Source organism: Pholis gunnellus, assembly GCF_910591455.1.
Source record: "Pholis gunnellus genome assembly, chromosome: 8".
NCBI lineage: Eukaryota > Metazoa > Chordata > Actinopteri > Perciformes > Pholidae > Pholis > Pholis gunnellus.
This window is the reverse complement of record NC_136534.1, coordinates 5,721,624-5,840,269: the sequence shown is the minus strand read 5'-3', so window position 1 is coordinate 5,840,269 and position 118,646 is coordinate 5,721,624. Positions and strand designations below refer to the sequence as shown.

General features: G+C 42.3%; 6 protein-coding genes across 18 annotated transcripts; 3 read left to right on the top strand and 3 right to left on the bottom strand.

The window, feature by feature from the left end:
• Nucleotides 1-6,784: 6,784 nt before the first annotated feature.
• LOC306699348 (protein LYRIC-like) lies at nt 6,785-15,269 on the bottom strand. Of its 3 annotated transcripts, none has more exons than XM_079163942.1 (13): nt 14,662-15,269; nt 14,307-14,422; nt 13,591-13,666; nt 12,744-12,914; nt 12,335-12,385; nt 12,017-12,145; nt 11,182-11,265; nt 10,983-11,051; nt 10,735-10,880; nt 9,378-9,494; nt 8,969-9,061; nt 8,670-8,796; nt 6,785-7,724 (listed from the first exon to the last, which is right to left on the bottom strand). In XM_079163942.1, the coding sequence occupies exons 1-13, from the start codon at nt 14,996-14,998 to the stop codon at nt 7,660-7,662; spliced, it is 1,581 nt and encodes a 526-aa protein (XP_079020068.1). In that variant the 5' UTR covers nt 14,999-15,269; the 3' UTR covers nt 6,785-7,659. The 3 variants fall into 3 exon arrangements, with proteins under 3 accessions (XP_079020068.1, XP_079020069.1, XP_079020070.1); XM_079163943.1 differs by having other exon boundaries at nt 12,335-12,382; XM_079163944.1 differs by lacking the exon at nt 12,744-12,914.
• Nucleotides 15,270-16,151: 882 nt separating this feature from the next.
• Nucleotides 16,152-47,175, bottom strand: ubr5 (ubiquitin protein ligase E3 component n-recognin 5). Of its 9 annotated transcripts, none has more exons than XM_079164387.1 (59): nt 46,965-47,175; nt 43,390-43,434; nt 43,176-43,257; nt 41,898-41,974; nt 40,305-40,424; nt 39,439-39,718; nt 38,963-39,122; nt 38,584-38,733; nt 37,698-37,909; nt 37,350-37,466; nt 37,135-37,245; nt 36,773-36,927; nt 36,328-36,445; nt 35,965-36,149; nt 35,706-35,815; nt 35,130-35,242; nt 34,790-34,951; nt 34,531-34,642; nt 34,255-34,409; nt 33,967-34,164; nt 33,603-33,813; nt 33,186-33,312; nt 32,926-33,077; nt 32,377-32,472; nt 31,502-31,625; nt 31,256-31,353; nt 30,767-30,924; nt 30,189-30,280; nt 29,906-30,052; nt 29,593-29,711; nt 29,306-29,432; nt 29,062-29,191; nt 28,660-28,820; nt 28,243-28,482; nt 27,860-27,983; nt 27,504-27,615; nt 27,233-27,364; nt 26,829-26,861; nt 25,974-26,231; nt 25,597-25,865; nt 24,485-24,696; nt 24,069-24,302; nt 23,692-23,765; nt 23,405-23,577; nt 22,531-22,680; nt 21,969-22,186; nt 21,573-21,693; nt 20,475-20,847; nt 20,219-20,306; nt 19,964-20,108; nt 19,559-19,689; nt 19,378-19,438; nt 19,035-19,216; nt 18,817-18,901; nt 18,560-18,715; nt 18,046-18,159; nt 17,720-17,864; nt 17,486-17,571; nt 16,152-16,892 (listed from the first exon to the last, which is right to left on the bottom strand). In XM_079164387.1, the coding sequence occupies exons 1-59, from the start codon at nt 47,024-47,026 to the stop codon at nt 16,680-16,682; spliced, it is 8,595 nt and encodes a 2,864-aa protein (XP_079020513.1). In that variant the 5' UTR covers nt 47,027-47,175; the 3' UTR covers nt 16,152-16,679. The 9 variants fall into 9 exon arrangements, with proteins under 9 accessions (XP_079020513.1, XP_079020514.1, XP_079020517.1 ...); XM_079164388.1 differs by having other exon boundaries at nt 19,035-19,213; XM_079164391.1 differs by having other exon boundaries at nt 20,502-20,847.
• Nucleotides 47,176-53,006: 5,831 nt separating this feature from the next.
• LOC306700222 (Krueppel-like factor 10) lies at nt 53,007-55,920 on the top strand. Of its 2 annotated transcripts, none has more exons than XM_079165175.1 (4): nt 53,007-53,146; nt 53,757-53,987; nt 54,429-55,263; nt 55,369-55,920. In XM_079165175.1, the coding sequence occupies exons 2-4, from the start codon at nt 53,766-53,768 to the stop codon at nt 55,557-55,559; spliced, it is 1,248 nt and encodes a 415-aa protein (XP_079021301.1). In that variant the 5' UTR covers nt 53,007-53,146; nt 53,757-53,765; the 3' UTR covers nt 55,560-55,920. The 2 variants fall into 2 exon arrangements, with proteins under 2 accessions (XP_079021301.1, XP_079021302.1); XM_079165176.1 differs by lacking the exon at nt 53,007-53,146 and adding an exon at nt 53,463-53,560.
• Nucleotides 55,921-56,196: 276 nt separating this feature from the next.
• Nucleotides 56,197-64,317, bottom strand: LOC306699284 (antizyme inhibitor 1-like). Of its 2 annotated transcripts, none has more exons than XM_079163854.1 (12): nt 64,118-64,317; nt 63,334-63,468; nt 61,761-61,971; nt 61,420-61,593; nt 60,931-61,103; nt 60,446-60,580; nt 60,161-60,242; nt 59,186-59,260; nt 58,592-58,757; nt 58,125-58,240; nt 57,333-57,550; nt 56,197-57,226 (listed from the first exon to the last, which is right to left on the bottom strand). In XM_079163854.1, the coding sequence occupies exons 3-12, from the start codon at nt 61,860-61,862 to the stop codon at nt 57,112-57,114; spliced, it is 1,356 nt and encodes a 451-aa protein (XP_079019980.1). In that variant the 5' UTR covers nt 61,863-61,971; nt 63,334-63,468; nt 64,118-64,317; the 3' UTR covers nt 56,197-57,111. The 2 variants fall into 2 exon arrangements, with proteins under 2 accessions (XP_079019980.1, XP_079019979.1); XM_079163853.1 differs by having other exon boundaries at nt 63,347-63,468.
• Nucleotides 64,318-68,937: 4,620 nt separating this feature from the next.
• On the top strand, nt 68,938-75,579 carry LOC306699643 (V-type proton ATPase subunit C 1-A-like). Its single transcript, XM_079164335.1, has 13 exons — nt 68,938-69,074; nt 69,583-69,746; nt 70,362-70,429; nt 71,415-71,500; nt 71,788-71,882; nt 72,089-72,180; nt 72,369-72,467; nt 72,551-72,619; nt 72,733-72,825; nt 73,040-73,133; nt 73,716-73,813; nt 73,926-74,052; nt 74,919-75,579. Exons 2-13 carry the CDS (start codon nt 69,615-69,617, stop codon nt 75,015-75,017), a joined length of 1,152 nt encoding a protein of 383 aa, XP_079020461.1. The 5' UTR covers nt 68,938-69,074; nt 69,583-69,614; the 3' UTR covers nt 75,018-75,579.
• Nucleotides 75,580-77,949: 2,370 nt separating this feature from the next.
• Nucleotides 77,950-118,315, top strand: LOC306700240 (protein spire homolog 1-like; the record flags this gene model as incomplete). The annotated part of the gene is made up of 18 exons (XM_079165196.1): nt 77,950-78,307; nt 83,145-83,173; nt 93,954-94,190; nt 97,625-97,750; nt 105,101-105,175; nt 105,364-105,528; nt 106,179-106,265; nt 107,366-107,495; nt 110,951-111,001; nt 111,865-112,028; nt 112,135-112,228; nt 112,467-112,657; nt 113,653-113,841; nt 115,402-115,539; nt 115,738-115,808; nt 115,924-115,951; nt 116,328-116,641; nt 118,060-118,315. 18 exons carry the CDS (start codon nt 77,950-77,952, stop codon nt 118,313-118,315), a joined length of 2,703 nt encoding a protein of 900 aa, XP_079021322.1.
• Nucleotides 118,316-118,646: the final 331 nt, after the last annotated feature.

Here is a 118,646-nt window from a genome sequence, read left to right as displayed (position 1 = left end):
CAGTGTTCAAATTTCTAAAATGGTTCCAAAGGAAAAATAATTGTTCTCACTTTGTGCTGAATAAAAACTAGACTTTTCTATATTTTGTATATATATTATACATTTTAAAGATATATATCAACAGTGCATGACTTGGAAGATTAATGTAGAAAAATGTGTGATATGTAGTTAAACCTACAACTGTTTAGTTCAGCTTTAGTATCAATAATTATTTCTCACTTTGTACTGAATCAAAACGAAACGTTTTATATTATGAATGATCACTGTCGGTGAAGTATGAGGACTCGCTTGGTTTGTTGCTAAAACTGAAGGTTTTACTTTGAATGATGATAATTGATATTTCTAAGTTTGAAGAAGTTGTGATCTTTATCTATGTTAAACCTTTAGCATTCCTCATTTAAACTAATACTAACAGAAAGCTGCTGGCAAACTGCAAAACAAATAATAAAAATGAGAAAAGTGTCTGATGAGAAAATTGTTTTAAAAATCCCACAAATCCACTGAGATCTAAAATATGAAGGAATCTGTTTGATGCCAATTGTTGTGGACTCAAATGATCTGATCTGATGACGGCAGAGATTGATGGACTTTATTTAACTTTGAGAAGAGCAGGAGTTGGTGGTGAACGTGGAGGATGAGGAGGAGGAAGAGGCATCTCTGATGCTCAGATCTTGCAGAAGGAATTCATCCGTTGGGTCTTGAGGTGAGGCGTAGGTGTAGATGGAAGCTGCTGGTCGCTGGCGAAGGCTGCAGGCTGGAACTGGAAGAGGATGAAGGTGGAGCAGGAGTCTGGGGATTTCTACCAGAATCGACAGGTGGAGGCCAGGCCTGTAGACTGCTGGAGGAGGCTGTAGGTATAGGTTCTAGCTGCAGCTGTCTGCCAGAATTTAGGATACAGTTGACTGCCAGCAACCTGCAGGTGGAGGCGGCAAATGCAGGTTGCTGGCAGAGGCTTTAGGTGGAGGTTCTAGTTATAGCGTACGACCAGAATGTACAGGTGGAGGCGGCTGCACATTCTGGCAGAAGGCTGCTGGCAGAGGCCTTAGGTGAATGTTTGACCTAAACTGTCAGCCAGAATCTGCAGGCGGAAGCGGCAAGTGCAGGTTGCTGAAAGAGGCTGAAGGTGGAGGTTTAGGTTACAACTGTCTGCCAGAATCTGCAGGTGGAGGGGGCAACTGCAGGTTGCTAGCAGAGGCTGGAGGTGGAGGTTTAGGTTACAACTGTATGCCAGAATGTGCAGTTGGAGGAGGCTGCAGATTCCGGAAGGCTGCAACATGAACTTTAGGTGGAGGCCGAAGGCAGAGATTTAGGATACAGTTGACTGCCAGCAACCTGCAGGTGGAGGCGGCAAATGTAGGTTGCTGGCAGAGGCTTTAGGTGGAGATTTAGGTTACAACTGTCTGCCAGAATATGCAGGTGGAGGAGGCTGTAGATTCTGGCAGAAGAATGTAACCTGATCCTTAGGTGGAGGCGGTGGCCTTGGTTGCTGGAGGAGGCTAGAGTTGGAGGTTAAGGTTACAACTGTCTGCCAGAATTTGCAGGTGGAGGCGGCAAATGCAGGTTGCTGGCAGAGGCTCATTATTTTGTTTTAGCACTCTGGTTCTTTCGAAGTGTCCACAAAATAATGCGGAGGATGAACACCTACCCCATATGAGACGTCCACATGCACCCGTCTGTCTTTGTCTACCGTCTCTGTTGACGTGGGACGGTCCAGTCTCTCCCAGAGCTTCTGCTTGATGAGACGTCCCAGTTTTATGCTGTTTTTTTTCAGACGGCCGTTCTTGAACCTGTGAGGAGAGTCATAATGAGGTTAAAAAGTTGATACATGGAATATATTGAGTGAAAAACTGAAGTGATTGGAAAATGTGATAATCATCAGATAGATTTTTGACACAACACACCTCAGCATATCGTCCACAACTTGGTGGTAGAGTTGTTTTAGCAAGTGTGTATCATTACAGTAAAAAACAGCATCTTCTACAATGTTTATAATGATGATATGAATCATATTTATGATAATATGAATTAATTTTATTCGTTTTTTGTTTCAGTGAGGGAATGTTCATGGCAGAGCCGATCGAAGTTTAGCTAGCTTAAAACTTAGCTAAGATAACATTTAGCTAGCTTAAAAGATAACGTTTTAAACGTCTCGACACTAAAACACATAAAAACCACTCAAAGTGTTTAAATCTTACGTTTTCCATAGTGGAAGTCAGTAGTGTTTCTTCTTTCAGTCTTCCTAGAGTCTGTAGTTGTTCTCGGGATGTACCAAATCGTCTGTAGAAGTGAAACTTTGCAACAAATTGTCGAGAAAGTTGAGAAAACACTGTTTCTTGACCATCTGAGGCGTTGTTTATGTTTAAATGATCATCGTATATGAATGATGCACTGAGATGTAACCTAGCAACGATGGAATCTTTCACGTCCATTTTGTTTTCACAGTCACGTCTCTATATAATTAATTGTTTAATATTTACATATTATGTATGCATATTTAAATACTATATTCGTTTTTATGACAGTATTTTATTATTGTTATCCTATTTCTTTATTCTTCCTTATATTATATTTCTTCAGTACGTTTTTTCAAAGGCTTCTGCTCCTTCATATTTTAAGCTACATTAACCGTTCAAATATCAAAATGTTCAGCTCGTTAAGGACACGTGTGCTATGTCTCTTCATATTTCTAATCTTTAAACCTTTTTGAATTATTAAGCTTTTTGCAATTTTGTATTTTAATTGGATATCTATTTTCAGCAATGTTTTTGCAATTAATTTCAGCTTTCAGCATTCCAACGCATTTTCAGCAAGAAATGCATTTTCTAGTTGTTACTTGTTGTTTGAGTGTCACTACAATGCCCATTTACTGTCCGTCTAAAATGTCAGATATTTACCGAGCCTTTGACATCTTTGAAACGTGGAAAGTCGGACAGTATGTCAGTTGACTGCTGGGGGGTCAAGGATCATGTTGCGGCAATTTGCATTCATCGTCGCTCAGGGCAGTCTCTGGAACAAATTCGGACTCTCGTCTGACAGTTGGTCCTCCCGACATGTCTTCCCCAGATGGTCCTTTGGCTGATTCTACACAATATAAAAAATACCTTATCATCAATACTGACCACAAACATGTGCATGTTTAAAACACTTTAGGTAACTTAGATTTGACCTAACTTTTAAGAAAAATGTATTGTTTATTATTGGCTGGAGAAACATTATGTGCAACAAAAGTTAATCACTGATCTTGTGACTGCTTTGTTCTCCATACATTTTTCCAGTATTACTACAGGATTACCTTTTTCAGTTCACCATTTTCCTTCTGCTTTCATCCACCAAGGACTTGGTTCGGTTGTATTCATTTATTATAAGTTCGCCACCAGATTTCTTGGTAAGAATGGATTCCACCAACTTAAACACAATGAAAAACAATTCACGATGTTAAGAATATATCCATTGCAATTCATAGTTGACTTGAAGTCACTAGAAACCCAAATCCACAATAGCCAAACAATGTAATTTAGGGACTTCTGTACATTACATTCTGTACATTAGTAAGCATAAATGTATTTCAAATTAGTTTTGGATAAAACTATTTTTCTTATACTTTTGTAATACTTTTTTGGAGCCTACTATTATGTACAAGAGACCCTAAATGACATGATTAGAAGGCTATTGTGGATTTGAGTTTCCAGAGGCTTTAAATGCTGGAAATAAAGAAACATGACTTCACCAATGCCTTCAGACCATGTAATATAAAATCTCCAATTATGCCATCTTTATCAGGAATAGATTTCAATGTGTCACAATAAAGTGTTTGTGTTTGTGTGTCAACTCTCACATGCATGCTTAGCCTTTGTATCCCGCCTCTGGCGTTTTCCAGAAGGGCTTTCTGAAATGATGGCTGTATCCTGAGAGTCTGAGGAATCAAGGGATGATGGTTGGGACTGCTCAGAAGACGCTGCTGCCGTGGAGACAGATTCTAGCCATGATTGGAGAAGCAAGAGGGAGATAAAAACGTTATACACAGTCCCCACAAATGTGTCCCTTATCTAATGAACAACATAAGCTTCACATGACAAAGAACTAACGTATCCATTAAATAATGTGCTTTACAAATGTAACTGAAACAAACCTGTATCATATTTGATTGTTAGCACACCAGTTGATGGATCCTTTACTATGTCCTCAAAAACATTGTCATCCAACTCAGTTCCCAAACTGTCAACGACTTTCACTCCTTCGGTTACGACTGGGACACCAAACTTTGCAAATGCTAGGAAACAGGCACAAAAGCTTGTATAATCATAAAGGTCATTAGATATGGAACATTACTCTACTATTCACTAATGCTCCCCGAATGTGGATTATTACCTTTTAAATAGAGGCTTTAAAAAAAAAACACACATAAGTGAAATAACATGCTTAAAATTATTGGGGATTAAATTGATCCCCAGCTATTATGATAATTCATTTATCAGTTGAGGTAATCAATCAGTCAATATTCCCTGATTCCAGCATCTTAAATTTTTAGTTTTTTTTTCTTCTATCACAGTAAACTGAATATCTTTAGGTTGTGAGTACAACAACACATTTGAGGACGTCATCTGCTTTAGGAAACACTGATCGACATTTTTCACCATTTTAAAAACAACTATTAAATCAATTCATCGAGAAAATAATTTACAGATTAATCAACAATGAAAATAATTGTTAGTTGCACCCCTAGCAGTGTCATAACTGTATCTTAAGCAATGCATCCATAGTTAAGGGGTTAGAGAAGGGAACCATAGAAGACGTTAATATATAAAAGATTCATCATCAACTTTTTTTTAAACTGAGGACTTTAAATTTACCATCATTTTCCGGATATTCCAGTATATACATTTTAAATAGCTAAATTCTATTACTATTAGAACTTAAGGCTCTGTGAAAACCTTGATTCCACAATTTCAATTTCTTACCTGCAGCCAAGAACTCTGTCAGATTTGGTTCTGTTATTCTGACACATTTTTGGACACCACCAAGTTTTGCTTTCAGCAGCATGTACAGTCCCTGTAAAGAGTATCAGCACATTATTTCTCAGTTAAAAGTCTCACTAGTTAATAAATACACACCGCTCGCACTGTTAGCCTGATTGTGTCCATCACAGCAGAAAGCAGCTTTAAAGTAAGACACATTACTTACTGCTCCTCTAGCTCGCAACACGGTTCTCTGATGTACTGACTTCAGCCCGCTGTACTGTGCGCTGTTAACTCGTCTGTAAATATTAGCTGTTAGCACTAAACGTTAACTTCCCTCCTGCTGTAGCTTCAGCCATGATGCTGCTCTGAACGAGTCAAATGGAGGCGTGAGTGTCAGCAGACCTGAGCTAACTTGAATCAAAAGATAACTGCATACAATAATAAATAAATAAATGCAGCACGATGAATATATTAAAACGTATCGGATTGTCAGACAATGTCATTGTCTGACATTGACAAAGTCTATGATCTCCATGAATCTAAATACAGAGGGTTTACGACAAGGTGCAAAGGGTGTAACACTGAAGAACAGGAAGGCCCGATTAGACTTTAACAGAAAACATCTGAAAAAGACCAGTTTGGGAACAAGATTCTTTGGATGAAACCAAGATGAACTTGTACCAGAATGATGGAAGAGAAAAGTGTGGAGAAGGAAAGGAACGGCTCATGATGTGAAACAAACCACATCATCTGTCTAACATCGACGATGTCACAGCTGATAGAAGCAGCAGGATGAGTTTTGAGGTGTTTAGGTCTAAACTATCTGCTCAGATTCAGTCTAATGCTGCAAAGCTGATTGGCTGGGGCCTCACAGTGCAGATGGATTACGACCCAAAAGATAATGTGAACAACCCAAGAGCTTCTCAAGGAATGGAATATTCTTCAATCCTCTGAAAATGTGGGGGGGCTGTGTAAAAATGGCTGTAATTCCTAAACGATCAATGTGATATTTGTGTTGTATCCGTTGAATTAAGGCTGAAAGTTGACACTTCAACCACATATTGACTGCTTCATTTCAAATCCACTGGAGTCGTGTAAAGAGGCAAAATTTGAAAAACGGTGTCACAGTCTAAATACTTATGGCCCTGACTGTATATCCACATCCATTACCACACGTGTGTAATAATGCATCATCTTTGAATTATCTAAATAATAGAATAGGCAGAGCATGGATTTTATAAAGATAACTATATACTAATAGTCGTTTTTTGTCAAAAGCCTACAAATTCACTTGAGTGGACCCCAAAACTCAATATCTCGTACTGTAGGTATCCTATAATATATTATACTATGGGCTAAAAATAACAGGGAAGTACGACTAAGTATTAACACTATGGGTAAATATTAATATCAGCACCTTTACTCGTAATGTTTCAGCTGATATGAAAGTGCAAATAAACCAAAACCTGTGTAACAAATGACCACCGGGTCAATTCACTTAACATCCTGTTACTTCCCGCTGCCAGCTAATATTTATTGTTCATTTAGTTTGTTTTTATATCAGGATTGCCTCTACATCTGTATACTTGCTCCCACTGTCTTTTATTTAATCATTTAGACTTTAAGCTAAAATGTCTATACGGTACTTTGAATTTTTTTATATTTTTGAAATATAAAAGTATGAAATGCCTTTTGCTTTCACCAAGGAAATGAATTCACTAGTAGAAAAATATTAATCAGTAATTTAATAAAGTGAATCATCGTCATCCGGTTTCATTTAACGTCACACAACAGCCCAAAATAACTGCAACACAAAGTAGCCCAAACATAGAAAAACTGGCCTTTATTTAGTCTTTTTACATATGGCTTTAGCTTTTCTTTTATTACAAACTGGTTTTACAAAAGGTTCCGAAGACTTTTGAATCAACCAGAGGTGGAAAATGATAAAGAGGCTGATGACACTGCAACGGTACGTCCACGATCGGAGGCTCCCACGCGGCTCTGGCCACAAAGCAGTCACAGATAGGAAACACTGCAGCACAACATCGGACACGGGACAGACCAGATGGACAGAGTCCATTGAAATGTTGTAGTCACAGATAACAAATGCAGAGCACACACACGATTCCCTTTTCTGTCTCGTATATACGTCGAAAATGTTCACGCCACACTGAGACATGCGACACGAACATTTGATCGCTCGGCTGTTTTCGACCGAGAGCGCTCACTGTACCGCCACGGCTGACGAGCTGTACGAGCAAAAGAAAAGACTGCAAAAGCAAAAGGCCAACTCGACATCAGGGCCCAGTGACCTGAAGCGTGTCGACGGTTTTCATGGACTACACAGGAAGCTCCAGCCGTTAGCCACCACAACATCAAGACTTCTAAACAAGATCAGTATTTTCTACATCTAATTAGTACAATACAGCTCTTTCACTTATTTGATTTCAGTGGAATTAGAAGACAGAATCAAGAGTATCAAATGCATACTTAAAAATCATTAACACCGCGTTACGTTAGATTGCACCGCATCTAGCTTCAGTTTTCAACGATCCACCGGCTGACACTCGACGTGTATAAAAGTTGTTTCATTTCAAGGTTCAAGTCCATCATGAAGACCTTAGTTCAAAGTTCTTGTCACAAAAGGTGTTGCATAAACGGGAGATGAAGTCTTTTGCATACAGAGGTCTGCAGAGGGGACTCATGTCTCTCTCCTCGCCTTCTTCTTCTTTGCTGGTTTGGGCGCTTGGCTCTCCTCAGGTTTTTCTGTGGAAACACAAACAGCCAGAGTGAGAAGGTGTGAGTCACATGGCCTCTGGTTCAGCTTAGATAAGACACGATCGGCATCATTAACTCGGATTTTTCTGGTTTAGATATAATTTAGTAGGCATGAGGAGCAGTGAGGTAAATGTACACCATGTATACGACACAAGATGGTTGGTAAAATAACACTGGAACATAACTCACAAACAGTAAGTTATATAGAAACTGTTCTCAGTATGTTATCAAACTCAGCAGAGCAGACAATGTATACAAGAGATTAAAACAATGAGCATTTATGGGTATCATGGAAATATGTACTATTACTGGAAAAGGAGCAATCCATATATATAAAAAATAAGGAAATATAGAAAAGTAATTCGAGACTTGTTTAGGAATCTACAATTAAGAGATTACTGCTAAACCCAGCCAATCCAATAATGGAACTGATAAATGACACATCTGATCTCAGGTCTTTATCTGAGGACGCACAGTTTAGAGAACTCATGATACATGTGAATGACAACACACTACTGGAAACCTCTGGAGAATACAGATAAGATGTTCTTATGGTGGTAAGAGAAGATTTGGTGATAGACATCGTCGATAAACACTAAATATTTAGGACATGTAATCTGGCATAAAAACAGTCTCAGAATTCCAGGTTTTCAGGTGAAAAAAAGGAAGACGTAAAGATACATGTTTATACATTTAAAGTTGCATCAGTACGTAATATCCCAATTTCCTAATGTCTGTCGTTGCATTGCCCTTTTAAAAAGCTGAACTAATGACAAAAGCGAATAAAGAAACTAATAAAGAAAGCTGGTTGGGGCATTGAAAAATGACGGTCATTTATGGATGTGGACGAAATGACTGAGGCTTGAGAAATATTACTGTCTGACTGACGAGTCCAGCCTGAAATAGCGGGCCTCCATTTTTAACTGCGCTTACTTTGTTGTGTTGGAGCAGAAAGGTTGTTCTGCTTGGCAGTGGGCTCTCCATCAGTTGGCTTCTGTGGCACTTGTGTGACAGGGGGTTTCTGGGATATGTTGTCTTTCACTGGTTGCTCCACTCGCGCCTACAAGAAAAAGGGAATATTTTCCTTTTGGGTTTAGTCTTTAGTTCTCCACAGCAAGAGATGAAGGAACGAGGCCGTTAATCGTCAACGATTTTAAATATGACAGAAAATGTTCTGCAGAAAAATGCTGTGAAGATGATCTGATCTGGGGTCAGATTTCGGCACCACTGACCTCGACAGCAGCTGCTTTGAGAGGCTGGACGGCAGCAGCGTTGTCCTGAGCGGCTGGCTGCTTCTTCACCGCCTCCTTCTCTGGCTCCTCTCCCTTCACAGGACACAAGCAAAGTTTACACCAAACTGTGCAGCGAATTCAAAATAAACTTAACAAAATGCCAAAGACTGTAATATGAGTCAGCTGATCAATAGAAAAATATAACTATCTTTACATGTGAAACAAAAAGAAACAGCTACCAGAGAAGCCTTCCATGTAATAATCAGTGCTTAGGCATTTATTATTATGGGATTATACAGGTTGGATGCACCCTGTCGTATACATGTGGAAGTACACGGCCACAAAGCCTTGTACATTGAAAAAAAACATCTCTGCAGTCTGTTTGTGTGTTATTGTCTCTAGCAGTTACCTGGCCAGCTGTTTCTTCCTCCTCGGCAGCCTTCTTCTTCTTCTTCTTCTTCTTTTTAGTTTTAGCTGCTCCATCAGCAGCAGTCTCTCCCTTGTCCTTCTCCTCTTCATCATCGTCCTGACAAAAACACACAGATTAGGTTTACAGAAAACGGGACCAAATAAACCGCAAAACAGGCCGACAATGACATTCTGAACAAGAGCTGCAGAATCTCTGCTTCAAATGGGACGAAGAGAGACTTCAGCTCTGCAGAGCACTCTCTGTTAAGCCACTGTGTCGGGTTAAGGAACAGCAATACACACATGCCACATTTATGTTAATTATAAAATGAGAAGTTAGTTGCGCCTGCTCTAATGCTGTGACAAGGCTAACTGAAAAGGGTCTTTTAACAGACCGTAGACATCCAGTCTTAAGTGGTCGAACTGTAACATCAACTGTGTGGGTGAGCAGAAGAAAAACTCAGCAGCAGGGCCACAATATTTCCATTATTATTCTACATTACATTTTTAACATACGTATAAAATGATCAAAACACAACAATCAAAATGTTGAGTGCAATGACCAGTCTGCCTGAAACTACAGGGGTATCCTGCACCCACATCACCACTGCTGCTGAATCCTTTGCCTCAACTTAAAAGGGTCAGCTCCAGAGATTTGACACGTCTTGCGGAGCACTGCTGTACGTGAACATAGCGGTAGAAAGCCTTGTGTGGCTCCAGAGGGACCTGTGTAAAATGTGATGAATGCCTCGGTTAGGGCTGAAGACTACAACTTTAAAAATGAAAAAGATCCGGAAGTGTGGAGTTCATTTCACAGACCTCCATGGTTAATCAGCGCTATTATATTTGATATCTGTGGTAAGCTCTATTTTAATCTGAATCCTATTTATATGCGTCGATCTATATTGCCTAGTGTGAACCGTCTATCATGAATCTGATAAAGTTATGGGAGTGTAATGTCAGATTGACGAAGCGATCTAACTGCAGGATTTGAAAATCCGACTCTGGCGCCATCTGGTGGTAGTACCGAAAACAGCATTGACAAACAGGAACACATGCCACTATAAATACATTTAGGTTCATTATCATTATAACAATTACATTTGTTTTATTCAAATCCCTTATGATATCAATCACGCCAGTGTTTCTCATGCTAGGACACGACAAAATGTCTGCCGTGTGTGAGAACTCGGTTCTATTCAGTATGTTGTGCTGAGTCTCTACTATGAGCATCAGGGCCGAGAACCAGGACAGCTGCTCTGGGAACCGCAGCCAGAGGAGTCATTCATTACTAGGTTGTTATTTTTTATGTTTTTAAAACTTCCAGGAAAACTATCATAATGCTTAGTTTTACTTACAGCCGCTCCAATCAACACATCAACCTTGGCGGGCTCAGGAGAGGCTTGCTCCGGGGCAGGAGGGGGCTCAGGAGTGGGCTCTTCATAGTTGCCCCAGGCTTCAGAGGGGGCGTTCCAGTCAGAGCTCGGGTCCACTGAACCTCCACCTGAGAAACACAAATACCATCAGCGAATAGATACAAGTGTGAAGGAGTAGCGCGACTATAAAGCTACAGCAACGTTCGATAGAGAAGCTTGGTTACGCTTACTGGGTCCAGACCACTCGTCGTCCACTCTGGGCTGACTGAGCCAGGACAGGCTGCTCACAGGCTGAGGCTCTGCAGAGACACGAGACCAACAACTCAACCTGCCGTCCTCAAGGGAGACTTCGGACAACTGTGCCATCTAGAGGCGTGAGCCAGGTTAAACCACCGCTCGCCACATCTTCGGTTGTTATTGTATACTCACCAGCAGTACCAACACCCAGTCCAGCTAAAGACATCAGGTTTTGCTCCGTTGGGGCCATCCCCCTGTCAATCACGGTCCACGAGTCTGAAACACACATTCCGCAGATGCTATGATGTCAATATTTAACACAATTAACTTATCAAATCAGCGCATCAGTGAGTTGATGAAAAAGGCGCGTTATAATTTTAAACTCAGCTACAAGTGTGTAGCTTTTGACATGATGCCAATCAATGCTGATCAATCATTTATTAGTCACTATAGGAACTCAGTGTTGCTCTACAAACAGTAAAGTTTAGTTCTACTTGTTAAAATTCTCACCTGGAGAACATTATAATTACATTTAAAACAGCTGAGTTCATCTTAAAAAAAATAGAGCAAAATTAAAATGGACTGCGGTTAACACTGCCACGTTTCATCAAACTGTCATCTATTCAAGAATAAAACACAGGATCAGACACAAAGCAGTCCAAACGCTGTCTTTGAAAGGTAGATGAAGATCATGAGACATGATCAAAAGCTCCAGCCCGGCCACTAAAGGAGCCTTGAGGTGAGATCGTTTTCTCAACTGTTGGTTCCAAGACCAAGAATGAACTTTGAACCTCAGATAAGTTATATTTTACTGTTTTATAGATTAAGTTCTGACAGTTGTATTACAACAGTGACTAAGAAATAGACTTTTGAGTGGCTTGGTCTTATCTGCTAATACCTTATCCATCTATTAAAGTTGATGTTAGGATCACCTCGATATCAAGCTTATCAGCCGATAACTGCGTCATGGAATGCCATAAAACCTTTACATCAACACATGCAGGTTTCTGTGGTAAAACCTTTTTACCATCGATCTCGGCTCCCCACAGCGATGCTGGCTCTCTGCTGGTTGTCCAGGGGCCCGTCTTCGGAGCAGGAACCTTTACAGCCGTGTCAGTCACAGCAGCAGCCACCGCCACCGCCTCACTGCTGTTACCTAACACCAAGAGAGAAACTTCATCTTTCATACTAGATCAAGTTGGCAACACATCCAACATGAGAGTTCCCAGTGAAGCGTGTGAACATTTGGTCAATTCAAGATTTTTGCATAAATGAGATCAGTGTGTGTGTGTCTTTCTGAACCGATAACCAGTCGATGGGGGAAGCATTCTCTGCTGATAGTTACCTTGAGGTACAACAGCCTCAATCTTCTCCGACTTCACTTTTGCGGATTCTCCTGAGAGGAATAAAAAAGGTCAATATATGTCAAGTACACTATCCATGAGAGCCTATTACTGAAGGGAACACAAACACCTCAGGGAAAACTCACTCTGGGAGTCAATTAAATCCATGTATTTATAGTCCGTCATGTCAAGAGACCAACCAAACGCAACAACAGCTTATACAGAACAACATCTCTCTCCAGGTGCCATATTAGGCTGTTTGCCCAAGATGGCCTGGAGGGTTTGTGATTTGGGTGATAATATACAAGTAAAAAAAAAAACACACAACACTATAGCTAACTCATTCCTTGATCCAAAAGAAGTAAATCACAGCCTAAATGAAGCTATACAGTTACGTCTTTTGAAAGCCACCTTTTTTCTTCTTCTGGCTGCCAGACGCGGGGGCTGCGGAGGCCTTGGGCTCTGGGGGAGCGCTCGCACGCGCGTCCCCTCCTCCAGGACTGGCTGAGCCATCGCTGGAACTCTTATCCTTCTTGCGTTGCTCACGCTTCTCCTTGTTGCTGACCTTGGTCTCCCATGTGCCTGAACAGTACCATTAAGTGCAGCGTGGAATTAGTTGCAAAATACTGAGGGTGTCATTATGGGATTAGTGAGGAAATATGGTATGGATTAGGCAGGACAAAGGAAGACTGTTCAAATACACACTCAATATTTTTTTGCTGAGGAAAAAAAAAGGGACTAACCCAGGTCCCACTTGAGTATGAATGTAGAAGATTATTGCTCTGTTCTGCAGTTCTTTAACACTAGTTGATGTTATTTTGCAGCTGACCATGAGTGTCGGTAGTTCCGTCTCTCTTCTGAGCTCCGGTGGTGGTTTATCTTTAACAATTAAAATGTGCTTCTAGTTATGGCTCACTAGTACAAGCACAAATAACATTCCTGGTTTGAATGTTAATGATAAAGAGAATATATAAGTGCAAAGTACCGTTTGGTATGAAGTGAAATTAAATGAGAGGCATCATTATACCTATAATGAGTCAGAGTTTCCGTTCAATATTCTGCAGTCAGGCTTGTTTCTATACATCACAACTTTTGCGTGGGAAGTGGCGTACGCAACGGTTATAAATGAGACCCCCGGTCACTGACAATAGTGGCTCACTAAGAAACAAAAGACAGGCCTCCTCAAAAAGGGGATACAGTACACAGACATCACTTTGACCAAAAAACCTTATTTATGATGAGATATATAATATTTCACCTTCTTCTGGTTCTTTGCCAGCTGCAGTCTTTGTCTCCTTAACAGCCTGTTTGGCCTTCTTCTTGGACTTCTTTAACTAGAAGGGAAATAATGGGCATAAAGTAGAAAAGAAAGTAATAAAAAAAACATCTGGGTTTAAAGAAACAGTGGAGATACTTCACAGCACACATGATTTCACCTCCAGGAACAGCAACAAGGCAAGCGGCCCCATGTGGACTGAACCATAGGCAGTCAATCACATCAGCATGCTCAAGACACATCTATTTATAAGTGAAACTACATCTACTGTCCAAGACTCTCTAAATATGTTACATGTCCTTTTTGTGAACACTATTTCCATCTCTTAGTGTATGCACAATTACATCTTCTGAATCCAGCACCTTTAGTGCCACAGTTTGTGGTATCCAGAGGGTGGCATTAGATGATAAGGCTGCACCATGTGCACCATGTGCCGTTCAAAAGGCAGGAGCCACCTTCCAGGATTGTGCTGCATCTGCAAGCTAAAAACTGTAACCCAACACTGGCAGCTGGTCTGGTTACATCACTGCAGGGTGACAGTGAGAGAAGGTGGCGTTTTCTCAAGCGAAAAATGATGATGTGCAGCGAAGTGCAAATATTAATACAAACACAACCTGGGCAAATCCATCCCACTGGACAAATCAAGAGGTTATGGTCACGTCACCATGTTGTGGTGTGAGTCGTCATAAGTCTTTTACCTCTGTAACCTTTTCAGCCTTGACTTCTGGTGTTGCCGGCTGGTGATGTGGCACTATCTCCTCCGACGCTATGGCGTCTTCCTGTGGATCAGCAACAGCTCTCCCATTGGGCTGGGCTTTCTGGAATGAACATGTAAAGAACAAATGTAGAGGGCCATGACAATTTGCAGTTATATTCCTTTCAAACGATCGTTGAAGGCTAGCATAGCCAGGTTAGACAATAGCCTGAAGCTAGCTAGGGTTTGGCCATGACATGAGATTCAACTGTCACTGTAGCGTTAGCTTGACAGCTAGCCATGCTAACGATACGGCTAGTAAGCTAGGAAAGGGTGTAGGTTGGTTTCATTTATGCTACGTGCCTTTTCCGTCGTCTTCTTCTTCTTTTTCTTCGGTTCTTCGGATTTGACAGGTTTACCGACACCCCGCTTTACTTCAATGCCGTCGTCCACGGCGCTTTCAGCGGGTCGTTTCTTGAAGAGAGCCCGGCAGGTTGAGGCCCACAGAGCGACCATCAGCACCAGCCCGGTGAATGCCGCTAAGAGGATCACCCATGGTGGAATAAGCTCAGGCTTCAGTCCCAAATCCACGCCGAGCTCGGAGCGCAGCAGCCCCAAACCTTTGGACAACAGTTCATTCAGACGAGTTGTAAGCAGCTTGAACTGCTGAGAGGCCTCGTCCTGCCACTGCTCCATTTGTATTGTTTTTCAAACAACAGACCGATTAGTCACGCTTTGATTGCCGCTATTAGCCGCGCTAGCCTGCAGTGCTAGCTAAAAATAACGGAACGACTTCGACATGATGGTTGACAATCAATTTATCCCCTCATCCTCAAGCAACATCGGCCTAACTAAGGAGCCAGCTAGCTTGCTATATCTAATTAAGGCTGTGGTACAGAACTAAGTTAGCTTACTAGCAAGCTAGCTGATATCATCGTAAGATAATACGCCTCCGTTAGCTGACCACCACAATGTGACCGCGAGCGAGCCAGATTCACCTCATATGGCTCCGTTTTGACTGGAGGAGAAGTGTTGCCTTCACTGTCGCTTGTAATGTGCAGTTCCCAGGTTGTAAAGCCACGTATCATAGCAGATTGTCCAAAAAGCTGACCTGCAATGTTCGTAGCTGTCATTATTCTGAAGACAAAATATATATGTTGACAGAATTAAGATCATGCCGAATTACAGGTATAGTTATGTGGAATAACATTTCTGTATCGTATGTGCTTTTGGTTATTGACAAGGTGCCATAGCCCAATGAGTAACACAGCCCAATGTTTCGGGTGCTGCGGCTATATTTGTATTTGACCAACCTATTTAACTGAGCACACAAAATTCCATTTTTACTAAATCTTATGAAGGCATCACAAACGGCCATGACAGCACCAGGATATTGACGTGGCTATGATTTCTACCACGCCAATTGGCCTAAATCCTCAATTCGTCAACATTTCCATTCCCACTACCAAAACCAGATTGTTTTTAGCGTCTTGTCACTCTGTAGCTGCTAATTTCCAGCCATACGACGATTACATTTCTAAAACCTTACTTTGTATTATTTCTTTTACATTTTGTTTAATTTAAAATATAAAAAAAAAGAAGAAAAAACTCACTCGCTCAACAAATCTCGTGCTTAACTGCGCACAAACGCGAACATTGAAATGCTACTACAGTAACCAGTACCCAATAGCCTATGTGGGGCTGGGGTTGAGTAGAGATTAAACAGCCCTCTCCGGTGTGTAGTAAGTCACAGGTAAGCAGCCTCCTCTCACGCCAATGTAGCAAGAAATCCCTACTACTCTTAGCTTAAAAGCACTGGGAAATAAAAAGCAGGCCAGACAACTTATTTGCATCCAAGTTTATTTTGAAATTCCCTACTCCCCCTGTACAAGAAAAAAAAAAAAGGACTTTCCACAAAGGCAGCAGTGAACTGTCAGTGATAGTACTTTTCTAGGGAAGGAAAAAACTTATAATCACAGTGTGTCTTCTTTTAAATACTTCTACTGCTGTCATCTTTGGCTGGGTTTCGGCAGACAGCTTTCTGTCAAACCACATTCCTGGGAAGCAAAAGTTTAAGCCAATAGAGCAGGGCTGTGGGCTTTATGTTTTACAGTGCCAATGCAGGAATGTTCTGGACTGTATACCTCTTCTTCATTAACACAAAAGAAAAAAAAACAATAAAAGTTGAAATAAAAATAAGCCGTTTGTGTTCACAACACAAACAAATATTACCGCCTGGGGAGATAGTGACAGTATGTCGAATATCATAAAATTGTATAGACAAAAAATAAATCTACAAAAATGGAGCTAGGTAAATATTACACAACAGTAAACATGTTTTTTTTTTTCTTTTTTTAAACTCTTTTATGTTGAACCTCTACACAAAACCAAAGTTCTTGGTCTTAATGGCTAGCAGGAGTTTCTGTTTGAGTATCTGTTTTGAAGAATATAGTGGCACGTAGAGACGTGAGATGCAGGTGTTGGCTGTGGGGAGGTGCTGGTCATCTGGAGGCCGGATGGTGATGGAGGGCATCGGCTGGAAGCCCTCCTCGCTGGCTGGCAGGGAAGGGCTGGAGGTCCAGAAGTACACCTGAGTACAAGGAACATCGGAAGTCACATTCGCTATTTCCATCAATTGTATTTTATGACAACTTTTGTAATGTTTGTGTACTGGATTAAGTCGGAAGAAAATGGGCAACGAGATAAAGAGAAATTATATTATTGAACACATTCTTGCTCTTTGGTGTTCACTGTCATGCATATCACTTAATGTTTGACAATGCAATTACAGGCTAAAGGCTCGTCTCCACTGGATGTTACTGTGACACTTGTGTTGTCCTTGAATGGATTACGGATATGGATTATGGGAATGGATATTTACATATGAGCACACGCTTTTTAACCTTTTTCTGTCTAAAAGAGATGTAAATCACATTAATAATGAAATGAATGACATTCTAGCCATTATGAAAGGCCAGCTCTGTAGAATGAAGGGCTGGCAGCAGCAACGCTGTCTGTGTGAGGCATCCATCACACGCTGCTCCCTCAGGCCGTGTGGCCCGGGTGCGAGCCTCATGTAATGTACAAACAACAATTATTACCAATGTTAAGCACTGAACTGCTGAGAGCCACAGGGAGTCCCTCTGTTTTGTAGGATAATGATCATGATGAGAACAGACTTACCAGATCTTGCCTCTCAGTCATGCTCATCTTTTCCACTATGGACCAAAACCAGCGTTTAAACTGCAGTAGTTTGTCTGCATTTTCCCCTGTTGGATGAAGTGCAAGTCTTACTTTGTTGCAGGGAAAATGTACAACCGTAAAACTTTCATGTCTGAATGAATGCAGGAAACGATGGTAAGACAGGAAAATAAATAGAAGCAGATACAAAGAAGAGATTTAGACATAGCAGCTTACCAGATTCATCATTGAAGGAGGTGAAGCTAATGAGCATCTGGACGTTGACTTCTCCACAGCCGTTCACCAGCAGCCTGAAGTCCTCAGCCGTCAGGTCCTCCAGGGCGTTTTTAGGAAGCACATCCAGCAAACCCTTCCTCATTGCCTTCAGACACAGACACACATCATCACTGGGGTGAATACTCATTTTGGAGACTGACAAAACATTTGTCCGTGTTCCAATAAACTGACAAACTTTGAGAAAAGGTTTGGTAGAACTACGCTAAAAAATATTTCTTCCTCGTAATGAACTTTGAATTCTCAGAAGTTCAACGCGTGTTACTCACATGGAGAGGCTGCTCAGCCACCACCAGCATTCTGTGCTCAGCATACTTCCTCACATACTCGTACACGTTGAGAGGAGTTACTGGCATGTTGACCCCACCAGACAGAAGCTCCACCTGAACCGGGGAGAATAAGGACAGCTGGACCTTAAGATGTGTATAGATTTTGGGGCATTATGGGTCTGAAAGAAACGTTGCAGAAAGAAAGCCAAAGAAACTGACTGTTCTGACGAAAATTAGCACAGCATCTAAAAATGAATTATTGTAATTCATGTTGCGAATTTCCAGAAAAACACCTTGTTGCCTGTACCAGGTAGTGTTGCACTAGATCAATTTAAAATTCTACTTCTTAAAAGCATTGCCTTCAGTTTCTCGCCACTTCCTCCAGCAACATGCTCAGGTCATTGCACCCTCTTATCTTGGTTTAGTGCAGTGCTATTTAAACTCTACACAGCATGCCATTGATAGCATTTTAGTGTTACACTCTATGCGACACAATGACAGTGTGGTCCTTTACCTGTCCAGCCCCTTCCTCTTTGCAGAGGTCAATGGCGAAGGCAAGGTCCATGGCAGCAAATACTGCATCTGCTTCACCAGCCTGAGAATGGCGGATCAGCTGCCGCAGGCTCTCATACATGACCGGGTCAAAGAATGCAAAGTCATGCCAGTTCACCTGCAGTAACAAAGACAAGTACATTTAGCAACTGCTATTCTGAAAAGCACCAACCTGATGTGGCAGCTTCTAACAGTGGGTGCCATAAAGATATCTCTTACCTTTCTCCCAAGCAGCACTTTGATGACATGTCTGTTCAACGTGATTGGACAGAGTTCATTTTGAAGCAGACACAACCCCAGTATTCTGTAGAGAAAACACAACATTTAACCTATTGCGTCTTACATTGTTAAAGATGTGACTCCCTGACGTTCTTGTCTGACCAAACTATACCGATTACAAGTCCCTTCATGTTTGACCCATAAAGTGGATTCATTACCTGCCAATGTTACGGAAGCAGTTCAACCGGGCTTCTGTGTTCTTGCCGGGCCGAGGGGAGTAGAAGCCTCTTTTGCCCGGCTGGTAGAAGAGAGGAGCGTTGTCGTCCCCATCGTCTGGGTCGTCCAGCTCCATGTCGACCACGCTGCGGGTCGAACCATGGCGCTTGCGGTTTTCCTGCTGCTACAAGCACACAAAACAGAGGAGGCTGTTTAGAAGCATGTATGTCATTGTCGATAGGAGAGAAACATTGGTTGGTATGCTAAACCACACCAACAGAAATTAAAGGGTTAAACTCTACGTGTAACGGGAGAATAGAGTGGAAACAGAGATGTTGAGTTTACTTGTGCTTTCTCTGGAGCCTCCAAAAGACCCAGGTCCAATATGCTGTCTGCACCATTTTCCCTGGAGGAGACAAAAGATCAAAAGGTTATAGTTACTTTAAAAAAACTCGCAGAGCACTTTAGAGTCACGGGTCAAGAGAACAGAGCAATGTGTGTCACTACAGTGAACAGATGGTTTTACCTTCCATGTGCAATGAGAAGCTCCATGGCCTCCTCCACCCGGGCTCGGAGAGAATCCTCACTAGCCAGCAACAGCAGCAGCTGGGCGGGCGACAGCTCCAGCAGCATGCCTGTGATTTTACTGGCAAACGCCTGAGGAGGAAAACACACAGCTGGTGTCAGCGTGGTGAAGGAGTTTCAATTGTTCCAGTTAGACACACATACGTATACATTCAGTTGTGCAGTAGAGTAGTCAAAGTATGTAGATGTATGTAGTAGAAAATTGATGCGTCTCGATTATAATTGAATGTGCAATGCCAAACGAATGCAAATCTGGAAGAAGTCCAGAAATGTCGACCCGTTTCTCAGTTGATAAAAATGAGTTTTTTGTAAAACATAGCTTTGACGGATGCAGATGATTTATTACCGGTTGCATGGCGTGAACACGTGGGTAGAGCCTTTCACCCAGGGCTTGTCTGTGTGCAGGCAGGGGGTCGGGCTCATCGCTGGGGTTTCCTTCTGACGAGGGCCTGAAAGGCCGGGTATCTATGGACAGCTGCCTCCTTGAGTCTCTGTAGAGCATAAACACACAGGTTTGTCTCAGTCTCGCACAGCAACAAAACTTTTTTTTGTTTATTGTAAACAAACGGGGGGGAAATATATGTAATAAGTGTGAGTTTACCGGTCTCTGTCTCTACGAGATCCCGCTCGAAGCCCTCCGCTTCTCCGCTCTCTTTCCCGGTCTCTGTTTCTCAAGCGCTGCATTAGATCTACATTCAAACATTCAATACAACAAGTTCACAGTAATGTGGAAAAAAAAGGTCTAAAAAATGATCTTTTTAATCATGTGATGACTGCTTTAAGCATCATAAAAGTACCATTGAATGCAACAATGAATGAGTTCCATAATACAGTATAGTTTCTATGTATTGTCATACTTGAATTGTAATCGTGATGACACGTACTGCTGGCCTGCATGCCCTTGCTGACACTCTGAACGCAGTCCAGATTGGGCAGCTTATCGTTGGAGAGGAGGGCCAGGGCGATGGCCGTGTAGAAGCTGCGGGCCACGCCGCTGCCCTCGCCCGGCTCATCTTTGAAGGTGACCTTCACCCGGTGCACAGCCATGGGTGTGGTTGTGCAGCGCCTGCCGAAGTGCGTGTTAAGCTGACGCATGGTCTGCTGTATCAGCTGGTCTCGATCCCGGTCCACCTCCAGGGCCAGGTCCCGAGACTGCAGGTTCCTCAGCTTCTCCATCTCCCGACGGAACTTGGATTCCTTTACTTCAAAGCCGCCTAGCTCTGTGAGGATCTGGGATAAACAAATAATGACAACATCATTATGAGCCTGCACTCCAGCATCAGGGACACCATCACACCAAAAATAGAAATTAGGCAATTTTTTAAATATGGAAATATATGCAAATAGTGTCCGGTACAAAACCCCATCTTATTAGTACCGGTACTTGAATGACTGTTATAATAAAAGCTGTAGGCTATGTCCTGTGAGTTCCGCCCATGTGTGACAGCGGGGCAGTGTGTGTGTGTGTGTGTGTGTGTGTGTGTGTGTGTGTGTGTGTGTGTGTGTGTGTGTGTGTGTGTGTGTGTGTGTGTGTGTGTGTGTGTGTGTGTGTGTGTGTGTGTGTGTGTGTGTGTGTGTGTGTGTGTGGCGCACTGCTGGAGAAGTCATAACCAAAGACTGGGTATCGACCCACCGGCCAGTCCCGGAAGATTTGATTTTAGTCACCAGATAAATTTGCTGAATTTCTTCCAGAATCTTTTATTTATCATTCATATCTGCAGTACATCTTTGAGCCACACGGGGAGCCTGACTGTATTGTTCTGATAATTGTAACCTACTTCTGACCTACTTACATTTTAGGTAAGGCATTTGCTGCATTTTACGTAATACGTATTGAAGTATCTATTTTTGAGTTAAAACTTAAAACATTTATACAAGTATAAAAGATGAGGTAATGTCAAGATAATTGCTATATTTACTTGTAAATAAATAAATATATTAAAAAAAAAAGGTACCGATCCAGGCTCGGCTCCGACATCCTCCATGAAGACACGACCAAACAGCTCCAGTGACAGACGCCAGCGGCCGAGTAGCATGTCATGTGAGATCATCATCCCCATGAAACTACAGTGAGGTCTGGACAGACGGAAAAGATTTGTATTTTAATACCAAAATGATCGTATATTTAACTATTTCAGATTTTCCTCAGGGCCTGGTTCGCTGTAGTCTTCTCTGCCCGGTGTTAGAACGTGTATCAAATGTGGCAATTTACTGATGCCAGTTCCACATGTTATTTATATATACTGTACATATAAAATCACAGGCTAAGCCCAGCTAACAGGCTTATTTCTGAGGGAAATATTAAGCTGCCACTAAACCAACATCACAAAGCACAGATTAGTGTTTGGTACCTGAATGAATGGAGAGGAGGTCCATCACTTTCAGTGAGGCCAATCTCAGCAAGGAGGCTGCTCTTCAGCTGGGCGGCGAGGTCATGGGGAGAAGGGCCTGGCTTTGAAGCCTCCATCTCCTGTTCTGCTAGTGACTGGTTCTCAGTGCTCCGCTGGCCAGTTTCCATACTCATAACATTCTTCAGGTTGGCCGAGTAAGACATCTTGGTGGGCAGGATCTGTTTCAGTGGGGTTCAGGGTAGTTCTTTAGTAACGTCAACATACGTCATCGACGTCGACAGTGTGATGATAAAAGAATGGAAATATGAAAATGGGACACAGACCACAGGCTGTGCTCCAATATCCACACTTTAATTTCAGTGTAGGCAAAAAAGAACTACCCAAAATATCCATTATTTCCAATGCTCTTAAATGCCACTGGAAATAATGAGAAAATAATAAATCCTGGATAGTTTTTACAGATTTCTATTCAAAAGTCTAGTTACTTGTTATCGTTACTGTTATGCGTGGATATTAGAACACAGATGCCAGCGTGTTTGTCCAGTGAAGAGGGGTGGTATACCTGAGAGGGGGAGGGTAGAGAGGAGCCCATGTTTACCTCCAGGCAGTTCCTGTCCATGCTTGCCTCAGCCAGGCCTTTGGTTGCCATGTACGAGGAAGAGTACAAGCTCTGAGAAGGACGACCGAACAGATCCTCCTTCCTGGCATTAGGCTGTTAGAGAGGAAGCTAAATTAACTTGAAGCCAAAGATTGCATTGGGCCACTACACAGATATTGCGTTGCGTCAATCTAGCTCATGAATTTGTCTATCAGTCCGAATCCACCGCCTCGGCCCAACAAGCACTGAACTTGGCAGCAGAACAGAGAACATATTTCTGCATCTTGCAGCCATCGTCTGCTCCGTACTTTTCATTCTTTTGGTTTGTAGCAGAATTTCATCAAGAAAAGAGACTCTTCTTTTTGTCAACATTGTTGAAGAAGCTATACTTTTGTTAAACTATTGGAGTTGTAACTGGACTAAACTGGCCGGGGTTCTGTGTTAACGTTCAGTGTGAGCAGCCACGTCATTTAATCTGTACATTATATGCATAAAAGTCACACAGTATGTTATGGCTGAGCAGAAGGGCTGATTAAGACGTGTAGCAAGATTAATAAAAACGCAAAGTCGGCCCATTATCTACCCAGGCATCTTCTCGACGTGTCATTTAAGCACCGACAAGTCGAGAAGATGCCCGATTGGGCCATGTGACCTGCTTACTCATATATATTTTTCACGGATATCTTTTTCTCTTAACAGGGCGATTGACACATGCACGCCGGCCATCACGGTCACTGGATGGCCTGATGTCGCATGCCGTTAAAAGTAAGGATGTCTGTGGACCGTGCATCTTTAACCCTTCCATCTTCACACGGACAGACTGAGCAGCAACACTGACCTGCAGGAGGTGGGGCTGGTCTGCCAGTGGGATGGCCTCAGCCAGGGGAACATCGAAGGGGTTGGGTGGGATGCAGCCCAGGAAGGTCATGGAGTCAGAGCGACGGAAGAAGGGGTGGTTCTGACCCGTTTCAGCCGGGACGGGGTCCTCATCCTTGTCCTGCAGAGTTGAACCTGAGGTGAAGCACAAACAAATCTGTCAGCACACATATCAAAATGACAGTTCCAAGTAGTTCTTTGACATTTATGACTCATTGACTGTTATTAGATGTTAGTTATCTGGCTTACTCTGATTAGTGTCCTCGTCGTTCTCGTGTTCAGAATCCTCATTGTCCAAACCCAGTTCCAAAATCTCTCGATTCCTTAAAATAAAAGTGGATTACAAACACTGTTGTAGTCAAAGAAGGGTTCATTTAATGAGCCATGGTTAATCAGTTGTCCTAACCTAATGACCACCGTTCTTGCCGTTCGCCTTGTCAAGCAAGACAATAGACATAATTGTGTGATAGCAGGATTTTGTTTCGGTGGCTATCATATGCAATTTTATGCAGAAACATAACAAATAAGTTTTTTTTCTCTTTTTGTGTTGTAACCAAACACAGCTGCTAAAGTAAACTCGGTTTTTGAAAACAAAGACGGCATTTTAACTGATTTTCTTCATTTACCTCTTTCTGTCCATCTGTGGGGTGTCCAACGTGGTCTGCTGGTTCATGGCCTTGATCCAGTAGATAAGAGCCTGGAAAACGTAGGCCACGTGTTTCAGTGAGCACACGTCCAGCACAGGAAGCACATCAGAGTGCTCATCGTTGTGGGAACGCATTAGTGATAAGGCGTAGTTCAGGAAGTCGCCCCGCGCCGACATCATGCCCTGGCGAGCCGTCAGCAGCGTAGCTGCTCTCCTGAAGGAACAAAACCAGTGAGAACACTACAAATCTGGACTTCATTCAATACAAAGTGTGGACCAAAGAGCTCTTCTTGTCAGAATGTGTGTGTAAAGATTTTGTCCCATTTATTATTCTGATCAGTTGATAACTGTTTGGTGATTAGGAAGAATTTCCAGAAAACTTTATTTATTTTTTACCTGCGTCCCTCAAGGGTGCGGAGGCTGGCCTCCTCCCGGGCCGTCATACGTTCCCTGCGAGCCGAGTGCTGAGATGCGTGGAGCGGGTGACTGGGGTGACCCGGGTCTCCGGCGGACGACAGAGCCGAGCCGTATCTCAACTGAGCCTCGGTGGAGTCCATGATCGACACCATCCAGTTCCAGGTGGGAATCAGCTTTTCTTCCACATAGTTCTGTCCCAACAAATGATCAACATTTCACTCTTATTCAACTCACGAGACATAAGATTTATCTAAAACATGATAATGTTCAGACAGTCATTGTTGTCCTCTGCCAAATATCTTGGATACAAATGCAGTTTGATTACATATTTAACAGGGATCCCCCTGAAACTATTATTGGATTCTGAAAGTGAATGTTTCAATGCTGTTCTGTTGCAATTAAATATTACAATACTTAATGATTAGCTTTTGTTGTTGTTGTTGTAATCAGTCTTCTCAGAACAGTTGAATAGTGTTTATTTAAGTGCCCACCCAGGAAAATACGAGTTAACATTGAACCAGAACCATTTGAAAGATTTGATTCCAGTGGTGGCCGTTTAGGATCGTTTCCGACTTGTGTGTTCCAAACATTTCCAATAACTACAGAAAGTTCAAGTCCAAACTTCCAAATGTTTTGAAAAAAAAGATAGATATAATCATTTCCAAAATACACATTATTTTATCAAACCTTGAAAAACAACATTTTTACTGTGGTCAAAGAACTGCCCTCCAGCTTGCCGCACACACCGAGTTATATTCATTCAATTTGATTTTATAAAAACGTTCCAACTCATTTAATACAAATTGAGGATTTTCTGTTTTCGCTGATGACATCAAAACCTTTGCCGATAGACATAAGAAAGCTATATTCAAAAACCTCAGAAGCGATACAGCCCTGCATATACGATGACACACAGATATCATTAACCTCTCAAGATGCAGAATTTGGGGGGTTTTACACAACAATCTTACACTCAATTAAATTGTACCACTGTAGCACGTACTTATTCTAAACTTATGAAATCAGCATCTTGGTGCCTTGACAGAGTAGTGCGAGTACTTTGTTCACCACACGACGGCCGTGCATCTCACCTGCAGGTTGACAGCATCCTGGTAGGTGAGCTTTACAGCAGCAGGGTACTGTGAGTAGACTTGTTGGTTGTACTTGGGAATCAGACTCATGAGGTCTGAGATCTGCCTTATGACGATGCTGTAGGCCCGGGCCAGGCTGCTGGCAGATGTCAGATAGCTGCTGGAGTTGCTGGCCTCCAGGGCCGCCGCCGCGGCAGCCGCACTGGAGCTGATCGCACTGGAGCGACGCAGGTTGGTCGGGTCGATGTATATCAGGCCTGTGGAGCTCGCTGTGAAAAAGACAAAGATCATTACAGGTACGATCAATATGCACTGTTATCATCCGGAACTGCAAACAGACATTTCAAAAAAGAAAAGAATCCCACAGCTCCACTCACCAGCAGGTGTTGAGGAGCTGGAGGGAGCGCTCCCAGTGGCCCTCTGGCTGGGGGTGTTTCTAACCGCCCACTGCATGGAGCGAGGAGCCTGGGCTGCACTGTTGGCATGGGAGGCGGTAGTTGTCCTTTCCAGCGGCTCATCCAACAGGAACGTCTCCTGGTCGACGTCGTCGCTCTGACTGCTGCTGCTGTCCGAGTCGCTGGAGTCATTGGACTGGGAGTCATCCTCTGAAAAGAAGGCTGGGACACTGCTGGCACCTTCAGGGGGGAGGAGGAGGAGATGGGATGAAGAAAAAAGATAAAGGAGACCAGTTTAATGGCTTTTGTGTTCATCTCCCCTCCCTGTCTTTTGTCTGTCACATCAGATTTATCCAGGCAGGAGTGCGGGTTAGTGAATCACACCACTACAAGGCCAAACAACACTAATATGATGGTGACAACACTGAAGTCAAAACAACAGCTGCAGTCTCTGTTGATCACCTTGTGCTAAATAACATAGGACTTCATTTTCATGTTTGTTTTTTTTAAAGATTGGAAATCTTTGAAAGAACAGCAATGTCTCAAATGTACTTAATATTCTAAACAACACCATCATTAGTAAGAAAGACATTTTAGATGACCAAGGAGAAGAAAAACACCACACCATTTGGGAAAGCTACAGGTTGATTAGTGAGTTATTTGGGTGAAAAGGACAACACTTGTGATGAGTTTTGGTTAAAAATGACAGACAATAACGGTGGAATGTGAGAAAGGGACGAACTGAAGTAACTCTCAGCAGGAAACTGTGTATGCACTTTGCAAATTCACTCTTGCCCTGACATCTGTATATGCATTGAAGTAAAGAGGAGCTCCTACCAAAAATAGGAAATGCCAAGGACACCCTACTGCCTGCGAATGAAATACATGGGGTATTCAGCCAGGGACCATTTTGTCTGCTGTATCATTAGCTCTACAAACATAAAGCCCCACAATTTCAAAATGCTGACTGTGAAGCACCAATGATTTTGTGAAGACTGCATTCGTCTGCAGTTCAAGGAAAATAAACCACAGTGCAGCAAGACAGAAATGCAATTTCTATTTAGTAAGCAGTTGGAGCCTCAAAAAGATTTGGAGAGATTTCAGTTTAAAGAGGTCAATAAGAATGTGACCGCGTTTCCACCATGAAAAAAGAAAAAAAACTGTAGTTTTATGAAGGGGGATTTAAAAGAAAAACTAAAATGAAACCTAAACTGAAAAATGAAAAACAGCTGTTGACCAACCTGCTTCAGAGCCAGCTGTGGCTGCTGTGACGACACTCCTGCGGCCGCTAGCGTTATCCTGATTGCTGTGGTTACTTTCGCTGTCGCTCTCCGTTTCAGCCGCTGCCAGAAGATCCAGCTCCATGTCGCTTCCTAAGAGCAGATGATGACAAACAGATGCTTCACTCGCTGTTGGGTGTTTTCAGATTCAAGTTCACAAAACCTTATGAACGGCGTCATTAGTTCCCTTGCATTCATATAAAAAAAGAAAAGAAAGTAGGGCGTGTCTCACCATCTTCGTCGTGCTCATCATGCTGCCCTTCTGCCTCTGCATTTTCCTCTCCCTGTTCCTCTTGGTCGTCATGATGGTCTTCCTCACCGGCTACTCCTTCTACAACTTCAACCTAAAAAGACAAAAACAAAACGGATCCTAAGAGAGAAAGCTCGGAGGCAAGACAGAGCTATTCCCATCCTCAACTAAAATGATACAGTAATAAGAATGGAAATTAAAATATTCATCCAAAACTCAGTGAAATCATGCGGTGTAAACAACGTGCAGGCTAATGTCAACGTGTCACTAATATACATGGATTCACTTGCATGCAAAGTTCATTAAGGCCTTAATGATTTCATAATGAGGCTCCCCACCTCTTCCACATCTGCTGACACAATGTCGTCCTGCTCCTCGTCTCTTCCTCTGACAGGCTGAGACTGGCTGCTGCGCCGAGGCTGGGGGTTCCTGATGATATAAGAGGCAGCTGTCTGACTGGAGCTGGGGGAAAAAAATGAAGCACAAGACCAGAAGTCATTATAGCTGGTGAATAAGAAAAATCAAGCATCGTCTGCTGCTTTTGGTTTCCTCTCTCCAAGTCAGTGAATGACTCAATGATTTCAAATGTTTCCTCTCTTTGCTTTGCCACGCCACATTAACATGGGGCTCTTACCCAACTATCTGATACAATATGAGCACATTTCAATCTTCCATAACACAGTGAAAATAAAGAAAACAAGGGCACTAAAACCCAACTGACCTGCTGGACTGGTCGGGTGAGGGTCTCGGAGGCAGCGGCTCCACGGAGAAGAGCTCCTCGCTGCCCTGAACGGCGTCTATGCTGGTGCTGGCCAAAGTGAACGGAGCAGTGGGTCTCGCTATGCCCATTCGCACCGGCACAATCAGCGACTCGGCTACATTACACAGCTCCTCCACAGCGTAGGGAAGTAGCGCTTGGAAAACCCGTCGACATTTCCCAATGGGCTGGGGGATGAAGTTGCTAGGTGAAGGAAAAAGAAAAGAAAAACAGGCAGAATATTAAAATATGTTGCAATATATTTTAAAAATGGTGTGTAATTGATGTCATTGTGTAGTCCCAATTGTGTGGTAGAATTGAGCGGATGTAACTTAAGTTACAATTAATTCCTTCGGCCTTTGCCTTGATGTGTGTTCTTACTTTTTCTTCTTGGATGAGGCCATCTCCACGCTGAGGATGACGAATACCCGGGCGACAGAGCGCAGGAACCTCCTGGTGACATTGACTGCCTCTTCTCTCCGGCCCGGAGTGTACTTGTTCTGCAGCTCCTTCACTAGTGTACCCAGCAAGGTGTCTATAAACTAATATACGATAACAAAAAACACACACACCGATCAAAAAAAACGTACATATGCACGGGCGGGTTAACAGCAATACAAACTGAAGAAAATGCATTACTGGTAATATTGAGGTGGTCGTATTTAGTGTTTTCCTAAGAAAGAATTATTCAGAAATGGACATTTTGTTGACCTATGTGTCAAATAAGTGAAGTTGAGGAGGACAACAAGCATCTTGTTGCTGACGCAGACTAACTGGACTTACAGTGATGTCAGGAGCACACTTGACAATGAGGCAGTGGGTGAAACAGTCAAGGCGAATGGTGCCACTCTGCTGATTCAAGTAGACCTGCTCTTCAGGCAGAAGGTGGGCAATTCTGCTGCTGGCACTAAGTCTAGGACATACAAAAAAAAAAAAATACAAAACTCAAAATACTTGTGCACTCGGTGCAGCTCTTCTTACCAACCACATTCTACTGCTGTGGGTGGTGTTTTGCACCGAGACTTACGGGTCTTTATTCTCCTGAGAGCCAAACATGATCATAGACTTCAGGGCGTTCCAGTCCTGCAGGACCCTCTCCAGAGCCAGCTGAGCAAAGCGGGGAGGTTCTAGATCGTGGTCTGGCATGTCAGAGTCTGAAAGAGAGGAAAGAAGAATGTTGTCGTACATCAGATGCCTCAGAGCAATAACATTTAAAAAAGATCCAGCCTGGATCTAAATAATCTCATGTAAATGTTGAGTAGTCTGCACTGATGGTTTAAAGTTGGGTCATATGTGAGGGGAACCTGAACCTACCCTCTGCGTTTGTAGCCTTGCGGTTCCTGTCTTCTCTGATGCGTGGTGGTCTGTACTGACAGTGCTCAACGCTCTGCCTGGCAACAGTCTGCACCAGGAACAGTAATATATGCTCTCCCCTGCAGATGGAAATAGAAATCTCTCAGAAATAGCACGTAAGCCTCACTTGCACAATATCAAGTATCTTCTCTGTCAAAATAATACAATCAAGCTGACTTAGCTGGAAATGACTGCAGGTATTTGCCAATTAATAAGGACACAAACTGGAGGTGAAGTGGAGATTAAGGCCACACAGAGATCAGAGGGGTCTTACCTGCTGTTGGGTGTTGTGACCAGGTTGGTTGTTGTGAGTAACCTGTACAGCAGATCCAGTCGGGCAGCCTTCTGGCCGGCGATCAGCGTCTTACACTTACATTTCTCCCAACAGTCACAGTATGCTGTGGGAGAGGTCCTCTTCAGCCTGGGAAAGAACAGAAGCGGCGTTATGATCATACGTACCAACCTAGTGCTGAATGCAGGCGATGAAACGCAACGGTAAGAAGGATGTAAACCTTTTACAAAGATCTAATGAGGCCACGCTCAAAAATGAGACTTACTTGCAGTCGTGTCCTTTGTGACACACCCTTGCACACTCAGTGCAGCAGCAGAGGGACTCCAGCAAACCGCAGGTCCGACACTCAAAGATATCCTACACGCAAAGTCATTGTGATGAAAAATGATTATACAGGGTTCATACACATCTATACAAATGTATTTCCATGACAAAACTTTATGGGTTTATTTATTTTTCCAAAACTTCTCCGGCCCCTGAAATCGCTATTTTTCAAATTACGTGACTTTCAGAGTCTTGTCATGACCGTATGAACCCTGATTACACATTAAAGAGATCAACAAAAATGAGTGAGGTTTTACTTATAAGGTGGAAACAAACGAGGAGCCCCTGAAGCTACGGAGGTTGACCTGGCGTGCAAGTAGCAGTAATCAAATAATATTTTGATCACCGTTTCTTTTTGGGGCGTATCAAGTTTTCAGATACATAACTGTCTTTTAAACCTTATAATTATCAAAGAAAATTCCCATCCTGAATAGACACTGGTTAATGCCACTATAGAATGGGCTACAACACGTCACTTTTTCCTCTCATTTCAGTGTAATGACGTCCTCTCGGGCTGACCTGGTTAATGTGCTCAGCTCCAGTCCAAGTGAAACTGCAGGTGTCGTTGCAGCAGAGAACATAGAGGGGCGAATCATCTGGGTTGGTCCCCGAGGGGCAAATCATCTCCATGAACACAGAGTCTGCATCCTCTTTCTCCGCAATGCCTGGGTCACCCACTGTGTTAGACATTTGGAGGAAAATATGGAAACGGGAGGAATGCCAGTTACGACATGTAGTTAGCGCTTGTAAGCAGGGCAGCTAAATAGGTCAGGATTCACATAACTCGCAGATGACCTCCAATGTCCCAGCTGTTACCTCACCCACTTAAAATGACATCAGATTCACAAAAAGGAATGTTTTTCACAGAGGTGGTGGCTGGTTGGTCATGCAAACTTCAGTATAATGTGCATGATACTAGGCAGGCAATTAAATACGGGTTTGCAAAACTAACAGCCTCCATTCAAATGACAAACCAGTTTACAACAGAAAGATGACTTATTAACGTACCCTTGGCCATTTTCTGAGCAGCCTCCAGTACCGCGATGGCTGCTGGGTAGGCTCTCCCACTGACTGCCAGCATGAATGGGGTCATTCCACGGGCATCCCTGTCAAACAACGGCAACAAGGACATACATGAGGGACGGATAAACAGGCAAAATAAACACAGAACGGCAGATAAAGACAAGAAAGTGCATTCGTTCTGTGTACAGTAAGCAATGATAAGTAGTATCATACAGAAATAAAGACACGTACTTGGCAGAGAGTAGCTCCCGTAGGCGTGGCCTCAGCACAACACTGTCACACATCAGCTTTAGGATAAGGTGGGCGTTGGCCTTCCTGTCTTTAGATTCAACCACAGATGGCTCAGTGGACGGCCCTGATCAAATAAAGAGGACAAAGCATTAGATGACAGACGCAACACGTTAACCACGAGTATATGAAAACACAGTATACAGCTGAAGGACTAACTTACACCAGTACAATGGTACGGTATAATGAATAATATCAGAATGTCATATACAACCTTTTTAGCAATAACTCTGAAACTTTTTCTCTGCTTCTCTACATTATTATAGCATGAACTTAATAACTAAATTCTAGGAATGATCACTAACAATTTTAAGCTGCGATACAAGACCAATGTAATTTTAACATTATCATCAAAAAACAAATAGCATTTATTTTACAGCGAAAAGCATTTGCTGTGTCCCAAATCCATACTATCAACCATTTATGATTCTAAGAAGGTTTTGAGTATTTGGTGTGTTCACACTAGAAAAGTGAGAAAACAAAGTATACTCAAACCAAACAATACTAAATACGGGGGATTTTAGGTTGTGCTGTTAATACGCGGTACTCTCCCACAATGCAATGCACAAAAAGAAGCAGAAGGTTTGCTCACAGCTGGAAAGTTTGCAATAAATTGTGGGTGGTGGAACAGCTCCAAAGAAATCTTGAAAAACTAAGAAATATATAATATAAATATAAGAAACAAGTATTAAATCCTAAGAAAAAACATTGATGTCTCTTTGTGAAGCAGTAGTACAACGTGTGTAGAATCAGTATGTAGAATGCGTTCGGGTCACAGCTCCTTCTCGTTCCTCCTCCGTGGTGAAGAGGTCATGTACCTGGTATGGTGGAGGTGCTGGGTCCCTGGCTGGTCCCAGTGGAGGCGGTGGTGAGTGAACCCACAGCTGGTGCTAGAATGAAGTCAATGTCACCGTCTGTTGATTAAATAAAAACATTGTAGATTGTAGATTTCAATTCAGTTAAGAGACACTTCACTGCAAAGTATCATTCAATCAGGCAAAGTAGAGTTAAAATCATAAATACACAAACATTGCGGAACAGTTGTGTAAGGCTCTTTAAGACTGACAACTGTTGCAAAACAACTCAAGAGGTTGCACTGGTGTGGGTGGGCTGTTACATAGTACCAGTGAGAAGATTAAATACAAATTCAGAACTCTAGTTTTAAGGCTTACGACACACAACATGGCAGTTTCTACTCATTCAGTCAGGATTGTATAGCTTTGGAAATCTTTCACACCCTCTCGACTGCAGTGTGGCAAAAGTAGTTTTTGTAGTGACACCTTTCATTTATATTCTTGTCTGTCTGAAAGGGCTCTTTAGAGCAGACAGGTTATCTACATTTTAGAATCTTGAACAGATGCACTGACCAGGGTCCATGGGTGGGGGGTCAGGGACCCAGCTTGGTGGGGCAATGGGTGGAGACACAGGGTCTTGGTGGTCGCTGGATGACGGGCCGGACTCATGGCGGCCGAGACCTGCAGCTCTTAGAGACCTCCGCATCATCTCCCTCAGACGAAGCCTGGTGATAGCAGAAGAAAATAAAACGGCAATGACGCTCGAGTTTCCATATTACTGGACAACATTGGATGCAAAAAGACTCCTTTCTCATAGGAAGTCGTTTATTTACCCTCTGCTGCTGGAGGAGCCGGTCCTATTCCCAGAACTGTTGCTTGAGACCACAGAGATGGCGTTGGCAATTGCCTCCACAGCAGATAGACGCTCTGCAAATGTGTTTCTCTCCGACCTTTCAGCTTCTGGAATGAAACAGCGTGGTCACTTTGCGTAGAGAAGAGAGACTTGGGGAAACAGGCAATCAAAGTGACACAGCAGCAGACTCCAAACTAAACATTTTGTGTTTGGAGAAAAATGATTTGACATTTTCTAATAAAGATGGCAAAACAGAGACACTGAAGAATAATGCGACTGTAACAAGGAAATCTAAATAAACTACTTTTGAGATCAGACTCAAATATTAAAACGATTTATTAGGTCGACATTGGAACTAGCTCTTCTAACATCGATCGTCTCTGAAGCAGCAGCTTACCTTCCTCCTCTTTGGTCTCCTTGTTACTGACGGGGAAGCACACGGAGACGGCAGCATGGAGGATGTTGCGGTTCCCGTCGCAGCGATGATCCAGAAGTGCCCCGAGGGCCTGGCTGCCCTGATCCAACAGGAAAGCCTGCTCAAGGTTCACCAGGTACTGCCGGCACGCCTCGTAGTCACAACGCAGCACGTGCTGCATCAGCGTCTGTTTCTGAAGGGCACAGAGACGACGATGCGAGTATCGATTACGAGCGCTCATTTGGACGTCGTTCCACTGCGACTTTGAGACAGATTTATGGGGAGGAATCTAAATATAAATCAGATTTTCTTTTTTACATTGTATTTATAAAAAGGTTGTGCTTACCTCAACAGCCATAATAATAATAGCAGCTTTCTTTTTAATTGTAGAGTTAGAGGGGAGGTTGGCCAGAGAGTGCACCCCCATTCCCAGGCTGTTTATAGGTGGCAGGTCCAACCAATCAGGATCTCGAATTCCACCCATGCAGTCTTTAGCCATCGGGTAGATTGTGCCATTTCCATCTCGAAGGATGATGGGAGATTCCTGGGAGAAAAACAACATTTTAGATTTGTATATACTAATGCGTGCAAAACTGCAAAAAACACACGTCACATATTTGGGAGATGATCTCACCTGTCCTGCTGTAAAGATGGCCACATTGCGCTCACTCTGACCCAGGAAGGCCAGGTTACTGGTGGGGAAGTTATTCTCCTGTTCAGCTTTGCCTGTGGCCAGGTCAAAGATACAGTACCTCACCCAGCTACCGGTCTTTAGCACAGCGTGAACTCCTGGAGGATGGAAAGATGTTTAAAAAGGTTGGAAATACAAATGTACAGAAAACTACTAAAAAAATGTATTGAAAAACTTTATTACGTTTACTCTGACAGAGAAAAGAAGACATAGACTCACCTTTGGAGTCAACATTCACGGCCAGAATCTCCGCCTTTTCTGGGATACAGAGCTTTTTAGGTGTGCGCTGAAAACAGTCGGGAACTTTAGGAGTCCCACCAGTTTTAACCACCTGTCAGGAGCAGATTGAAGGAGACAAAAAGTTAAATCGATACGAATGTCAGGAGGAGAGATTCTCACACCTGCACAGCTCCATTCACACTGAACTCTAAATACTGAGATGAAGACGAAGAAACTTGGATCAAGTAAATGTCTATACCTGCAGCTCATCTATTCGGAGGAGCCTGCAGTCCTGCAGCAGTGATGATGGGTCTGAGTCAGCGGGAGCAGCAGCAGCAGCAGCAGCAGCGGGCTGGTTATTCATGCTGCTGGATGTCCCTGGAAACTTCACAGCAACATACGCGCCATCCACTTTCAGCACCTAGAACATAGTATGAAGGCAATATGTTGTGAAATGTCAGGACAAACCAGGGACACGTGATTGATAGCAGGATCAAGTAGCCATGGACTCAATCACCAGCTTTACTTATTATTCAAAGATGTTACCACATTTGTAAACATTGATCTTCTATGCACTGCGACATTTCAGATGCACCCACCTTTCCCACAGGGACATTTTTAACGTCCTCCACAAACACCACCTCCCTGAGCGGCCACTGCTCCTCGTTCACCTTCTCCTCCTCTTTGGGAGCCGGGGTGGAACGCCTTCGCTCTGCAAGTAGCGAGGCATACTGACGGTTAGTCCTTTGATCACAGAATAATCAGATACGGCACTTATTAGTATTCACATCTAGTGACTACAAAGAGTTCGGCATCATACACCTGACTAGGACAGTAAAAATAATCTGGTGACCAGGTGGACCAGGGAAAAGGACTTATCAACACAGACAGATAGCTGTGGGGTTCATAGGATAAGGGGAGGTTAAAAAAAAGAAAGAAAAGGCAACCAAAACACCCCAGCTGGCCAAACACAGGAAAACAGGCAGAGAAAAAAAAACCTTGCTGATAAAAGCCTGCGCACCATCTGTTTCAAAGTCGAAGGCCTAATGAGAGCGCAGAGTGAGGAAGAAATTGGTTCTGTGCCCGGGAGATAGAGAGGAATGTTGAGAGACGAGTGTTGTTGCGAGAGCTAGAGGTCAAGAGAGAGAGAGACGGAGATAGAGAAGCTGACGTACTGTAGGGCAGCGAGGCACTGCTAGCTATGGAAGAGGTATCACTGCAGGTAGATGCCGGGGAGGGGGGGGGACCCATCTCAGTCTTCACCAGCTCTGGCTTGCTTTCCGTCCTATGGATTAAGACAAAGATACATTGTGTAACCAAGGGGGCTGAAGTCTACGTCTTCCAAATGTGGTTAAAAGTGTCGTGGAAAAAGATTACGTAACACCATTCATAAACAAAAATGGACGGCTCTTTTCTACACAAAATGAAACTGACTTGATTTCCTGGGTCTTGGTGGTCTTCTCCATGTTCTTGAGGCTCTCTGGTGAGCGCAGCTGGAACCGGCAACTGTCGTTCATGTTCCAGACGGACTCCAACAGGACGCCCACTTTGGGAATCCCAGCATTGACAGAAAAGGCCACTGCGCCGGCATGGTAGAGGGGGTTATTCCTCAAGCACACCTAAGGACGGGACGGGTAAATTGATTTTAAACAAACCGCAAAGCTCATATTGAGCTCACGCCAGGACTTACAATCTCAAGACAAACCTATAATAAACATTAAAATAGAAACAGAAGAGGTGCTTAGTCCAACGCTGACATACAAGATCACGACACGCCCAGGCAAACGACTGTCTTACCTGTGTTCCCACGGTGATGTTTGGTATCGAGGAGATGCCAGCGCTGGACTTTGGCTTTTTGTTCTTGGCTCTGGCCTTTTCAAGCATCTTCTTCCGTTGACTAAAAGGCACAACACCCCTGCAGACAGACGACAAGCAGTGAGACAGTCGTACCTTTCTCCGACATAAACCGTTCTTACTTTTAATTGAGAAAGACATCCATATTGTAGCCTCTGCTAAATGTCTCGTTATAGCATCTAACGCAGAATCTTTCCCCATCAATAACCCTGTGAAAGAGAAAAGTGTAATAACCTATCGTTTTGCGTGTGACTTTGATGGACACCCCCGCTACACCTGGCAGGATAACAATGTTATGGTGACATTCGTGAGGCAATGTTATAGTTAAAAACATAGAATTACAATTCCGTTCAATGTGGTTGAGTGTTAAAACTGTTTTTCTTCTCACCACCAGTAGAGGCTAGTCTCCAGCTGTACACACGTGTAGAGCGCGCAGCAGTGCAGCGACACCATACGTTCGCCCTGCAGCTCAGGGAAAGCCTGAGCACTGTGCTCCAGCTTAGAGGCCACTGTGCTCAGTGTGTCGTCCACCCAGGTTGCCACCTATACCCCACATACACACACAAACTTGAGTTAATGGATAATTCATTAAATATTTGTAGTGCAAGGATGGCTGGTTAATCACTATAGAAACATATCTAGGCAAACAACATATTCTGGTTACACAACTTATCCTGTGGTCGAGTGCTGCTACCAAGAAGGAAGCAGAGCACACGTGTCCTCATGTCAAGAGGAGCAATCATAGTCTACCTTGTTGGTCTCTGTGGCTACAGTGGCTCTGATGCTATTGGCAGACAATAAGGTGATCTTCTCATTGGCCAGGCCCAGGAAGGACACGCGCGGGTGATGAACAGAAGGATTCTGATGGAACAAATGACAGAAAGGTGAAATAAATGACCAGTACTTTCTAGCCATTAAGCATGCTACGACAGTTTTTGGCCATTCACATTGGTTGAATGCTCCACCTGTGCATTCCTGTAGGGTTCAGGTTCGCTCCACTTCCACTGATACAGCTCTCCTTTGGAGCTGACCGCCACCAGCTCTGAGAACATGGCTCCGATGCTCACAAACTTCACACCATCCTATAAAAGAAAATTAGAGATCTCAGTAAGTGTCAGGTGAAGCAAAACTTAACCCAAATTGTCCAATAAACTGAATCTGCTACTAGCGGACGTCAATCAAGTTGCAGCAACATCTCAAGAAGGAAAACAGAAATAGTCGAAACTCCAACATGCAATGACGTAGTAAAAGGTTTGTATTTCTTTGTTTTTAAATAAACATTAAATCAACATATGTGTTTGGGCTCCTCCTACCTTGTCGGGCCACCACTGGAGCTCCTCTCCCAAGGAGACGGGGCTCTGGACCGGGATGCTCTTCTTGTCCAAGCTGGGCTCGCCCTCGCGGCTGGTGGAGCCTCGCTCCGTGTCGAACGAGGCCCCATCCAGCCACCGGCGCTCACGCAACCTCAACACGGACTCGCGCTCACGCAACAGCTCGGAGTCGCGCTCTAAGGGAAGAAGGAGAACTGGTATGCAATAAGGTCACACCAGTGGGATAGAAGTAAGCCACTCTCTCTGGGAAAGACCCGTCAACATAGTTTTAAGGATAGAGAGAGAAAGATACGATTCTTTAGAATCAAAATTGCAGTGCTGAAGATTGAGTGGGAGTCTAAATTACACTGGTGGGTGAGTCAGTTTGCACGCCTGTATGTTAAAGTGCGAGGTAGAAGAGGAAGTGGATGGACAGAAAGAAAGCATGCATGTGGGCTAAAAGTGGGCTAGCTAGGTTTTTAGAATAGACTTAAAAGGGTCCCTAAGACAGGTGGGCCTAGCGGGCCTTTCTCAGAGAGCTCACAGTATCCACTACAGCCATGCAGCACAACACCAAACATTTATAGCCAGTAACACCAAACACCCGTATTAGAAGTCAAGCTAAACAGACTGAAGAGAAAATTGACAACAAGATAAAACCATTGCATTTACATTAATATTGTAAGACAGCTCAAGTATACTTAACCTCTTACCCATGGCAAGTTTTTTCTTGAAATATATAAAAGGAAATACTGAAAAACACACTGCCTTGCTTTTGCAAATTGTATGCTGTTGACTTTTCTTTGAATAAGCCATTAAAGCTCCATCCTCACAACCAGAGTCACCGAAAGCCTTTCCTTCACTAGTCAGAAATGAGTTGTCGAGTTACCTCTGGAGGATCCCAGGCGAGACAGTGAGGAGCGTCTGAAAGAGGGGTAGCCAAAGTAGCTGATGTCCTCAGAGAACATAGCATCGGCATCAATGATCACACTGGGATGGGCTGAGTGGATGTCTGCATCCAACAGGGACATCAGGTCCTCTGCGTGGGACCAAGGAACAAAAGAATCACAAATAAAAACACATTTATTATTTTTATGAATTTGGCAAATACTGTCGAGACCATTACAATGATCATAATGAAATAACTGTATAACTATATTACTCTTCCAAACAAGCCTATTTGTATTACACATTGAACGGCTGCTAAGCCCGAACTCTTAAAAAACAACATCACGTTATATAAGCTGTTGTTCTTTTGTTTGACAAACCTCCAGGGAGGTAGGACTCGCTGGCTGTGTCGTCTCCATCATCTCCATCTTCATCATCCCGGCTCAGCAGGTTGTTGACGGCGAGGTTGACATCCAGGTTGGTCCGCTGGAGTTCCCTAATGATCACACTCCTGGACTTCCCCTGGAGGACTACCTGGGCCTGGCGGAAAGGACAACAAAGTAGCAAACACATTTATGAATGTGTGCATTGTGAATGCAGATTAGCGGGCAAATGTGTGCTGTCAACTGTACAACTTGTTTCAGTACGGAAAAGGCTATTAAACCCTTTTTGGAGCTTTTTTATTAAAATATATATATATATATATATATATATATATATATATATATATATATATATATATATACACACACACACACACACACACACACACACACACACACACACATATACATGTGTGTATATATACATACATACATACATACATACATACATACATACGCTGGGAAGTTGGTACCTGAGTGATGAGTTCTTCGGGGATGACAGAAGCAGGTATGACTGGCTGAGGCTGGCTACCCAGCAGGCCCGAGCCGCGATCCCTCCCTGTACGGATCACCCTGGTCTGTCGGCGGGAATCGCGAGCTGCCGTCGATGACCTCCCCGACGTGCCTCCGCCTCCGCCACTGCCTCCGCCCCCTCCTCCGCCACTGCTGCCACCTCCAGCTCCGCCTCCCCCTGCTCCTCCCCCACTTCCACCTCCTCCGCTGCCTCCGTTTACACCAGAGCTCCAGCGACTCCTGTTACATACAGTGCAAGGCCATGGTCAGACACAACCGCCAAAAAAAAAAAAACACCATCTGACTAACAGATCAGACTCAACACACGCACACGTCCGGGTACGGAGGGATTCATTGACTTTGTGACAGCGGAGACGGGGCAGGCCGGACTAATAGGGTTTCACAACAGCACCATTTGCAGGAAGGGAGAAATTAAATAATGGCAATCTTTCTAATTGAATCAGGCATTATCAGAGAAAAAAAAAGCTTTGACATAGTATGATGATTGCATTATGTACATATTTTGGACGTTTCAACTATCACTTTGTTTCTGTTCAACATTAAACTGTAAGGAACTCAGTTCTCCAGTGGTCAACATAAGCACCAACAAGACTGCAAGTTTAGCGGAGTCGATGAACATGGCCATGCTCTTTGCTCTTTCCTGGACACATTTTATTACATTTCACAGCACCCTGAAGGTCTCTCTTCAGAATGACGAACAGTGTGGGGAATACAGCCCTGATCCGCTGCAGCGTGAGCGCTGTGCTCTCTCAACACTGAGTTTTCACAGGACCGTTTGGTCTCTGTCAACCCTCCCAGAACTTACCCAAGGGTGTTGCCTGCCAGTCTGCCCAGTGTGTCAGAGCCAGACAGGAACCAGGGCGGATCACTAGTCCTGCCTGGCCTGGAGCTCCTTCCTGTCCCTGAACCACTGCTCAACTTTGAACTGGAAACAAAAGATGGGAGATCAGTTACAAACCTACAGAAGTCCCACACAGGACCAAACGACCTCATTTCTGACCTGGGTCAACAGAGAGTACATTTACCCAAGGTCTGTTAAATGATACCCCTCAGTTCGGGATTCATTTTCTGTTAAATATTACATTGTGAAAAAGGTGGGGGGGTATTTTGGAGACTAGCATGGCAACACCCTTGGGAATCAGAATTGGCTGCAACTCGTTCCTCATTCAAGACTTTCCTCTCTTAAAGGTTCTTGGGGTTTTAGGGCTGCAATACTTTCTCCTATTTCAACTTTCTCTATAATGGAATGCCTTTAACCAAAAGTAGTTTACTTGAATATTCTTAACTCGTGCTCTTAATACAATTGGTATAAATGGTGTTTTGCTGTGCCGGGGAACTGAATTATGACCATTTTGCCAACGCTTCATATAAACAGGGACTACAGTGACACAAAATTTAGACAAGTCCAATAAAATAATAAATCACATTTAGTACCAGATTGTAATGGAAGACAATGGGATACAGAAATAGGGATTCAAATTATTCAAATGCAATACATAAACAGCAAAATCAGACAAGCTGACACAATCCCAAAGACGACCTGCCACACTCTTTTCCATCGGCTTCCCAGCAGCCCACAATGGTGCCGACTGAAAAACGATCACAATGTGAAAACCACCTCTTCTGTGTCTGTGGCAGGGAGCAAACCGTGTGCTCTGCAGAAACGTTTGGCGCAAGGAGCTCCTCAGGCCTTTACAATCTGATTCACATGCATATTTAGCAGCTAGAGGGGCCTTGAAAGCTCTCAAATCACTGTTGGATGTTGTTCTCCTGGCAGGACATCGACAGCTATCAATGAGACATTCATCAAAAATAAATACTCAGAGCCAACACAAAAAAAGATCAGCTAGAGGAAAGAAAAAAAAAAAGCATTTTAATTAAATCGCAACCATAAAGGCAACTGGCTTTTAGAAAGTTACATAAACGAGTTTTCTTGCCGTCGGTTGTTTGGTGTCAAGATTGGAATAAAAAGTATTTTTTAAGAACCACAAACGTCCCTGGAATGCGTCTAACTTTAAGGAAGAAAAACAGCTCTGTGGTAAGAAAGGCTTTAGAGGCATCATCAACATAACAAGCAAACCCCCAAAGCATCCCCCAGTCACCCAGCTGCCTGTGGGGAGGACTCCTGTTGGGAACAGACCGGTGTTTTCAGACACATGTCTCACTCCTGCTGGACTGAAATCTTTGGAGCAAAGAGCCCGAGTATTATTCTACAAGTGAAATCATGTCCGACAGCTTCATACTCGGCTGAGAGGCGTCGCAGCAAACCCTCATCAGTGAGCCCGAGCGCGTTCAGTGCATCTTGTGCTAGACGTCTCCCCAAGCAATCCGTTTTCCAACTCGGTGCCAAAGCTGAAACAGTTTCCGGGACGGATCACATCATAAAGAGGTCTCTCACCCATCGCTGCCATCCGGTTTGCTGAGCTCCAGGCGGTCGGGCTGGACAGCGAAGCTGATTCTGCACACGCGTCCATCCTAAAAGAGATTCATTTATGTCACACATTTGATTCATGAAAATTAACTCTATGGCCGCACTGTAATGCAAGGGCAAATCATCATATTAGAATTTGAAACATATATCAAGCCAAACATAAAGCCAACAACTCAAAAACCTTTTGCATTTTACATCCGAGTCTACAGGCAGATTACTGCTGTGCATATCAGTTTATGTATGTCAGTGGTGCTGTATACGGGAAGATATAATTCATTACTTAGATTAAATTAGACTTTAACATTAAAACGCTACCGTGTGTTAACTCCACTCATCCGGAACACACATCCACCTGCATGCCCCAGTTCGGTGACATTTCTGTCAAAAAGCTCAAATAAACAAAGGAGGTCAACGGCTGCATGCCTCTCGGTGTGTCTGTAGCCCTGTTCAAACCTCACTAGCCTAATTGAAGTTTGCCTGGGAAGCAGAGGAATCTGCAAGCTTGTGTTTATTTGCTCTGACGCGCCTGGTCCCCCTCTCCGCTTTGGACAGATTCCAAGCAAGTTCTGACGAGCCGATCGCAACCGCTAAGCTAATATGGGGCACGTTTGAGACGAAGATCGCAAAGAGGAGCAACGTTCAAGGAATTTACTAAAACAACCAAGATGGTTGCAGCTGATGTGGAACTTTCGGTTGAAGCCGCTATCTCGTCACTATTGAAAGAACTTGGACGTATGTTTTTGCTCCTTGAGAAGAAAGCTGTGTTTTCTGTACTTCTGACAGGATTTGGCAAAAGTTGAACTCACTCATTTACTATATTGAGGCTCATCTGTGCCTACTCTAGTCTGGTGTCATTGGTTCCTTACTCAGCGCTGCGTCAAATGATTCGTTGCTTTGATTGGTTGTAGGTCTATCCGATTGCGTCCAGGGTTATTTTGGTCTACGCACATTAATAAGACGTCTTGGAAATCAAAAATAAAATGAGAGGTTCCAGACTAATGTGCGATGTGGTTTGGCGACTGGGGTGGTGTCCTGAATACAAACAACACATCAAATCCAGTCCACCCATGAAATAAAAGAAGTGTTTTATAGCAAAGTCAGAGGTCATGTGATAATAGTGACCGGGTTTGAACTGAAATCTCCATATTATATTATACTGAACTGTTTTAGTGGGTTATAAATAAACATGACTCATACACTCTAGAGCCAGTGTTTCATTAATGATGTAATGTCTCGTAGCATTACCTCAAGGAGAAATCCGGCGTGGTTTGGACCAACAACACACTGTTTTAGGGTGGCCTGCTCCAGCAGACTAAGGTGTGGATGACTGCATTCGAAAAGGGGGAAAAAGAACGAAGACTAATGAGACGATATAAAGAATGATTATAAAACAACATCCTGTTTACAACAATTGATCAAATTAGACAAAAGCAGTGTTCCAATGTTGACACTAACGTACCTGTTATAGCTGTATTTGTTGAGCTTCTCCGAGACTTCCCGGAGCCTGAAAAGAAGAAGACGACTATATTAATGCAAGTAAGACCAGTTTAAGAACCAATTAATGCAGATTAATGTTTGCAATTCAGAAATGCAGGACTGGAATATAGTTTAAAACATGAGCCACTGATGCGCAAACCATGTTTATTTCATCAGATTTAACTGTCAACATTGTACCCTAACACAGACCATTAAGGTGCATTTCAAATGGCTTCAACTCGTGTGCATCTTTTCTATTTATCTGGTAAAGCATAGGAATCCCAGAACATGTAGAATGAATCACTTAAACATTCTTGAACACGATAGGCAAACAAATATGAGGCAAATTAGGATTATAGCATCTGTCCCAGTCGACAGTATCAAATGATTCCATGGTGACTAAATGGCGTGAAAGAGGGGATTGTTTTGCTGCCTCATCAGCTGTGACATATGGTTGACTAACAGCAGGATATCAGAGCAGAGGTCACAGCCCAGAGTGGCTGTGAAACTAATCTGATGATGCCAGTAATGAAACCTTTGAGGAAACCGTACTGAAGCATTTAGCTCTGGTCATCGATGACAATTTAAATTTTCGGGTTTTTTCACTGTTAGTTTCGGATATCAAACGCAATGACCTTTTAGTGGCTTCTGCTATGGCGAAAATGTAAGCCAGAGAGGCCCGCCAGAGATATTTCAAACACTTTGTCACGGCATTAAGTCACTGCATTGATCCACAAATAATCCAGAATCCAAAAGTGATTTATAAAACACTGTTTCCAAAGTTATAAAAAGATGTTTAGAATAACAGAATTGTAAGTTCAGTAGTTGGACGTGTCTCACTATGATGCTCCTCGTCTTTTTATCCATTTAAAAATGATTGGGGTTTTTTTTTGTTCCTGAAGATTGTCTCTTTTATACTGATGAATCCATCCAGACTGTTTCATGCTCCTCCATGCCATGAAGCATCATGTCTGCCACTGACCTAACATTGTCCATGCAGAAAATGAATAGGACTGCTACTTCTGAGACCCCTGCCACCCAAAATATCTCCCCCCACCTCACTAAACAGTGTGAAGCAAGTGTGGAGCCAAAATAACCTAATGCACCGAAATATACCCCAAAACTATACATTCAATTATTTGTGAAGGATTTCTATTTACCGAACATGCTTAACCACATATGTGGTCTGAGATGTATTGCATCCGGATTCGTCTCTAGTGTCAAGACACATACATCAAATCTCAACTCCTCAACCCATTTGTTCCATGCTGTCATCTTGAATTTATACTTCTGCAAACCGTTTCCTCCACATGTGGTCTGTCACTACACACAGATATAGAAGCATTGGGGCACTTGTAGTGATGAGTGACCGAACTGAAACTCAAGAAGGAGGCAAAAACGCATCCTCAGAGGGAAATGTAAATGCTGTGCAGTTATGAATCATGTGTACAATTTAAACACAATTTACATGATAATACCAGTTGTAGACATAAAGATACTGATATATACATAATTCTCATGATTACAGAAAAAAACAAGCATTCAAAAATGTTGCCCACGTAGGCATACAACCTGAGCAGAAAGTAAATGTATTCCACTGCTTGATGAAGTGTGCCCTCGCACTGACAAATGTAAAACAATTTAAAATCTCTAGAAATTGTCTGAGATGCAAATGGTAACGGTAGAACTCTCCTCACAATACAGAAGCACATTAAGAGCCCATGCAGCAGTCCAAACACTACAGGGAGGTAAAAGAAATGTACTCACGCAGCATCCAGGTCTGTCATTCGCTAACCCACCCATCAAACAAATGGCACCACTCTAGCATAGACAAAAAGTCTACCCGCCCCAACGGCCAATTTAAAACAAGTCTCACTAAAGCACAGCAAAAAATGTATTAAACATCCATTGCGCTACAGGAGAAAGCTACTTGCCATTCCATCGTGCTAGACTTATGTCAAAGCAGACCTCAGCTAGGTCAAGCAAACCACTGACATGTGGTTGAGGAAATCTGACCGGATGTTCATGGCAGGCAATCGCTTCAAATGCGCCAAGCTGGACCAAGCCTTTTAACTTCAGATAGAGGCACTTATCTGCTTTGACAACTGCAAGTTCCTTCATGGGGAAGAGAGAGGAGGGGGCCTCCCAGCAGCACATGGTGACTGTAGCATGCAATGGCATGCATGCCTGGGGATGAAACAGCCATGACCTCTTTAAGGAACCAATGGTCCAAACCACCAGGATGTTTGAGTGACTTTTTCCAATAACGAGCAGAGTAACCAGGCTTTCCTGTCAATCAAACCAACAGCTGGACCCCCAGAATTAAGACAGTACACTAACCTGCATAAAGCATTCACATCCTCTGAGCCTATACCCAGTTCTTAATCCCAAGGTCATTTAAAAACAGAACAGCTCATTAATCAGTTCAATCTCAATGGATGATATAAATAGGTTTATCATAAATCACATGTTCGGACAAAAATACAGGACAAAAATACAGCTCGCACACAATTTCCTGGACATTTTGTCCAACTGCTGCTGTCCCATGATCTCTTCAGTTTCAAAAAATGTTCCTAAAGAAGCTCCATTAAACGCAGTGTGATGCATGCCAACAGCATGTCCCTACTAACAATATTGTGTGCAATTGCATTATCTGTCCAGAGTATGCTCTAGGTATTTGGGTAAGAGTGAAGAAATGAAGTGTGTGATCACGTGAACGCTGATGAGTCCAGCATCGATAACAAACACGTTATAAGCCTCGGCTGGTCCCCTTACTAAAGTAGATAACAGGATTAATGTGAATGCAATGTTGCTAACTGTGCCTCGCTGCATATTTTAGATATTTCATCTCGGTACGCGATGTTCAAAAGGGACAATTGTGAAAACATTATTTCCGACGTTGCTAGCGAGTACATTGTGCCGTAAAACGTTCGAATAATACAACGCCATAAAAGAACACGAAACACAAATATTTGGCTTTGTCAAGAGCGTGGCAGCGAATTAGCAGTGCTAGCATTAGCCGCTAGCTATCCGTTAGCTGACGTTAGCTACTTCATTGATCATGATAATCAACGAGGCACCCACAAAATAAACACTGACACACGTCAAAGGAGTGCATGTGTGATTTGAACACGAAAACTCGTATCTTTTCAACAACGTTGTGTTTTACGAGCCTTATTTCCCTCTCTTTTCCCCATCCCCCAACCCGCATTGTCTATCTCAACTTTGACTGTGAGCCAATCCTCCCAGAGAAGCAAGGAAACAGCCCGCTAGTGTTAGCTAACGTTATTCGTACGATGGCCAGTTAATGGGTTAGCATCGAGCTAGCCTCGAGCTAGCACTGGACCAACTGTTTAGGTAGCAGCAGGCTAACGAGGATTGTTCAAGATGCCGGGCCTTGTTTCAACCCTGGGGGGGTCATTTAAATTATTTAAACCCGACTGAACACGCATGACAATGTCAACATCGGTCGTAATAACAATATCGAATACTATATACCATATCCCGCATGTCAGTACTGATTAAAATGCTTCTTTTCCACGGGCCGCAACAAAATACCTGTCATTGAGCTGATCCTCAGTCCCCGGCAACGGGTGAACCACGAAGTGTATAGATGTCATGGGGTCAATCCAAAATCACACACAGACGTGTGAACGATGTGGAAATTGTTGTTCTTTCGATTACTGTATATATGTGGATTCATAGGAATCGCTTAATGGCGAAAACCCTCGAGTTTAGATCCCAGCCTCCTCACCCACATGCCGCCATCTTAACTCTAGCAAGCTTCTTCTCTGTGTGTTGATTAGTGCACATGCAACCACTCCGCTGGTTGGACCCTGAGCACAAACAGGAAATGTGTTAAATTGGACGGGATTGGCCTCAAGAAGAAAGGCAAGACTACTGTAATCACAAAATACTACACTTTCACACTCCACTGTCTTTGTTCTCAGCCAGTTCGGCCGATGCGTCGGTGGTTGTTTGCATTTTCATGCACCTACAGTCATTTTCAGGTCCATTATTGTTTCACAAAGGCCAAAGAAAGGATTAAGTATTGCGAGGGACAGGACTCTTATCCGACTAAGACAATAGGATGTCAAATAAAATAGTGATATTTTCGGGTTCTCGTGTCTAAAGAATAAAAACGAGAATAGTTTGTGCAGTTATAAACTAGTACAGTAAATATTTAAACATACTTATTTTTACCATCATGGAGGAACCATTAGGTTCACTATAGTAACATGTAATGTTAGCGTATGAATTGCTCAAAATTGTATTTGAATACTGACTTTAATTCTGTAGTTATGGAATGACATTTTTTATCATATTTCTAAATACAAAAAAGAAAGAAAAGAAAAGCCAATGGCATGATGGTGGTGTTTTTTTTGGTAAAAAGGAGTATCTACCAACAAGAATTAGGTCTAATATTATGTCACCAAATCTTGAGGGAAGTACGAGGTTATATTGGCATTACTGTCAGCATTACTCTGGGAATGGAAAAAGAAATCATGTGGGACCCTCAATTTAATGCTTCTATTCTTACACTAGAATTATATTTAAAACTGAACCAACTCAGGTCTGAGCTCTACAAAGGGGACAGAGCTGGGCTCACTCCCATTAAAGACTTTGTAAAAGTGTAATATCCCCACATCATCTAAATCCTGGAAATGATTTAAGCAGCAGTGGTGCAAGCATGCTCCCTTGATTCAGAATAATAATAAAAAGAATTGAAGGCCCTGTGTAAAACTATGAAAAGAAAGGTCTACTTTGAGCGGCTGTTCTGGGCCCGTGCCCTGGATGTAAGAGTTACAACTGGCCCACCTATTTTGCAACAATGCACTACAAAATGCGAGTTGTAGTCCTTTTATGCTACTCAAGAAAAATATTTGTTTAATGATGGAGTATGAAACAGGATGACATGCTTAAATAAAGTGATCATCCAGAATGAGTTTTGTATTTCTTGTGCTTGCACAAGTCTTTTTTTAGTAGCTACACCCTCACCGTGGTCAGTTTGTTAAGCAAAATTAAAAAAACAGTTTAAGAAGATAAGGATGTGCAGCTAATCTTTGGTTGTAGTTTTCTTTTTTTAACCTACAGCCTAATCCATTAAAAGCCTTTGTCTCTCCACACCAGCAGATGGCAGGGTTTACCTTTCACAATGAGATCCGAATCAGTCCCAGAAACCCACGCTATATAGCACAGAGTATTTGAGAGTTGGACATGTGTATTCGGGCACATAGTGGTATATACATTATAAAGGTAGCTCCAGACCTTTACATCCATTTGTCAAATATTTCTGTATAGAAATAAGCTGTTAAAGAAATGGCCTCAACATCTGGAACTGAAAGTGAGAGGTTTCTTACCAAAGTGGATGTCAAGATAATATGAAATGCAGCATGACACAGAGAGAACATTTTGAGTGCCATAGGTCAGGTTCCTCATTTACTGTCATCTGCAGTTCCTTCTTAGCCAATGCAAAGAGTATTAACTAACCAAAGTATTTCTAACCAAAACGACTGATGTATGAACTTTTCTTTTATCCAGTCTTGCCTGCATTTCACATTGTCAGGACTTAAATGGAATAAATGTTTAGTAACAGTTGTACGTCTAGAATCTTAATTTACTCACACAATACTTAAGTGTTATATGCATTGTTGTTCTTATGATATCTAAGTTAAAATAATGGGAAATATTGCAGATATCATTATTTGGAATAAAACTGTCTATTTTCATTTGATCATTTGGCCTTTATTCTGCTACAAATGCCACATATGTACCCAGCAGAGACAAAAAGTGTAGGGTTAGGCTTTTTTTCTCTGTGTTAACTGAGTTCAACACAGAGGTTAATGAAACCAGTTCCTCTGCCCTGCAAAAAAAAAAAAAGAAGGGTGAAGTCAAACAAAACCCCAGAAATCTCCCAAGCTATTTTTAGGTGGTTGCGCACTGGGTTATCAAATGACCTCTGGTGTTGAAGAATACGTGTCCAAAGAGTTGGAGCCAGGAAAACTGCTAACAGAGCTTAGTGGGTTTGTAGCTTTAGAAAATCAGTCAACATGGATACAAAACACGATAGATTCTACTTAATGAGGTAATTAGTGAAGTTTCTGAGCTGTTGTGAAATGTACTTTAGTGTGTTACATCTCCTAAGACAAAAAAACAAGAGAGGCCCAGAAGCTCAACCCTCACCGCTGATAACTTATTGAACAGTAGACCAGTTGACCAGCAGCAGCTCCTGTCAGTCAGGGCAACAAGCAGAAGTATAGGTTATTCCCAGTGAGGTAACACGATCACCGGCTAGAGAGGAAGACTTTTAAATAACTCCTCTTAGTGCTGGCTGGGACATATCTTTACAGGTCCCAGGGCAGGACCGGCCATGGGGGGGGGTAACTCTGCCTGTTAACACCAGGTCAGTCCAGGTCCTCGGGCACCAACCCTCATGTTCCAAGCAGATGCAAACGCAGCTTAAAGGCCATTTCCCTGGCCTGTAATGAGCTGTTCCCGGCTGCTGTCTCATAAGAGGAGAGAGACAAAAGTCCATTTCTGTGACAGCAAAAGAGAACAGTGAGTCCTTGTTGGCCTAGTCTCGCTTGCCATTCACAACACTGCTAGAAAATTGGCCGACATTGCGTAGAAAGCCGTAATGTCTTGGGCAATGCTGCCACTAAAGATCCCAACAGAATCCATTTGTCCATTGAGGATGTTGTAAAGTTCTGCTCAAAAGAGCTAGGCTATTGTAACGAGTTAACGCCGGCCAAGAATCTAGGTCCCCACTGCATCACGCTTTTAAAACTAGGGCGACGTGACTGGCCAAAAGACCAGAAGATACAAATGTGCTCTTCTGTGCCATGCCCACTCTCTCCTGCAACGTTAGGAGCCCGATAATGCTCTGGAAAAATAAAAGACTGAGCCATGCTAGGACACGCATTAGCGCAGACGTCTTTTCATTATTTTAGTTCTGTACAACTCATTAAAAGACAACATGACACAAATCAATGATTTTATAATGACAATAGATTATTGTGATTTTTTCCCCGACTTGTCAAGTTGTCCGATACATAACTCCAAATAAGTGCTAATGCTGCTCTGTGTCCGCCAGCAATGCGTCAATCAGCAGTTGTAAGAAGGTGATTTGCATGTTTTCAGCGTGTTCTGCTGCCCACAAGTGACCAAAGAAAATGGATGAATGGAGCTTTAAGTCTTGAGTTTTTGTTGAAATCTTATCTTTAATAGAGCCAAACATTTGAATGAGTCCCCTCATTATAGTACATCAGCTTAAAGGAACACTCTCACTCATAGGTTGGGGAAATCGCGAGAGACGGATTTAAGAAAAAGGAAAAAAAACAAGGTCAGAATCAGTGTAGCAAAAGCTAGTTTTCCATAATGTGAGTCAAGATTAAAATTACGCTGGATCTGAAGGTTTTTTCTCAGACCTTTATAATAATAACAATCTTTATTAGTATAACACACTTCATACAGACTAGCTCAAAGTACATTTAAAAATATATAAAAACAGATAAAATAAATAAAAGTGGTAGGAAGAAAGCATGCTTTTTGGACTTACATTTTAAGTGTAATTTAAATAATTTCAACAGATGGATAATAACTGGAAAACATTTTACATTTAAAATGACAATTCAAGAATGTTTTATATATTTAATATACGGCACATATACAAATGTGAAATTCTTCAAGAGTCTGAAAATATAGAATTAGATTGTAAATAACAATGTAATATAGCAACACAGTAAACGTAGAATGGTAACATTGTTCCGGTGTACTGTGAAGCTGCCATATGACAAAACACTCTGACTTGGGTTATCTTTCATACAGAGAAATGAAAAGTGCAGCAATTTCCTAAAAATATTCATTTTGTATTGTTTAGTTTGTTGTCAATTAGGCTGATAGAGTGAAAAGTTTTTATTTAAAAACGATGATCGCACAATTCTCTGTACTAACACTATAAATATGAATTAATTACATATTAAATAAATTGATAAATAAGAGGCACTTCCTCAAGAAAGCAGAACCAAAGTGAACAATGGTTTCATTTTGAACTTAGGATGCTGAAAGATGTAAATATTTTAGAGGTATGGACTGAAGTTATTTCACTTGCATTCAGACTCTCCGCTCTTCCAGCGACACATTCCTGGATACGCTTTTGAGGAACGTCCCACAGCGCCAGACTCAGTGAAAGTGCTGCATGTCTGTGTGTGTATTTCTCCATTGTGAGTCTCCAGCCGGCCTTTTGTCCTGGTTGTCTGTGCTGTGCAGGAAGGTCTAGACAGCTGACACTTACCTAATCCAGAGGGCTGCCCGAGGCCACCTCCTGTCGGCCGACCTCTTTCACCCGCAGGGGACGAGAAGCCCAACGATGGACGCAGCAGTCGACTTAAAACAGGAAGAAAAAAAAAAGTTCACAAAGTGTGAGGTCAGTTCAAGTTTAACTACAAGAATGTAGTCACTGGGAGCTAGTCGACGCCTCTTCCATTGTACCAAATGACAAATGGATTTTTTAGAGGAAATAATAAAAAAATAAGATAAATCCTTCTGACATGGACTAATCCAGATCCTCAAGTTGCTGCTGAATTCACTGGGACTGTTTATTAGGGTCTAAATCAGTCAAAATGCTTAAAACTTTGACATTTTCACAAAATGTCAAAGTGATATTAGCATTGCAACACGTGTGACCCTTTCAGTCTAAAATATTCAAATATTATTATAGATCTCTTAAAGATATTCATTCTGCTATTATGTCACATATTTTAACACATTTTGTTTCATTTTTGTCTGTTGTTGTTGTTGAATTTTGGTGAAATTGCCAAATAAATGAAGTTTATTTCTAAGCTATTATTGACATATAATAGTGGAGTTACAGCTCTCTGAAGGAATGGGCTCATGTAGCCTAGTGAATGACATCATATTAATTAGATGTGATCCATAATCAAAACACAAACCAAAAAACAGCAGCTTCCCGACCTACAACACATATCTAATATCATCAGATGAACAGCTAAAACGTCCAAACAACTTTATGCTATTTTTGGAGACAAGTTCTGGCAATAAACAGTGGCAATGCATTTCTATTCAGCCAATGACACATCATATTTTAGGGAGTTTGTTCCACCTGCACACACAGATTTAGCTAATACATTCTGGGAAAAGTGTGAAGTCTTCGAAATGTATTGTAATGATTTATTTAGAATCTACATCTGGACAACAGGTGATGACAGAGCATCTGTTTTTCAGTTTCATCTCTGCAAAGTCTGATTAGTCATTGAAGGTGTGTGTCTGCTCCTCCTTATGAAGACGGTGACATCAAGTGACTCATCCAAGACGGTGGTGTGTGTGTGTGTGTGTGTTTTTTTTTGGGGGGGGGGGGGGGGGGTGTTGAGGGAGGCGTGTGTAATCAGGAATGTTTTTTTTCACACGCCCATGCTGTTGTGTACCACGCTGCCTCCACGGCGCCGTCAGCCCCCGATCACGCACCGAGTCGCCCTCCCATTGGTCGGCGCCCAGCACACCTTTGCGTCCCATTGGCCGAGGCGTTGATCCGGGGCCTCGTTGTGTCACCCCCCACCGCATTTGAAACGGATGAATGGGAGCGGAGGGGGGAGGCCGAGGGAGAAAACTGGAGAAACTTCACATTTTAGTTTGAAGTGCTCACGAGAGACGGAAGGACGAGTTGCACTATTGAGCAGTGAAACCGGGCTCCGTAACACACGTCACACAGACCCACATAAGATGTAAGTACATACACTTTTCACTTCGTCATTCCTATACAACGGGAATTGCTTGAAAAAAAATATTCCAGAGTAGGGTTTATTTCGACAGTGACATTTGTTTCATGTCTAATGATGGTTGTCAAGCCTCGTTTAGCAGCGCAGCCTCTATCTAGGTCAGAGGTCATTCATTTACCACCAGCTTCGCCACTGATGGTTACTCAGGAGGCGTGTGTTGTCTCTGTGTGTGTGCGCTCGGGTCAGGGAGGGGTTGACGGTTTGTGTAAGCAGCACAGTTGGAGCTTTTGCCCCCCCCCCACACACCCACACCAGAGAAGTAGGTGAAAGGGCCCTGGTGCTGAAGAGCAGCAGCTGATCATGCTCACTTCACATGATATCCTTTACATAATCTGTATATGTTGACGAATGGCTTAATCAGTAAGCTTTAAGGCATCGTTTGATCACGATGTGTGTGTGTGTGTGTGTGCGCTCACATAATGTACACAATCTGTGGTTTATGTCATTTTCCCAGAGTAACAGCGTGTCATATATTTTTAGATATATGATTAAAATGAAACAAACGGTCCATGCTGTGTTGTCTTATACTCATTTTTTCTTTTATTTTTTGTATAAGAGTTGCAATATGGAAGTTGAGGAGCTCCACTCAGACATCCAGGGTGAATTCCAGCCGGCTCCTTTGGGTGCAGGTGACATGGAGGCTGTGGAGGCTCTGATGTCCATGACTGAGCACTGGAAGACCAGGGGCTCCAGGCTCAGACACTGCCGGCCCTTGACTCCATCTTCAGACTGCTCAGAGGACGACTCTGTCCCCTTTGGGTCTGCCACGCTACGGGACTCTCCTCCAGTAAGTGTTAAGGGTTCTAGAACAAACCTGCAGTGTGTGGAAAGCAGATCACTGGTTTATGTGTCCAGTCATGAGACCTTTCTGGGCAAACCTTGGCAAAGCACTAGAAGGCACACTGAACACAGATCTTGCAGTTTTAGGAAATGTTGGTTTTCCTGATGAATATATGTTTGTCATTTTAATATCCACTTGTAAAAAATGCCAGAGGAAATTAAACTGCTTGAAAACAACGAAAAACAACAAGAATATCCAAGTAAACAGTGGAAGAAAGAGGAAAAAAAGACTAATAAGATACCAACACATGTAAACACAAACACAGCACACACAGCTTAAAATGACATTTTAAGAAGGCCGTATGACAAGTGTGTTTTAAAAGAAGATACACATTTTGCAAGACTGAGTTTGTCAATAAGAGACTTAATGACCTTCCTCTCCTTTCAGTGCATGACGCCGCCATACAGTCCACCCAGCTTCGAGGCCGATCATTCCCCCTCAGCGACGACCTCACATCCACCTGCAGCGGCTGGAAGTCCGAGCCGGCAGCCAACGGAGGAGACTCGCCTGCACACGCGCACCGCCGCCGCTCCTCAGCACCGGTACCGGTGCACCAGTGTGATCCAGCACACCTCAGATGGCGCGGTCCATCGCGTCTCCAGGGAGGACGGACTCACCCGAACTCATACAAAGCGCTTTAAAACAGATTCGATCTCCGAATGTGGGCTGAACGGTACTGTAATGCGGTCCGACTCTTGTGCAGCCAAATCTTTTGTGACTTTGCCATACGAGACCCAGGTGAGTCCGTTAGGCCCGGATGATACATCAATCACACATCAGGCTGTCTCCGGGGTCTCTCCTGTGCCCGTCTACTGCCAGATCCTCCCCGTCTCCTGTCCCTCCTCCGCCCTCGCGGCCCCTGACGGGCAGCAGCGACACCTGATCTCAATCTCATCAGCAACCATCGCACTACAACAGCAACCACTAGCTTCTCCCGCCCACGTCTTCCTCCTGGGGGGCCAGGTGGCAAAAGGTCCCGTGATGCTCCTCGTCCCCCAGCCAGGTGTCCCCACACTCTACGTCCAGTCAGCGCTGGTGACCCCCGTCGGCGCCAAGCTGCCAGCCATCGCCCCCGCGCCCGCACGCGCTTCGTCGGAGCAAAGACCAAACCCGCCGCAGCCAGAAGTGTCCCGTGCACGCACTCATGTTTGTCCCCGTGAGGACTGCAGCAAGACCTACTTCAAGAGCTCCCACCTCAAGGCCCACATGAGGACACACACGGGTAAGGAATTTAACACAATATGACACCTATAAAAATAAAGAAAAAGTCACTTTTCTCGATGCTGTGATGAAAACAAACTGCTCATCACTGGCTGTGTTCCAACAGGTGAGAAGCCCTTCAAGTGCAAATGGAAGGGCTGCGAGAGGAGGTTCGCTCGCTCCGACGAGCTGTCTCGCCACCGGCGCACCCACACGGGGGAGAAAAGGTTCGCCTGTCCCATGTGCCTCAGCCGCTTCATGCGCAGCGACCACCTGGCCAAGCACGCCCGGCGGCACCTAGCGCGAGGAGGGCATTAAAGGTCAACCAGTCCGCTGACCGCACTGCCTCCGCGAGTCGGTCCTCGACAAAACTCCCTCTGAGGCGGCCTGATGAGACACCGAAGGGAAGACATTTGAATGTGGCTTTGAGTCCAGCAGAGCAGTGTGTTCCTGGTTTTTACACGTCACCCGTCGGCCAATAACAGCTCCTTTAATGATTGTAGTCGAGTGAGATCGAGGTGATGAGACTGTTTACATTGGACTTCAAATCTACTGCCTCCCTCCCATTTACTGAAAATATCAAGTTGATTTACAAATGAACGCGTGATGTTTGACCAAAGAATGTTACATATTGTTCTTTTGTGCCTTGCCAGAATCTATTTTGTTATAAAAAACACTTTTGCACAACCCTCGTTTCTTGCATGGACAGTACAATTCTTTAAACTTTTCTAATGTGTCCGTGTAATGACAAAGACCGTAAACCTGTTTAGTTCCTATGTGGTTTGGACTTGAGACATTTAGCTTCTCCTACCAAATCCCTGTTTGTCTTTGATCACAATATCCAAGATGAGAACTGGATCAGGTCCCGTTATGAAGCCATTTCTGAAAGTGGGTTATTTAAGCAGAGCTTCACTGAGAAGTTGAGTTTAATAAAAGACAGACGCAGGGATTCACAGTCCAGTCAGTGAGGTGTTTTACTGTTCATATTGACAAACACAGATACAGCAGTTATTTTCCATCATGCCGTAAACACAGCTTAGGAGACAACTTCACAGATATTGTGCAGTTGAGAAATAATATTCTTTCAACACAGTCCTAAATTTAGAAGAAAAAAAATATATATTTTAAAACAAAATTCAATAAACATTTTTGAGCAGAAAAAGCAAAAAAGGGTTCCAGCATTATAAATACTTTTTATTTTCTTTAGAGATCCCATTCCATGTCAGCTGATTCATCATCCACCATCACTTGCCTTGTCCCATCTGCAGCACATGCTAAGCTACGTCGTGCTATAGCAGTCACCTGCCGGCCCCTCACTGCTCACAACACTGAGCCATTAGCTTCTCAAGCAAACGGAGCAGACTGCGCTCATCACGTTTCCAGAAGGACAACATGTAATGAAATCAAGCTCTTCTCGCACTGAATTAACTATACAACCAACTCATAAATACACATCTTGCAGTGAAGCTATGAACTGTGTTTCCATTTAAATACACCGCTTCACTCTGGGATTACTTTACAAGACTGGCAAAAGCAATTAAGACATAAATAAAACCATTTAAAATCATTACATGTCTACTATACGAGTGTAAACTATAGTGCCGTGAGACGCCCAAAGCAAAGGGAAGAACGCCTCCGTCTTTTAGGAGTCATCCATTTTGTTGCACACTAATTAACATCTACTTAGGTTTCGGCGGACTAATCACATACTTTACTCTGTGTTGGGGTTTGTAGAATGAATTCAGTCGGGTCGCAGCTATTTCAAGCTATATCTGCACAGCGGGCTCAGTTCCTCCCAGTTGAATGTGGACCGGAGGAAGCTAGCAGCAGGAACAAGTAAAGGAACGTTCTCCCATGTGTCTGGTGATCGCTAAGCTGGGACAGACAGACCAGCCGCTGTCTGGCAGGAGTTGAGGAAATAAGGGACCAGGGAGAAGTTCTTCAGCGTAGCCTCGTGGGTGACACCGATATCCTGCATCTCAAACCTGGTGGAGGGAAATGAACAGGAGTCAAGGACAACATCTGCACAGAAAACATTTCCACAGTTCTTTAAGAAAAAAGCAGGAACAACTCCACCACTGACTGCCTTACCAGTCTCTAGAGGAGATGACAGAGTACACGGGGGGTGGAGGGGGGTCGGTGGCGGTGCAAAGTGGCTGACCCATACTGTAGGCCCCTGCTTGGCTGAACATGAGCCAGTCTCCGACGTTGAGCTCAGGCAACAGGCAGTGCTCCACCACCTGGTCCAGGTCATCCCCAGAGGGACCCCACAGGCTGCTGCTAAACACTGGAGCATCCAGGGATGGGTTCTGCCAAAGCACAGCAGGGACGTATGGTTCATTTATCTATTAGATCTACTTAGTAATCCAACACACAACAGTCTCCATCAACTGGAGGTGAGAGCTTTCGTTACGTATTGTAACACACCGTGAATAAAATATAAATTTCTCTGGGTTTGAACATTATTGGAAGTACACAACTCAACAAAATATATAACATAAGTCTAAAATATTTTTTCGCCCTTTACATTTTAATGCAGAAATGTGACGTATTATACCTTTAACTCAAGCACTGACTCACAACCTGTACCCTTGTGTTTGTTATTCCATCATCAGTACATTCCTCAGGTTAAATGCAATATCAGCACAACTATGAAATAGTGTACTTGAAATCAATTGCCCATTACACAGTGTTTCTTCCCCAATGATTACATCATCTATCATTACTCAGTCAGAGTAGAAGAAGGTGGCAGCAAAGAGGATTATGTATTAGGATGGAAAGTTTGACTAACGGGTATTTAATTAAAGACAAAACGTGTGTATACTGTACATGGTGACACAAAGAACTTTTTTTTTTAACCATTTAAGAATCTCTGAGACTCACCTTATAAACAGATGGAGCAGCAATCAGTGTTTCACAGAGTTTTCTGGCAAACGATCCGTACACGCCCTCGTTCATGTGGTACTGGAACTCTGGCTCATCGTTGGCAGATGGATCGTCTGTTCAGAGAGATGGCAAAACCTTTTACAGTGGAACGGATTCTGTTTTAAACTCGCTGCTTAGATTTGGTTTAAGACTATGATTCGCGTACTTGTCTTTGGTTGACTTTACATGCTGCATCTTTCATGTAACACCCGCTTTATATTTTTACAGTTGTAATGTTGCCAATTCCAAATGCCAGTCCCACTGATAGTCCTACAGTCTGCTGGATAAGACTCTTGAGGCTATCAAAATGCACCATCGAGAGTCAGACTTAGGTCACATTTCCAGACACGCAGTCATATCAACATAAGCTTTAATATCTTTATTAATCTAAAGTACACCCTGAGTGAATATATCATGCCACTGACCATGTGCGTGGTCCTGGCGATCCCGTGCCACCGCCTCCTTGGAGATGACGTTCACAGCCAGAGTGAAAGCAGAGGACACAAAGAAGCTGCCGGGCTCGGCAATGATGGAAACCCCAGTAGAAGGAGGGAAGTATAGGTCCACCATAGACATGACTGCTTTATTGATCTGCAAAAGAGATGACAGCGGTAAAAATGTGGAACCAAAATGGGTAGACCTGTAAAAATCACATATAAAATGTTCCTTAATCTAAGCACATTGTCTGCACATTTAAAATCAGGTCTCTCACTACCGCAAACGCTGTCCTACGACTGCTGTATGATGTAACATTTATACAACCGTACATATTCAATATTGGACGGTAATGATACTATATTTTTTCCTCCTCGTAATTTCAAAAGAACATGATTTACATGCAGTATGAGTGACATTGTGGTGATGCTTGCAATTCACTTGTATTGTGCCAGATAAACAGGAACAACGGGTAAAGTCAACTTAACATCAGGACACATGTCTCACCCTGTGTCGCTTCTACAGATTATTGTGCCCCATGTGTCCTTCATTAGCATCGCGTAAAAAGCAGACGAGATACTGACCAGTTCCAGCTGGGTCTCGGATCCACTGAAGCCACCGCCGATGTCCAAGAATTTCATGTTGAAGCCAATTTCCTCCTGAGGCAGACAAAGGCTTGTGATTACCAAACAAGTGTTTCTCGAGCTGTCACAAGTGTCCAGCACATGAAAATAAGAAACACAAATGCTAGTCCCAGAGCAAGGCATGTACCCAATGGGAAAATATAAAAACTCCCCGAACAAAATTCATAATTTCAATAAAGTGATTCACCGGATTAAATGAGTCTTTTCTAAATTTTGTATTACATACATTTTTTTAATTCATTCAAAACCGAAGAAAACCTTTTAATGAATCTAACTCGTAGGTGTGTGAGCGTAAACTGTTTTTTGACCACAGTAAATATACATATATATATATTTTTTTTTTAAAGGGCAGAATGCTAACAAATATGGATTGAAGAAGTATATTCAATTAGATTTAAACAAAAACATTTTCTTCTTGACTGCTGGCTCTGAAGTTATTGGTAATGTTTGGATCACAAGAGTCGGAAACGATCCTACTCAGCCACCACCGGAATCAAAGTCTACAAATAGTAGAATACAATCACCACCGGGCCTATCGGTGACCGGTAACTACAAAGCTATCTACACTCCACCTGTCTCTCCTCTGCTCCGCTGTGTGTGTGTGTGTGTGTGTAATTAGAGGCTAAGCATTGCACTTGGTGAAACACGAGAGCCGAGGGTATCAATGATAATCATGTGACATTTTTAGCAGAATGACTGTGGAAGAAACACTGATTAATGTAGCCTAATCTTTATCTGCAGCTGTGCGGGAAAACCAGGTTTAATCAGAATGCATAGAAACGCTTAACAAAAAGCTGCACAGCATTCAAATGTTCATTTACAATTTGAATGTCAACGTACTGTATGAAGCTTGGGCACAGCTACACAGAACTGAAGAGCGCAACTAGTACCGTAACAATATTTAACATGACTTACTCCCATATCAAAGACACAACGGGCATCAGATATGGCATGAACGTACACCTGGTCATCCTCACAGGCGCTGGAAATGTGAGACCTGTGGGGAGGAAATGAGGAAGAAGGGGAAGTTAACGGCCGAACGTTGACACCTTCACAAGGGGTAAAACTGTACCTTGTAGCAGGTCGGACTAAAGCATTAGTTTAACAGAGATCTGAGGTAAAGAGAGCTGTTGTGGTCCTTCTACACATCTGTATGTTTCTTCAAAGAGCTTTATAACCACACACAGTGCATCATCTCACCTGACCCCGACCACCTGCACACCCAACTCCTTAGCCTTCTCCAGCAGGTGCCTGCAGTCCTTGAGGGAACAGCCAAAGGTCATGCTCATCTCACTGTCCTGGCGAGATGCTTCTGTTGAAACCTGTAGCAGCAGCCTGAAGTAAATAAAAGGATTGCCGTTACGGGTTTGCTAAGAAAGAAAAAAAAAGAAATTAAATGAATTAAATAAAGGTGGAACACAACTAGAATGAGTTGAGAAGCGAGCACAATAAATCACAAAATATCTGCAGCTGAGACCAAATGATTTTGTTATTAGCAATCCCAATATGCCAGAAGTTTGGAAACAACATGCTGTATTTCAAGACTAATCCTGTCAGATGAATAGTATTTAATGACTTGTAAAAAAGTGACATAATCGCACAGAGCCAATTACTTAACAATGTTGGAACAGCAGCTTTCAAGTCACATGATCATTAGCACTGGGACTAACACCTCAAGCACTTACTTGGCATTGGGGTGGCAGCGAGAAATCTTGCGCAGCTCTGCTTCATTGTCACACACCAGGAGGTCAACGCCGTTCTTAGCAGCGTATTTAATCTGGGAGACTTGTTTGCAAACACCGCTGTAGATGATGTCTTCAGAGGGAATACTGTGGCTCTGGACCAGCTCAAGCTCAGACTGAAATACAAAAGAGACGCAGTCAGAACAGTATTCCCTTGATATACCGCATGTGGGCTAGTCGACAGACATTTCATCATACTATAGACAAAATACACGCTAAACAACACATAAAAGGGTAGGCAGTGAGGTGCACTGACCACTTGGTGGTGCCTCTATATCTCTTCTACAGATTGTGCAATATCAAGCCACATAAATGTACTAGTACTTGCTCTAGTAGAGAAGGACGTGGTAAACTACTGTACTGTATTTGCCACCCTGTAAAATAAGGGGAGTAAACTCCCTTTCTGCTCAGTATGCTAGTATGAGAGAGTACCTTGTTGGTACATATGAATCCAGTTCCGAGGGCAGCAAGAACTTCAATAACAGCTGGACTGCTGTTGCATCTGACAGCATAGTACGGTCGAATTTGGGGCATGTGGGTTCGCCAGCGAACGTGCTGCCTCATTATAACTCCCAGGTCCGCTACAAAGAATGCATTCTTCTCAAACTGAGGAAAAAGGAAACAAACATGTGGATGAATAAGAAGAAATGCACACCGCATGTAATAAACTAGGCAAAACAAATCAACAACAGGTGTTCGAGACACTTCTAAGACGGTAAGAAAGTCGGTTTTTTGTGCTGAATGTGCATGTTGTTGCGGCGAGACCCCCTTACCAGAGTTTGTTCGTAAATGTGATTGTCAATCACGTCACAGAGGGCTGTGCCTCCCTCCAGTAGACCGACAGAATACTGTGGTTCATCAGCGATTCCTTTCATCCTCTCAACCGTTTTCTTCTAATCCGACAGGCATAAAGAACGTGGCTAGTCCGAAGTGGTCTTGCTCGCACCTACTCGAGCCCCTGGGGTCCTAGACGTATGCAACAAACTGTACAAGAGAATGAGAAACGTCAACATAGCGCACAAAGTCTAAGAAGCAAAGCAATTCAATCATGTTTGGATAATGCACATTCATTGATGTCGTCCCGCACGTTTCTAGTTTACTCAGTAGCTGGAACATAAACCTTTCCGATGAGCTCCCCAATCAAACAAGTCATTTTCAGGGAGCATCCAATCAGAGCACGGAGCAGGCTCCACGTTACAGGACAGCTTTGTGGAAGAGGCCTATTCTTCTAAAGAGCCGCTGTGAACATAGAGTCTGGGGCACAGAGTTCATTTACTTTAGCATCAATTACTCCCAACAATCACCATTAATCCCTGAGCTGGGGACCCGTGAAAGGTTCTTTTTGATGGCATTAAACAAAGTACAATACAGGCGGCGTTGATGCAACAACTTTACTTTCAGTAATGTTGCACAATACATCCGAAAGGCACAGCAGTCTGGACTGGACCAGATGTGACATGGCTGTAGCTTTGGGAGGTTAAATAGGGAGACTAACAATGTGGCTAGAAAGCCTGCTTTACTGCTGACAAGTGTGACAAGGAAGGGGCTATCGCTCCAAAAAATATGCCTATTACTCCCCAAAACCCTTTCAAAGTCTGATTGGTTGTATGTGAAATATTATGCAGAAATAATGGGACAGACAGTCTGATGCAAATGCAGGAACAGAACTCCTTGATTTCATTGTGAAGCCTACCAATCGCTGAGTCCTCTGCAGAAACACGGGTTAAAGAAATGGTTGGGAGATAACTCAACCCTATAATCCTTTTAAAAATCAACCAAGACTTTATGTAACTTAGAGAATGCTCAACTATGTCACTCATAACATTAGAAAGAAGGGATGACGCATGACGGGGGTCACACACTGTTAATTCATTATGTTTACATTACACTGCAGAAAGTGTAGTCACTATTAGTAGGATTAATATCTATAACCAAGTAATAATCGCCTTTATTGCAACTAAATGAGAGCAAGAGAAAAAAAAAACTGCAGACAAAAGAAGTCTGGTGCCCTGCTATTTTAATAGAAGTGATAAAAATAGATCTGAAATGCTAAATCTAAAAAGAAATACTAGCCTGTTTGTGATATAACTGGGACACGAAGATTGTTAACATATCTCTTCCTTCTGTCAGGAGATTTGATGACGCAGTTTGAATAAAGACAAAATGATACCTATCCATGCAAAGAGACACACATAGACAAATGCAAACATGGTTGTGTATTGCATATGTGTCTACATATATATATATATATATATATATATATATATATATATATATATATATATATATATATATATATATATATATAAGTAAAACAATCAAAGAGGATGCATTCAAATGTCACACCTATTTCACTCACATGGATGAGTCCTGGGAGGAACTCGTCCACTATCAGCTAGGATCCCACGGTGGCTCGGCGTTGAAGTCAAACGGCTCTCGGTATAGAGCTGCCCCTAGATCCTCTGGATAGTTGTTGTACACCTGCAGAGGACAGAGCACTTAGTAATCAGTCACTGACAAGAGAAAAAACTCGGACCAGGAGATCAGCTGTTTCCCCAGTTAAACAGTGTCTGTACAATCAAATACGTTACGTGTTGAAGAAACATTGGCAAACTGATGAGCAGGCAAATGTTGAGTGATAAAAGCCAATGGGAGGAGAGTATGAGTCATACATCGTTTCTTTAATTGCTGTTTGTTAATGTTTAAAATGCTATCCTCTACTAGAACGGACTATGGTCCAAATTAAAGGTCACTGAATTGGTGCAATCATGACTGGCAGTTTCGAACTAAGTAAGTTAATTGCTATGTAACAACATTTTCACTCTTGCCCGGCACAATTAGCCAAATACCAAGCTGCTGTTGTAACGGATCAATTTGCGATCGTTAGCATAGGTTAGTAACAGCAGCATAATATATAGCGTTAGCTTCCTAGCAACATACGATATCATTTTTCATTAAAAATACAGTTACTCATTTTTTCAGTGATAATCCCCAAAACGTTTACGTTATATTTAACCTCTTAAAGCTAGCATGCAAGGCTGTTGGCACAAACCGCTAAATGACCCTGTTAATATAACAACATGCTAAATAGCGAGCTAACAACGCGGTTAGCTAAGAGAACGTTACTTACGCTGGCTGAAAACCCAAAAGAGGGGACAGAACGCTTTTTCTTTTTAGGCGGAATTTTCAAAGAGTGGTGGGGTTACTAAAAGAGAAAAGGATAACGGCCATGGACGTGGTGGATAAGGTCGAGTTATTATCCTTCAGCGCTATGTCGAAGCAAGCTGGGACCGGTTATTAGTGACGACTGAGCGGAAGGTAACCGTGGAGGTCGACTGTGCACATAGACCGACAGGAACGTCAAGTTACATTACACCAAGATGAACGGTATGATATCCGGTCAAAATATCAAAATAAAGTCCAAATTAATATATATATTAATATAATATATTAATATATATATCCCGGAAAAACGGGATTCCCGAAATATCTAGATGATGAGAGTAATTTTCAGGGATCGTTCATTCATTCTTAACATGAATTAATGACAAATTATATAAACATAAAACACTATTCCGGTGGGATTCTACATAAGAGTGGGCAGCTGGACGCATTTTAGATGGACGGAGTTTAGAACTGTCAAAATCACAAAAAAGACAACGATCTTAGATTTACAACACCTTATTAGATGTTATGTGGAGCATTTATCAGCAAGGACACAAATTACTACATTAATTAACCCCGACCCTAATTTGCAATATTAATAATATTATTGTTATCACTATTATTATCAATAATAGAAAATAAGGATAAGGATAAGGATACAAATAACGATACAAACATAAATAAAAAGCAATAATAGTAGTAATAATAATAATAAATATTATAAAAAATTATGTTAATTTACAGATAAGTATAATATGCTGTTATATTCTTTTTTTCAATACCATTTCCAGAATGACTTGATTGACAAGCTATATTTATATCATTTTCCAAGAATTACCTGTGTTATGTCTTCATTGTATTCTCCATGGCTCAGTAATAAGGACAGAATAATGTCCAATTAAATCGGCAGAAACTTTTTTTCTGTGGCCAAAATCAAGGTTGCAAAGCAGCAGTCCCACGAGTAATACGTAGATAGATGCATGTATTTTGCCCCAAGTTCAAGCTCAGAATGGATTTTCCTTTCCCTTTTGCTTTTGTTGTGGTGACTTTGAGAAGTTGTGCCTGCCTCTGCAAGTGCAGGGGCTGGGGCAGCGTTTCTTCCAAGGAGAAACATTTGCATGTCTCCCTCCTCAACACTGGAGGAGGAGGAGGAGGAGGAGGAGGAGGAGGAGGAGGCCATGGAAAGCTCAGCTACTGTTAGCTAAACAGAGGGAAAGTGTTTTTTTTGGCGCTGTTTTTACTCTATACCAATACTGACATCATCTTGATCTTAAGAGTCACAGACCTAGACATAAAGTCCCCAATTCAAATGTGCATGTGTTTAATTCCACAGTGTAAAATAAAAATGTCCCTTTGTGGGATTAATAAATTATCTATCTATCTATCTATCTATCTATCTATCTATCTATCTATCTATCTATCTATCTATCTATCTATCCATCTATCTATCTATCTATCTATCTATCTATCTATCTATCTATCTATCTGTATGTCTGTCTGTCTGTCTGTCTGTCTATCTATCTATCTATCTATCTATCTATCTATCTATCTATCTGTATGTCTGTCTGTCTGTCTGTCTATCTATCTATCTTATAGGATTCTAAAGGGTAATGCATATTTGCAAAGAATGGGATTTTACTTTTTTTTGGTTGCAATTTTGGAGATTGTATATTTATAAAATGTGTATTAGGTTTGTGTTTGTTGTAATGATCCACTCATATTTCCTGGAGTCAAAGTCTATTTTTAGCTGTCTGTGCAGCCTTTGGTCACTGAATGTTCCCTTAGTTCAGTGGTTTCAATGAATTGTTACAGAGTGACGGGGGCACACAGTGCTGTTTTCATCTCACAAAAATGTGTATCCTTGAAATACACATTAGAACAATCTTTACTCTCACTTCTAAGTTGGGCATAATGCACTTTTTGATTCCATATATCCAGAAGCCCTTTTCCTTCATTGAGATCATATGTTCTCTCCTAAATCTTTACATTCCCATGTCATAAAGGTACAGTAACAGTGCATGGTGGGCTGTTTTTTATTTTTTTTAAAGCAGCTAACCAGAACGGGTGTGAATTCACAAAACAGTGACATTCTTCAGTGTGTTAGATGAGCTTTGAGCACTCCTTGGGGGGAACAAATAAACAATAGCAGCGTTTGTTTCACTAATAAAACGTTTGCTTCGGGTCCATTGTAAAGGCCGCAGAGGCATGCGGACTGCAACACAAAAGCTGTTCCGTGTTTTGTGCCGGTTTTCTGCGACACTAAACGAGCCCATGTATATATAAGTCTAATCACGGATAGCATCTAAAGTGGCTTCCAGTAAAGCGCAATGTTTGATTTCCATTGTTTGGATCATAATGGCCATCGCAGCCATTGGGTATGCGTCAGCCAGGCATGTGTACCACCCACTGTGAGGGCAAATACTCCAGTGGCTGCATTGTGCAGCAGGAATTCATATTTGCAAACATTACAAAAAGATTACATCAACACACAGACTTAGAAAGACCCAGCATAGATGAACCCTGACTGACCAAGAGTCTCCAGTCAGAGAGGAATAAACAACATGTTCCAATGACGAAAACATAAAATAATAAAGCACCTTCAACAAAATTGATTGAAATATATAAACAGAATCAAGAGAATACATCTATAAATGTACTGTACTTCTGCCTATTTGAAAATAGAATTCACTCATTCCAGGGACTTGAGTGACTGGTTAAACCAACATGAACTTGTGTTATGCAACAGACTCTAGTGTTGTTAAGTCACTCATCAGGTCTTTTTGCCAAAGAATGTTGCTCAGTAAAAGGACCTCCGAACACACTGATCTGAATGTTAAGCAGGGAAAACTGGCTGCAGGAATATAACAAATATACAAAAAGCCATTTCATTAAAACGATCTGATCCAAGAATGCCAGTGAAAGTCTATTTGCTGACAACTACATAGACATTTCTGAAAATTCAATGCAATCTTTGACACACCTAACAAAATGTATTGTAAAATGTCTCTATTTTTTGGGGGGGGTTCTACAACATGCCACCTGAAAGGAAGGACCTATCTCTGGGCTTTCCCAGGACTTGTCATTTTCAACAATCGTATCAAAGTGGTGGAGAGATACAGCAAGATATACCATGATGGTCGAACAATAACCCAATCTTTAAAAAAAGATGCACATTTCACCCCTTGTTTCCTCTCTGCCAAGATAGATTGCAGTAAAAGTCATTCTTAATAAGATCATAGCATCACTCTGTGTTAGTTGAGTTCATACAAGGTGGTTTCCTGTGAAGGTATATTGTTTCTGAGAAAATCATACCATCAGAAAGACCACATCAATTAAAGTAAATATAGACACTTTATGTTGCATTGTGTTTTTGAAGATGTTCTGCAGGTAGGTCATGTTGGGGAATGTCCATAACGGTGTGTGTGCATTGAGATACGTGGACATGCAGCTGCAGAGATACAGTCTAAATACAGCGTCTGTACCCTGCAGTGTATGAACACTCACATGGACATACATAGCCATCATGTAGGCTTTGTGTATGTGAGTGTGCTTGAATTTCTAGAAACAGTAGTTCACCGTAGTCTAGGTGAACCGAGTACAGGTAGGTTAAAATTTAACAGGGGATGTGTGCAGTGAGACAGTGTATACAAAGCAGATAGAGAGGCCTTCATCCCTGGAGCGCACGAGTTGTTTCAGAGCTAGAAGAAAAACAGTGAGTGTCTTCTAAAGACATGGAGGAAAGAAGTGATCTGTGGTCAGTCGTGTGTGTGAGTAGCTGTGATGGTTTCCAGAGAGTTCTGGGAGTCCATGCGAGGTGACGATGTTGAATGTGTGTAAGTGTAAGTGTGTGTAAGCATGCATAGTTATTTTTTTCTCCATTCAATGCTACTTATTGCTAAAACAACACTTTTCTCTCTTATTGAACATAGAGGAGAGGACACACGAGACTCTCAGCAGCAGTCTGCACTCTCCAGACTGACTGATTATGGAGTGTGTGTGTGTGTGTGTATGTCCTGATAACATCCCGGCAGACTGGCCTCTGGCCAGCTATGGGCAAACTCGACCTGTCGTTTGATGTCGAGGGTTGGCTCCAGGCAGACCAACCATTGTGTCCCAAACAATGAACCCCAGACCCACTGAACTATAAACATGTCCCTTTGGGTGGCGTTTTCCTTCAGATTCTGTGGAGGAGACACCCAAAGTCAGGAAACCTGAGCCGGCTTTTCCAAATTTAGCAACTCAAAAGCCTCTAATGCTTACTGACTTGGCATCCAAGATCACTTGTATCCTCCTCTTATAATGTAATAATGCACTTGGAATGTGGACTGACGCTCAAGTCTGGGGTTTGAGTTCTTATCACGTTTTGTAATTTAGGAAATTTGGTTAAATTCCACGTCAAGAGTGTAAAAATGTTGCCTCACCGAAATTGGTTTCTGTAAAATTGACTGTGTCATGGAAATGTCTTTCCCACTCTCATAAATAAAGTCTTTATTCATGGAAGTTACTGATCTATGTTATTGCATGACATTCATACAATCTTGACTTGACTTGTAGAGTGTGGCTTAATCACTGAGACCCTCCTTTATCTAAATGGCATCTATCACATATGCTTGCACGCATCTGCCCTACCGAAGTGTCCTTTAACCTCAGGATCAAACTCACTCACAAGAATCAGCATCACACGGACATTATTTCAGTTACTTGCCCTGCAGTACCCGCTGTCCACCGGCCGTGGTCGCTGCGGAGTCTCCCCAGTGAGCAGAGCGTGTGAGAGGCCTTCCGGTTCCTCTGGCAGATCAGCTGACTCTGATGCTGCTGTCAGGAGACCTCACCAACTGTATTGAATGGCAACTATGAAAATTATCAAGCCATAGACAGCGATATTTATTTCCACTGCTAACGGCCACATTTAGTATTCACAGGTGAGTGAAATTGTCAAACACTAGCATAATCACCTCTGCTGCTGCTGTTGTTGTTGTTTTGAGCAAAGCTAAGTGGCTAACGGGTAGCTAATCCCTGCTGGATGTTGCTTGACCTTAACCATCTTTTTTTTTGGTTGCTTCGGTTTGGATATAGTATCATTATCGTTTGATTCTTATTTCTGGCTCAGTAATGTTAGTAGCAGTAAGCTAATGATAATACGTTGGTGTTGGCGAAACCGCCTGTAATAGATTTAAACACTGAATGAGCTCCTGTTGCTAGGTTAGCATGATTTCATTAGCTTGCTAGCTCAGTGGTAAACAGCACAGCAGCTTCTTGGAGCTATAATGTAGCTAAAGAGGGGAGACATGTAAAAAATAAACCCTGCACTGTAACCGAATCAGTACTGTTGACAAAGAGACACACTCATTGTTTCTTAATGTTTTTATTAACTGCTGAGCTGTATCATAACACAGCACACATCAGTCTGAATTCAGTCTTCCTCTCTAGTTTTCTCTAGCTTCACCAGTGCTGTCGAAACCATGTCAGAGTTTTGGTTGATCTCTGCACCGGGAGAGAAAACCTGCCAGCAAACATGGGACACCATGATGGCAGCCACCACACGTACCAACAACCTCTCCACCAACCACAAGTTCAACATCCCAGACCTCAAGGTTAGCATGGATATCTGTGGGCTTCTCTGCTTTTCACAACATCACACTTTTATCCCATGCTGAAGTACAGAGGCATGACTTTGTGGTAATCAATCTATTGACTCGTGTATGTGCACATAAGTTTCCTTTTTCATCCTTTAAAAGAAGAAAGTGATGGTGGTTTTACATGTAAAAATAGGCTAAACTCACTCACCTGATATATCCACTGTCAAGAGTAAGCTGATTGTGTGTATGGGAAGCAGTCTTCACACGGATCCGTCGCCTGCATGTTGAAGCGGTCCGTTTTGGTGAAGTTTTTGTCCACAGAGCAGCCCGACTCGTCTGGTTCGGTTCCTCTCTTCGCCGAAGGTGAAGTAAACCCGCTGACCTTGTAGCCTGGCGGGGCTGCGATGTTCTCCTGGAACTGTTAGCGATGCATGAGTGGCCCCGGACAAAGAGGCGCCATCATAAGCACACAGGGCCCCCCTCTGGATGTCACTGTAGGCGGACTGGACCTCAGATGTCACTGTTAAAACACAACCCCGCTGACCCCTGCTTCAAAATGACGCAAATCTCAGGGCTGACGACTCAAAAACCATAATGTGCTGATGTTTGACTTTTTGTGTTGAACAACAGGTGGGGACGCTAGATGTCTTGGTTGGGCTGTCGGACGAACTGGCCAAATTAGACTCCTTTGTTGAAAGGTATGCCACCCTCTGTATTCTCATTTGGAATAAACATTGCTATTAACTGAGGGCTGATTACTGTATTAGAGCTAAATGATAATGATAATAATGATAAAAAAGAATCTCCTAACCTGCGCAGCGCCCCTGACTCTCTGGTGTAGCTGCTTCACCATTCCCTAATCCCTTCCCTTCCCTTGTAACAGTGAGGAATTTCACAGGGGCCAGAGGCTAGCGGGGCTCGCAGTCTAAACTCTGCAATTTACAGTTGGGTGACACACCAGCAGCTCTTTTTTTAAGTCGTATTTATACTCAATGACTTATGTGCCCCTGAGTGTAATTTATAGCCTTTTGGAAATGCTGACATCCCAAAACTCACACAGAGCCATTACTGCCTGAGCTCTGCTTTGCTTCCTCTGTAGATATTTCCAAGACTGTGAGAAACACACGGTTTCACTTTGTCTGACTACAGCCTTTAATCTAGTTCCTTTTTGGAAGTTTCCGTCCACCATATCAGGGGGAAAAAAAGAATGCCTAAAATTGCACCCATAAATGCATTTTATTGGAGTTTTGATTGGATTATTTGGATATAGGTTATTTTCTTGTCCTTTGTTATTATAAGAACAATACAAATCTTTTTATAGATAGACAAGATTAAACCAAAGTGGCAGATGTACTTTCTTATGAAGTTTTTAGGCTTGAGGTGTGACTTGGCTGTCAGTGTCTCGCTGGCTTCACTACTGTAGACACAGCTCTGCTTTTGATGTGCTGCTGAACGCTTAAAAATCCTGAACCTCTGCAAGTCTGCCGTATTATAAATTGCCTTGTCAGGAAATTACCTTAACAGGAATATGTGAAAGCTTTTGATGTGTGTGTGTGTGTGTGTGTGTTTGTGTTATATTTGGGAGATGAGGTCGTGTGAGCATGTGCAGGGCGAACGCTCGGTCTCTGTGCTCTCAGTTTGCGTTGGCATGGCGTTGTTTTGATGTCTCCCGGTTGTTCACAGTGTGGTGAAGAAGGTTGCTCAGTACATGGCTGACGTGCTGGAGGACAGTCGAGACAAAGTGCAGGAGAACCTGCTGGCCAACGGAGGTACACTGATGTTTGCAAGTAACACAACGTGTCAAGATTATTTTAGCACCAAAACAAGCCGTGGGAATGCAAAGCAAAGTTAACTAGACTATAACGCCAATAACACTGAAGTCACACTGATGTTGTTCTAAATATTCTTAACCGTCCTTGAAGATTCAAACTGACAACTATCACATCTGAAATCACTCTGTAATGAAATTGTAGCTTTACCTTATCTTCTGTCTCAATATGATCTGATAATAAGCTGATTAAAGCCTGACGGTCTCATGTTGTCTTTTCTTTTCCAGTTGATCTTGTCACCTATATCACCAGATTCCAATGGGACATGGCGAAATATCCCATCAAACAGTCACTTAAAAACATCTCTGAAATCATCTCAAAGGTAGGTCTCTGCACTCTGTGTGTGCGTTTGTCAATGTTTGTACAGCCATTGCTGTGAATTGTCTCTGTGTATGTTTGTAGTCTAGATGGCAGTGGTAGAGCTCTAGTGTAGGATTCTATTTCCCACTGGGCCCATCCAGCGCCTATAGGGGCTCTGAGCAGAGACTGTGTCTTATCATTTCATCCACGTTTCTCATCGTTTCCCAGCAAGTAAGCCAGATTGACAATGACCTGAAGGCCAGAGCATCCGCCTACAACAACCTGAAGGGAAACCTGCAGAACCTTGAGAGGAAGAACGCGTGAGTGACCCACATGTACCAATGTGCACGTCATCAAAAGGCAAATTACACTAACTTCACGGATCATCTACCGTGTTCACGTGACGGGGTCGGCATGGTCAGAAAAGTTACTGCGACCCCGAACAGCTTTCGTCGATGCCGTCTCTGTGTCGCGTCCATATTATTGTAACACTGTCGTCCGCCACCAGGGGAAGCCTGCTGACCAGGAGCCTGGCCGACATCGTCAAGAAGGAAGACTTCGTTCTGGACTCGGAGTACCTCATCACTATGCTGGTAGTTGTACCAAAGTGAGTATTGTTTCTCGAGAAGGCCTCAGGAGAAAGAGAGATGAGCTGCGCTCTTAGTGTCTCCTCGTCCTCTGTTCTTTCAGGCTGGCGTATGCAGACTGGCAGAAAACATACGAGACACTGGCTGAGATGGTGGTGCCCCGATCCTCAAAGTGAGTGATGTCATCAGTGATTTTGATTTCATCTGTATTTATGTGCCCATTCATTTACAGTCTGTCGTGAGCATCATAACAGCCGTATAACAAGTTCTGGTCTTTTCCTCCAGTCTGCTGTTTGAAGACAATGACAGCGGACTGTTCAGCGTCACTCTGTTCCTGAAGGCCATCGACGACTTCAAACACAAAGCCAGAGAGAACAAGTAAGAGTCGTCACACTGAGAAAACACGCGCCGTCATTGGCAAGAGGTGAAACGTGTTCAAAAGAAGCCAGACTGTGCTGCAAATATAGATAGCTCTGACTAAATATATCAACTGGACGGTGAATCACAGGGTTTATATTCGTAACTTTATACACACACAGATATATTCACTATGAAATGAAGCTGATTTCTTCCCCCGACATCTTGTTTCTAGGTTCACAGTGAGAGAGTTCCAGTACAACGAGGAGGAGATGAAGGCAGACAAAGAGGAGATGACGCGGCTCTCCACAGATAAGAAGAAGCAGTTTGTAAGTGATGGAACAGGAAATCATTTTCATCATTGTTCTTAAGTTGTCTTCTTTTGCAAATAGTGTTGGTGTAAGTAGTTATCGTGTAGCTTTCTCATGGGGATTTGTTTGCAATTTCTTTTGCAATTTTAAGTACATTATGAAGATAAACTTACAGAGATGTCAATCCTGGCTGAGGTCGGTGTTAGTCACTTTATTAAGTTACTTTTATTTGTCAAAATGACCATTTTCTCCTATGACAATGTATGTCAATGGGGAAGGTTTTCCAAGTGGTAAATCACAACAACTGAGAATTCCTAGTTTAATGATGAAAATGATTAAACCCCCACGATGACACACAGCAAGCAATGTTAGAAATACATAATATCTCATAATATAATATCGACTTGTTGAGGACAGAAAGAGAAATGTAGCCCTTTCTTTATTTTATTTTTTTAAGAATGTCTGCCAAATTTAGTTTTTGATAAGAAACACAATTCATCTCGTTGATTGCAAATTCATTCCTCTCCTGTTTGAGCCAGATTGTAAGAGTGCCAGATCCCCAAAAAAGCTCTAACCCTGATCTGTGTCTGCTCTCTGCAGGGCCCGCTTGTCCGCTGGCTGAAAGTGAACTTCAGTGAAGCCTTCATCGCATGGATTCACATCAAAGCACTGAGGGTGTTTGTGGAATCTGTTTTACGGTACTGTCATCAGAAATACATGTAACTGATTATAAACTGGCAGCAGTTCAAAAACAAAAGAAAGAAAGAAAATGATTTATGCATTACTTATTTATGTAACATTTTCCTCCAGATATGGGCTGCCGGTAAACTTTCAGGCCATGCTCCTGCAGCCAACCAAGAAGACCATGAAGAAGCTGAGGGAGGTGCTGAATGATCTGTACAAACATCTGGACAGCAGTGCAGCTGCTATCATCGACGTGAGTACTTTGATATTATTGTGTAACAGCTCTACAAGGTAGTAGCAACAGGACAAACTCTGCACATCTCGGAGGAACATAGTCATGTGCTACAATAATAACTTTATAATATGATTATCTTATCAGAAGTTAGGATATACAATATGATGTCGGTATGTATACCGACAATAATTCCATGACTTAAAAGAAAACCAAAGTATCTTTTTCTTCATAGTTATTATAGACATAAATGTTATATTGTAATGTAGTGCATTGCAAAATAACTAGTTTCAACAACAGAACATGTGTCTTAAAGCCACATTACACGCTAATTCAAAGCAGCTTTTGAGTGTGTTCACACTTGAGAAGTGACAAAGTAAAGTATACTCAAACCACACTTTATGAAAGCTTGATATTTTCAGTCTCACTTTTCATTTGCTGAACACTTTCCTGTTAGTGAAATGGTTTGGGGGGAGGGATATATAACTCCAAAAACATAGTATGACGATTAGCATGTCGTAGATTCTGTATAGAATTGTTATTAATGTGGGACACACCGATAGAGTCTCTACTGCTGCAATCTCTTTCTCTCCTCCATCACTGTGTGAGATAGTAACAGGTGCTCCTTCTCATGGCCGGAGCTGGTTACTGCAATACAAGTAGACCAGTACAGTGGTCTTAACCTCTACATACTATATATGCTGTGAACCTGCAGTCGTTAGGGAGTGAGATGTTTTTTGCTAAACGCTACATGCTGCTGTGTTTTCCTCAGAGCGTTTTTCATTTGACCTCATGGGTGGCGTTCATTTCTTAGTTTTGGAAACAGCTGCTTACACACACTAACAGCCTCAACTGTCTTTTTCTGTGTGTGTTTTTTTTTTCGTCAGGTTGCGATGGACATCCCGGGCCTGAACCTGAGCCAGCAGGAGTATTATCCTTACGTCTACGACAAGATCAACTGCAACCTGTTTGACTTTAAAGTTTAACACGTTCCCCATTTTCTCTTTATGCTGAGTGTTGATAATAAGTTAGATCGTCCCTTCTCTAAACCCCCCCCCCCCCCCCCCCCCCCCGCCGCTGTCCGTCTCCTCACAGTCGCTTGAATGACAACGCTGCATGTTCATTCCATGTGGTGAAACAGCCCAACGGCAAGCTTCTACCACTTTTACAACCAAAAGACAAAAAAAAGACTTTTAATTATTGTTTTTGTTTACAGTTTGTTTTTCTTCTTTTTGACGTGAAATGGATTAATAAATCATGTTTAAAAGATGTATATTTACTGCGTCATTCCACATGGGTTGGCTTTTATTGACAGCGACATCCTCCGTGTTCAAGGATTTGTGTTTACATGTTATCACTGTAACCCACGGCAACCAGACCTGCTATGTGTTTATGAGATTGTGGGGTGGCTTTACGTAACAAAGATGTGATACGAGTGTGTGTGTGTGTGTGTGTCGTCGTCTCATGTTGTGTATATTTGCTGTCAAATAAGATCTGTATCAGAGTATTGTGTGTAAGCCAGTGATTCAATAAATATGATTGATGAATACATCATATCAATTGTGTGGGAATTTGTGAAGGGATTCATAAATGTTTTTTGTTATTGAATTCAGGATATTTTATTTATTATATTTTAAAAAATGATTTCACTTTATAGATATGTGAAAGTCTGTTATTTGGTCTTTTGTGTGTGAAACTTTTATGCTCCCGGTTTTGTCCAGAACTCCCTTTGGAAAAGAGGTTTTAAACCTTAATAGGACTATCCTGGCAAAATAAAGGTTAAATAAACAAAAGCTAATAAATATGAACACGGTGTAAGCGTGATATGGTGATGTACGTGTGTGAGAAATGAAAAAGAGACGTGTTGACCCAGCTCTGTGTAGTAAAAAGAGATCCTCTGTGAAGCCTCGTGATGACTCATGATCATATGCGATCTGCAGGCTGCAGGCCGTCTTCAGGAGAAATACTTCAGTTTCAACATGGAGGACAGCTGGAGACATCGACAGCAGAGGGCACCAAACAGACACTGAAGACGAGGTCCTTGCATGCTATATTTGAACATGTTGGAAGCCAAAACCTCAATTACAGTATCAAAAGTACATGCACATAATATGCAAAGTGTTTTACTTCTCCATCACATACAGATCAGAGTATGTGCTTCTGCACTACATGAAAGTGCCATGACCTTAAAATGGCATCAAGTCATACAAGAGATCTGCACACAGCACTGAAGGCTCTCAATAAAATAACATTTGACAGAACAATGTACTGAACTAACAATAATCTTAGAAAGGCATTGTCAGAATGCTGCCGTCTCTCCGAGGTGTTTCTAATCTGCATTATTGAGAGTCAATATGGATCAATCAGTGTACAGGTAACACTCTCTGACAAAGTATGCCAATAATTGCAATAGAATAGAACAATTTAGGAAAATATTACAAAGGAACAAGTTGAATTGAAATCACGAAGAAAATGTGTAAAATACGATGCATGGATCACATGAATGAAGTATCCAAGGAAGAAACAATTATTATAGAAACTACCAAACATGTAAATAGATCCAGATAATGGAAAATAATAAGGAAGTACAGAACAGCAGTAGGCTAGCATTAATATTAATGCCTGGAAGAAAAAAAGTAGTTTTTTTAAAGGCTCTGGACTGCACGCAGGTGTTTTCAGTTAACCTGATTGGACCTCTGCACAGGTTGAAGATGGGCACCGCTGTGATCTATAATCCACTCTACTAACCTCCTAGTTAGAGGACTAATTAGACAATTAAGTGAAAACACCTGTGTGGGTGGACTATGCTTGTGGGGCCTTTTGATATCTGATGATTTAAAAAACACACAACAAAACATAAATGAAAAAAAAAGATTAAAAACAACGGACGCAATAGAACTTTATTCAGAGGGGGAATATTTGATAAATAAATACATTTATATAAATAAAAATGGATTCATTAATAAACAGCGGCAGTTACTTTGTTACAAATAACAAGCAATGAACACACCGGACAAAAAATGTTTGGTGTTGCTATGTAAACATGATACAATGGACAAAGAAAAGAAAAGACATCTTTAAAAAGCTCTAAATGTTTAGAGATTATGTGTAGACTGCAGGTGGCCTATACCTCCCACTTATAGCCTGTTACAGTTCTACCATCAACCCCAGGTTTTTTGTCACTCTGTGATAAATTGATTAAACATCCATGTATTTAGGTAGCCCATATACCAGTAAGCAGGGCGTAAATAGTACACCTCCTCAGCTGGTATTGTTCTTCAGTGGTGCATATTTCCTTAAAAATTGTGTGATTACATCTCACCACCTACAGGCATGTGACTGTGATAATGTGAGGGTTTTGGGGGGGGCGGATTCTGGGGCCTCTTGAAAATTCACTGGTTGGTGATCCAACCCATAAAACCTGCGTGAATGAACTGTATCTGAATTATTAACCACACTGGATTTGAAAAGGAACAGAAGGAAATATCTTGCATCAATGCCTGACCATGTCTTCTAATCAATCCTCTCAAAAAGCCGTGTGTGAGAGAGAGAGAGAGAGAGAGAGAGATCATGTGATGAAAGAGTGAGCCTTGCTTGCTGGGTTGTGTTATGAGACACACAAACACACGGCGGAGACTACAATCACACAACCCCCCCCACCCACACTCACACACACACACACACACACACACACACACACACACGCACACACCGTCTTGTGACCGCGCTGGTGGTACCGAAACCTGGACGAGACGTCAGCGCGGGCGGGGAAAAAATATCCACCGGTGCGCTGCTGGCCGCTGCCCCGGGAAGAAGGAGCGAGAAGCATCCATGCCGCCAAGTTCCCTCTCACACATCGGCCTGGACCTGCTCTCGTTATCGGGCCTCCTCCTCCTGCGCTGCTGAGATAATGAAAGGATGGCCGAGCGGCGAAGCGGGGACCACGGAGGGCTGACGGATGCCGCCGCGGCGGCGACTGACCGGGATGAGCAGCAGCGTCGCAGCGCGATGAGTTCGACGGAGGAAGCGGCAGTGGAGGGTCTCTCCCTGGAGGAGATACTGAGGCTTTACAGCCAGCCCATCAACGAGGAGCAGGCATGGGCGGTGTGTTACCAGTGCTGCAGGACGCTGGCGAAGGGGCACCGGAGCAGGGGGAGCTCCTCCGCCGCCGCCGCCGGAGCATCATCAGCGGCGGCTCCGATGAGGATATTGGGGCCGGAGGATGTCAGGATACAGAAAGACGGGTCCGTGAGGGTGGAACACCGGGGCTGTGAAGGTAAACTATTATGTGAGAATGAGTGCGCCTAAAGCTGCTCTCGATCGAGGCCAGACCATCACTTGCATTTCAAATAATGGGGTGTTGTGATTGTAAGACAGAAAGACTTGGGGGGGGGGGGTATCACTAGTGTATAATCCCTAATGTAATATAGTGATAACACAGAGCAATAACGGTACTATAAATATAACATCCAGCACATGGAGGCTTTAGATGTTTTCCCTGATCAGGTGCTATATCAGTCTTTAATCTGGAGCAGGACAACATCAGCCAGAGTCATGGGGCCCAATTACACCCGATCACTGACAAACAAATGGCTCTCACTGATTTTCACTTTTCCTCCTCACTGAGGGCATGTGTGTGTGTGTGTGTGTGTGTGTGTGTGTACATCACGCGGCTACATCTCTCATTGAAGGCCTCTCAGCCTGTTTGCCACTTCACATCACATCGGCAGGCTCTCCGATTAAAGCATGTGATTATTGCAAGCTGAAATGTGCATGCATGGGGCCGATGTATATGTGTGTGAACAGAAAAGGGTGATGGTCCACCCCTGCGCGGGCCTTGTGCTTTGAATGGCCTGATTACAGATGCTCTTAACTGCCTGTGACACGGGGGGCCTCTGTTTTATGAGGCATTATAAAAAATAAGGAGTTACGGCCCTGCTGGTGTGACAAGTGCCCTGAAAACATCCAAGAAAGTGAGAGGAGACAGTGGAAGCATATAAATCACTGCAACATTGTGGAAGGTATCCCTTTAGGGGGTTTGCACAGTGTCTGTGGGGCTACATGCAGGTCGTTTATCCTGACTTTATTGTGCTTTATGATAATTTGTGTCTCACATGGGAGACCGTTACAGCGTTTATGTGGTATTTGTCTAGCATCCCTCATATTACAGGTGCTTTTTTTTTTACAAGGTACCAACCAGGATTCAAAACAGATGACACTGCATGCTGTGTGATGGGCGTGTCTGTGTCTGTCTGAACACAAAACAGTGTCCTGTCAGACGTAGGCCTGGCATGTTCAGTGTATGTTGTAATCACAGCTGCTGCTGATGCAGTGAACACAGTGTAGAGCAGACTGACTGAATACCTCTCTATCCATTTATCTGTCTCGGTCCGTAATGGACTACACCTGAGGGATAGGCTCTTTACTCCAGCTGCAATGTCCACACACACACACACACACACACACACACACACACACACACACACACACACACACACACACACACACACTACTGAACACTGCTCGGTCAACATTTTGGCCTTTGATTCGATAACTGCGCCGCATTTCTGTGAGGGTGATGCCGGTTATGGCCTGTTGGTATATGCTTAGAATGAATGAAGGCTATTTTTAGGAGTATGGAAGGGACCATTGGAGAGGGGAGTCCAGGCTTTTATTCCTCAGCTGCTGCTGTAATGTCCCATCATGCAAAACATATTGACTTGTTGTAGCATGTTTTGGGGCATTTGTATTTGCAATATACATCTTTTTTTATTAATATCGCTTCAGTAATCATGTCGCTATGTCAAAGATGAGCATCTTTTTGTATTTATCTTTTTAATCACAAAACAAATAGCAAATATAACTTGAGTCAAAACCAAACATAAATAACTTATAACATATATTAATAACACATTATATACGTATACATATATGTTACTGTACATAACATACAGGTTATATACAATTGGAGTACAAGAACAAATCACTTCTTTATCAGCTCTAAATAATTCGCCCTTTAGCAGGAAAGAAAAGCAAAAGTCAGATAATATTAAGTTATTATGATGTCATAGAAAAATCAACTCAGAATCTCAAGTGTTTGATATTGTCAGGATTTCTCATTTCATAATTGTCTTTTCCTGTAAAAAATAATATAAGAAATAAAATAAAGGAGTTTAAAAGCTTTTTTTGAGTATCGACAATATAAACATCGCCAAGCAGCACACCAGTGCCAATAATAAATAAATAAACAATCTATATTGATTCTCTTCAAAACCACAATTATATTGAGAGGGGATGAAGGTAAAAAGAGCTGCTGCCAAAATGATTAAGATGAACATCTCACCGTTTCCTTCACATCATACACAAAATGTGCAAATTATTAAGCACACTGTTCATGTAGTGAACAGATACGGCAAAACGCGTTATCTTACAAAGACTGTATTTTAAACATGTATCCATTACTTCTATCTGACTATTGAAAGTGATCATTCATTAGCTAACTACGTATATCAAGTCTTCATTTCTTCCTCCCGATCCTTCCATGAACCCCATGACGAGTTATGAACCTCTGGCTGGGAATCACTGCTCTGCACGTCTTCAGTCTAAGTCATACTGGGAGTGTTTTGATCAGTGCACTGCAACCGCACAAATGGTCTCGATATCAGGGTGATATGCTGGTCTAATTGCCACATATCTGTGCTGTTCAGCGCAGTCTCTCTCTCTCTCTCTCTCTCTCTCTCTCTCTCTCTCTGATGCACAAGCTCGAGTCAGATAAAGTCATTCATGTAAATAATTTGATAAATCTGTGGCAAAAGTTTTCAGGATTTAGGAGTTCTGAAACGAAGCAAAAATTGACTTTGAGTTAAATCCCGACAAGGTTAGTGTTTGACCCACTCATTACCACGTCCGCCAAGGGCCGGGCCATAATTCAATATGATCGTATATCGAGATATCGTGGTACATAATCACGTTGTCTAAATTGATCATAACAAGCCTGTACTAACTAAGATTTCTCAGCTGATCGGATTATTTTGCACTGAAGGTCTAATTTAAATGACAAAATGCTCCGTACTTTTCATTTGTCAAGTATTTAATTCACACAAGAGGATACAAAACCGTGTGGTTATTCCATATTGACCACTTATTTCGTGAATTACCAGAAAACATGCTGTATCGTGATATATATCGTTATCATGATATATATCGTTATGATATCACGATAGAAGATTTTGTCTCAGCCTATACGTTCGCCCAGTATTCTTTTATTCCGCAGGTCATCTGGAGCGCCTGACACTTTGTATTACATCTGAACACATCATGAAAGCAGGACACTTTTTTTAGAACCTCTGCAAATAGTTTTCTGTCTCGTCTCGACTTTGACGAATATTTTTTGTTAAAGCACATTGGTTTATCTGCTCCCCCTGTTTTTCAGTGCTCACATTGCTCTTCTTCACCCTCCATACAGCAGCGTGGCATTCAAACCTGCTGATGCTGTAGTTAAGGGCCCAAGATGATGTCATAGCTGTTGTGATGTCGCGTTACCGCGTGTCACAAGACAAAACAGCCAATTTGTTTCGTGGTTCATCTGTCAGCAGGCTGTTTGTTCACAAAGTAAAAGCTGGGCAGACGTAGCCCGGGGGAGCATTTAAGTGGGTCTCCTTTTTGAAGGGAGTACATTCATGCAGCGCGGCTCCTTGGGAGGGGTCTTGTCGTCATCATCGGTCACATGCTACGAACCGCTGAAGTAATTAGAAATGAAACGAAGCTTTTATTAAAACTGGTCTAGTTTGCATAGTGAGAGCACAGAGCACTTTAGCAGAAATGGTTTAATGAGGGAGGGAATCTTTAATCACTGATAATTAAGCTGTTTAAGATTCCTTTATTAGACCAAGAACATGAGCATTTATAAGGCAGTGATGTTCTGTATTATTCTTTTCGTTATTTAAATGTCCTGAACCAAAACCAACGATGACTTGGTCCTAATAACGATTCTATTAACAGAATGCATCAGTGAGCCACACCGCCGGGTGCCGTGTCCCTTCACCGCCATTTACCGTAGTTAGCGTAGCTGCTGCAGTAGCATGTTATATCCGAACTGAAGAGTGTTTCTTCATTGAAAGAAGAGCAGAGAACGGCACCGAAAGCTTTTCTTGATGGAAAAGATGTTTTCGCTCTTTTCCGACTGGCATCGCCAAGAGTTTGATTGACAGATGGTTCGTTCAATCACCTGCCAAGCTATGTTTTTTTTTAAAGTGCTTGCCCTTTACCAAACAGTTTCGAATGACGGCCCTCTCAGATAAACAAATAATTTGGCGCGTCAGGTTAACGCTCACCTTCCTGATTTATGGATATACTCCGCGGCACATCAAATGTGTATTATTCCTCAGCTGAATATTGTAACATTTGCTAAAAACTACAGTGTCCAGCTGTTTTATGAAATAACAAGTCCTTTTTAGAAATACAACAATGAGTTTGTGAACAGCCCTTAAAGATTGACCTTTTCAGTGACACCGTGTGTCACAGTGTAGGAACGAACAGACTTGGGGTTGAGTGTTACAGACACTGTACTATAGTTGGGCAGTATTGAAGCAGATTGTGGGTTTTGATCTTTTCATGGGATTTGTGGGCAAAAAGAAAACAGAGAATACGACTCTGCCTCATCCTGTAAAGCTGCACTATGACCTTGAGAGTTTAATGTTAGCGTTTGTAGACATACTTTGTTCCTGATTAGTTTAAGTGTAAAAATAATGTGAATGCTGTGGCCTGAGATTTTCCATCAGTGACAAAAAAAACCCTATTGATGCTGAAATAAACTATCAGAGCTTCTCAGCTGCAGTCCCTATTTGTGCTTTAACAGATGTGTAGAGTGACCTGAGACAATGTATATTTCACATGATATTTAAATGATATTCCTACAAGGAGGCAAAAGTAATGCATGGCCTTTTGACATGAACGGCTAAGATCATCATCACGTGCGCTTAACTTCTGTCAGTCATGCATTTTTTTTCACTGTAATATAACAGCTATGTTACCGCGCATGTGTGTGTAAGCTGCTTTGTGCCTCGGCTTACATCTGCTGCTTATCACAACACTGCTTTCTTGTTTCCCTGCAGGTAAATACAGCCCTTGCACAACCACAGAGGTGAGTAACTCCACTGTAGTTCTGTTGTACTTCTTGTATTTCACCATCACATGCTTACAGAGGCTTGAACAATATTATGTGGATATTATTTACTTGAGTGTAATGTCAAAGTACATGTTGTGGGCAAGGGAGGACATTATAACGTGGGCACATTATATATGGAATAACAAGGACCTTTTATTTCAGTTTTGCTTACTGTATGTTTGCAATGTTTACTTCATGTTTTTGATGTGCATGGTAAAAATATAAAAAATATATACATTTTTTAAAATGAGTATTTTGGTCACATGACTGGATTAGTTTGAGTGTAACTAGTTGCGAAACCTTGGTTGGAAGATTTTGGTTGATTACCTCACAAGCCTCCCAGAGTGCAGGCTGGGAAAGGAACCAGTCAGTCAATTAACGAGATATTCATGGAGGGAGATGTATGGTTGTACAGGGAGAGATAATGACAGGCTTAATCGCAATAGAAGCATTTTCTACTCTTTAAATATTTACCTCCCACAGTTGGTTACATTAGCTAGTTACAGTCAAAGAGGGCGGCCAGCCACAACAACAGAGATGGCATATTAGAGCGGGCACTCTGCAGGATTATTTCAAGTGCAACCGGAGTCAGATGGTGCTGTGGTTGAAACTGTCATAAGCCGTGGGTGTGTGCTGTGTTGATCCTTATTCCTGCAACGTAGCCGCTGTGGGTCCCCTGCTGCTTAATGAACCAATAATTTTAATAGATAAAATGTTCAAATGCATCTTTCTAATTGGGTTCATTACAAGCTTCAGACTCAGCGTTACATAGAAAACTGCTTCAAAACAGCAAAACGAGCACCAGACGGTGTCCAATGCAAGTTGGTGATGGAGATAGTTTCCGGCACGCAGCAGCATCAACGTCGCCGACCATCATGTCTCTGCTAGCATGTTGATGTCGTGAAACAATGAGCAGAAGGTAATGCATTAAAGAAATGGTTCCACATTTTGGGAAATGTGCTTTTCACTTTCTTGCCGAGAGTTTAGATGAAAAGATCGATACCACTCTCATGTCTGCACGTCGCAAGTGTGGAGCTGAAGCCATGAGGCAATTAGCCTATAAAGACTGGAAACAGGGGGAAACAGCTAGCTGGGTTAAAAGACACACCCATACTTTAAGCCTTGATATAATATCAATGGGTGATTTAAATATTAATTCACCCCACCTACAATTTTCATGAACGGAGAAAGTAGCTATATAACCGGCTCTAAACATCGAATTCCTGCCCCGAAGTTGGGTATTTTAAAACGGGCTAATTAACACATTGTCTCATCTCTCTTACAACTTGTAAGTCATCTTTACTTTTCTGTTTGTGTTGAGATTAAACAAATAAGATACACAACGTTAATTTGTGAGCTTTTGAAGTATTTTTAACAGTTACCACCTGCTTCCAGTCTTACTGCTAGGCTAAGGCTAGGCTAAGCTAATCACCTCCTGCCTAGCTTCATACTGAACTCATCAGAGTGGTAGTAATGTTCGCATTTAACTCTTGGCATGTAAGTGAATAACTATTCTATTTACACAGGGCAAATGCTGTGGAAGGGCCTCAGTACAAGATAATGCCTTTTACTGTGTCTTAACACAACGCAATAATACTTTCTTATCAGCATTGCTGTAAATAGCTTATTTTCACTGCTAGTTACACAAATTGTCATGACAAGTTGTCAGCATGGAAGACCATTCTCTGGCATGTGTACCCATCCTCCCTTCACCCAGCGTGTGTCTTCTTCACCCGGTCATTTTCTCCACCAGCCCCAGAGCTCCCAGCTGACTGGTAGGAAATGAGACCCAGCAAGGCCTCCTGTTTGATGGCAGTTCTGGGAGCAGTTCCGAACCTAATTAAAGGGCACTTTCCTCCAACAACTGCTGTTAATTGTTGTAATAATAGTTTGCGAGAAGAGGTCTTACAGCTTCTCCGCTATTCGCGTTTTAGGAATATTTTGCTGGATGTTGTAGAATAGATGGAATAATTTTAGCCCGCAGGGTATGTGTGTTTTGGTGTCACTTGAGAGTGTTTGATGAATTCAAAGCTAGGTTTTGGTCTGACAGTATTTGGTGTCTGTGATGTTGCACGCTGACTGATGATCTCTTCCCAGTCCGTTAGAGACAGAGTGCAGCAGCTTTCAGGGGGCTCTGGAGATGGATTGCTGTGTTATAGGACTGCGATAACAGATGGAGAGCGACTAACTCAAGCACACACACACACACACACACACGTTGTAGCAGCAGAGAATGTGAAACTGTATAGTCAAATCTCTGCTAAGCAGCTTTGCACGAGAAATGAGTTCTCACAATACAGTGCGCTACAGACTGGCTGACAAAACCACCGGCGAGTTGTTGGAGCCGCTTGACAGCGATGGATCCTGCGGCAGAGGCATCCTGCTCTAGCATGCAGTGTGGAATTAGCCCAAAGCTGGATGAGCAGGAGCACATGTGTAGCCGTGGCCGACGTACATTATCCGCACACGGCTGCAAAACAGCGTGAACTCCAGCAAATGATGCGGATGTCAGATGATGCCGTTGTCTTCAGAGCCAGTGAACCGAGCTCCTGACAGGGCTCTGTGTTCATTACTCAACTATAAGTCCACTGGAAAAGGATATTTGTTTGCAAATTTTCACTCAAATGTGACAATGGTGCTCTTTAGCTATACACATTTCCACCTTTTTACATGTCGGGGTTTGCAAGGGAATTTGTTGTAGACATGCTAGTGAGACCCTCCTGGTCCCATGATGCAGTATAACCCATGAATTTGTGGATTATGCTTCATCACGTCCCCCGCTGTCAAAGTTTAACCGTGCGTGCTATTTGCCCTCATAATGTCTGAGCTTTGAAGTCTAGGAAAGGGATTAGAGTTTAACGTAGAATTCGGTGTTTAACGTAAACAGAACATTTCGGTCAGGAGATATGAAAGTGTTTGGCAGGAATAGTATTTGCTTTTATGTGAAAAAATAGAAGAAAGAAATCAACAAAAAACAAAGGAAATGCATGTGGTTTTGTTCAAGTGTTCTCTCTGTTCTGTGTGTGAAGTCATGCGGGTTCCTCATACCGGACGTGCTCAGTCATATGACCATCAGAGGTCACGGCATCAGGTGTGAGCGTCTGAGAAAGGAATCTCCTCAGTGCTTGTTTGTGTGTAAGAGGAAGTAACCCACACTTTACACGAACGTCATCCATTATTAAGTGGACAGATTGATTTTTACTACGATCATACTACAGCAGCATGTTTGTTAGATGAGGAGTTGTGTATTGTCCATTCTTTTGTGTGTAAAAGCCCATATTTCCATTTCCCCAGGCAGACTTTGCAAATACAATAGTCTTTTTTGCTGTGGTGGGAGTTACAGTGGTGCAGTGGTTAGCACAGTCGCCTCACAGGAAGGGGGTTCTGGGTTCGATCTGTGATCGACTGGCGTTCTGCCCGGGGTGTACTCCGCCTCTCGCCCGATGCCAGCTGGGATTGGCTCCAGCTCCCCACAACCCTGTGAAGGACAAGCTGTTACAGATAATTGATGGATGGATGGCTTCTGCTGGAGTGCTCTTCAATAAGCACAAATGTTTTTAGATTCATTAATTGAAACAAAATCCCAGTTTGTGCCATCCCGTCTTTGCCATGATACATACTTACAACATGCTCAAATATCACCAATCCTTACTTGGTGATCCGCTAGTGCCACCAGTAGGTCAAGGTTTCACTTATACATTGAAATGTCTCAACATCTACAATGTGTATCGGCACAAAATTTGGTACAGATATTAAACTTAAACTGCGTTACAGTTATATGCATACAGGTACATACATGAAAGTTGACCTTTGCATTTAACCTATCCTAAGCATTAGGATCAGCTTCAGCAACTTTTGGTTCAGTGTCTCGCTCGAAGACACTTCAACATGTAGACAGTAGGAGCCGGGGATTGAATGGCCAACCTTCTGGTTAAAAGTCGACCCTCTAAACCAGGGGTCCCTAATAGGTGGACCGCAGTCCGGATCCGGACCCAGATGCTGTTGTATCCGGACCCAGGACCTAAAACCAATAGATAATTGAGAATCATTACATTTTGACGGAGCGCTTCTATTTTAACCGGCGCAGCTTTTTGAACCTTTCCGGCACTTGTTCAGCAGTGCAGGAAACACACCACGTGGTGCAGCTCAGCCAATCAAATATGGGTATTCTGACAAGTTTCCTGACTCGAGTGAGATGTACACACACCGTGACACAGGGGGGAGAGACGAGGAAAGAGAAGGAAGAGCAGGAGAATGGCCGGGTCAGGGAAGTTATTTCACATGACGTTCTCCAAAAAGATAAAAGTGGTCAGAGAGACCAGAGTCTTTCACCATTAATGAACAGACTCTTATATGTTCATTCTTCCCACGGACAGTTTAAAACCAGTATGTCTCACATGTTCAGAGACCGTGACGATTATTAAAAGCGGTAAATGAAGCAACACTACGAGACAAAGAACAACAACGTGAGCAAACGTACTCACTCACATCTGAAATGAATTCACAGAAAATAAACCGGAGAGCCCAGTATGATCAGAATCCTAACACATTAGTTCACTGTCCAATGATGTCAACAGAGAGAATAGAGCTGAAACAAGTGGTTTAATAACCACAGATAAAGTCCATGCTCAAAAATTTATCTTATTAGAAGATGAGAAAAATACAATATTGTGGCTTTTTATTGACATCACTTCACACCTGAATGAACTGAATTTAAAGCTGCAGGACAATTCAGTGAAATTCATTCAAGTACTTTATTTTAAGATGCACATTTTTCAAAAGCTTTATGTCAGTTATTCTTTAATCCAGCCCTTATTTTACTTGAAATGAGAAGAACATTTATTTATGTATTTCTATGTATTATTTATAATCCATCCAGTTAAATTTGAAAACTGAGAATAATAATTGTTAAAATATGATTGATGTGTACTTTCTTTATTTGATTTGACAGTTGTTGGCTACACAGTGATGTTGCTACTACTGCTAGGCTTCTTGAATATATATATTCTAAATAGTGCAAGTTAGATATTATTGTAATGTTCCGGACCTTTGCCCGAGGAGATTTTCTCAATCTGGACCTTTTGGAATGTTAGTTGAATACCCCTGCTCTAAACCCACTGAGCCACTGCCGGACAAAGTTATTCATGGTCCCCAGATGATGAATCCTACTGACTTTGATGTTCCTCAGAGTTTCCATCTAGAGCCCCCATGAGGTTGAAATCTTTCAGTTCAGATTGAAACATCATTAGAATCTGTCCAGTTGATCTCCATTTAAAAAAAATAGTCACATTCCCTTTAAGATTAAGCCACTGTATGTCCTAGTTTATGGAGCTATAGTGAATGGTAGTTGTGCATAACTTCACTTTATGATGTCTAATTATCGTTTGTTGTAAAAACTTAAAAGGACAGTAACCAATGGAGAGGTAATTCATTCATGCAGTTTATTTAGTCAATTTTGTAGTTAGTCAAGTACAATACGATTCTACTCAGCTCACCTACTGTTTACTTTCATTGCCATGACCTAATTTCCATGAACCCATTTAGTAAATATAAATGTTTTAAATCCCCACATTGTTTCTACAATCCTTTAATTCTGACCAGTGCATGCTGATTCTGGTAATCCTCTGCTGGTTGGCTAACAGCGACTGATGGAAGGCTTTTTCATACGAGAGAGCAGACCTCATAGATTTCAGTTCGCGTTTAATTAGCACAATTGGCACCGGTGTTTATCACACAAAGCTACATAACTAAAACTAATGAGATTCACAGTCTAACAGCTGGTGTCTTTGTCTGAGTCCACTAAAAATGTGTAGTCGACCATGACATCTCATTGCCAGACGCATAGAGAACCAGCCTTTTGGTCACATGTGATCGTCCCTGACCTTTCTTTGAAACCACGAGCTCATTATGTATCAACAATTTTTATAATAGATTCATCCTTTACGTCTTTTAGCAAGAAAGAATTCTTCTTAAAAATTGCTTCTTAAAAAATGTGAGGATTTGACGCAATTTCCTGTTTGATATCACTTTTCATGTTTAGGTTTTCAAACGTCGGTTGGACCAAAAGAAATAAAAATCTAGGGAACATCAACACTTTGGGAAATACCCTTATTTGCTCTTTTGCCGAGGAGTTGGATGAGGAGATGGACACCACTCAAAATGAAGCTGGAGTCAGTGCTGTCATCACCATGAGGTTGCCATGCAACCAGCAGACTAAATAGTCTGTCACACGACACCATGTAAATCCACAAATTATCGTTTTCACACATTGGGTTTTATGGATTATACAAACAGGATGGTGAGCTTCAAAGGCGTTGGAAGGCAGATTTTGTTAACTCTGGACAGAGCCAAGCTAGCTGTTTTGTGCTAAGCTAAGCTATGTCATCGAATGGATACACCGACAAGGAAACTGATTAGTTGAAGCCATACTATAAACTGGCCCCATTGGTAATATGAACCTTGTGCAGTTTGCTTTCATTATACATGTGATGGTTTTGAATACCTTTAATTGAACTTAAAGGCTGCCTGTAGTCTTAGCTTTGATGTCCTGTTATAATGTACTTCTAACTGTAGGAAACTGTATAAACAGTGAATACATGGCAGCCGACACCTGGCCATATTAACCCAGAGGGTCCTATTACATCATTTGTACAGAACTAGAACAAACATGTTTCATTCACACGTGTCTACATACGGCTCTGTTGTCATATCATATCGTGATGGTGTTCAGTCCTCATATCCGAGGTCATGTGCTACAGTTAATTTTGAGAGCTGTAGCGAAATTGAACCTCGAATGGATCAGACACCTGAACATAACACTCAGGTGTCCCATTTTTTACTTAACTTTAATTAGTTATGCTAACCTGCATTGTCCCTCAGGGATAATGGACTATGTAGGTGGATGGTAGATGGATATTGACTGTAGTTTGAAGAGAGGGTTCCTGAATGGGATGTAGTACTGTCTTTTGTGAGGAAGAATTTGAAGCCAGCAGGCAGATAACTAAGGAAAATAACAACTACACATGTGAGAGAACCATCATGGCCGATGCTTTGGGGAATGTAAAAAGCTTTCCCCATGCGTCACAATAGTTTTTACTTTGGCCCAGCTTGCCTCCTCTCCGTGACAGGAATGCTGAAATTAAAGCCAGGCTGTTTGATGTTGTTCTTGCTTGAGACGATGGCCACTGCTGCACTTTGCAGCACCGGCAAATCTCTTTTGGTTGACACCTTCATCGTCTCCCCACTTTTTTTTCTTTTCCTTCTTTTTTCTTTTTTTTTCTTCTCTCCACCACCTCCTCCCCCTTCATTCCGCTTGGTCGCCTGGAATCCTGGGAACCAGTCAGGGAGATTTCTAAGTGGAATGGAGACGCTGTTTGCTGTGGGCTGCCTTCGCAGTCACAAGGAAAGTTCTTATTTCCTGCAATCAGTCATAGTTTGCAGTTCATTATTTGTGAGGGAATGTGCAAGAAAATGACGCCAGCAGGCTTTGATTGACAGCATAGGCAGGATACCGTCGAACACTAACTGGAGCTGAAAAATAAAGTATGCACAATCGCGACAATACAACTTTGTTTATGATAATTTGTTTCTTATTAGTTTGTATCTTTAAATAAATGGAACATGGGTGTATAGCATATCTCCAAATTGGGCGGCAACAGTAAATAGAGACAGAGCGAACTCTGAAAACCATGCCCACTGCAGGGGGAAATAATTGGCGCCACAATATGCAACCAAGGACTGAAATGGTAACAAAATGCCTGTAGCTAGCTAAAAAAACACGAGATTTCAGCATGGCAAAGGATTATTTTAGCACCCTATGTCTAACGGGTGCAGTTGATAACTAAAGTGATAATGGGATGGGACGAGTTAGCTGTTAGCGAGCTAATGTTAGCTAGCCTTTGTGTTAGCAAGCAAATGTGATTAGCTAAGGCAATTGCAAACATAATACTGCATAGCTTTCTATTTTATCCACATTCTACTATAACAAAAGCTGCACAATATTAAGCTAAACTTACAGAAATACTGACATTTGCTTGGTGCACACATGATGTTAGGCATACTGAGGGTCAGGATGCCACAGTTTTCCCATTTTTACAGCTGATGCCACACTTTTGTCTTCTTAACGGATAATTGTTATGCTTCGGCAGCTTATAAAAACATATTTCTTCATGCTGCCCTGTTTGTAGTGCATTCCACCACACGGCAGCTTTTGTTGTTTGCTAGCAGGTGAAAGTGACCTTCACACAATCCAAAGTCAATGGAGAGCCATGCATTGATTTCCCCACCGGTGCTAATTGCACTGTGTCGCTATGGTGAAGCCAGTGATGCGTTCTCCACCAATATATAATGTCCACATCCACAGTTTGTTCTCCAATTGTGAACAGAAATCAACACATGCAGACACATTGCAGCCATACAGTACAGCCAGTCGATATCTTTAAAGGATGACGAGTCCTACAGTCTCCCTTTTAATCTCTTGAAAGTTTAATTTGTGGCTGCTGCTTCTGCTAGATAAACATTTTTTTATTTTTAATCCATTTAAGTCATTCTCCTTTTTGCAGATCTTTTTTCGATAAACTGCAGATAAGAAGCGGGAGCCTGAATATCCACATATTAACACATGAAACCATTAGCTGCTCGGCAGGGCTGATCAATCCATATCTGTCACATTTTCTATAACATTGTCAGCTGTCTGCTGAAGAGGATTTCTTAATTTACAGCCTGAGGTCCCTGGAAGAGTGTGCTTGCATGTGCATGTGTGTGCCTACATGGTGTCAAACATCAGCGAGTGCGGATCCAGGTGGAGTTTAGACAAAGAGGTGGCATTCAGCCGTCCCCCCACACCCCTGAGGAAACCCAGCTCTTACGCACTGATGGGGGAGAGGAGGACAGATCTCTCATATGACTCCTCCTCCCTCCGTGATTGTCTATTGATCTGCACTTGATGTCTCCACAGACACACACACACACTCTCTTTATGATTCTGTGATTTACCGTTCTCCGCCCTCCTCGACCTCTCTGATCCATTCAACAACTCGCATCATCTTATTCACTTCTTCTTGTTCCTGTCTCTTGATGCATTTCTGCCTCCAATCCTTGTCTTCCTCCCTCCTCCCTGCATCCCCGTTCCCCTTTCTCTCAGTTTATTTTCTCTCAGCGTTTTATATCTCAGTTCTTTCTCAGTGCTCAGGGCTGCAGAATAATCCCAAGTGGATTTCCCACTCTTGTCTTTTGTCTTGGCTTTGGCATTGCTGCTTTTATCCACCATGACTCTCTAATACCAGGGCAGATAGAAGGCTATCACTGAGCATAGCATCTTACCAACAAGCACCAACCACTAGAATAGATATAATATCATGTATTTTAAGATTTGGGGGATATTTTCTACAAATCATATATATTTGACCTTGTTTGTATTTCATCCCCCACCAGAAAAAGCTTTGCTTCCACCTTTGTGGGTTTGCTCCCTTTTTTCAAAGCTATATTATTTTTGCGTTTTAATACAGTTCAAAGATTAGCTTGTGTTACAGTAAAAAAAAGAAAAAGAAAGTAATGTGAGACACCACCATACTCACATTTTCCTAGAATCCATGGTTGCTTTAGGCCTGTCTGCTGGTTTTGGCCAAGATGTGATCAAATGAAATGCTGTTGCTCAACTGACTCCTTGGTCCTGGAAGTGAAAACAATAGCATGGTTTCATAAAGCTTGGCTCAGTCTGCATTAACGTATTGGGTTTAGATATATTATATTCCTGAGTTGAGTTAAATGTCTGTAAAATAAAAAATTTAAAAGTTGCTGCTTTCACCAAGGGTTGGTTGGAAATGTAAACATACTCTTCATACTATAAGTAAGACATGAAATTGAGCATTTAGGTCGTCCAACTGCATAGAATGTGGATTTTGTGTACCCGAGAAATGCCTAAATGTATTCTAGATTAGTAATAACTTTCTGAGTATGAGACTTGAGTTTACTGGACATATTCTGCTCCAAAATGCAAATAAATGACTGTTAGATGAAATGATTACGAATGATGGCGGTGAGGAGAGGAAAAGCGCGGGAGCTCACATACATTACATTTTGTTACTGAATGAATTCAAGCGCTGTTTACCATTTGGTAAAGTATCACTCAAGTCCTGACGTCCTCAAAGTCGAGGAGGAAAACCCAGACAGTGGATTCTTTCATCCTTGACAAGACGGAGTGTATCCACGTGAGGACACGTGTGATGGTAGTGTTTTCCTTCATGCGTCAGTTAATCACAAGATCTACTATCGGCAATCTGCTCCCAGCGTCGGCCCCTCGAAAGGCCAGCGAGCGTCACTGTGTTTGCGTGCATCCATGAATGGTCTCTCGTGGCATTACAGCTGTTCGGCTCAGGCTCCGCACAAAAGAGGATCATATTGCATAACAAAGACGGAAATCCATATTTGTGTCTATGATGTGGCAGATAAACAACGGAAAAATGCACAAAAACAAAACAAATGATGCATCCGTCACAAATACATGTGTTTTGCTTCGTGTTCGGACATCCAGTTTAATCATCAGACACCAGTTATTTGGCTGGATTTTACTTAACAAATGTACAACCTATGTCCACTGTAAGTTACTACGATAGTTGCCGGTATCACAACGTTCATAGATAAAATAACATGCAAGCATGCAGATTGTTATCAACGTTTACAGATCAAGGTGAGAACAGGCTACAGAAATGAGCGTGTATGTGAAGCTGCTTCTTGGTTGTCTCCCGTGCTCTTGCAGGTGATTGAGTCTCTGGGCATCATGATCTACAAGGCTCTGGATTACGGGCTGAAGGAGAACGAGGAGAGGGAGCTCAGCCCTCCTCTGGAGCAGCTCATCGACCTCATGACTAACATGGCCGAGGCGGAGAGGGACGCCTGCCCCGACGAAGGCTACGAGGCAACAGAGGAAGAGGACGAGGCGGAGGATGACCCCGACAACATCTTCAGCGTCCATGGCTACAGAGATATCTTCGAGGTACGTACAGTAGCTGAGTAAGTGACTGTTCATGCTTAGGCTAACTAGTCAGTCATGTTGACTGATTGCAAACATGTGACATCTGAAACACGTCACTTCCTGTTTTAAGGTGGATCTAACCTGGAAAAAGGATGTCGCCAACAGCCAATAAGACACCAAATTTACAGCAGCACTCAGAACTAATGACTATGCGTAGTGTATTTGAGCTTCTTTCATCCCATTCTTTCGGTTTTACAGCCTGCAACGTTGCTGTTTTGGTTCTTCCGCCAGTTTTCCAGCAGCGACATGCAGCTGTATTAGCGAACAAAGCTGTGCTACATGCCCAGCTCCAAACTGCAGATACACAAGAAGCTAAAGAACCATATTTCTTCCCTCAGGAGGTGGTGGAAACCAAAACAGAGCAAAAAGGAGAGTGACTATTGACTCCAAATGAATGCTAATGTTGCTCCATGTCTGTTGAATATGGAAGTAGGCAATATCTTTGCTAACACTTTAGCCGTATCACCTTTATAAGACAATACTGTATGTCAAATGTGTGTTGTATTAGCTAGTTGTGAGGTTCTTTCCCCGTGATGATTAATGCCGTTCAAATGTTAAATGTTGAATTTAAAAGTGTTTAAATACTGGGCGAGGATTGTGAATTACTGGATAGAAGCAAAACATTGAGGAACGTTTCAATCCTCATTTAACAGAGGACTACTGCAACAGCTGTGAGGAGTTCATGGATTCATGGATTCCAGCAATGTAAGAAGTTCACCATACCAATCATTGATTATAATAGGTTGAAGAACCAGTTGAACAATTTGAATGAAATGTTCATAAGTGAAAGTATCAGTATCAGCAAAATATGCTTTAAGTATGAAAGGTAGAAAAACAGATTATGCAGAATGGCTCCAGTCGTTGTGTATTAATATAATTTGTATTATTGGATTATTATCAGTGACATGTTAACTTATAAGCATTTCATTGTTTTTAGATGGTCACGGTGGAGTTGATTTTAAATATTGTACATACTATTGAGTAGCTGTTATATAATAATGCCTCATATATTGTAATCTCATCATACGTTTTTGACAAAAAGGTTGATTTGAAAAGTAACCTGTAAATATAGCCGCTAAATAAACCCATTCCAGTAAGAAATATCATGATTCGCTTTGCAATCTGGTGGAGAAGAAGTATAACGTAACTTAAAATGGAAACACAGTTCTTGACTGAACAAGATCCTCTGATGGATTCCAGGAACAGATGATATCAGCGAGGGGGAAAAGATGTGTGTGAGAAAATGGACTCTGGACCACATTGCAGTCTGGCTGCCAGCCCCATCCTTGCTAATAGGGGAGTTGTGTCTCTCTGTTGTCCAATGGAGCCCAGAGTCACTGTGTCAGACCTCACATGGCTTCACACTGTTGACCACATAATTACCACATATCCAGTCACACACACACACACACACACACACACACACACACACACACACACACACACTGCTCTCCAAGGTATCTGAGCAGTGTGCCAGTCTGCCTGGCCCGCTGGCTACCGAGCTGTCTGTTCCAATTGTGGTCTCAGTATTGTTCACCCTCGGACCATTCAGTCTATGTGCTCCCTCAGTTTACCTTTTGTCCTACTGTACATGGAATACACTATGAACTGTTTTGAACTGAAAATAACAACAGGTTGTCCATCGACACTGGCTGCAGCATTTTTTGTCTCGTTCACACACTCGCGATAGGATGTGGGGCGGAGAACGCTTATGGAGGGACCATTGTCTGCTATTTCCTGCGTTTAGTGACATTTTCTGCATTGCAGTCTGGACCAATGGACGCCAAGCGCATGCCAAGCATTGGCCCAGGGTACCTTCTGTTCTCTATGAGAGAGACAAGGGTGTATTCTCTCATCACTGTTGGTCTGTCTGTGTGTATGTGCAGCAGCGTGTTGGACCTCAGGCATAGTTGTTTTGTCAATTGTGTTCAGCAGTCAGTTGTTTACAAATGTCTGCTTTTTGGGTATTTAGTCTTTATACTTAAGTCCTTAAGCAAACAGTTTGACATTGGTGGAAAAAGTATTCGAATCCTTAACTAAAAGTAAAAGTAGCAATACTCCTCTGTGAAAATACAGGACTGCAAGTAAAAGTTCTACATTCAAAACCTTACTTAAAGTGGCAATCTCAAAGAATCTCATTTAAATACAGTAAATGTCGATGGACACAATGGGGATTGATCCTGTGGCCCACTGATGACAGTATTGCAATACTTATATATTTGCAGTATTACGGAGTGGTACTTTGGTGACATTCACTGTAAGAATACCGCATTAAGGCAGGGTCACGGAGTGTGAATGTGAAAGTGCACGAAAGTTGAGCTCCACAAAAATGCGACGATGTGAATTTTATTTTTTCCGCCACGGGAGGCGGGTTTTAAGTTTTGCGCTTGTGTAACCATGCTTTTACAGTTTTCCTCATTTTATACACACAAAGAATGGAACTTCGCACCCTATTCTGAAAACTTGACGATTATGTATCAAGACTAACAATAACTAACAATAACAAGACTCCAGACTGCTAAACCTCAAGCAGATAAGTATTATCAGTAAGCAGTCAAATGGTGTCAGTGTTCTACTATCAGAAAAAGAGCCCTGATTTCAGCTTTGTAACAATTTTCTGTATAATCCAATTATTTTTTTCATATATTTAGTTTAGCTTAAGAAGTAGGAGAATGTTCTCCTCCCATATATACAGTTTCATTGCCATTCTGTTGCTAGGGCAAGTTTGGAGACAGATAGTTTCCTTTTGACAGTGTGGTATGCAAAACTGTAATGTGAAAAGTAAACCGCTAACGCCGTCAGACAAATGTAGTGGGGTAAAAAGAACAATATTTGCCTGTGAGATGTGGTGGAGTGAAAGTATAATATCTATATAAAGCCGGTGTAGACTGAAAACTGTGTTTTTAAATTAAAGTTGCTGAGATTCAGAGAAATGTAGTGTAGAGCTGCAACAATTCGTCAATCAAAAATGAATCATCAACAATTTTGATAAGGGTCTTGAGTATTATTTCTTAAAGAAAAAACGCTCAAATTCTAATGTTCCAGCTTCTGAAATGTGAATATTTGCTGGTGTGCTTTTACAATTGCATTGTTAGCTAACAAGCCAGCATGAAAACTGTCATCAAACCTTTAGAAAGGTTGTTCACAGAGGGTGTTAACAAAGCATAGAGCTCCTCAGACATGGCTGCCAGTGGGTGCTTTACAAAACCTGAAATCCCTTCACTAAGTGAAGTGTGATGGCAACATCATAATAATATGGATATTGTTAGCCATTGGGTTAGTAAAATACGTTGCGCTTTGTGAATCATTTAGGTGTCATGTTAGCCGTTAGAGCAGCTGTGTGAACTGTGTACTGAACATCTCTCTTCCTCTGTGCTTCACTGTCGCTCTTGTAGCTCTGCACAGCTCATCTGCCCGGTCTGTCAGACACCCCCAGTCACTACCAGGCAGTGTGTCGCGCTCTGTACACAGAAACCAGGGAGCTCGGTACTTTCCTGGAGAAGATCAAGAGCGCCAAAGAGGTGGGTCGTCGTCATCATCATCATCATCATATCATTATGACTGTGGGCTTGAACAGCTCTAATTGGAGTTTAAAGGTATAATATGCAGCATTTTGTCAGTTGGTATTTGTAAAGGTTCAGCATTTGAGTAAAGCTGCCCAATGCAGAAGTGCCTTAAATTTAAATTCTTGCTAATGGCCATCAGGGGGCGACTCCTCTGGTTGCAAAAAGAAGTCAGATCGTATAGAAGTCAATGAGAAAATGACTCTAATTCTCTCTTGATTTATTCCATCAGTAAACATTGTAAACATGAGTTTATGGTCTCAATCTCTAGTTTCAAGTCTTCTTCAATACAGCATGATGTTCATTTAGTAAATGATGGTCCATTTAGAGTCAAATAGACCATAAAGCAGAATATGCTTTAGGGCGGGGCTACTGTGATTGACAGGTCGATACCACGATTTGTCCGGTCCGTGTTTTTCGTCCTAGAACTTTAACCCTTTCACAGTGTGTTTTTAATTAATGGAAGTTAATTGTAACATGTTAGTCGCCAAAAATTCTTATTCAGCGTTCTGTTATACTTAGCTCCACCCTCTCGTGTCACTTCTGGTTTCAAACAAATAAGATGGTGATGGCCAAAAACCAAGATGGCGACGCCCAAAATGCTGAACTCGAGGCTTTAAAACACTCCACAGTTACGTCACGGTGACCAGGTCCATTTATTGTATGCAGTCTATGGCCGAGACAACCAGCGAGCTTCATCCGTGACAAAGACGCGCTATTTCAAAATTCCTGCATGTTTTATCTTTAAGCCATCAGAATTATATCTGCACATGGCCTTCTCCCTTCTAATGAAAGGTTACAGGATGATCGCTGACCTTTACATGAAGGTCATAGCAGGGCGTGTCTTTAAAAGATTTAGCATGGTGACCTTACATGCACCCCACTAATCAACATGACTCTCTGGGTGAGTAACACTGACTGGGTTAGTATTATGGAACTGTTGGTGCCTACGGTGATAGTCCTATTACAGGACATGTCTGCATATGAAGGCTTTTATTTTGAAAAAGATATTTCAAAAAACTAAAAAAACATTTTGAATATATTCGCTCAGGTGCTCACAATTTATGTTCAGTATTTGGTGATCGTGATTATGTGAACCTAAGGGGAAATATTAGTATTTATCTTTAAGCCTTTAACACCCAGTCTTTGGTTGTAAGATGTCAGTCTTTCTCAATGCTTTTGAGTGTCAAAGGTTAAAACGAGGTAACCAGCAGAGCATAACAATCATGTCTTGGTAAGCAATATTGCCTGTTTCAGTAATAAGCCATCATTCCAGAGAGGATTGCAGCATGTAACAGGCATGGACATAACAGAGACACACACGGGGACATGAGGACAGCTGCTCCGCCTGTGTGACGGAGCAGGGGCGGTCAGCTGATACAGCAAGGCATCCGGGGTAATGACCGTGGATAAAGAAATGAATGGACACATCAGTGCGCAGCCTATATTCCTCAAGCTGTGACATAACACTCAGTAACTCTGACTCGCAGCTTTCACAAACAGCTCATCCTCATCACTTTCACGCATTACTCACATTGCTTGTAGCATATCGGAGCAAACGGCCAAAAACTGACAGGTGTTTAAGATTGTTTACACAAAAAAAAAAGAAACTACAGTTTATTCCAAAAAATCCGGTTAGTGCATAAAACATCACGCAAAGAAAAAAAAGGCAGACATCACTTAAGAGCATCTTAAAAATCCTTAAATTACCCATAATTCATATTTACAGTACATTCATTAGAATAAAACCTGGGTCCTTTAAATAGATGATGTCCCAAATCATCACCTAATTTTCAACATTACAATAAACCTTTAATGAAGCTATTAAGGTTCTTAAAGTTACTTATTGTAACAATTCCACCCTTATTTTACTGTGATATCAAAAGTTTAGGGATGTTTTATTGTACGATATTAAAATCTTCTATTAAATGATATCAATGCACTTCCCAGCATCTGCGTCATTGAAAAATTGGTCCGAAAAGAGTGAAAGTGAAAACTTTCTTTGAAGAGCAGTGATGTTTTTTTTTCTTACCCTAAATTGATGTTTTAGTTCAGCAATCCTTTGCAAAACCGTTACATAAATAGTTACATCATACCACTTTGCCATTGTGGAGAACAGCAGCTCTGTCTTTGTTTCAGGGATGCATTAAAGCGTATACTGGTGGTGCACATTAGGAGCTCCATCAGGATATTAAGTATAAACTGAGGTTACACGGTTAAACAAGTACCAATTAAACACTGCACATTATTCCGACATGTGGTGGGGAAGGATGTTGCAATTATTTTCTGACATAATAACGCTGGGGGGAGCTTTGTTTTTTTTTAAAGTGGAAAATAAGGGTTCCCCGTCCTCATCATCCTGATGTACAGCAGGTTACAATAATGATCACATTTTAGGATATAGTATGTTTTAGAGAAACTTTGGGAAATTCAAGCATTTTATGAAATATTCAATATCAGTTAACTTGTGCTGTCCATTTCTAATCAAACAGAGCCTCCTCCCTGTCAACAGCTGCATGAACAGAAAAAATCAACCTTCACTTTAATTTTCCATTTCATATTTCATATATGTATTTTTTATGGTGGTGCGTATCCAAGAGTTTTTCTTCCCATCCACTCACTGTTCACTGGTTTGATGGGTCACCCTGCTTTTAAAAAAGTCATTGAGAGTTTCGTGGTTACACAATGGCATATATGTTGTTTCAGAGGATGTTACAACCTGGCTAAAGTAGTAAAAACAAAAGATATTTGTACATTTTAGCATTTATTTGGAATGAAAGTGGTCAAACTTGACAAAAGTCAGTATGAAGACAAAATACCAGCCGTCAGCAGCTTTCATACAACCCGGCCAAGTGTATACGTCACTACTGTTGTAATGTCCAAACAGTCCGTCGCAGCTGCAGTGTGTGGATGACAGGCCGTGCTCTCTCACACACACACACACACACACACACACACACACACACACACACACACCGCAGGCTGACAGGTTGAAGTGGGTCACCGTGAAGAATGAGAATGACATGTTGGTTATTCATGTCTGACATAGATGACAATATCTGGAGACAGGCTGACTCTCATTCTGCCAAAATCAACGAGTTCAGCTTCTCACAGCTCACATTCAGAGAGGCACGATTCATATAATCATGTGCGAGACTCCTATTGCAGTGATACGAGGGTCTGTACTGTAACACGTTTCCAACTTGTTTGCATACTGCAAAGGATGAATGCACGGTGTATTATTGGCATGCTGTCTGTTATGGGTCATGTGTCCATGTTCAAAATGGTGGGGGTTTCAAATTGTTCTCCCTTAGTTTTTGTTAGAATACATTATAATCACTGCTTTCTACGTGAATGAAAATGATTGAAAAGCGGCTTGGGAAAAATGAATGTGAGTTCATAATATAATTCTCTCATCACAAATACATTATCGGCTTATTTTCATGCTCCCCAAGTTCACAATGAGGCTGCTCCTCCAATCACAAAGTCATGTCTTGTTGGTGCAGGGCTCTTGTCTCGACTCATTCATTAAGATCAAGTGCAGGAGTCACTTTGGGCTTTGTGTTTCCTCGGGAGCACAGCTGTGGGTTGGAACATTTCATTGAGGAGGTGTGTGTGTGTGTGTGTGTGTGTGTGTGTGTGTGTGTGTTGCACCTCAGGGTTCCTTCCTGCAATGCACTACTGCTGCTGCCCTTTTAGTGTGCGTATACTGCGTAATGCATCAGCATGAATAGAGGGGATTTGGCTGGTTACATAACTCTCTGTTAGGGGAGAGGACTTATTGCAGGGTGGAGATGGCTGAAAAAGAAGCCTGGAAAAAAAGAGGAAATTGGAGACTGCATTCTTTTATAGCGTTTAAAATAAGGAAGTAATGTTTTTGACACGGGTGATCCCATGACTTATACTCTAGCCTCACAAAAACATTGACTTTCGTAGTTTTGAGGGAAATTCCTCAACAACTGTCGGATGGTACAAACATTGGTTGTAATCTCCCTGCTGATTCTCTGACTTTTCCTCCAGCGTCATTATTAGGTCAAATACCTGCAAAACGAATGCCATTCCCATCATCCCCAGCTTTACTTTACGTTTAGTGCGAATTAGCAAATATTGGCATGCTAACATGCTCAGCTAAAACAGTTACCCCGGTAAATGCTATACGTGTTAAACATGGGCATGTTATTATTGTCATCACAAGCATGTTAGCATACTAATGTTGGCATTTAGCTCAAAGCACCACTGGACCTACAGCCTCATGGAGCTCCGAGCATGGCTGACTCTTCTTTTGAAGCAAACGTGTGTATATCTCCCGTTGTGTCTAGATGGTTACCCACAAGTTGGGGCAAACGCAAGAAAACTCTGGCGAGGCTCGCTGCCCAACGCTCTATCGTCAACCATCCAAAGCCTATGCCTAGCCTCAACCATCTTGTGAGAGTGTCACATCTTGTGGGTTACATGCTAGTCACGACCATTACCCTGTTTATATGGTTTTGTCATATGTACAATATTTAAGAATAGGTTTAAAAAGCAATAAACACAAGGAGGAAATCATAAAATGTCAGACAAGAATTTGCTTAATTGTCTCTAGATACTAAAATCAAATAGAATGTGTGACCTTACTTCAGTGACATCGTCAACAAATATGGAAACACTTCCCAGTCTGCATGGCGGAGCTGTGCCGACCCACAGTGGATCCATGGTTATCTGTCCACCACTACCAGCCATGGCTGCCAAAGAGTTGTTTTGTCTCTCCACAGAGAGACAAAAAAACTCTGCTAGAGAATTACAGAAAGGCAGCCGAATTACTGATTCACAGAAACAACTCCGGCTCCTACTTTTGCTCGTGGATAAGTGTCTTTTGTCAGCTGTCGAGAGCTGAAAACGAAGAACAACTAGAGCAGAATTCACTGACTAGAAAAAATTAGGTTGTAGATGCAGTTGGTAATTGCCCTAATTATTCATGTGGACATTTTTTCCGGGGGTTGCTGTGCACGTTTGAATTAAAACGCCGTCCCCATCGACTGCAGAGAGCACTGCTTAGTCAAACCTTTTGAAATGGAAATATGTGCCATTGATGTGATTTCATGACTCGCCACTTGTACGAATGAGATAATGGTGTTTAAAAGCAAGGGAACTAATCTCTCTTTATGCCCTTCACTGTCTAGATTAGCAGTGTTTTAATTGGGTGGGCTGTTATATGCCATTATGCCCTTCAGCATTACCTTGTGACACTAAGGAACTGTGCACACTGTGGGCATGCAGAATCATGAGGCACCTAAATGCATTATGTTGTGAGTGATATACTGCTACCTTGAGTCTACAGTCCAATCGAATGCAGCTTTGACAATATAATGGTGAACTGTGATTTCCCCGGTGGGTTGAGGTCTTAACTCTCGCGCACTCCCGTGATTGTCTTATCAAACGAGGGAACATATTTTTTGCCTGCTTTTAAAATACTCATACACTTTTAGTTACATTTTGTTTCCTTCACTCTCTCACTCTCTATTACTCACACACGACTGGGGCTTAGTGGAGAGCAGGGTCGTCCGTCAATCAAAGGATCCCCGGCTCTGCATGTTGCATGTCGATGTGTCCTTGGGCAAGAGGCTTAAACCCCAAAATTACTCCCGTAGCTGTGCCTACGGTGTGTGTGTGTGTGTGTGTGTGTGTGTGTGTGTGTGTGTGTGTGTGTGTGTGTGTGTGTGTGTGTGTGTGTGTGAATGTTAGTTAGTCCTGATGGTGGGCATGGTAGCCCCTGCCATCAGGGTATGAATGTGTGTGAATGGGTGAATAATGACAAGTAGTGTGAAAGCGCTTTGAGTGGTCGGAAAAGCACTATACAAGTACAAGTCCATTTACCATTTACACACACACACACACACACACACACACACCTACACACACACACACACACACACACACACACACACACACACACACACACACACACACACACATTGACTCTGTCCTCTGCTGAACTTGGAAAGCACCAGCAGAGGAAAGCAGGTTTAGCTCCCTTGTTTCCCACAGACAGTCAGTCTGACTGTCAGTGTTTTTCAACACTCTAATGGCCTCACGCTGTGCAGGTTCACACAGGTGTCAGGATGGAGGAGCTGAGCTTTCAGTTGACTGCAGGATAACAAGGGACTGTGTAAGGTTCCCTTTTTTTCTGAACAAATAACAACTGTAAGCCCAAATTTGATTATTGGCCGTTGTGGTTAATTAATTGTAAAAATCATAGTGGTTGGTAAGACAGTGGTTGTTATGCTAACATTCTCAAAATTACAATGTCAACATGCTAATATTTAGCGGGTTATGTTTACAGTATGTGTACATTGTCTTAGCTTAGCGTATTAACATGCTAACATTTGCTGAAATGCAAATAGGCCTTTTTGAAAAATGCCTATTTGCGTTTGGCTTGCATTTGGCTTTTTCACAACCAACATTTTGAATTGACATCTGGAAACATAACAGGGTCTACAGCCATGCTATCAGCTCTATGTTGCTAACGCTCATTATATAGGAAAACAAACTGTATGGTGAATATGTTGATTCTTAGCTGTCGTGGGAAATGTTATGTAAAAATGACAGTGGTTAGTAAGGCAGTGGTTGTGATGGTAACATGGTAACAATGACAATGCTAGCATGCTAGTGTTTAGCATGTTTACCATGGTCACTGTCTTTACTTGCTAGCATGTAAGCACGCTAGCATTTGCTGATGTTGAAAATTAGCACCAAGCACGGAGTGCAGTCAAAGTGGTCGAGGGACCACTGAGGTTATTACAATTCATCCTTTGGGGAACATGAATGCTTGTGTCAAAAGTCATGGCTAGCCATCAAACAGTTATTTCCCTCTGGACTGAGTGACCTATCAACCAACATTACTAGCATCCTATCTAGAGCAAAGCCACTAGCATTGCTAAAATTCCAAATATTAATGTTGTATTTTCTTGTAAATCTCTGCAAAGACTGAATAGCTTTTTATTTATTTTTTTACAATATTATGTCAGCAAACAACTATATCCGTCATTAAGTTGTTATAAGAATCTTTCATTTCATGAACTATGAACAGTTTTTCCTACAGTTTATGTGATGATGGGTACTGGTGGTACATCACACATTAAAAGCTCATGTTAGCTGTCTTTAAGTGTTCAATTTAAACTGAATGACACTTAGACAAATAGAAATTTGAGTGGCAGGCTAAATTGGTAAAAAAACAGGTCTGACTTTGTTGGTCCGCATGTACTTCAAACTCTGTCTCTCTCTCTGTCTCTCTCTCTCTCTCTCTCTCTCTCTCTCTCTTTCCACCAGAACCTGCGTAAGATGGAGGCAGGGTCATCGGAGGACCCCGGCAGAGACCTGAATGAGCTACAGAACGATGACTGGGTAAGCAAACAGACTCAACTGACCTCTGACCTCCAGCCTCAACTGATCATTTGACCAAAGCCAAACTCACTCTCACTCACTAGAGAGGCCTGAGCAAGAATTATTGCAAGAATTATTGCTCCTGATTCAAAGGGTCGTGGTATTTTTGACTTCCCCTTATCCATGCTGCCCTTTGCCTCCTCCGTCAGGCTCGATTCTGGGTTCAGGTGATGAGGAGCCTACGTGAAGGAGTGAAGCTGAAAAAGGTGCAGGACCGTCAGTACAACCCTCTGCCCATCGAGTACCAGCTCACCCCCTACGAGATGCTCATGGACGACATCAGGTCCCAACGCTACAAACTGCGCAAAGTCATGGTCAGTAGAAATTGATGCCTCATTCCTCCTGCTTGCTGCACTTCTACATGTCACCACAGAAAAGGCTGCCATGTTAACAAAACATCATGAAAAATAGTACCATGTCATAGGCTGTTAATAGAACTGACATAAAAATTAATCTCAGATGGTTTTGATATTAAGGCGATATTTTGCTGCTTTGCTCTATTTTACAAAATTGTCACATTTGTGGGTTTTGGAATGTTGGTTTGAGAAAACAAGATATTCAAAGACGTCACCTTGGTTTCTGGGAAGTTGTGATGTTCATCTTTTACTTTTTCCTTTTTTTTACACTCTACAGACTAAACAATTTATCGATCAACCCCCAAAATAATAATTATAATTGACTAATTGATAATGAAATTATCATTACCAAAAATTATTATAAATAATGATTAGTTGCAGCCTTAGCTGATAGCTCTATGGTCCTTGATTTAGTCTTGCAACTGGTAATTTGACTTTTTCTGTACCTCTACCTCAGAGTGTAACGTGGTACCAGATTATTCACATTGTCCATGTCATGCGCTCCAGTTAATAAATAACCTTCTGCAACAAGCAGGAAACCTGAACTAGCTGTCTGTCTGTCTGTGGGTACCGTTTCCATATTGTATTATCCTGTTCTGTTGTTCCAGATAAATGGAAACATCCCACCGAGGTTAAAGAAGAGCGCTCATGAGGTCATCCTGGAGTTCATCAGGTCCAGACCACCTCTCAACCCTGTGAGTGCAGCTCAAGACTTAAATATCACAACCCATCCTTGTGCCGCCTGTAAAAGTCTTTGTTGATTACAACAGACCAGTGAACTGTCTTCAAATGAGAGCATCAAGCAACATCCAGCCAGAACAGTGGTTTCCAACCTTTTGAGGCTTGTGACTCCTTCTCAGTTGTATCATACATTTATCATTTGTGACCAGTTCAACCAAAGTGTCCCCTTGTGTTATTCAAACTGATTTTAGAGGCTCAAAGAGGGGACTTTATCCAGTGATTGACAAGAAGCGTAGATTATAGTCTGAAAGTCTGAAATGATAAACTGGAGACAGAAAATGCTGATTTGAATAGCTATAAGGCCAGAACTATCAATTGTTAAAATAATGCATTAATAGTTAACAAAACATCATGGAAGACAGTGCCATGACATAGGCTGTTTTGGATTAATCCCTGCCATACTGTTACATGGCGACTATAAGCCATTTGGCATTGCTGACAATAATGCAGAAACAGTTCAGTTCTATCAATTAGTTGTTTTAAAGAAAATGATTCATAAACAGTTTTGATAATCAAGGGTGAGGCAATATGTTACTGATTTATCCTGTCTGACATTATCTTCACTGAAACATATTTGGGTTTTAGACTGTTTTAAACCCGGATCTATGCAAGTCCTCGTCTACCCTGTCTCTGCAATGGAGTGCAAAGTTAGCAAGACCAATAGAACCACTATTGCCACATTTATAGTAAATACGGCATGTTGAAATAAACCAGAATTTTCCTTTAAACTGTTATATTTGCCCCAGCAAAAAAGAAAAACAAAAGAGGAATGTTTCAGACCTGGTTTTTGGATTGACATTAAAATGGACGTAGGTAACGCTAGCCTTCTCATTCACGTTTCACTGCATTGCTCACCATCTCTCTGTTGATATAAATCTCACTGCTGTTTCAGCAGGACGCTGAACTCTGGGTAATGAGATGATGTCAGTCACAGTAGATAAGAGGAGGTGGTGATGATAAAGACTTCTGGCTATAACCCCGTTAGTTGTTGCGCTCCGCTCCGCTGACTCTCTGTGTCACTGTCTCTATTTTACCCGTCATCGACCTGTGCTAGGCGTCAGCCCGTAAGCTGAAGCCGCAGGCTCAGCTTCCTCCAACGCTGCATGAACGCATCTTGGAGGAAATCAAAGCGGAGAGGAAACTCCGACCAGTGTCTCCTGGTGAGGTCCGCAGGGGAAGGCTGGGTAAGGAAACTCGCCACTTCTCTGTCCCTGCTCTTGTTGTTAATCACACACACACACTCTCACGCAGATGAAAACATACTTCGCTCTGAAATGTATTGTTTTTAAGCTGAAGTATGGAGCTGGTGCTTGCAGATGAGACATGTGTAGCAGCTTCATGTTTTAGTTCCTTTCACACTTTACTGCACTATTATTTGTGCCTCTGCTCTCTGCTGTTGTTGCTAATTCTGCCTAACTTCTCCTATTTGTGTTGCAACTAATGCCTTTTATTATTGTTTTGTTGACTAGACTGTTTGCAACATAGTGGAAGTTTTTACAATAATGCTAAATTCTTTTAATCCTAACGATGCCAAAACCACTGCTGTTTCTGAATGTCAGTAATCTCTCACCATTGGCTTTGGCTTATTTGAAATCCTATTATCTCCCATCATGAAAGTGGTAACACTTAAGTGATCTAGAACCAGACAACAAGTGTGCTATACCCCTGCATGTCCTGCCAAATACAAGCAGATTACATCCCTTAATGTAGTACAGTAAGTCTTGCCTTGATTTACCTCCTAACCACAAGCAATAACTGTCCGATGCCATGACTGTTTCTCGTTGCAGTAATTCGGCCACTTAGCATGTCTTTCAGTTTTGACGCGTCAGGTAAAGTCTACCTCGCTGCTTGTTTGGCTTTTTTAAATATTTTTTTTATATATATCTCTTTCTGTTTCTTTCCTTGTTGTGGCTGCTCATCTGCTCTCCCAGCCTGCACACACACATCACACACACTCTATCAGCACACCGCACACACATTCCATGTCATGCTTCAGTGGTTGGTGGTGGTCGGCTGTGGTCTGTGGAGGTGAAACATGGTGACGTGGGACGCCGGTGGTCGGTAGGAGGTCACCGAGGAGAGCGAACTGATGAGAGACACTTTGACCGGCAGAGTGGACACACAGGATTGTCATTCACGGTACAAACAGACAGAGCTGTAGTCAGGGCAACCACTGAGAGACACTGAGGCAATGTCCTTTGTATTTCCCCTGATTTTATAAGCTGCTCTATATTTACAAATTTGACTATTTTTAGCATGTAGTCTTTCATCTTGGAAAAAAGTGAAATATAATATAATTGAACAGTCGGAAATAAATAAATCCAAGTTTATAAAAAATGCTCAGTTGATTAAAAATATATATGTCATCTCACATTTGTGTTTAGGATGTGTGATGAAGTTTATCATATCTAATATCACGTTCACTCCAACCCTCCAGATATGATCGGCTCACTGCGCAGTTACCCAACAACCTTTGATTCAAGGTTTGCAAAATATAAAGAAAAACGGGGGCAAAGCTGCAACTAGATCTGCAACAACCCATGTGTTTTCTGTGGAGTGATACTTTTAATATGTCGGATGAAATAGCTAGAGGGAATCCTAACTTCCCATTATCATCAGGCTGTCCTAAAGGGAGAGATTAAACTCAGCTGGCTGATTGAAACAGATCACATCATCTCACGGGCGGCTTGGGATATTTAAAAGGCTTTACTGCTCTCAGTGTTATGTGATTACACACTGAATTAATGGCCAATGACGGTTTAAATAATGTAGCATTATCCAGCTGAGTTTTATGTACAATGTCATTACTTCTTCTTTTTATTAGTTTTATTTCTGCTGAGTACATCTGGCTTTTCTTTTTTTCTGAAGGACTGGTTGTGAAATGACATTGCCCCAGTGTCTTTCTTTGGAGGACAACATTTTGGTGTAATAATCCTACTCTATCATAGAAATGTCATACAAAGGGACAGCATTACGCACATCACTCCTGAAAAGTGGTCCTACTTGTTGCTGCTGATCTCCAAACACCCAGGCAACGGTTCACCTTTGCTAAGTACATCATCTGTCAAGTATACTGCTGTGATGTGAATCTTAAAGGTGCAATGTGTAAAATCCGGCCATCATTTTAGTTTGAAAAATAAAACGTTGTGGCTAGACATTACACATGGCCTCTTTGAGTGGAAGTGTGTAGCCGGCCATCAAATCAGGGAGCGAAAATGGACAGCTGAAACTCCACACACCAGAGTCTTACATGTACTATGTGACTATGCAGAATTCAATCATGGTGCAGCCTCATGCTCTGCACAGCGGCCTCTCAGTAGTGGCAAGTGTGCCGCATTAAATACGACCAACTTAATGAGACAGTTCTGATTGAGGTGATAAGGAAATACTGCTGAGGCAGGCAAATCAGATTAATGCTGTGCTCCTCTTTCCCTCCTCCTGAAGCCAGTATCTCTCATCACACCGCAGGCTTTATCACCTCTCACATACTCATTCATGCTGTCTGATAATCTGTGTGTGTGTGTGTGTGTGTGTGTGTACCTCGATAATGCATCATTCTCATACAGAGGAAGCAGTTTAATTCTAACTTTGCTCTGTATTTCATGGGGGAGATGCTACATTAAGGTTTTTCAGGAGCAAGAAAATACAGTTTCAAGGAGAAATCCATTTCACAAGATATAAACACGACTCTTGGTAATGTATCATGCACTTCTGGGTCCTTTTTGTTGTTTGGTGGTGGCAAATATGAGATGGTGTGTCTGACTGGGATGTTTATTATCCATCAACAATTTATGTAATAGCTTGATATGTTAGAAAATGCGCTTAGCTTGCGAGAGTTAGATGGGACGATCAACACCACTCTCATGTCTGAGCAGTATACATGAAACTAAAACCAGGAGGTGGTTAGCTTAGTTTAGCATAAAGTCAGGGGAAAACAGCTAGCCTTTCAGGGACTATTTCTTGGTAAACAGGGGCGCAGTAAGACAACAGGAAGTCACTGCACCCGGCCAAGAAATGGTTACAATATATTTAACTCCATGTAAAACCACAACTTGTTTTTTCTACTTTTCTTTTTGACATTAGAGATTAAACAAATAAGATTCAAAAAGTTACTCAGTTAACTTGAGAGTTAACTGTTAGCTGTTACCAGTCTTCATGCTAAGCTAAGCTAATCGCCTCCTGGGTGTCGATTCATACTTAACGCAAAGATAGTGAGAGTGGTACCAATCAACTCATATCATTTTCACCAAGAAAGCATTTAAGGATCTCTCCCTAAATCTGGAACTACTCCTTTAAAAAAATAAAAAGATGGTTTAACTATAAGGTGCTAAATTCGATGTTGTGAGCTCAGTGATTGCCTCCCCACGGCTCTCAACATGTCGACAGCTGAGCCGGCGGCTTGCAGCTAACAGTGCAAACAACTACAACAGTACTGACAGAGCTGACAGTGTTTACCTTGGTAGGGGAACCAGGGATGGGGAGGGTGGGTCCACCACAAAAGTCAATTTGCCACATTGAACCACACAATAATGCAATGACTGCATCTATCAAGATATATTATTGAGACCAAACAGCACAGACATACCAAATAATGGAAAGTTATTATAGTTATCCTAATGAAGGAGGTGTCCCCTTTTAGGTTTTGGCAAAACTCGCAGTATGCCACAGGATTTGTTCCGTACTGGACTAGGTAAAGTATGAGCTCTGCTGTGGTTTGGAAGGCCTTTTTTTACCCATAACCTAATGGCCTCGTCTGTCTGCCTCCCTGGCTGTAAACTAATATATCCTCTATTTACATATTTGAATACTGAAGCCTTGCCAAGACACAGGTGGAGTGTACATTAATGGCCAATTATGGCTGGTTTGTTTGTTGTAAAGTAAAGTCTGAAGCCTGGTGATAGTCTCTTAGCTTGTAGAAAAGTTACTTCTCGTCCAGCAGCAGAGACAGAGCTCCCGTCGATGCTTTTCTCACAAACAGGAGAAGCTGCATCTCTTTATCTGTCTTTTGCAGCATTGCCTCGTCTCCTCTTCTCTCGCTCCATCCCTCCCGTTAAACCCTCTATTCAGTTTTTGTTTTTTTCAAGAGTCAGGCAGCTTCTTAGGTAGTTATTGTTGGTTATTGTTTTCTATCTTTGGACTCCTCTCTCAGTGCAGAAATGACCTTGTGGCGCTTGATTTGAAGGATTCAGCTCCCCCTGAGAATAATAAGAATAAGAATCATCCATGCTCTGTGTGTAACACCGGCCTGCTCCTCTGCCTCCCCTCAGACCAACTTAACTCGCCCTCCCGGACCTCTTTAACCTTGGGATAGATCTCAAACCTCAGTCCTCTGTATAGGATTAAATGCATCTTTTCAACTCACCCGCCCATTAAACACACTGTGATTTGAAAACCGTCTGTTTCCCCATTTTTTCGGGGGCAGAACAGTCAAAACAGATTGAAAGAATAACACAGGATGCAAAGAATCATGTGAGGACTTTGTTTTGAGATTCAGCTCAAGTGCTTTTCCTCCTTCAGCCTGAATGACTCTCTCTTGTGTGTGGCTCTGTGCAGATGACTTTAGTCCGTACATGGGCAGGAGGACGTCCAGCTCTCTGTCTCTGGCCAATGGATCAGCCTCTATCAGGGGAGAACCCTCCGGATCACAGTCTGTGCCCCCGAGGAAGAGGCTCCTGAAGGCTCCCAGCCTCTCCGAGCTGGTCAGCTCTGACTCCGACGTCAGTATGCGTTTGTGTGTGTGTGGGATTGATTTTTCTTTTCAATTTCATCTGGCATGTGCAGAGCAAATAACGGTTGAAGTGTTTGTGTATTCCACGCATTCAGGATGAGATTTTTGGGCACAAATCTGCTAGCAGCTCCAGCGTGGCTACATCTTTGATGGATGACACGTCCCCGGAGTGTGCTCTGGGGAAGAAAAGTGAGTCAGGAATGATTTCTACATCCCTGTCACAGCTCAGTCGCCTCCTCAGCTAAACCATACGCTGACTGTGATGAATGAGTTTTAATCTTACAGCCTCGCCAGTCAGAGATCTTGCTCTTTTTTTTCTTGCTGTTTATAATCAGAAGTTCTTGAGCCTTGAATTAACCAATGTAATATTACCAGTTAAGCTGCCTCCATGTCTCACTTTTACCTCTCTTTCCTCCATGAACACCAGCTCCCCCCATGTTCCTGCCCATCTCTTCTACACCCCAGCCAGAGAGGCGTCAGACCCCCCAGAGGAGACACTCCATCGAGAAGGAGACTCCGACCAATGTTCGACTGTTTCAGCCGCCCTCCAAACAGAACTCCAAGTCTCTGGTGAGTCAGACATCTTTACTACTGCAAGCAGCACTCTCTGGTGCCAAGGTGGACATCATCAAATCCACGTTCACCACTATCCTAAAATGCAATTTTACAGCAGGAATTAACATGTTTACAGCCTACAAAAAAACAATGTTGCACTATTAAGCTAATATCTCTGTTCATGACAACTGTAGAGGGGTCAATTTGTATATAGCTCACCTTTTAAAATTATATTAAGGCTTGAAGTTATGCATAATCGAGGGCTTGGCCCTGAGTGACAGGTGGGTGCCGTACCGAGTTGCTAGCTGCTAGCTGTCTCCTCAGTAGCGTCATTTTGTCCCGCCTCAGCGTCACTGAAGATCCACCTCTTTGCCCATTTTTAGACTTAGGCTGTGTCGTCACTGTCAAGATCACTCTGAGCTTCACAACGGCTCTTCAGAAACTCATAGGCGACGTCACGGAGACCACGACAATATTTCATACAGTTTATTGTATCTACTCAGTAGATGAAAGTCACCATGAAGGAATACTAGGTCGCAAAACATATTGAAAAGAAGTGGCGCGATAAGCAGTTGCAGTTCACTAACAAACAACAAATGTAAAAATGGGAGTGGTAATCTGACAAAACCACATCGACTGCATTCAAATCACTGTGACAGTATTCGCGGTTTGTGTGCAGAATGTTAACATAATTAACTCATTATTAGCATTTTATGTCACATTGCATGTGAGCCGGATGCAATGTCACTGCGTTCTGCTGTGCACTTGCCCTGTGAACAGTATGAATGACAATGTCAATCTTGATCTATTAGAGCGGATTACCAAGGGCTCTCTGAGGACAGCGTAGCCTGGCCACAGATCCTGTCCAGTAACTTAATAAGGGAGACGAAAGGACAAGAAGCATTAGGATACTAACGAAACAGTCAATGTCATCTCTCTTATCCTTTGATTTGCGTGACATGTGTCTTCCTCGATTTCCTCCCTCTCTTTCTTGCATCACCACATCTCCTTTGTATGCCGCTCACATTGTCTGCTGGTGTGACTTCGTCAATCTGCAGGAACCCTCTTTGGTTCAGGTCGGGATGATAGCTTCATTTCGTCCCCGGATCCCCCTCCTCCGCCCGTCTCCCTCCGCTCTCCATCCTTTGCAGAGCTCCCACCCTATCGAGGCATGTGCGCTGGGGTTGATGAAGGCGGTGTTTGCTCTGTGCAGGGCTGTTTACATCAGAGGACGAGAGTCGGCCAAGGTTTGCCTTGTCTCCCTCAGTCCGTCCTGATATAAGAACTGTAGCTGCCCATCCGCTCCGAATGCTTCCTGCTTCACTAGTAGAGATCATTCACCTGTAGAGCAGGCCGCTGCCATTATAGGCCGAGGACAAACTGCTTTTTATCTGAGGTGTCACATAGATAAATATATCATAGTATACTATACTATGATACATTTATTTAATAATCATTCATTTCACTACTTTTGATAACATTTTAGCTCTCAACCACAAGTAGGTAGCTTAAGCTAAAATTCATCTAAATCTGCTCTACATATCATTTGTTTGCTGCTGGTGGGATGTATTTATAATAAAATGTCTATTTTGACCTCCATATTTTGCTTAATTTGTGGCAGTATAGATGAAAAACAATTACACCTTTTAATATCCTTTTTTTCACATATCTCTAAAGATGAAACTTTTTTAAGCTGTCTGATGCTTCCTCCCTCCGTGCCTCTGGTTCCCAACATGAACCAAACCAGTTCGGAATAATGATCAATATGACCAGAGCCAGACCAATACAGCAACAACTTTATTTCACTTACACCATTTCTGTTACATTGTGTGTCTTTTTTAATCAGCGCTAAACCGACATTTCAGACCAGTTGTTATTGAGTATATGTTGACTCTGCAGCATCCGCCACGTCTGCTGACTGGATACAATCATGTCTGAGTCTGAAACAGCACACAGATCTCTCCCGCTGCAACATCACTGATGGTGTCCAGCACGTTGCCTGCAAAGCAGTTGAGCCTCTGCACCAGGACGTCTTAAACGTAACCCCGTCCGACCTTTTCGCCAGACAGACAGGACCATGACATCTCCAATGGAGCGGGAGAAGGCGACGTGACGGAGCGTGGCGGAGGGAGCAGTGGAGACCTCAAGAGCCGTTTTCCTGAGCTGCTTGGAGGGCGTTTTAAATTGAACGAGGTGTTTGGAGGAGGCAACCAGAAGCCCTGCACGACTCTTCGAACCACCTCCATCATGTTGCTCATCAGTTTGTGATCCTGAAATTCCGTCTGAAATTGTTTACAGTCCAAACAAAAATACAAATCAACTCTCACACACCCTGATGGGTCTGTAGATGCCTCGGCTTCCTTCAATAAACTAAATATTTTGTTGCTGCATATGAAAATACAGAAGCGTTTCAACGTTCAAAGCAACAACGAAATCTTCACAGCGATAGACTCAAGAGTACACAACCCCGGCTGATCCTCCAGGTACAAATGAACATTGTGTGTTCAAGTGTTTGGAATTTATATTCTAGAACAAACGCAGACAGATTTCTGTACAGTCTCCGTGGGAATGCTGCTTTGAGACAAGCATTGCGAGGAACTCTGCTGCAATCATGTCCTCCCATCCCTCCGGCTGTTTACGCATCATGAGCCCTCTCTTTTTTCTTCTTCTTCAGCGAACAATGAGAACACTTTAAGCAGTCCGGACCCACGCAGGCTGCTCTGACAGGTGCAGAGGGGACGGCTGTTTGTGCGCCGAATGATAAACACTGAGTGTTTGACCCACTGTTTGTGTGTGTGTCGTTGCAGGAGGAGTTCGGTTTCCCTGTGGAGTGTCTGTCTCTGACGGTGGAGGAGGTGATGCACATCAGACAGGTGCTGGTTAAGGCCGAGCTGGAGAAGTTCCAGCAGTACAAAGACATCTACACCGCTATGAAGAAGGGAAAGGTAGCTTCTTCTTTGTGTACGCCGCGAGCTGCCTGTGTCATGTACAGAAAAAGACAATGAGTAGATGCAGTTGTAACACCCTTAATGAATGTTGTAGCACACATATCTATCTATTAATTACATTGGGTTAAATTTGGTGACAATTGCATTGATTTCTTTTAACTCTGACGCGGTCTTCATCTGTTTTTTTTATTGCAGCTTTGCTTCTGTTGTCGAAGCAAAAGGTTTTCCTTTTTCACCTGGTCCTACATCTGCCAGTTTTGCAAAAAGTAAAACACCTTAAAATATTATCTTTTGTAATTTAAAATGAAAACTATTCAGGAGGAAGCGTGACTGGTTTCATTCATCACTTCCTACGTTTGCTCTCTCTTTTCTCCCTTTCAGGCCAGTGTGTGCGCAGTGCTGCAAAAAGGTGAGTCAAAGCGGATAAATCAATCAGCCAATCAGCTGCCGGTACAACATGAAACCCTGTACCTTCATTTGTTCTGATCGGTCAGCTGGTGCCATTACATTTACTTTAGAGAGCTCTCCTGTTACCTTACGATAACAATGTGATTCCAGTCAAATGAGTACAAATAAGTTTCAAAATAAGATCACGTACTGTTAAAGGTGAACCTTTGCCCAAACTAGCTGTGAAACTGTTAGATCAGTTAAAACATGATTGCAGGATGTTGAGGATGTGAAGTTTTATGAAAAATGTACACCTATCATTTTCATCAGTGTTCTTTCTCAGTATCATCATCATTTATCTTTTTCTTGCTAACATTCATGTCTTCCCTCTCCATCAGATGCGGCTGCCATCCAAACCTTACTCCAGCTTGCCCATCTACTCCATCGGCTCCACCAACACTCTCCCCAGGGAGAGGGTCAGCGCCATGGCTGCCATAGGACAAGGGCTGTCTGTGGCTGGAGAGCCGGGGCCTTCATCAGTGGGCGGGGCCACGGCGCCCCCCACTGTGAAAGTAGAAACAACAGAGGCATCTAAAAGAGCTGGAAAAGCCTCTGGAGCAGCCGCTGCTGCTGCTGCTGCTGCTGCTGCTGCCAAATCTGAGAAATCCTCCAGTAGCCCGCAGCGCCACGGCATTCACAAGACCATGTCCAAGTAAGAGCTATGAACACAATTCTTCAGACTGTTGTGTCCTAATGTAAAACGAATTATCTTGTGAAGAGTCTGCATGATACTGGTACAGTGGCCCCTGAGACCAAAACACAAACTGTAAATGAGTAAAATATATTACACATGCAAAGACTCAACATTGTAGCAAAGCTAAAAACACAAATACTCATAATCACAAAATGCAGAATATAATAAAACACAAGACAAAGAGGCATTCAATCATATATAGCTGCTGCTGATATATCCAGTCTGTATTTTTAGAGTATGGTGCACTGTCACTGTGACATCTAGTGGCTGAAAAGTACTACGATCAGAGCTAGTAGAAGATACATCGAATTTTTATTTATTTTATCAACTGATTGGAGATAAAGGAAAAATGACATAAAAAGCTTTTTTTTACCAGGCTATTGGTGTTTAAAGGGACCGGCAAACTCGGCAAGTCACACTCAAATAATCTAGATTGATAACTAGCACAACAAGGAAGAGGAAACATGTGTTTTTGAATTTGGGGGAATGTCCCATTGACGTATACAGTTATAAACTACATTGGGCTTGACAGGCAACAGACAACAACAGACAACAATCACCACTGCTAAGTGGCAAAAGTTGTGGCCCTGTGAAACTGTAATACTGCACTACTAACACACCATTAAGCTCAGTAGATAAATAAAGCAAAGCACAGTTGATATTTTAATGTAGACCAAATTGGATGGAGGTTCTGACTTACTGAAGGAATAAGACTGACATCCCTTACAGGGTTCCACTTCTCCTCCACACATTGCTGTTGTTTGGGTTTTGATATCGGCACCATTTCATCTGAATTGGATTGCATGTCCCTATTGTTTGTTTCTGGAGATTTGGTATTTGCGCATTTCTGTATATGGCACACATTTACATGCTTGTGTTCATTGCCCCAAAAAGTATTTTCTCAATCCCAGTGGTATCAAACCATGCAGATTATTTTTGTTTTATTTGTTCCGGTTTTGAGATATCTTTCTCTAAGATTGGTAAATTCAACAGCAGCGTTTCTCTCCAAAAACTTGTTATGTTAAAAATACTCAAACCTTCCTGTTTTCAACAAGGAATGCAAACAATATCAACTGACGATATCAATCATTTATTGACTTGGCATCTTTCATAAACACACGTGTTTAGCATTCAAAGAAAAAAAAAAAAAAGTAAATTAAATCAAATAAAATCAGCTGGAATACTTGCAGTAAATACCATCAGTTGATCAAATAAAAAGTCGTTTTTTGTAATTAGGGTGAAGTGACCCTTTACAAAATGTGTCCACGACCACACACCCTGGATAGTTTGAACAATTACTCAAAGTCGACCAAACTGTAAAAACACAAACGGTAGTGATCCTGTTCATGCAGAGCTTGTCGTCCTGTTCCGTGCAGGTTTTCGAAGCACGGCTCTCTGAAGTCCCACGAAGAGCTGGAGCTTCCCTCGGAGCTGACGGAGGACTGGGCCACCATGGAGGTGTGCGTGGACTGCAAGAAGTTCATCTGTGACATCATCGCCTCCAGCAAGCACAGCCTGTCGCTGGCCACCAAGAGAGCTCGCCTAAAACGCAAGACCCAGTCCTTCTACTTGTCCTCGCCGAAAGGAAGGGAGGAGTACCGGCCCTCTGAACGAACAATCAAGGAGATCTGAATCTCTCTCTCTCTCTTTCTCTCGCTCTCTCTCTCTCTCTCTCTCTCTCTCTCTCTCTCTCTCTCTCTCTCTGGCTGCTTCCAGCTCCTACGGCACAATTATAAAGACTCAACACTGGATGTGATCTTACTGTACATGTATACTTCAGTGGGATAAAGCTAAAAGTCAGAGTGAGATGAACCTCAGTGGTGAAAGTGTGTTTTTTTGTTGCTATGTCCTGATCATCGTGTACAGCTCCTTCAGACATAAGCATGCTGTAAATCAGCCAATCTTTTTTTAAAAATTATTATTACCATATCATAGATGATCCTTTAATCTTAGGCCACAGACT

What these genes read in the sequence shown, in the direction of transcription:
- LOC306699348 (XM_079163942.1), bottom strand. Translation starts at nt 14,998, where the DNA reads ATGGAGCAGTGGCAGGACGAGGCCTCTCAGCAGTTCAAGCTGCTTACA. An exon ending in AGGCTGAAAAGGTTACAGAG is followed by an intron (nt 13,667 to 14,306) that starts GTAAAAGACTTA and finishes TTTCCCTTCTAG; the next exon opens with TTAAAGAAGTCCAAGAAGAA. An exon ending in AGGAAGAAACAGCTGGCCAG is followed by an intron (nt 9,062 to 9,377) that starts GTAACTGCTAGA and finishes TGTCCTGTGAAG; the next exon opens with GGAGAGGAGCCAGAGAAGGA.
- ubr5 (XM_079164387.1), bottom strand. Translation starts at nt 47,026, where the DNA reads ATGACATCTATACACTTCGTGGTTCACCCGTTGCCGGGGACTGAGGAT. An exon ending in CACAGCTGGCTCTGAAGCAG is followed by an intron (nt 26,862 to 27,232) that starts GTTGGTCAACAG and finishes TTTCATTCGCAG; the next exon opens with GCAGTAGGGTGTCCTTGGCA. An exon ending in AGGCTCCAGAGAAAGCACAA is followed by an intron (nt 19,217 to 19,377) that starts GTAAACTCAACA and finishes GTGTGCTTGTAG; the next exon opens with CAGCAGGAAAACCGCAAGCG.
- LOC306700222 (XM_079165175.1), top strand. Translation starts at nt 53,766, where the DNA reads ATGGAAGTTGAGGAGCTCCACTCAGACATCCAGGGTGAATTCCAGCCG. An exon ending in CGCTACGGGACTCTCCTCCA is followed by an intron (nt 53,988 to 54,428) that starts GTAAGTGTTAAG and finishes CTCTCCTTTCAG; the next exon opens with TGCATGACGCCGCCATACAG. An exon ending in CCACATGAGGACACACACGG is followed by an intron (nt 55,264 to 55,368) that starts GTAAGGAATTTA and finishes GTGTTCCAACAG; the next exon opens with GTGAGAAGCCCTTCAAGTGC.
- LOC306699284 (XM_079163854.1), bottom strand. Translation starts at nt 61,862, where the DNA reads ATGAAAGGAATCGCTGATGAACCACAGTATTCTGTCGGTCTACTGGAG. An exon ending in GTGCAGGTGGTCGGGGTCAG is followed by an intron (nt 60,243 to 60,445) that starts GTGAGATGATGC and finishes TCCTCCCCACAG; the next exon opens with GTCTCACATTTCCAGCGCCT. An exon ending in CCGAGACCCAGCTGGAACTG is followed by an intron (nt 58,758 to 59,185) that starts GTCAGTATCTCG and finishes TCTCTTTTGCAG; the next exon opens with ATCAATAAAGCAGTCATGTC.
- LOC306699643 (XM_079164335.1), top strand. Translation starts at nt 69,615, where the DNA reads ATGTCAGAGTTTTGGTTGATCTCTGCACCGGGAGAGAAAACCTGCCAG. An exon ending in CACAAAGCCAGAGAGAACAA is followed by an intron (nt 72,826 to 73,039) that starts GTAAGAGTCGTC and finishes TCTTGTTTCTAG; the next exon opens with GTTCACAGTGAGAGAGTTCC. An exon ending in TTTGTGGAATCTGTTTTACG is followed by an intron (nt 73,814 to 73,925) that starts GTACTGTCATCA and finishes ATTTTCCTCCAG; the next exon opens with ATATGGGCTGCCGGTAAACT.